Below are 144,179 nucleotides of genomic sequence, written 5' to 3'. Positions count from 1 at the left end.
CTATATTGTTTTCTGATGGCTGCTTTTTCTGTTTTCCTTTCCCTTTATTTATTTTTCATTCCCTTAATTTCAGAGGCATATTTCTAGCTGTACAGTGCACACAGGGAGAGTACACAGAAAGTAGCCATAGTGGATGGGATTATCACCTAAGAATGTTGTGAAGCACTGAACTCTGTAAGTGTTCAAACTATTTTAAAACTATCTAGGTTACTTTGTAAAGGGAACAAAAAGAAAATTATTCTCTGCTCTGCTTCAAAATTGAGAGCTATTTGTTGTTCTAGGCAGCTATTTATTAGATTAAAGCTGGTTGTTAGTCACAAATTAGGTAAGAAACTGGGGATGATAATTCACTTGTCATCAATACTTCAACCCTCCCACCTCCCAAGCCCCAAAAGAAAGAAGTAAATGCCTGGCTGCTGATTGTGAATCAATAGTGTATCTTCATTTGCAAGGAACAGCACTTAAGAACATGTTGATTTAGAGTTCCTTATTTTTGTTGAATAAACACACAGGTCGCTAATCATCAGCTACTAAATATATTTTCCAAAGGTGAACAAAAGAAATAGTAATTTTATGCCCCTTAATTAAGCTCACAACACACTATTTTTTAATATACTTTTACAAGCATTTGTTTATGGAAGCTAAATGAGTATAGATTTCTGGTGGAAAGATTTCTACCACTCCCTGACTTGACACAGCAATATTTCTAAGAGAGAGAAATAATTCATTCTCCATGTTAAATGAATTAAGCTCATGGTGTTTCTTAGCTATCATTCTGTATTATTTTCCAAGAAAACTATTTCTATGTAGATAAATAATGGTGGATGAGAGAGGGGATATTAGAGAGAGGAGAAAGACTGGGATATCGGGCGGGGAGGGAGAAAAGAGGGAGAACAGATACATAGACAAATTTAGAGAAGAATGTATGTGAGGGTAGGCAAAGATAGAAGATAATAAATAGCTGAATAGATGGCTACGAAGTGTTTAGTTTTTCTAACTTCATATACATCAGACTTCAGAACTTGTTCTATTTATACAGGGATATATAAAACAACACATGGATGTAATAATGATTTACAGTCAGAATTTCTATGCTTAAGACTAAGATGCCTGAAATGACAATTCCATATTTGATGTACTGACCCTTAAACAGTCGCATATATCACAGGTCATATTATCCCATTTTAAAGCTTTGTTTATGTGTATGTAAACCCCTACATTAATGTTTTGTATTCTGAAAGTTTCACCCGCACAGTGCCAGTCACTTAATTGCACTAGTTATTATTCGCACATTATCGCCTATTAGTCAGCATGGGTTTTTGCTTTTTTTTTTTTTCAGATGTTTTAGCCAGCATTCAGATTTCACTTACTTGGCAGGAACGACTTATTAGAGTGGTTTTCAAAATCTGGCAGTAAGCCTAAGAAACGACCTCTTTTGTTGTCCGAATTTCCTATTCCCATCATCATTATGGATCTAAAGAGACAATCTGTTAAACTCATTGAAACTTTATGGGGGAAATGGTGAAGTGGAACTTCAGTAGATACCTAAGTTCCATTGTCAAAGCAATAGGAACAAATCTTCTATTAAATTGGGGCTCAATTATGTTTTATTTGGTATGCAATTACTGTAGGAATTTCATTCTTTTTTAACCATTATAGATTTTTTTTAGTCAGCATTATTTCATAGAAATCTTAGAAAAGAAACATTTGAGCATATGCAGGGTTGTGACCTGCCTAAATTGAATCCTAACTATAATATACATTAAGATAGAATATTGAAGTTGGCCTATAATAAGAGATCAAGATTACTCTTTAGTTTAATAATTTGGACACATTTGGCAATAAAAATTGAAGTTAATTTTAAATATTACTTGTAATTTGTGGGGGATACATATTTAAAAGGTGACATTGACTGAGAGGACATTGAATTAATTGCTATTTACTGAAAAATATTAAAGGACAATCTTTTTTCTCAACCTCTATACGCTTACACATATTTCTTTCAATGGCTTAAAAAATAATTCATTTTTAAAAATGAATCCTTCAAAAGAAACAACTGGACTTACAGACAACAAAAGCAGTAAAACAAAGCAACACATTCTTCCACACACACAGCCTGGCTGACACTGATTCCAAATCAGGGTTGGAAACAATCTTGAAAAAAAAGGCACCAGAGAAGGACAGGTTGAGAATTCTGGAGGAAGAGGAAGACATTTTTTGACCCTCAATTCACTGTTGGTTCATTGCCTATTACATGAAAGTCAAAGTCCTTTTCTAGGTCTCTATTTACCAGTTAACTGACCTTGGGTTGAGTTCTTAATTGGGCTTACTCCACTGAAAATAAAATGCTTCAAAATGCTCTAATTATTGGAACCCTTGTTCCAAACAGATATTGCTAAAGTATTCTAAAATATTACTATTGAAATATTTGGGGTCCTCCCAAAGCTGGGGAGAACAGTGTGTAGGGTATAGGAAACCCAAATAATAACTGCACCCAGGCCACCGATACATGCATGGAAAGTATAACTAAGAGAGCTGAGGGGTAAATGCAAAATTAAAAAAGGCAATTCCCAGGCAGAACTCAGAGGACTAATGAATGGGCAAATGGAAATTTATAAGAGAGAAACAACTTGGTGTATTAGGATTCTCCAGATAAACAGACCAGTAGGAGACAGAAATATGATAGAAAGACAGATAGATTGATTGGTTTACTTTACAAATTATCTCACTTAATTATGGAAGCCAAGTAGTCTTATGAACTGCTGTCTGTAAGTAGGAAAACCAGAAAAGCCAGTGGTGTAATTCAGTATGAATCCACAGGTCTCAGAACTGGGGAACAGATGGTGTAAGTACTGATCCAAGTGTGAAGGCCTCAATACAAGGAAAGTCAAGGGCAGACCTCAAGGATAGAGGAAGATGGATATGAAATAATTTAAATAGAGTAAGTGCATTCATCCTTCTTCCTTTTGTTTTCTTCAGACCTTCAACTGATTGGATGATGTCCATACATATTGGTAACTGTTGGGATTAGATAGAAACAAGATCACAATACAGAGAAGAGCAAGAACTAAACAGGGTCATTGCAAAGATTGGAGAGCTGAAGAGCTATAAGAACCAGTGGGCTGCTAAAATGTCCTTTTGAAGTGGGTTATTTCTGATCCTAAAATGACTCTGTAGATTTGGAGAGGCACTGGGTATGCATGAGGGATTATCAGGGCCAACAGATAAAGCTATTCTGAGATCTCTCTTCTGGATGGGAGTTTTTCAGGCATTGAACTTTATGGACCTTGATCTGGCACCTCTCATGACTTGTGGTAATCCACATGTTGCTTCCCCTGTCCCTTTACAGTTTAAACTTTAGAGGTCCAGATTACTATGTGTTCATTCTGCAGTTTCTGGTGCATTGTTTTACAAATGCAAGTCCAAAATAAACAATTGAAATTAATTGAAATATAAATGAACTACATGATAAATATTTACACATCTCTAGGCTGTGTTTCATTTCCTGTGGTGCTTGTTAGACTTGTCTTTGGCTATTTAATTCAATTGCTTGGGGTGTGGTGAAAATGATGTTGAGGTCACAAGTTCAGTCCTTGTGTGAACAGCTTGCTGAGCTGCATTTTATGGCCAAAGAGTCCATTGGCCAGCTGTCTCAAAAAAAATGCATGACATTGGTCACCAGATGATGTGAAAAGATATGAGGAATTAGAGGAACCTCATCATCTCTGATACAAAAAACAAACAAAAAAAAAACTTGGAAGTGTTTGAATTTCAATCAGTTGGTCTTTCCTCACAAGATCCTGTTGTTTCCTTCAGGATCTCTATTTTTAACATTAAAATATCATCCTATTGGAAGTCCAGAAAAGAATAAGGCACAGATAAAATGGAGCAGCACAATGAGAAGAGCAGGGAAATCAGCATTGGGAGACCTGGGCTTGAATTTTATTTATGCAACTTATGGGTAATGTGATTCCTTGGAAGACTATTTAATCATTCCAGGTTCTAATTTAGTCCTTTGTAAAAATTTAACTTGTCACATTTGTATGAGAATTAGAGAAAAAAATATTAATGTCTCGAGAAATGCTTCACAAATGTTAATATCAGGAATTATTTAGAGTTGCAAGTACATTGACAGAAAACAGCCAACCACAAACCTGAGTAACAAAGATCTAATAATCAGAGACTATTGGCAGTAGAGAATCTCAGGATTCTAGTGATAGGAAACTGGAACTGCTCAAGTTTAAGTGCATTCTTTAGCAGTCATAGAATGACTCAGAGCTGAGACGAAAGTCTCCATCTCCATGTCTAAACTCAGTGCTCCTTCAAGCTTAGGAATAGGCAGCAGTCTGAATTCTAAGGAGGAATGTTCTATTTAAAATTCCTTAGTGAGGCCTCTGCCAAACTTGGAAAGCATTACAATTTGGTTACTTAATTCAAACTCACTTATGGAATACTTACCATATACATGTTCAACAATATCCAAGCTAGTGGGATATTTGGGAAATATAAAATATTTCCTGCCCCTGTGAGGATTAATCTCCAGATAAAGGTCACCATGTAACAAAAATTAATGCAATTCTGTCCAATGCCAATGAAGTAAAAGCCCAAGGAAAGGACAATACAGCAAAAGAAGTCCTGGCATTTTCACACAGAAGCTAATGTTTGAGCTATATCTTAAGAGAATCTTTATTATGCTATCTAGTGCTACCAAAGGCTGCCTGTTTCTCCTCCTATATCTGCCCTAAGAAATGCCTTCCAAAGAATATTTTATGAAAAATTTACAATGATTTTATTCAGCGCTTTATTTATCTGTATGGTTGCTTGTTGGCTATTTGTTAATAGAATATGGACTTGAGAATCAAACAGTAAGCAAATGGTTTTAAGTTTACTTAAGTGGCTTTTTGACATCTTAAATTGTTTGGTAATAACAGATATTCCTACTCTAGGGATTTTGCAAGGTCAATGTCCAGGTAAAAACAGATATTCCTACTCTAGGGATTTTGCAAGGTCAATGTCCAGATGCCTCTGCTCTGGATAGGTCATCCAGTGAAAATCTGAAGAGATTGTTCAGTGCCGAGCTATGGATCCTATTTTTCTTCACTGTTCATATTATTCTCATTCTTGATAGGAGAGGGGGGATTTAAAACCTTCTTTGCTCATTGTATGTGCCCCACTTTCTCTTGGGTCTTATTGTCATTTTTAATGAGAAAAAAGAAAAGAAAACAAAACAAACTTCATTCAGGGGTTAAAAAAAGCCTAAATGATTATTCCTTCCCCATTGCTGGGAGGAACCCATGGTTAGATAATGCTTTGATTGATGAAAGAATTACTCTTACTCTGCTGTTTTAATTTTTTGAAAGGATAGAATTACAAATTTGTTAAATATTTTCTCATTGTCATCTGTGTACTGCTTTCTTGTGATCTTAGGTCATTCTCTTTGTTGACTAGTTTATTTGATTAGTATACTGACTCATCAAAAGATATCTCTTATTCCTTAATCACTACAAAAAAAAGAAAACTGACCTAAATAATTTGATGGGTGTCATGAATACTCATGTTAAAATTCTAAAAGCAAAAAAATTTATATTGAGATTACAGTGAACTAATGTAATATTTTGCAAAAAATACATATGTTGTTTTTTTTAAAAATAGAGTCCTTTAACATTGAATAAAGCCAATGTCCAAAGTAAAATAAGAAGACAATGCTAAAAAGATCCTATATTTTTTTTGTTTGTTAGATACTGAGATGCATTTCTATCTTTTTTACTTTTCATTTTGAGACAGAGTCTCACTAAATTGCTGAGATTGGCCAAGAACTTGTAATCCTCCTGTCACAACCCCCCAGCTTCAGCCTCCCACTTTGCTGGGATTACAGGCATGTACTACCACACTCAGCTCCAGTTTGTTTTTTCTTTTTTAAAAAAGAAAAAAATGCTTTCCTTTATTTAACCAATAGCCCTCTTTCTTTCAAATGTAAATAAATAAAGCTCAGGAAGGAAAGAATATAGGAAGGAAAGAAGGAAGGAAGGAAGAAAAGAAAGAAGGAGGGAAATTTCTTTCAATTTCTCTAACCAATTTAGCAGGTATCATGGTTTGTGGCCTTACATTAGGTTAATATAAAGGCTGCATTTATTTCACTTACTGTATAATTAGGATTTGAGTCCAAATCCCAGAGTGCATATGACAGGGATTTTCTTAAGGCTACTTTCTGCTCTTCTCAAAATGGTCTTCTTATTTCTTGTGTTTCCAAAATCAGGAAAGTGAGAATAAACAAACAATAGATGACCTTTATGAGTAAAGCATCTGGGCATAGAAAGATTATTCGACCCCCATCAGCCAGTCATTAAATCAAATAGGAGATTTCTTGTACTTTTAAACCTCCGATTTACAGTCAGGCAAATTGTGTAAAAAGGCTTGTAATACAGGGACGCCCAATGCCACTGGGCTTTAGAAAGCTGACAGTTCCTGTAAAATAGTCATTAAACAACCTCTAGAAGAGACTCATCAGCAGATGATGCCCCCAGGTGAAGGAGAGAGAAAGCTGAGAGAATGAACGAGAATATAACATCTTAGCATGACTGAATTAAACAGAGCATATTATGCTGATTTTCAGAGTCAGCCAGTAATTTAATTTTCAGAGCAGTTCCTTTGATTGTAGCAACCATTTTATGAAACATTAATAAAACTTTGTGAGTGTGTGTAACACACATCTCTTTTCCATTTCATTAAGAAAAAAGAGTCAACATATTTAAATTTGCTGACCATTAGTTCTGTAAATGCCAAAAAAAATTTTGTTATTATTTTTGAAAAAAGTAAAGGGATAGAATAACATAGCTCCCACGGTATTATTCCATAGTAAGCACAAAACAGGGAAAAGAAATAAAGTACATAAAGTTATTACATGTAAGTTCTTGGGATTTTACATTAAGACTGTGAGCTAAATCACTACTGTAATGTATAATCCAAATGTGATTCAGTACCTCTGTATAATGATGTCTACTATGCATCCAAATTAATTGTTATAGAATACACATTGCCCCAAACATTGTTTATCAGACTTCCATGGCAAATAGATATTTCTGGATCAAGATACCCAGTGGAAAGTTATTTTTAATGATTTTTGTTATACACATTGAGTAACAGAAGATTCACAGATGTGAATGTTTTAAAGAAGAAAGGGACCTTTAAATAATTAATACAGATGTGCCTCACTTTATAGAAAATGTATATATTTAAAATATGTATCATAAAACTATTTTTGCAAGTTAACGTATTTTCTCCTTTATTCCCATCATAAAACTGAAGATCTATTCACACTGAAGTAATTTTTGGCCCAAAGACAATAATCACATTTAAGAATCAACCCTTTTAAATCAGTGGTAAATTTTATATTCAAATCTAGCAATTATCCTGACATTTTTTCCACTTATAATTCTCTTTTCTCTCTTTATTACATAACCCTTGATATTTCACCCAAGGCATTGTTAGATGCCTGGTATTCCCTTCCCTTCCTTTATTTAAAATTAAATAAGCTATATAGATATACATATGTGCTAAACAAATCAAAATAATTTTAAGAAGCAATATATAAATAAAAATACAACAATTGCTAATAAATAGTAAACACAAAACAAAACAAAACAAAAAACAAGGGTTAATGTAGAAAGGATGTGAGAAACATCATAGGCAAGGCCACTCTGGAGGACATTAGGGCCCCAGAGATCTGGTTTCAGTGCAAATGCTGCAGGTAACTTCATTGCAGAACTGACTGGGTCACTTGACCTCTTTTCGAGACTTTCTTATCCTAAAAATGAAGAACCTACACTATGAGAATTTTGAGGTTTCTTTCCTTGTGATCCCTTATGATCCCATTAAGGTCATTCTTTCTAAGCAGATGTTGTTTTATATTGTTCTTGGTGTACTTATTAACAATCATATTAAAATTTTGGTAGCCCTTCCTCATGATAAGACAGACATCATGAAAAAGACCAGGGCTACATACTATTATATATAAGAAAGTCTTTTAGTATGTATATATCCAATGGCTTATTCTTATATTTGATTTAGGATTTTTCATTCCAAGCTCATCTTTTAAATTATAAAACATTTATAATTGCTTTCCTCCCGAGTTCCCTTTTTGGAATTTGATATTTGTTTCTATATTTTGGACTTAAAATGATATCTAGTTAGCAAACATCAAAGTTCTCTTAGACATTATTTTTGTTTATAAAATTTTGTAAAAGATTATCAGAAATCAATTAATTAACTTTATATACAATGTGAATCACCTTTTGGTAATATCATATTCACACTTAAGCTTATACCTTAGGCACTTGCTAGTCCCCAACTGTAAAATACCCATAAGATTAAGAACCACACATTCAGGGAAAGAAGGAAATGAAAATCAGTTGTTTAACAGACTTTCATATGCAAGAGATTTCATTAAGAGGTTCTTTGCTATGTGCCAAGATATGAATGCTTCAGTATAATTCAATTTTATACAAAGAAAATTTCATTCAAATCTAAAGATAGAATATTTCTATTTCAAGTAACTTTGCACTGAATTACTGAAAAGAATTGAAAGATAGCAATCCAAAATCCTGAACATATTAAACAAGTCTTTAAACAGTTGAAAAATAACATTGGCAAATTCATGGCATTGTGGCAGACAGCAGGACAAGGCCTACTGTTCAGCTGGGTTAAGGTTAATTCTGTGGTGTGTGGCAGGAATACAGTCAGTGTGGGCATGGGAAGCAAACCTGACTGTTGGTGATTCTTTTAAAAGGGAAGCACAGTGTGGAAGCCCCAATGTGAGCTTTAAGTTACATTATCTACTGGGCTACACATTTTCAAAAGTTTAATTTCCATTGTTAGTCGCATGAAGAACAGCCCTGCCCTCTCTATTTTCTTACAGGGATTCTTTTGATGGAAAACTTTGTGGATGTTTGTGATATTGCTCAGAGCCCATTGGCAGATGAGCATATCTTGCTGTGGCCTCCATCATTATTTGCCTGTCTTGTCTATTAAGGAGCACTATCATCCCATCATGGGATGACAGCTGCAACACATACTCAGGCGCAATAAACAGCTAAATGAGGCGCACAGCAATTTCACTTGTCACCAGAGCCCTTGGCATGACTGGCTGCACAGCTTGATGCATAAATTCATGAGGCTGTTGCATAGGATGGATTATGCTTGGCTGAAAGAGGTGATGGATAGCAGGGCAGCTAAAAATAACCATCACCTTGACTCTGTCACGACATTTTTTAAAACTACCCCATCAGCTTTCTTGATTCAATGCACTATCACAGCACAGAAGACTCTAAAGGTACTGATTTGGTACTTTACCTCAAAGAAGACTTCTGGAGGCTTTTCTCTAAAAGGAGGTACTGTGTATTGGGGTGGGTTACATTTATTTGTCATCAGCTCTGATGCTGCTAGATTAAGTTATGCTTAATAGTAGAATTACTTAAAAATCTCAGAAAACAATTTAAGTCTTAATTTTGGGCAATGTGACAGCATGGGAATTTGAAGACTTTTCTAAATTATACAGTAACACAAATGATTGTTTAACATGAGATTTGAGAAATTTGATAAAATGGTATGGGAATATTCAAACACATAGAGTCAAGAGGTGGAATTTACATATAACCCATTACCACATAGAACAATATCCTGGATCACATCATTACATCAATGTTGGCAATGTATTTTGTAATCAGAATATGTAATATAAGCAAAACTAATATTTTATAAAAGTGCCTCACTGTTTAGGAGGCCTTAAAAATGACCAATGATATAAAGCATTACTTTCTCAAATATCTCTCTAACCTCTTATTTACTCAGTTGCCTGAACTCAACCCAGAATTCCAACTACCATGGGTGGGGCCCTAGGCATCCCACTGAAATGGGATATAAAGCCTCCATCTATGTCAGTGGAAGTCATCTAAGGAAGACAAATATAAAGACAACAAAATCAATGAGGCAGTTTCCTGCAAAGCTTTATGCATTAATCTCTATCACACAGAGATATATACAGAAAGAGTGCTAGGGAAGGAAGTCACTTGTTCTCTAATAAAAGAGAAAACCCTAGATAATAAACAATTAATAAAGTTGTCCTGATTAGTTATGCAACTATGAACCAAATTACACAGTAAAGATGACCACTTGGTTTAGGTAGAAAATATCTATGATTCAATCATAGTGAAAAGTCATTAATATGAGTGGTTAAGAATAACTCTTATAGCCACTTTCTCTTTTTGAACTCAATAGGAATTCTTGAGTAAGAGTTATTGTAATAATTGAGACAGGATTCTAGAGTAAAGAGCAAATCCATTAGACATTTACTTTTTTTGTTCTTATCTCCTCATATTCAAACTTTGTCTCTTAAACTCACATATCTCCAGTCCTCTAAATTAAGAAAAAGCATTTAAAAGGAAAGTTGGAAAAAAGTTAAATCTGTAGGTATAATTTTTATTATTAAAATGAATCCAAAATCGCAGACCAAATGATAAAATTCCAAAATATATAAGAGGAAATAATTTTGAATTATTCAAAAGTCCTTTTAAAGAAGGTAATTATATAATATGATATCTAGTGATATTCTTCTCATACTTGTCTTAGTAGGTAATTACCTGAATAGTCAGAGGACTAGATGAATCTGATAGAGGCAAGGAAAAATGGACATCAGTCATTAGTGGGAATGGGTAGATGGAAAAGAGAAACTTCAAAGAAGGAGTGAAAATGAAGGTGAATCCCCATCAATGACTAGAATTAGAAGATCCTGTGAACAAAGTAATAATAAGTATATGCCATTTTGCACATACATTATGTCAAGTATTATTGATTTGAGACAGGGAATGGGGACAAATAAGGAATTTGGCCTAAGTAAAATATTTAAGGAAATACACCCCCAAATCTTACTAATTAAGTAATATTTTAATGTGATATATTTAAAGATAGAAATCTATGCAAATTTTTCATTACTATATGAGTTCTACTGTTGCATTAGAATTGCAATAAACTTAGTGGCTTAAACCAATACCCATTTATTATTTCAGAGTTTCTGTAGTTTCCAAGTCCAGGATGGCATGACTGGATAAACTCAGAATCTCACAAAGCCAAAACCAAACTGTAGCCTGTGGTTCCTTTCTAAACTCATTACTGTTAATAGCAGAATCCCATTCTTTGTGGTTGTAGGATTGACATCCTCATTTCCTAATTGCTTATTGATTACTTTTATCCATGACTGCTCTTTAGTTCTTTCCTGCAGCTCCCTTCTTCAAATGCAACCACAGCAAGTTGAATCCTGTCCACATTTCAAATCTCCCCAACTTCAGATTTTCTGTTTTGTGATTGGTTAGAGAAAATTCTGTCTTAAAGGGATCATGTGATTATGAACTGTGTTATATGACAGAATAATATAGCGACATCTCATCATATTCACAGGTCCTAGAGACTAGGGAAGAAAACCTATTTTTTTTTCTTTCGGGGGACTACTTTAGAAATTTGGCCTACTGAAATGATGGGCAAAACACCAAAAATTTAAACAAGACAATTTCAATACAATTTATTTAAAAATAGAAGTTAATGTAAAATATTTGTGATTGTATTAATTCTATTGTCACATTAAAATTACTACATACTTAGTGGCTTATAATAATACTCACTTATTATTTCAGTTTCTGTAGGTTGGGAGTTCATGATGTTATGGCTGGGTCTACTCAGAAACTCACATGGATGATGTCAAATTGTAGTTTATGGTTCTTTTCCTATTAATAGCAGAATCCTGTTAAATAAGCCCTACATTTGCAGGAATGACCTTGATTCAATTAACTTATCCTTACCCCAACCAGGTTTTCTGTAAAACACTTCTTTTAAAAATTAAAAAAAAAGTTTGGTAAAAATATTGCATCAAATGTTGTTTATATTATTATTGCCTTCCCCTCTTTGATTTTGTACCATGACAAGTGCCTCTGTCACCTCACGGTAGTCTCACTTCTATCTTCTCCACAATTTTGGAAGCTACTCCAAGTCATCAATGGAGACACTTAGATAAGGGAAAAAAATTCTCATATACATATGGTATTAGAAAACAAAGCAGGGATCTGAGTTCAGATCCACTTGATTCTAGACACCATGCTATTATTGTTACATCATGGTGCTTAATAGGAAAGTGCTATGATTTGAATATGTGTCTCCTCAAAACTGATGTTAAAATATTATTTCCAATGCAATGGTTCAAGAATTGGTTAAAATTGATTAAATGAGACTTCCCATCCATGAGTGGGTCTAATATTTTACTAACAGGCTTTCAGGAGCAAGCACTATTCCAGTTCTTCTGTTATTCTGACACATAAACATCAGTGTTCCTTGTTTCCAAAGTATGCAATATTCAAGGTGTCATCTTGGGAGTGGAGATCAGACCATCTTCCAACATCAAACCTGCTACAGCCTTGATATTGGACTTTCCAGCCTCCAGAGCTATCAGCCAATAGATTTCTGTTCATGATAAATTATCCAGTTTGTAATACTCTGTAACAGCCACAAAAACCAGACTTAAGACAGAAGGGTTAGTGAAATGAAGCTGAATTTTCCTAGTAGAGACTGTATCAAAAACACAAAAATATCCTGAACTTAGATTCACAAAGCTTCCATCCAGAACTCCTATACTAATGATGACATTATCAAAGCATTTAAGGTGGAGATAAGAGCTATCTTTTCGAGTTTTGGAAGAAATGTGTGACTAGAATGCAAATTCTTTTTTTTTAAGAGAGAGTGAGAGAGGAGAGGGAGAGGGAGAGAGAGAGAGAGAGAGAGAGAGAGAGAGCAAGAGCTGAGGATTGAACCCGGGCCGGATGCATGCCAGGCAAGCGCGCTACCGCTTGAGCCACATCCCCAGCCCCTAGAATGCAAATTTTTTAAGGTCACAGATATCTTTGATTTTATGTACAGTTGGCACACAATAGTTTTTGTGAGTGAACTAATATTGAAATTAGTGAAATAAAATATTATAAAACTTTATAAACTCTATGATTTATAAATTACAGTTGAATATCCCTTATCTGAAATGCTTGAGACTAGAAGTACTTCAGATTTGGGATTTTTTGGATTTTGAAATATTTACATGCATAATGAGATGTCTTGGGGATGTAACCCAAATCTAAACATAAAATTCATTTGTGTTTTATATGTGTTATACATAGAGCCTGAAGGTCATTGCATGTGATATTTTTAGTGCATGCATTTTTAGTGCAACCCATCACATGAAATCAGATGTGGAACTTTGCACATATGACATCATGTTGACTCTCAAAGCTTTTGGAATTTGGAGTACTTCTGGTTTCAATTTTTCAGATTAGGGATACTTAACCTGTGCCACTCAAGTATGGTATGTATGTGTTTTATAAAAATATTAGGTGCTTCAGTTAAGAAGAATATAATTTTAAGATGTTTTCTCAAGTTGTATCCTAAATTTTCTCAATGTTAGTTTAGACCAAAAGAATAGATTATAATATTAAACAAGCACAGTAGTCTAAGGTTTATCTCCTTCACTGTAAGTTGGTTACACAAAATTGTAATATGATGACTAGAAATAGCTGTAAAAATTTAAACCAAAACATCTTTTAATGAAAAAATAACTTTTACTTATTCATCACAGTTCTTTGTTCTTTAGAAGAATGGCCACTGGATAGAAGTAACCACCAATTAGTCAGTTGGTTCAGAAGAAAGAAAGGAAGGAAGGAGAAAGAACTTTCCTGGACATCTCACATAATTAAAATAACATGATATTCTAAAATATGCTACATAGATTCTCAACCATGTTTATAATTTTGAGTTTAGAATCATTTGTATTTATTAAACAAATTCATTAAGAACATTTTTATATTGTAAACTATGTTTCCTTGTTTTGCAAAAAAGTGACTGTCTAAATGAACATCAGCCAATGCAGAGTGCAAAAAGTTGGAGAGGAAACAGGAACTCTGAGCACATTTTATACTTGACTCTCTTGGCTAAGGGAGAGCTCAACACTAGCATGCTGCAGATGATAGATTGGAGCTGTACTTGGCTCTTTATGGATTTGGCTGATTTCTTACTGCCCAGAAACCTTTTTTCTCCAAATTGCCTTTAAATTCAAAATAAAATCCAAGTGCTTATTTTTTAGAACAATTTATTCCAATGCAATTCATTTCTAATATCTATTATGCTATTTCTTTTTTATCTGTCTGTCAATCCACACATTTCTGCCTATTTAAACTGTGAACAAATTGCATTTATTTCAAACTTTAATTAATTACATTAATCCATAGAAATGCAAATAATGAATTCAGAATACCAAAACACTTAGATTATTAATATTTAAAAGATTTAAACTTATATGTAAGTATGTATATATAACTACAAAAGTTAATAAATAAATTTACATATATGAAATATATTTTCCATTCTCTAATTTTGTTCTCTTTCCTTGCATATTGACTCATATTTTTTTTTTTGTGGCATCAGTTTTAGATAAGAAGTTAGATGCAGTGGTACACACCTGTAATTGCAATTACTTGGGAGGTTCAGGCAAAAAGATCTTAAGTTTGAGGCCAGGCTCAGCAACTTAATAAGACCATATTCCAAATATAAAATTAAAAGGGATTGGGGGGCTCAGTGGTAAAGCACCACTTGTTTCAATCCCCTGTTTTTTATAAGAATAATGTGTATTCTGTACTTGAATATTAAATCTGGGTGTGAGGTAGCACTGTTTGCTGTCTTCCTCTCTAACTTGACTTTTAAAAAATCTGTTATTATCCATCCTGTTGATTATTCTTTTTATTATACAGTTATAGTTTAAGGACCAAAACCTCAAATATCTATAATGAATTTGACATCCATTGAACATGTATATTCTCAGATTCTTCACCAGTCCTCATAATATTTTTGAGACATAGTGGCCTTAGATAATTTACACAGTAATTTTGAGATATGATGCTTAAAATGAATAATCACTGGCAAATGTTTATCATAGAAAATCAAAATTAAAAGATCTCCTTCTGAAGGCTCCTTTCAACTGGTCAAGAAAACAAAAGTCAAAGTGGGTTATCAGTATAATATTATGATATTAAATAATAATACCTTAGATATGTCAATGGAGGTAACTGTGATATTTGTGAAATACATTATTAATGCCTTCTCCCTCCAGTGAAAATAATATTGAATATTTACCAATGAGTGCTGCTTTACTATTCACCGATAGGAGCATTTTTAGTAAAAGGTACTTGGACTTTGAAGTTTATAAACCAAATTGGAACTCTTGGTTTAAAGATCACTAGTTGCATGTCCTTGAGCAAATTAAATATTTTAAACTTTACTCCTTTATAAAATAAGTGATTATACCTGCTTGTAAATTTTGAAGAAAAATGAAATAATTCATAAAAGGTATAACATGGCATTGAAATATAGTAAAGAGGATGCACCCTATACTGTGTTTTACATTTTAATCTCTAAAACAGCTAATCCAGAATATGTTGACAGTAGTCATTTATTTTTAAAACTTATTTTAGTCTGTAGTATTGCTGCCAGTGATTCTACCCATACCATATAAAGAAGAGGTTTCATGGATTTGAGATGTATAGGTGACATGAGCACTCTTATCACATTGTTGTTTTCCTGAGAATAGAGATTTATCCAAAATAAATTTGATATTTTCTGGTCTGATACAAAATAGATTAGACCAACATGGCTTTAACTTGATAAAGATGACTAGAATAAAAAATCTAGAGTCTCACAAAATAAATTATAATTTCATTGATTAATTGGAATATTTCCAAATACAATGCACTTAATAAGACATGCTTAAATGCCTTGATCTAGGGAGAGCATTTAATACATAAATATTTTGTACTATTTGACATATAAAAACATAAAAAGAAGTAAAAATTCAATAAAGGATTCTGATTTTATCTCAAAGGATGATGTTATAGACCAAATACTTGTGTCCTGTCAAAATTCATATGTTGAGATTGTAACTCTCAATATGACGGTGTTAGGAAGTAGGGCCTTTGGGAACAGATAAGAGCCCTCATGAATGGGACTAGTGCCCTTAAAATGAGTCAACAGAGAACTCCCTCCCTCACTCCTCCTGCCCCAGAAGGTCTCAGGGAGAAGATGGCAGTCTATGAACCAGAAATTGGGTCCTCACTAGAAACTGAATTTGTTGTTGCCTTGATCTTGGGCTTCCCAGGCTCCAGAACTATTTTCTATGAAAAGCAGATTTCTGATATTCACAAGCCACCCAGCCTGTGGTAGTGTGTTATGGCAATTCAATCAGACTAAGACAGTAATGATTATTTGGAAGATGAGTTTAAAGGTTAATAATCTATAAACACGTGAGTAAACAATCAAAACCTCAATTGTCCCAGCATCTACCACAGCACCCAGCACATTATAAATGATCAGTGAGTGATGCATAATAAATTTAAACAAGGAAATAAAATAATATTTGTACTGGAATATCTCATTCTTTTTATATACCTTGTTTCCCCTCCTCTTGGTTGCAGGATTTGGTAATTCAGAACTCAACAGAAAGAAACTCTATCAAACTATAACTTACAAAAATGCAGTTTATTATTGTTTATGTCACAGCTAGTCTACTGGGGAAAATGGAAGTAGTTAAATGTTAAACCATTTTCATATGTTAAACACAAATGCATGGTCCCCACTCTGATAGTACAATTATAATGTCCCTCATCACCATTCTGAAACTCTGCATTAGCAGTCTCTCTTCTGCTTATTGCAGTCTTCATTTTCTTTTAATCCAGAAGAGTTGATGTTTGACTTTATTATATCAAAGTGACACATTATCTATTTCTCAGCCACCACCTAGTTTCAGACCAGCACAATATAATTCAACACATCCTTTATGTTTATTCCATTTATATTTCTGGCTTAGTCATTACTTTGTTTAAAAAAATCACTTATTCCTTTTTGCCAATATTTGTGTTCTTTAGATCATGCACCCCAGTTTCTCAGAATCTTTTGAGATGTTTTATGGTCTTCTGAGAATATTAAAGACTGAAAGGAGTTTTATATTCAGGATATTATGTCTCCAACCTACTTCAAACAGAGAAGCACTACATTTATCTGTCCTGTAAATTAGGCTTTGTGTAAGCTTCTACTTGATAAAAATCCTAAAAATATCTTTGAAAACAATTGATCACTATATGGTGCCAACTCTAGTCCTTCCCCAAAGAATCAATGACAACACACCTATCCAGATTTGTTTTAAACCCTACTTTACTGGGTTTCCGTCAGTCATACTGGGCCACTCATGTTTGTACCATGAATCTTGTAATTCCCCTCAGAGGTCTTTCATATGTTTTCCTTCAAACTCAAGTCCCATATTCCCCACTCAAACTTTTCTTGCTGAATTCCTCCTACTCTCTAAGACACAGTTCCAATGCAGACCTCTTCCATCTCATTTCTTTGAAACATTATCTTCTCTATTGGAATCTCAATTGTTCTTTTTTGAATCTTTACTATGACCTTCAACATTTTTTGCCTGTGTAACTCAATACATATCTACTCAATATGAGACTATTAGTTCTTTGATGTCAGAAAACACAGCAAACTAATTTGCCTATTAACCTTTAATAAGTTTTGTAAAACTTAAGTATATTGCTCTTAAGTGTACTGTAGACTCCTTTGATCAACTTTATTTATTTAGTAAAAATATTTTTATTCTGTCACATCAAGTGCTAATCATTTTTTAAATATTTTAAAAATAATATTTAAATAAATATGTTTAGAATTGATCTTGTCAATCAAAATTCTTAAATTGGCTACAAAATCATCATTATTTCCAATCTGAAAGATGTAGAAACTGAAGAACAGGGAGATTAAATTATAGTATTTTTTTTTTCACTTTGCAAAATGGGTCTACAGAGAACAAAAGTGGTACGCTTATTTTCTTTACTTAACCCACTAGGGAGCCCTTATTTCATCTTAACTTTTTCTTTTTTAAATTTTCCTCAGAATTTCCAATAACCTTCACTTAAACTTCCTGCAAAACTTTCCCCCCTTTCCTTAGTGCATGAGCCTCTCATTTTGTGGCAACCTACACTACATTTGGATAGGCCATACATATTTAGTTCTTTTTAATCTTACCTCACATCAGCCCTTCCAGCCTCTCAATCATTTTTGTAGCCGCTCTCTGAATTCACTCCAGAACGATGACATCCTTCTGGTACTGAGGTTTTCATAAATGGACACACTTGTCTGACTCGTGATGTGTTATCTCTGCATGTGCTGCCCAAACAGTTTTTATAAACCACTATATCATCCCATGCAATCTCATACTAATTTTCTGTAACTATCACTCCCAGGTCTCATTCAGCACTACTATTTTCCAAGTATAGTACCTCCATTTCCCTGATTATCTGTGAATTTTTCATCCAGGATGCATTACTTTACATTTTTCAAAGACGAATCTTATTTTGATATTTCCTTTTCAGAGCTGTAACCTCTCTATATTCATAAACATATTTTCAGTTATATCTAGTGCTTGAAAACCACCCATATTTTATATTTATAAATTTAATATAGACTCAGTTACCCTTTGTAATTGTTAGTTTAAACCAGTTAATATATTGTATAAACACATGCCCTTTCCCATTATCTATCCCCAAAAAGAAAATAAAAATATAACTTAACTACTCTTACCACCCAGTTTATTGTCATGTATTTTATCTTTTGTGTGAATACTTTCATATAGAGAAGGGACTGGCCCATTGGATCTAGTTTTCATCTCATATTATAACATTAAAATATACATCTAGATACACAGTACATTATAGATTACATGTAAATTCTTTTCTCTCCATTATTTTATTAGAGATTAGGAGCTGTAATTCAGGAATATGTTGGATTTAAGTTACTCTTTGGATAAAATGAAACAATTGTTCTTTGCATTCATTTCTATTTATTTTGGAATTATCCCTTAATAGTATACATTGGACAAAGCCTCAGAATTCTTTATACATTCTTTTCTAAGGAGTTTCTGCCTGTAGATCTTGCTAGGAAAGGGGCCTCGGGTAATTCATTAAGCATAAAATGCAAAGATGCTGTTCTTCTGTCTAAATCTGGGATGGGTACCTGATATAAAGATGAACCATATAGAATTCTACAAGGTAGTCTGATGCAAACTTCAGTTCATTAATGGCCATGACAAATGTAATGTATATTAACATTTTTATATATCTGCAAAGGTAAAAGGAGTATTGCTATTAAATTTTTAATAGTACAAAAGTTGAGATATAAAGACTGAATAATGTGTTCATCTCCCCACAAATTAGAGTAGAATTTTGCAGCCACCCCAAATCCAGTTTTATTAACTATAGAAGAGCCCAGAGTAAAGCCAAAATTAAATTTACATTGATTGCAAAATTCTGCTCTTCCTTCTGCGTGTGCCCTTTTTCGTTAAAACTTGAAAATACCCAAGACTATGTATGCCCCTGCTTTTTTGTGGCTGTAAGTCTCATGTACCTCCTAGACCTATCTTCGTAGTTCTCAGAGGATTTCCATCCTTGTCTTGCAAGGTTGTTCCTTTATGAAAAGGATGTTTTATATATATTTTTTCTGACACCTTTAGATATTTTATAGTAAAAGATTTTGAGGACATCTATTGTGCCAACATTCCAGGAGAAGACAACACAATGACTTCATGCACCTCTCTCTATCCTCGACCTGGAATGTTTTTGATGACTTCCTGACTTGTCTTTCATCTGCCAAATCATGCCCAGCAGATGAAGGTGACAATAAATATTTTAAGTAATGAAATAAATGAATTAATGCATTTGACTCATTAGTTGGCTAGCATATTGGTTTATTGAAATCTTTACTCATTAAACACTCAAGTCTGGTGGAGATATAAAGAGCAGATGGAATTCATAATGAACAGAACACCTTTACAATACTAACTTATATCAAGAACTCTTATCCTATCCTGGGTCATGGAATTCTTTGCCAATATGATGGAATCTAGGGATTCTTCTGAAATAAAAACACACAGAATATATTTTGTGTATGTATTTTTTGAGTCATATCCTTTGGATGCTCACTTGTAAACCCCCAAAAATGTGTGGTACAGGAAAGATACCCTAAAAAATAGGTATCTATTTTGCAACTACCAGTAGTATTGCCTGACCACATGACCATATCTGTGTTTTTCAAAGTTGTTTACAAACTCTTGACAGTCATAGTAACTTTCCTCACTCCTCAAGATTCAATGCCATAAACACTAATGTCTGACAGATACTGCCCGAGGAATAATGTCAAGCTTTGGAAAAGATATACCATATCTCCATTTTCAGCTTCTGTTTCTGGAGACCCTACCTTTTACTTATTTGGGGCAACCTCCCCAGAAAGAAAGGTATATGATACTAAAGGTCAAAATCCCAATATTCATTGTACCCTTGTTATTCAAAAACAAAATATAAGAACAAAAATCTTGTGAAGTTAAAAAAATAATAAAATATCACTACTTTAATCCAGTATTACTGTGCTTTAGTATTTCCTTCAGTTATCCCCAATTTTTTCTTAACCACAGTAGTTCCTTTATATTCAATTACGTATTTTGCTTCTTTCAATTAGCATCAGTATTATATGATAAATTATTTTACATATATAGAAATGAGAAATCAAGCATGAAATTTTGAGAAGTAAGGAAATCTTCAACATAGAAGCATTCTCTGTGAAGGTATAAAGAGAATACTGGAAAATCAGGACTGAAATTAGAGAGAAGTATAAAGATAGAAACTGATGAGTTATCTGAAGAGGAAAGAGAGTCAAAATTATCATAGAAGAAAACTCTTCAGGAACATGGTCAAGAAAAAAGTCTATCTCCCATGGGCTGCACAACACAAAAAGCTGTTATGGGAAAGGTGAGGAACCATTAAAAAGAGCCATATATTCCGGTAACAATTGTTATTGAAGGGTAATTTTGTGACATGGGCAAATATATGGAAAGGTGACTAAGGCATACTCCTTCCCTTGGGGAGTTCATATTTGAGTAGGAAATTTTCAAAACTTTTTCTAAAGAATGGTTAGAAAGTAAAACAAAAGGAAAGACCATTTTCATCCAGGCATATTTTTTAAATGTTTTCAAGTAAAACAAACATGTCATGTTTTATTTGCCTTGAAATCCTGAAGTGACAACTAACAGGCAGAAAGCCATAATTTTGCTTTGTGCTGAAGTCGCATCAAATCATTGAGCTTTTATAAAAATTGGCATATCATGTGTTTCTTTTGTGAATGTAATAATGTATATTTTAAAGTGCTGAAAATTACAAAAAAAATGAAAGGAACATTAACAAAAACATGCATAGTTCCATCATTCATGGAAATTTTTTAAATGACTTTTCATTTTTAATCCATACAAATTATTCCTTTCTAAATCAGTTTTTGTTTTTGTATTTTTTGGTAGAGGTAATATTTATTTTCTCAAGTTTGTAGTCAAACATATTAATTACATATGGTCTCTTCCACACATTTCATAACTACAATGCCTTTTACATTATTATGTTATAGTACTTCAAAATTTCACAATAGCCAAACAAATATCTCTAAAACAATTTACCTATTTCCCTAATATTGGCCAATTAATAAAATAATGCTTCATTGGTTAGCTTGATTGGTAAATTCCATTTTTGTTATCATTGGCAATAATTCCATGGAAATTTTTATTTTAGAAAAATCATTAGAAAGCACTAATATAAACACAGTACTTTTTTCACTTATCTAATTGCTTTGCAATAAACAACTAAGCTAAAAATAAATCAAACACCCTCCCAAATCTACTGTTTGGGCAGGGCTTGGCAAGAATAGTTTAGATAACCACATGAGTTATCTTCAATAGCACTCAGATGTATCTATATGTCTCAATATGACCTAATACCTGCTTATTCAAAGTATAAATTAGATGCTCCAGAATCTCCTCAGAGTAATACACATGGTATATATTCAGGAAAGGTTTTCTCTATTCACATAATATGATAAGTTCTGAATGCCTTGAATGGGAGACCAAAAGGTTGGGATGTCACATGTGGTGATGAGGGGCAACTTAGGCATCGCAAGAGTCTTTCTGAGATTGTAGAAAAAAGTTTTACAGACAATCCTAGGTTTGATCTTTTGCCAGTAGCAATTTCTTAATTTAAGGCTAGTTTTCTACCAGGAAAGAATGGAAATTTCTTTTCTTTTAAATTTTTTTAAGCCCCCAAAATTCTTAGAAAATATGTTTCCTTAGATTTCCATTGAAAACTGATCAGTTCTTTTCTTGTTTTTTTTTTTTCTTATCTCTCCCACAGATTAGGTAGCTAGAGCTCAAGTAGCAACTTTGACACATTTTCTGGGAATCTACTAAGCTAGATCTCAAATTTAATTTGACATGTTTCTTATTTTGAAGATGAATGCAAGCAGCAATTCTGTCAATAGGAAAAAAAAAAGTTCTTTTTCTTCTAGAGCTTAATAGCATTTCCCCCACCTTCTTTAAGCTCTCAATGGCAACCTCTTCCATTTTTTTTAGGCTTCTGTTAATACTCTCTTCAAAGTCTCACTAGTTGTCTTTGAGGCCTTTAAGCTTATGCTTGCTGCCAAACCCCAAAGGCAAAGGCATGTACTTTCGGATTTTTGTTACAACAGAATCCCATTTCCAGGTACTAAACTAGTTTGTTACCTATTGCTACATCAACCATTTCTTTTGTTCTTCAATTTCCAAAGCTCACCAGGTATAGCTTGGTCCTTGCGGTATTAAGTGAGGTAGATGGAGGGAAATTTGGTACTGGAAACTCAAATACTATGTAAGCCAAGGCTCTGAGTTCCATTATACATAGAGCTCTTCATGAGCTGCTTGGGCTTTCCATAATACACTGGCTGGGTTATAAAACCAAGCATCTCGGAAAACCAGGTGTAAACAGTATTACCTTTTATCTTGGAAATGACAGTGTTACTTCTGGTGTAGTCCAACCCCACCCCCCCCAACTCAAGGAGTGTGAACATAGATCCTGCCTCTTAGTAAGTGTCAAAATCACACTATAAGACGAATATGAGGGCTGTCAGATAAAATTGTGCCCTCCTTTTGCATAATGTAATCTGTCATATTCTCACCCATATTCTTGAGAAAAACTAAAAACTTACTGTTGAAGATGTGAAGTATTGTGATTAGCGAAGTAGCAGTGGCAATTTGTAATTGTTTATTTGAAGGGACATGTAATGTTGTATATTTAAGATGGGTCTTTCTGGAGAAGAGATTCAGTAGAGATGAGAGTGAATCGTTTATAGAATATAATTTAAATGAGACTTTGTTATAGCTAATAAGTATATGAAAAAATGTCCATCATCACTATCAGGGAAATGCAATCTAAGACCACAAGGAGGTATCATCTGATAGCTTGAGAATGTCAAAAGGTAGCAAATATTAATGAGAAAATGGAGAACAGGAAATCCTCATATACTGTTGGTCAGAATGCAAATTAGTGCAGTCATTATGGAAGATAGTATGGATGTTCCTCAAAAAAATAAAATATATGTTCCAGGACACCCACTACTAAATATGTGTCCAAAAGATAGGGAATTAGTGTGTCTAAGAGATCTACTTTCCATTTCATTACAGAATTATGCTCAAAAGTCAGGATATAAAATCAGCCTAAGTGTCCATCAACAGATGAGTGCATAAAAATATAGTGCCTACATTATATATATATAATCCTTGAAAGAAGGAAATCTTGTCATTCGTGACACTGTGAATGAATATGGTAGACATTATCTTAAGTGAAATAAGCCAAGTGCAGAAATACAAATACTACATGATATTACTCATATCATGTGGAATATAAACATGTTAAATTCATAGGAACAAAGAATAAAATTGTGGGGATATCAGAGGCTAGGTGTGTAGGGTTGAACATATGTTGATTTAAGTACACAAAACATAGGTTAGAAGAAGAAAGTTCAAGAGATATATTGTTCATCATAGTTAATAACCACATATTATAAACTTGAAAATTGCCAAAAGAGATGTTAAGTTTCCTCACTATAAAGAAATGACCAGCATGTGAGGTAAAGAACACCATAAATAGCTTGACTTAGACACTGCACAATGGACATACATTGAAATATCATGTTTTACATCATAAATATATACAATTTTGTCAATTAAAAATATAGAATTATTTAAACTGTTGTTTACTTACTTGTTCCTGAAAAAATGAGTGATTTAGGGAGAGTCATGTGGCAGGGGGAATGTTTTCATGTAGGAGTGCAGCACATTGAAAGTTGTTTATATGAGAAAAAGAGCAAAGCAAAGCACAGATGCTGAGAAAAGTATTTTTGTGGACGTCAGGTCACAATCTGAGTTGCCTAGGAGTCCAAGTAATTAAATGTGGCAGAGACATTGATAGAGGGGCAATGTTTTTCTCACCTCCATATAAAACGTAGTGATTCCCAGAAGGATTTGGGAACATGGATATCTTTGTTCAGGTTTTGACATGGACCATAAACAATGGCAATCCCGTGTCTAGCACATTGATTGTACCACTCTGAGGATTCTCTAGTTGGACTTGATGGCTAAAGACCTCAACTGGGCACAGTTGAAGCTGAAAAGAGTAATATCATAGACACCCCTTAGGGATGAGAGTTAACAGAACTTACTTGTGAATTCATATTTTATGCTTCCTTTGGGGGTTCAAGAACAATTACAGGACAATTCTTCCAGAATAATTTCTGAAAGCAAGATTATGTTTATACAACAATTAAGCAAAAAGGCCTCAGATCATCTTCTCTCTCTACCCCATCTACTGTAATTCATTTCCCTCCATGTTTATTATCCCATTCCCCTCACAACATCTTATATGTAATTTTGTATAACAATGAGGGTCTCCCTCCATTTCCAAGCAATTTCCCTTTTTTCTCCCTTTCCCTCCCACCTCATGTCTCTGTTTAATGTTAATATTTTCTTCCTGCTCTTCCTCCCTGCTCTGTTCTTTTTTGCTCTCATTATATCAAAGAAGACATTTGGTATTTGTGTTTTAGGGATTGGCTATCTTCACTAAGCATAATTTGCTCTAGTGCCATCCATTTCCCTGCAAATTCCATGATTTTGTCATTTTTTAGTGCTGCGTAACACTCCACGGTGTATACATGCCACATTTTTTTAATCCATTCATCTATTGAAGGGCATCTGGGTTGATTCCACAGTCTAGCAATTGTGAATTGTGCTGCTATGAACATCGATGTGGCAGTACCTTTAAAAAAAAACTATTATAACAAGATGAGTGAGAAATTTACTGTGGATGTTTTAAATATGAATCTCAGCCATTTTTATCAACTCTGTTAATATTTTCTTGGTGATAAGATGATGTGAGCTATCTTGGTGATAAGACATTTAGATTGAACTGTGTTTAGGTAAGTAGGTTTATAACTGATCAAATGACCATAACTAAATAAACACCTGACATATCACTGTTACCATAGAGGAATAGGGTGACTGTTAGCCATATCTTATAATACCATCTTATTTATTTGAATATATACATAAAAGGACAAGTATTGAATTTATAGATCAAAAATGGTGGGAAAGTTGGCTACTATAACATTCAGATTTTTTTTTAACATTCAGATTTTGAAAGTATATCAGTACTTTAGAAAAATTTTCCAAAAGTAGTTAGGTAAAAGTGAGTTGAAATAAATGTAAGCTGAATAATGAGACTGTAGAGAATAATACGTCTGGTTTCCATTTACATGGGAAAAGCTGTAACATAGCTGGGTATTTATTCCCCTTTTCTAATCTTAAGCATGGCTTGCCCTCCCCTGAAGTGGCGTTGCTAGGCTCTGTACCTCTAGTTTACTCATGTCTGTCTACACAGGAAGAGAGTGCCACTAGATTGAGTGACAGTCACTGGTACTACCATTCCACACCCCACCCCATTCAGTGAGTGAAACTATTGCATAAATATGCCATGATTTCTGAGGATCCCCTTTGTTTGCTCCAACTCAAAGGACAGTTTGATACAGCAATCCTGGCTTTATCTATTGTGCTCCTCTGCAGATGAAAAAAAATTACGCTTTGTCTCCCAGTGTCTAGACTAGGGTCTGTGAGTTGATGGTTGGCATAGCTGAACTTTAAGGTAACCTGCTTACCAATTGACAATGACTGAAAATTTATTCTCTAGAAGAAGTAAAACTGAAGTTCTCTTGATTAGAGGTGCTAAGCTCAGGTGAAGAGAACCCACATAATTATACATATGAGAATTTTCATCCTGAAATTCTTTTTAGCTGGAAGAACCCAGTATATTTAGGCTTTTCCTCATGTGCTAGAGCCAGTTTCTTCAGAGAAATTCCTTCCAGTATCTGCCTATATGGAATAATCCTGGTTGCTAGCATTTTGGGACTTGGGTGGAGGAAAATGCTGAAGATTTCAACCTTCAGGATAAAACTCTCACCACTTGTGATTTCAATGTGTCACTCCTGACCTTAATTGCTTAGCACCCTTGAATCCAGGGAACCTCAGTTTTATTTTTTCCAAAGAATAACTTCCTTGTCATCTTCCAGTTGGTAAGGAGGGGGATATTTTGGGGTTCTAATCGCTTTCTAAATAAACTTTTGAACCACACTTTGAATAGTTAGCCCTATTTTCATCTATGCTTTCAGAAATATCTGTCATTGTCTACATTCTGAACCTATTGAGAATTTTTTAGTCCTATGTAGGTAAGGTTGCTTCTTGGCTTCTCCCACAATTAATTTAGGATTTATCTTTTCAGATTTGTTAAATCAGTTACAACCTCTCCATCTCCTTGTTAGTTGCTGCCACTGTCTCTTTCCAATCTTCTTTGTTTCCATGAGTTCCTGTCTTTTCCATTCCTTTCCTGTGATTATAGTAAGGCTATTATAACTGGTTAAATGACCATACCCAAAATTATTGTCGTCAGATACCATATGCATGAAACTAATGCAGGTAACCAGCCTGCCATCCTTGTTTGCTGTTTCTATTTTATCGATTCGTTATGTTCTTGTGACCTGAAGCAAGAGTGAAGACTGCATTCAATGACTAAGAATTATGACTGAGATTTATGCTTTGACCTCCTTCCCACTAAACATAGAACTTCCTATTGCTTTTAGTAATTTCAACCATAATATAGTTACTGTTACCATCATCTTTCAATCTATGAATATACATAAATAAAATCAATTAATATCAGAACTAAAAATGTTATTTCCTTATTAGTCCCTCCCTTCCTTATGAAATCAGTGTCTAGTGAAAATAGTTCCATTCCTTTCATGGAGAAATTATTTTTCAAAGTTAGCTTAAAATGTCAATTGGAAACAATTTTTATTTTGAACTACAATAATATTTTCATTGTCTTAATTTTATAGTTTTCTTCCATTTATGGAAAGTAATAGTGGTGTTTTATTCATGGTAATAACATTAAAAATTATTTTTCAAAAAAATATTTAGGTGCAAAAGTGGAAAACATTTAAGGAAAATTGTCAAGACTAAAGAAGTAGCATTCAAATATGGCAAAATCATGATGAAGATAGGAAAACGACTTTGGTAATGCTGGGATAATATGGTATTCATACAGTGTCCATAAGGAAAATTGCATAATAAAAATAATACCAATACTAGTGCAAAACAAAGGAATGAAAACCATCTTATTTTGTGCCTAGTCTAATGTTCAGCTTATAGTAGTTACCCAAATATGTGTTGCTTACGAAAGGAAAAGTAGAAGGAAGTGAATGAAGACTTTCAACCTAAAGAATAGATGATGTAGGAGGGAAGGTGACTGCTGTCTTCAAATCTGTGAAATGAAGGATGTAGGCAAGTGTTGAGGTGTGGGCTTCAATTTGAGGGCAGAATTAGGGAATTGTAAATTATGTGAAGAAAAATTTTGGTTAAATTTTGGACGAACATCGAGAATTCATGCATCTAAAATGAATATGTGCTTTTGAAGTACTGAGTTATCAATCATTAGAATTGTTGGAGCAGTGACTAGATAATGATACTACAGAATCTGTTGTCAAAGAAATAATCATATTCAGACAGTGGCTGGCTGTCAGAAGAATCTTTGGGAAACATTGGGAAATCAGGTTCTGGTACTCAACCCACACCTACTGAGTTAATTCAGGTGCCGATGATATCTCAGTTGTCTTCCCTCTTTTTTCTGAATTCAGCATTGGATGGACTTCTAGGGGAAGTGCACAGCTATGCCCCAGCAATAGCAAAATTTTCCAATTTTACTTGGACATGATCCCAAATCATCAAGTTTTGATGTCTCTAAATCTCATTACTTATCTTTGATGGATAACTAATCAATTTTACAGTTATAATCAAAATGTCAAAAATAAAATTTATTACTATTTTATATTATCAGATTGTTTTAAGTGGTATGAAAGAAATAAATGAGGCTTTATGTCAGTAGAGATCATGGAAGGTCTTCCCAAGAAGGTGATATTAGAACTGAGTCCTGAAAGATAAGATGGCCAGACACATTGCTGGCCAAACAGTGTCCTGGCAGAGATAAGCAAATGTAAAGGCCCTTATCTAAGAGTTTTAAGAAACTGCTAACTGTATCAAGTGTGGCAAGAGAAGCTTGCCCTGCCTATCTGTGTAGGCTTGGAGGTGTATCTGCAAAGTGAGCTTGAGGAAGTGGGGAAAAAGCTCAAGTACATGTGGAAAAATAAGAATTCATACCCTATTTGAATCAAATATATGATATGTCAAGATCATTGTACTGTCTTGAGCAACTAAAAAAAAAAAAAGAATATAGTGGGGGACCTGCCATATAGGTGCTATAGTCCATGACTCATAGCAGGTTATGTGTTCCCTCCTTTACTTCCCACTGGCATTATGCACAATTCTGTTAGAACCAACACACATTTTTGTAATTTCCTGATTTTTGACCCATTTGTATGAAAGGCTACAAGTCCTTTAAAGTCAAAATTCATTTAATTTTTATTTAAATGCCTCTCATTCTATCATCTAAAAGAATGCCAGTTATCTATTAGAAGAAGTGCTCAGAGTAGTGGTTAAGAGAAAAACCTAAGAGAAACTGGATAAAGCATATTTTCTGTGCTGATCCAAATTTAGGATGGCCATTGATGGCCTGAGATTCTGGCTGAAGTATCCTGATAATTAACATGGTATATAATGATCATTGAGCTGATATTTTATCAATATTAATAGACCATAAATAATGTAATTTGTTTTTTAAAAGTCAGTTGATTTAATCCACCACAGAACTTAACACCATGGATCATTTTAATGTAAGAAGGTTTGAGTATTCAGCTTTTTATTATCCTTGTTCTTACTCCCTCTTATTTTATTGAATTTTACTTTATTTCTAATTCTACACATTTGACTCATGAGTAGAATTATACAATTTGTCTTTCTGTGATTGGCCATTTCACTTATAATGTCTTTAAGGTTCCTCCACATTGTCTCTTTTCAGGTCAAATGATATCCCATTGTATGTATTTATTTTCTGTATTCACTGATGAATATGTATTTCTATATCTCAAATATTGTGAATAGTGATGCAGTGGATGTGGGAATGCTAATCTTTGAGATCCTGATTTCAATTATTTGTGTTAAATACTCAGATGAAGCATATAATAGTTCAAGTTTTAATTTTTTGAGGAGTTTTCACACTGTTTTCTACCTGCACCATTTTGTAGTTCCATTAACAGTGTAAAAAGTTCCAATTTTTCCACATTATCACCATCATTTGTTTTCTTCTTTCTTTTTTTTCTTCCTTCCTTTATCCTCCCTCTCTCTCTCTCTCTCTCTCTCTCTCTCTCTCTCTCTCTCTCTCTCTCTCTCTTTCTTTCTTTCTTTCTTTCTTTCTTCTTTTTTTCTTTCTTTCTTTCTAACAGCTAGCCTGACAAGTGTGAGGTGATAACTTACTGTGGTTTTGATTTGCATTTCTCTGATGATTAGTGATATTGAGCATTTTTACATGGTCCTATCGACCAATCATATTTCTTATTTTGATATCTGTCTGACTGTTTTGACTGGGGCTATGCCAGGGGCTAATTGTAATCAAAGATGACACTTTCAAGTGGAATATGGAGTCAGAAAGGCATGGAATAGAGGAATCTTGGCTCTGTCATACACAGTAACAATAAAAATTATTTAATTCCTTTAAGTATACTTTCTTTATCTACAAATTATACTACCCTTTCAAAATTAAAATATAGTTAAAATGATGTTCACATAGTATTTAGCTATCATTAGCATTTTTGGAGTACTATATAAATGTGAAATGATATTATTTTCATAATTTAAAAAATACAGCATTTAAGATTGACCTCAGGGGTTTATAAACCAAATGATTAAAATTTATACAAAAAACTAACAAAATTCTAGAAGCTCAAGAAAAATAGATTAACCAGCAGGCAATAATACAGTAATTCATTTACATCATGTCAAAGATGACTGATAATAAAACTTTATGGAGGAGCATATTTTTATAAAAAAAATCTTTGCTTCAGAGTTTTCTGATAAATATTCCTTTTGGCCTGAGAACTACATAGTTGATTTCTGCATGAAACTGAATATTTTTTGAAAGTTAGGGCTAAATTAGTTGAGTTATTTTTGCATGATGAAAGTGTGAAAACAAAACACCTTTTTTGCTAAAATATTATCTGGTCCTCGTTTCAGCCCAGAGGACTGAAAACACTATGAAATTAAAATTTCAAACGTGGGAAGGAAATTCTATAATATTTGGTAATTCTTGCCCCAAAATGTTCAAAGTTATTTTTGCTCCAAAATCTGGAACTGAACATGCACTTAACAATTTATTTCAACTCATACTGTTAGAAGTGGCCCTGCCTATCTGTGTAGGTTTGGAGGTGTATCTATAGTCTTTCTCTTTTCTTTAGAAAAAGTTGAGTGAACTGGTAAAAGTAAAAGTCAAAATAGTTGTCTCGTATACTTTTAAGATACACAATTGTAAAAATTTTAAGGAAATAATAAATCTTGTACATTTTAAACCTGGACATATTAAATGCTATGTCATTAGTATTCAAGGTAAAGGTGTACATGGGTAGAGATATTGTTGAGACAGAAAAAAGCATGTCATAATTGGACATCTTTAAATAATTTTATGGCACCAAATAATTTTACCCTGGAATCTATAGAACAATAGGATTATAATGAGTTTTCTGAATCAAGTGGAATGAGATAATTATGCACTGGCACTAGTTGAAAAATGCCACAGACTTTGCCATGACCATCCTGTTATGTGGGATAAACAGCAGTGACCGGTTGGGTTTTCATATTAGAGGAAAATGTGCTTCATATGGCTGAATGGGTTGGGCACTGAGGAATTGTGCTCTACTTTTCTATTTCCTTATTTAAGCATCTTAAATTTCAGTGGAACATAAATTTAGCATACATCTTGCATTTGATTAGATCATTTTTTATGTTTTTTTATGCATTTTAATCCAAGTTTGACTCTGTGAACCTTACCATCTGTCTGGAGTTGTCATTGCATTTATATTTAATTTTAATTTACCCCATTATATTTTTGACTAAAATTGGTTTTATTTTTGGCAACTTCCTCACCTAGTGTCTTGTCTCTCTCCCTTCAGTTTGCCACAATGTATTCAAAGAAGACCTTCTCAAGCATCAACTTGGTCACAGTATTCCTACTTTAATCACATTGTCTTTGAAGTCCATATTCTTTAACTAGACTCAAAAGATCATGGTTCAGCCCAACCCTTTGAATATATTCTTGCAATTTCTTGTTTCATATGCTATGCTTTTGAGTATTTCTTCTGATCCTCTAATTATGGTCTCTTTTGCCTCTGGGCTCTTCCCTTCTTCTGGAACCATTTATCTCACACTCTACTTCAAGAAGTTCTATAAACTGTGCTTTGTGTCTGTAAATGGAAGATACATTACTTGATTATTACTTGATCATATGTCCTTAACTGTCCTACAATGCATAACAGATATATAGTTGAAAACTTCCAGCTATTTTATAAACTCCTCTACCAGACAAAGACCTCTGTATCAATTGGAATGACAATATTATTGAATAAGCTCTCATTATATGTTCATTGATTTGAATTTAAATATGTGAGGTAACTCTCAAAGATTTTTTTCTTTTTGGGGAACATTCCCCTGTACATAGTAAGTAGTCACTAAATACCTACAGAGCTCTAGTGAATTATATTTGATGTCCCAAAGACACATTATATGCCTGTAATTATATATTCAGGACTATCTGTCCATTTATTGACTCCCCCATCTAGTTTTGTATGGTATTAGAAGGTATAAATTAAGTGTATGAGATCTGGAGACAGATTTCTGGCTTCAATTTTCCTCACAAATGCTTTCTGCGATTTTGTTTCCTCATCTTCAAAATGAAGATATTAATAGCATCTAGTTTATTTTTAGTTATATATTATAAACTATTGTAAGTTACATGCTTACAATTATTACAAAAAGTTTGCATGGAAAGTATCCTATTGTTGAAACTTGAGCTTGTAAATCAAACATTATATACCTAATATACACTTTCTGGTACTTGGCAAGCACTTAGCAAAAATATACTGCATGTAAGTGCTCAATTAATAGTCATTACCCACTTCTTTACTCCCTATTATTCTAGGATAACTAACATGAACTTCTGGTACAATGACATTAAACCCTCTGTGATATAAATATCACCAAATAGAAATATAGCACCTGTTTCCCAACAAAATATATGAATCCATGATTTACTCCCTAACACTACATATTTGAATGGAATAAAGACAGTGGTAACTGGGGCTATTTTTTTTAAGTCAGGAACATTACAAATACACCTTTGTTACTAGAACATTTTTTTTTAATTTCATACATCAAAACTTACTCTTCTGAACATTGACTGTGATATCCTTACACATCCCAATCCTGTGATAAATAGCTTGGGATGAAATAGTAACTTCCTATTTGAATATTATTAATTTAGGGAGAGTGCAGTATACTAACTACAGAAGGAAGAGGGTGAAAATCGGGAAAAATATGAGTCCTGTTTAAAATAATCTAGTCCTTAAATCTCATCATACACAGGTAAAATAAGGTAATTAACATAAGCATGTAAATATGAAACAAAGTAAGATGTTAATAATATAAACTATATTCACAAGAGTACCATTAATATGATTTAGAAAATAATCATAAATTGGTGAAATATTAGGTATTGATTTCCTGTGAAAAATGTGTTACCTTTCACCACTTAAACATAATTTAAATAAAAATAAAACCAACTCCAACATAGAAATAGTTTATATCTTGTATAATTGAAGATAGCTTAAAATATAGGCTGATTAGCTCTTCAATTAATGAAGTCAAGGTCAGAGTGATCATCAGAAGCATAATTTGTGAGAGGTGGAGATTTAACTACTGTTACTTTTGTGCAAAAATAGTATAAAATTGTAACCTAAAAAGGAAACATATCAGGTACATACCAGTAATATTTAATTGAGTTAGGTATAGAAAATAAAGTACAAAGATGTATCCTGATAGCACATATAGTCAAAAAGAATAATGTATTTTATGAATTTCCATATCCAGATATGATTAAGTGACAGGGCTAATGGTCTATATATCTGTGTTTGATTTCTTTGATGCAGTATAATGCTGGTGAAATTTGTCCATATTGTTGCATGTATTAGGAGTTTGTTCCATTTTATTGCTGATTAGTATTCCTTTGTATAATGTACAACTAATTTATTCATTCTCCTCTTAATGAACATGTGGGTTGTTTTCAGCATTTGGCTTTTATGAATCAAAATGACAAAATCATTATTTTAAAAGTCCTTTTGAAGACATATGTCTCTAGATCTATTGGAAAACACCTAAGAGTGGAGTTACTAGGTCATATGGTAGGTATAAATTTAACTTTGTAACAAACTGCTACAATTTTTTCCTAAATGGTCTTATCATTTGTATATTCAGAAGCAGTGTGTAAGTATTCCATTTGCTTCGAATCGTCACTGACATTTGGTATTTTCATTTTTTAAATTTCAGGATTTGAGTGGCTGTATAGGAGCATCCATAATGGCTATAATTTGTTTTTCCCAAATGTACTAGTTATTTTTATTCATTTTATTTTTCTCATAGTAAATGTCAAAAGAAATATTTGCCTACCTCCACTGTGCAGGTTAATCTTCTTTGTTTGCCTTAAGAACCATTATGATTTTAGCATTGGCATTTAGGTTGTGATACCTCTCGAATTAATTTTTGTGTTTGGTGTTGGGTAGAGTTCAACCTTCATGTTTTTCCATATGGATATTCAGTTGATCTAGCTTCATTTGTTAAAGAGACTTTCCCCCAATGATTTTCTTTGATGCTTTTGTGGAAATTCAATTGTGCTGTATAAGTGTGGGTCTATTTCTGGACTCTCTTGTGTGTTTCATTGATGCAATTATCTATCATTAAAGAGAATCCAAGCAGTCTTAATTACTATAGCTTTTGAGTAATTCTTGAAGTTGGATGGTTAAGTCCTCCCCCTATTTTCCCCCAAGAATTTTTGGCTATGTTAGGATTTTGCATTTCCAAATAAATTTGAATCAGCTTTTATATTTCTTCAAGAAAAGCCTGTTGTCATTTGCATTGGGACTGTGTTCAATCTATAGATCAGTTGGAGGAAGTTGAAGAATTAAGAACCTAACAATTTTGAACCCTCCAATCCAGAAACATAGTTTTTGTCTCCATTGATTTAAGATTTTGGTTAATTTCTCTTAACAATGTTTTGTAGTTTTCAATGTATTTTTTGTCATATTTGTTACTGTTTCATGTTTTTAAACACCATTGTTCACAAGATTGATTTTTTAAATCCACGTTCTAGTTTTAGGCTGCTAGTATATTATCTTATAATCTTCAACTGTGTTAAATTTCTATTAGTTCAAGCAGTTTTAAAAATTCCTTGTGATTTGCTTTGTAAATATAGTAGAGAGCAATTTAATTTTTTAGACAAGTAGAGACCAATTTAATTTTTTTTCTAATCTCTTTTCTTCTTGCCTCTTTGGCCTGATGTGAAATAGCAATGGCAAAAGCAGACATATTTTCCTTTTCACCAATTTTATACAAAACAATTCAGTGTTCCACCATTATATATGATGCTAGCTGTAGGTGTTTGGGGTATGCTCTTATAAGATTAAAACATACATGCTCTACACCTATTAAAGGATTCCAAGCTATTTCTCTTTTAGTCTGTTAATATAGTGAATTATAATAATTGATTTTCAAATGTTAAAACAACTTTGCATTCCTTGAAGAAATCACATTTGTTCAGTATATATTATCCTTTTTATATATTGCAGGATTAACTTTACTAACATTTTGTTAGAAATTTTTAAAAGTTTATTCATGAGGGTTATTAGTCTTTCTTTTTTTTAAATCTTCTTTGTCAGTGTTTGAGTAATGTTGGTTTCATAAAATAAGCTTAGATATGTTCTCTCCATCTCAATTTTTGGAAAATTTAGTATGAGATTGGTATTTTTTAACTTAGTAGAATTTGGATTAGACAGTAAAACCACACAACCCTTGAGTTTTCTTTACCAGAAAGTACTAGTTTATTTTTATTTTTTAAAGTAAAATGTTTGACTGTTTACTAGTTATGTGAGATACTCAGATTTTCTATTTCATCTTATATTAATTTTGGCAACTATGTTTCTCAGGATTCATTCATTTACTCTAAGCTGTAAAATGTTTTAAATGAACCTATAAATAATATTCTTATTATTCTGTCATTATCTGTAATGCAATTCCTCTTTCTTACATTATCTTAAGTAATTCCAATTTTTAATTTTTTTTCTTTATTAGTCTTTCTAACATCAATTTTTTTTTATTTTTAGAGGATCAATTTGGGTTTTGTTAATTTTCTCCATTTTGTTGATTTCTCTTTTCATCATTTTATTTATCCATATATTTTATATCTAATTTGTATATTTTTTAAAATATTACAACAAAAAATAAGTCATTTATTTAAATATTTAATCTCTTCTTATATAAGCATTTAAGCACTGTCTTAGGTACTCTTTTAAAAGTTGATACACTGTATTTCATCATCATTCATGTCAAGATATACTCTAATTTTCTTAATGATTGGACTTTGACCAGTGGATTATTTAGAGGTGGATTATTTAAATCCAAATATTTGGACATTTCTAGATAATTATTGTCATTGATTTTTATTTTTTATTCATTGTTTAAAAATATTTATTTCATAGTTTTAGGTGTACACAATATCTTTATTTTATTGTTATATGGTGTTGAGGATCCAACTCAGTGCCTCACACATGCTAGGCAAGCACACTACCTCTGAGCCACAACCCCAGTCCAAGCCACACTTTGTTTTTTACTATTTTTTAATTTATAAGACAGCAGAATGCATTACAATTCTTATTATGCATAAAGAACACAACTTTTCATATCTCTGGTTATATACAAAGTATATTCACACTAATTCATGTCTTCATATATGTACTTTGGATAATAATGTTTGTCAAATTCCACCATTATTTCTACCCCATGACCACTCCCTTCACTTCCCACCTTTCCGCCCTATCTAGAGTTCATCTATTCCTCTCATGCTCCCCCTCCCTACCTCATTATGAAAAAGCCTCCTTGTCATTGAATTTTAATATAAATTTGTTGTGCCATAGAGTATGGTCTCTCTTAGGCTATACTCCCCTAGGAAATATTTCATAGGCACTTAGAAGTCTTCATATTCTATAGCCATTATGTGAGTATTCTGTAAAATCCAAGAAGGACAAGATTGTAGCTACAAATTGGCATGTTTCATATCCTCCATAAACACATAGTCTGAATGAAACTGTTTAAAATAGTTTCAGTGCACCTGCATTTTTACTGCAACCCATCACATGAGACCAAGTGTAGAGACTTGTGGTGTCCTATCAGTGCTCAAAAAGTCTTACATTTTAGAGCATTTCAGATTTCATTTTCAAATTAAGGATGCTCAATCTGTTGTAGTTTTCAGATTTTTCTATGCAAAATTTTTGGTCTAGCTTTTCTTTCAATTATTATAAAAGGGGCATTGAATTTTACTTATATTATTTGATTTGCCTTACTCCCTTTAGTTCTGTCAATTTTCTTTTATGTATCTTGTATGAAGCACATTACTTATTGTTGTGTCCACCTGTATTCACCCTTTAAAAATTAACCTCTCTGCTCTGGTAATAAGCCTTATTTTAAAGTCTATCTTTTGGTTTTCTTGATGCTTACAATTTGTATGATAATTTTTTTATTCTTTTACTGTCAAACTATATGTGCTTTATACTTTAAAGTTTACATCTTCCAATAATAATAGCAATACAGTGAGTCATGCTTTTTTATATAGTTTATAAATTCTGCCTGTTAATTCAGTGTTATTTATTGAATTTATCCTTGTTATTTCATTATGCATTTTCTATTTTCCCAGTTTTTTAATGCATCTTTTTTCTACTTTGATTTATTTCATTTTGTAAATACTTTTTATCTTATTTTCTCAATTGACTTTGTAGACATAACACTGCATTTTGTTTTATAAGTGATTATTTTATGGGTCACAACATTTTTAAGTTACAACATATTTAGGGTTGATATTGTACCACTCTTGAGGTTCTTATTGTACTCATATACAAATTTTGAACAAGAGAGCTTTGTTTACCCCTATTTTTGTGCTATTTTTCTTATACACATTACCTCTGCGTACACTATAAAGTTTATGATACAATGTTCTCTATTTTATTTCTAATATAATTTTGCAATTAAAACCAAATTTTATTTTTGAAATTTCAGGAGAAAATATGGTATTTGTCTTATATTTCCTATTTTTGGTATCTTTCATTCCTAATTATAGAGTTTCCTTCCTGTGTCAATTTTCCTCAGCTTGTTGAACTTCCTGTAGCATTTATGTAGAGTAGAACTACTTGCAATGAATGATCTTAAGTTTTGTTTCCTTGAACATATCTTTACTTTTCCTTTGCTTTTAAACAACATTGTCGTTGTATTTAGAATTTTGAGTTGTTAGTTATGCTGTTGAAAGATGTTTCATTGTCTTTTTCCCCTTTAATTTTTCTGACAAAAACCTAATGTTTTTTATATGATGGTTCCTTTAATAGAATGTTAGTTTCTCTGAATATTTCCAAGATTTTCAATTTATCTTTCATTTAAATCTGTTGTTAATGTTACCAAATTATTATTCTTCATAAATGTTATGAAACTTCTTGGTCTACAAGGAAATTAATTTTTTGCCAAATTGGAAAATTTGGATAATTGATTTTTTTCAACCATTTTTTCTCTACTTATCCAGACATTAATTGCAGATGTTATATTGTGTGATATTGTCCCAGGTCATTAAGACATTGTTTTTACCTTTTTTTCTATATTTTGCCCAAGTTGGATAATTTGTATTGGTTTCTTTTAAATTCACTAGCCACTTTTTCTGTCATCTTAAATTTACTGTAAAATTCTTTAAGTGGACCTATCACTTAATGCTTACAACTTCATTTAATTCTTTTTTATATTTCCCATATCCCTGGAAAAATTCCACATTTTGTTTATTCATTATGGTCACATTTACTTTTAAATTACTGATTTTAGGCCTTGATGTGATTTTTAACACTCCCTTTAACATAATTTTATTGTTATAGTTTTCATTTACTCATATTATTTATTTTGTCTGAAATTTCAATGCTTAGGTTGTGTCAGAGCCATTCTATTAAGTATGTTTTTATACTAGACAAAGGATGATTTTTTTATTAGTTCATTGAAATTATACATACTAGTTGAGTTCATTTTGATTTATTTATAAATGCATATAACATAATTTGCTTCATTTCAATCTCCAGATTTTCCCTTTATCTTCTCTTCCTCTTTCCTGTTTCCCTTTCTCTACTCCATTTGTCTTCTATTTATTGATTTTTAAATTGATGCATTATAGATATACATAAAAGTGGAATTTATTGTGATATATTCATACATGCATATCGCGTAATCTCGTCAATTTCATTTCCCATTTCCTTTCTTTCCTACCCTTCTACCTTCTCACTTGATCTCCTTCCTCCACTTACTTCACTGTTCTCACTTCCTTTTTCACAAGATCCTCCCTTTTTAAAATTTCTTATTTCCCTCTAATTTCTGCGTCTGAGAGAAAAACATCATGGCTTTCTGAGTCTGGCTTATTTCACCTTTTATGATATTCTCCAGTTCTGTCTATTTACCAGCAAATGACAATTTCATTCTTCTTTAAGGCCAAGTAAAACTCTATTGTGTGTATATACCACATTCTCTCTATCAATTTTTCTGTTGATGAGCACCTAGTCTGGTTCTACAACTTGGCTATTATGAATTGCTCTGCTATGAACATTGGTGGTATCGTTTAGATGAAGTGTCCTCCAGAAGCTCATGTATGAGAAAATGCATGAAAGGTTAGATGTGAAAGGATTGAGTTGTGAGAGCCTTAACCTAATCTGTGCATTAATCCTCTGATAGGGATCACCTGGGTGGTAACTGTAGGCAAGTAGGGTGTGGCTGGGGAAGGCTGGTCATTGGGGGCATGTCTTTGGGGTATATAATTTTTTTGTGTGGAGGGGAATGTTCTCTCTCTCTCTCTCCCTGTTTCCTGGTTTCAAGTTCTGAGCTGCTTTCTGCTGCCACACTTTGGGCCCAGAGCAATGGAATCAGCTGTCCATGGACTGAGACATCTGAAACCATGAGCACAAAATAAATTTTCCTCCTCTAAAATTATTCTTGTCATCTTTTGGTCACAGCAGCGAAAAACCTAAGTAAAACAATTGGTATGCATGTATTACTATAGTATGTTGATTTTAGTTCTTTTGAATAAATACCAAGATGTGAAACTTCTGGGTTCTATTGGTTTCATTCTTGTTGATGCCATTTTAACTGGAGTGATCTCAGTGTAGGCTTTTTGGGTTTTTTTGGTTTTGTTTTTTGCACTGTTGGGGATCGAATCCAGGGCCTCATACATGCTATGCAAGCACACTAGGTGAACATGATACCACTGGGCTACATCTCCAGGCCTTCAGTGTCATTTTGATTGTAATTTCCCTGATTGCTAAGGGTTCTTAAAATGTTTTCATATATTTATTGGCCATTTGTACTTATTCTTTTAAGGGTTGTGTGTTTATGTTATTTGGGAGAAAAATCTTTGCCAGTTACTCTTCCAACAGGGGATTAATATCCCAAATATATAAAGAATTCACAAAACTTAATACCTCAAAACCAAATAGCCTAATTAATAAACGAGCAAGTGAACTAAACAGACATTTCTTAAATTTAATTTTGTTTTTTTGAGTTATTAGTGATTTCTTCCTATCGTTTGCTGGACAATGTGAACTTTATAAAGCCCAAACTCTGTATTTTGTCTTCTTCTTTTAGCAGATGCTATTTTGTTTTGTTTTCTTTCTGTTAGTCACTTAATTTAATGAGGATCACTGTGATTTACTAGTGTCTTGTCTTTTTGTGTTCTTAGGTTGTGTCTACAGTAGAACTTACTTTAGGGCTAGAATAGCTTTTCAAAAGAGAAATCTCTCTGGGTTGTCAGCTGATGGCCTCCCATCTTTATGGAGGTCTCTTCACTCTAGCTAGTTAAAAAACCTCCTGGCACTGTGAAGTCTTTAGGCTTCATTCAATTCACAGGTCTTCAGCAGGTTCTTTGTATAGATCTTGTAAAATTTTACCTTACCTATATTCAGCACTGTCTTCAGTTAAACATTTGATGAAATTTTAATGCAGATTTTTGTAACTCTATTCCTGTATGGCTCAATTTTCTCTAATACCCTGTCCTGCACAAGCCAACAGTCTGAGAGTCCTGCCTCCGCAACTCAAGTGAAAACACTGTGCTTCTGTGATTTGTTTAAATGCTTTTCCACCCAAAGGTCCTGATGGTGCCTAGAATGGGCTAAGATATAAAACCAGAGCAACTGTGGTTCTCACCTCATACACTTCCCATTTCTCAGAGATCAGAGTCCCATGCTATATTGTTAACTAACATCTGAAATTTATTTTATAATATATTGTTCAGTTTTATTTTTATTTACAGCATGGGCCCAGCTCTTATTGTTACTCTTTTATGGCCAGAGTAGGAAATCATAGTTCTCCTGGCCATCAGATATATTTTAACTGGAAATTCGTGTAAATTTCAATAAGACATTAAAGTTTAATGATAAAAATGAAGGAATATTAAAGAAAAAAGCTTAAAATATAAATAAAGTAAGTACCCAGAATCACAGGTCTGTAACAACTTGGAAATTTTACTAGTGATGGCACTGATTACTATGTCCTAAGCTGAGCTTTTTAGTGAGCTCTTTTCAGCTTAATAGGTATCTAATATGTTATGAACAGATCCTTTTAAAATAATTTTCTTTTCATATATTTTTAAATTAAATTTAATCCATCCATTATTTATTTCACCAATAGTGTTATGTGTGATATGAGATAGCTACACATATATTTTAGATTTTTTGGCATATCTCAATTTTTTACTCAAATAGACAATGGAATGTGTTATTTGAGTATCCATTCTTTCCCATCCAAATTTGAAATAATTAACTCAAGATATACTTTTTAGGTACTTGCTATGTTCCAAGAACTTTTCAAATATTATCAGTGAATGATTACTGAAAATAATGCATATCATTTTATTCTAATCAAAGGAAATAGACCATAGACAAGGTACAAAGTAATTTATTAAATGACAAAATAAGAAAATGAAGATGAGCCATAATATTAGATAGTGTGGTTAGAATAATCTTCTTTAAGTATATGACATTTGGAACAGGCATAATGGAGCATACCTGTATTCCCAGAGACTTGGGAGTCTGAGGTAGGGGGATTGCAAGTTTAAGGCCAGCCTGGATAACTTAGCCAGATTTTGTCTCAAAATAAAAATAAAAAGGGCTGGGAAAGTAGCTTAGTGGTAAAGCATCCCTGGGTTGAATTCCAGGAAAGAAAAAATAAATAAAACTTGAGTCCATGTCTGAATTTACTGGTCCATAAACAACCTATTCTTATATCAGTTTCTCCTATTTGAATTAATTTAGATGTAAAATATAAATGTGATATCCAGTCATGTAAATATCCCTTTATAATTGTATTCTTGTTCAAGCATTCATTGGCCATAATTACTCATTTCTTACTTTCAGATGATTTTCAGAATCACAATAAAGATGTCAGATTTGCTTTGGATAATAATTCAAATTTCAAGTAGGTAAAACAATGAAAATATTTATATATTTTATGATTTCACATTATGTTAAAAGATTATATATCCTTCTCTATCTTGCTTACTGTAATATTTTGTTTGTTCTGATTTAGTCAAGAATATATTAAACAGATGCCAAATTATGTCAGATATCTTTTCAACATATACTGAGATTATTATAACATTAATTGGTAATATTTTTGAAAAATAAATTTTGGAAGTTAACTAAAAATGATATATTTTTAATTATATAATTTTGTAGTTATTGGCTTACATTTGATTTATGATTTTTAATTACTTATAAAAAACATATAGGTTATTTTGTGCAATTTTTATAAATTTATGGTATCATTATGGTAATTTTCTTCCATGTTTTACTATGCTACTAACAAGAAAATATATTGCTTTCTCTATTTGAAAAATTGAAGAGGCTTCTATATTGTTTTAGAGGAAAAGGTAATTATTTAATTTTTTTTCTGCTTTTTTTAAGAGTTATTTTAAAGTCAAGAATGACTGTTTTAAACAAAATCATCATGATGACGTTTCAAATTGCTGAGAAAATATACATATTGACTCGTGTATTTCAAATTTATTTTTAAAATCTATTATTTCCTTATACCAAATTTTGGGTTTTAAGCTATCTAAATATTTTTTTATTCTATTTCTCCTTTGAAAAACTAGTTGTTGAATTTACCAGCTCAACACTTTCAGAGTTTTGCAAATTCTTGATGTCCTTTATCATATTTAAATTTATATTTGTTTTACTCTTGTTTTCTAGAGCTCAATTTATAAATTATTCATTTCCATATTTTTATTTGATGAAATATTCCAAGTTACAGCTTTTCACTTGAGTGAACTTCGTAAATATTCTCTAAGTTTTGATGAGTAGCTTATATATATCTTTTTTTTTAAGAGTTTTGAAATGCAGTGACCATTGGGATACCCTACCTAGGATGCTAGGTTAATGGATCATGGATGGTTCCACTGAAATCCCAAAGAAAGCTGGAGGCCAGGCCACCAACATGTAGCAGGATTGGAATCCCTGCAGACAGCCTCTATGATGATGATGCACAGAGAAGTGAGAAGTAAGCTGAAGTTGTAGAGGAGACCCATGAGATTAAGAGATGCCAGTAATGTGGCACTTCTGCCTGACAAAGCTGCAAAAATCCGCCAGAAAAAAATCCAAAAGAGAGAGGCCACGTAGGCTGCAACCAGCAAGGGCATGAGGGACAGAGATACAGAAGTCCTTTGGAGAGAACATTACAATTCAATGTACCCAGATGTTAGACTTGGAGCTATAGGACTTGTTGGCACAGAATGATTTCAGTCTTCTTTATTCTATCCCTTCTTTCCATGCCCCTATATTTTGCTTTAATTGGAGAGGTTTACGCTATGCCACTATATACTGAATACATGTAACCTGCTTTTGATTTTCATGGGAAAGAAGAGCTAAGACTATTCTACACTCTCAGAGAGATTTTGGACTTAGATTTTGGTAATGCTGGAAGTGTTAAAACTGTGGGGACTCTTGAAAATGAAGTAAATATATTTTGATTTTGTGAAGTGGACATGAGCTTTGGGGAGCAAGTGATTGAATGCTAAAGTTTAGATATAAGAATTCTAATATGGGAGACAATGCAAGAATCTTCAATGGTGAATGATTAGATTATAAAGGTATGACCTAAACAATGGATTAATTCTGTGATATGGATTAGCTGGGTAATAACTGGTATGTGGGTAGGGTATGGCTGGATGAGTTAGGTCATTGGGCCATGAATTCAGGGTTTATATTTTGTCCTTTGTGAGCAGAAGCCCTCTTTTGCTTCTTGTCGCCATGTCCTGAGCGGCTTTCCTTGCTGTTCTGCCATGATGTTCTGCCTCACCTCAGGCCTAGAGCTGGGGAGTTTGCTAACCACTGCCTGAAACTCTGAAACTACCAGCCAAATAACTTTTTCTTCTTAAAAAAATAAAATTTTGAATTATATTTTTCTTTTGTTTTTAGAGAGTTTTATAATAAATAATATAAAAATATGTGTTAATTGTTTTTGTGCATTTAAATTTTTTATATGGGTTCTTTGAGTCACAGAATTGGATCTGGATTCTACACAGCAGGATTTGCAGTTCAATGTGTGGCCTAAATCAGTTTTGTTAGTATTCTACTGTTTGTGTAAGACATGTTATTTTTTATAGATGAAAATCATTTTATATTAATATTAATTTTTAGATTATTCAGATGTTTAATATTCTTGTTTCTTTTACTTAATGTCTGATTAATATAAAGTCTAATTTAAGGAAAAATAATTTTAATCTGCACAGGCATAATGTATAGTTTTAAACAAAAAATAGAATATCAACAAATCCAATTAGCCAAAATATTAACAAATTAGCCAAAATCTCAAATTCTGCAAAGGGGAACACATGGAATTACTTATTTTGTTAAAAAAAATAGGGCTTTGATTATCTACATTATTTTCTTAATTTAAATTTTATCTGATATTAATATTGTGAGGGCTGCTTTTTGTTGTATTTTTGAAATAATTTAAATCAGTTTATCTCAACACAGCTTTTTATTGTTTTAGATGATTCCTTCATTTCTTCATGATAGAATTTATTTCTTTTTACACTGTTTGAAAACTTTATCAACAATATTACTCTTGATTTATATTGTCATAATCAATATATTTGATCCTGAAAATGTGCCTATTTTGTATCTTTTTTATTTTTTCTTGTTTTCTTTTCCCTTATCTTTCTGCATATTTTGAAGTTATTTTCTGATTTCTCTATTAATTTTGTTTCATTATAAAGCAATTCCTTTGTTTTTTCTATGTAAACTATTTATTTTCTAATTACTGGCTTATAAGTATAAATTTTGCTTTTTATTTTTTCTAATCTTTACCTTTAAGCACATATTAAATTTGCTACTTCCACATTAAATAAAGTACATAAAAGAAAATATATAAATTGCATTAAAGATAACAAAAACATAAACTTTGTATCAACCTAATTTTGAGAATATGACCCTAAAAAAAGCAGTTGGGGAGAATTCGTAAACCATGGTCAATATCACTAGCTAAGGCTGCTGCCTATTTGAATATGTCCTCTAGTCCACTTTTGGTAGTAAGAATAACATTTCCTTACTTCCCACTCCCAGAAAAATCATGAGTATATTCTAATTCTCAGAACTTGTGACTGTGTTAGATTACATGGCAAAGGTAGAATTAAGGTTGCTAATCAGCTGATCTTAATAGGGAGGTTATCCTACATTATTTAAGTGGACTCAATCTTATCACAAAATTTCTTAAAAATGGAAAAGGAAAGTAGCAGAGATGGTAGTTAGATGGTAGCTAGAGGAGGAATCATCACAACATTACTGCTTGACAATGGAAAAGGGCCATGCTGGAAAGAATGAGGAAGCAAATTCTCTATACGGGGTAAAGTTGGGAGTTCATAACCCACTTGAATCAAACTGTGAAAGATGATGTATTAAGAACTGTGTAATGTTTTGAATGACCAACAATAAAAAAAATCAAGCAACCACAAATTTAAAAATAAAAATATAAATTAAACAACCTTAAAAAAAAAAGACTTCAAAAGCAGCAGCCTACTAACACCTTCTACCCAGTGGAATCATATAGTTTCTGAGTTATAGAATGGTCAAATTATATGTTTGTGCCTTCATAGTCACTATGTTTTTAGTGTTTGCATATAGCAGCCAGAGAAACAATATAACATGGTACTGGAAAAATTAGATACAAATGAAATAATTCAAAAAAATAAATATATAAACAAAATTCAAAGGAAAATTGATCCAAAAAAAAAACCCAGGAAAAAATATGAAGAATACAAACACAAAGGAATTGCTTTATAATGAAACAAAATTAATAGAGGAATCAGAAAATAACTTCAAAATATGCAGAAAGATAAGGGAGGAAATAACATTTATGAGAGAATAATAGCTCATTATAATGAATAAAGTTTTTAAGATTAAAATTATAATCACTGTTATAGACTAAGGATTCCACATTGGAGAAAAAGCAAGCTAGTGAGCTAAGGTATGGAACTATGGCATTATGGAACTTTTTAATTATGGAAAAATATGATGAAAAGGCTTTAGAAAGATGAAACAATTGCATATGTTGGAGGAAACTTTTTTTAATCTATCAGTAGTTTCTGAAAGAGAATATAACAGAATGTAGAAAATGTTTAAGTCTATGTTCAAGAATAAAATCTGTAAAATGATATACTTATGAAATAATTAAATAATAAACACATTTTAAATTTTATGAGAAAAAGAATAAATTAAGAATGGAACAAAGTGGAGAAGAAGAGAAGGACTATAACAAGTGAAATGAGTGTTAAAACTTGGTAAGTATATATTAGAAGATGGAGAAGGGAGACAAGAGATAAGATAAAAAGACTATGAGAAGACTGTAGAAGAATAGAAAACAAGAAGAGAATTTAATAATGTTTCTAATAATAATCTTGAAGTAAATATCCAGGTGAGAGCTACAAAAGGTGAGGAGTTTGGAGGGAGAGCAGGAAAAGAGAAGGAGAAGGAAAATATCAATAAATTATTGACATTTTTTACAAACTATGTTTAAATATATTGGTAAAAATTGAGAAGAACAAGGGAAAGAATATAAACAACATGTAGAATTAGTAGGATAGTAACCAAATGAAATTCACTAAATCTAGTAGGAAGCAGGGAAACATAGAGAAAGCATGGAAAAGAAAAAACATAAATCAATGTTACAGAGATCTATAATTCCTGATCATAATGACTGTCAATGAACTAACTCTCCTATTTCTAGAGATTGTATGATTGGATCAAGTAAAAGAAATAAAAGTACTATATCTGAAATTTCTTTTTATTTGTCTTATAATTATGGAAGATTGTGCATAAAACAAGAAATATTAATTAAAAAAACAAAAATAAGGTATTTATAAACTACACATTTTGATATAACATAAAGGCACAATAATGAGAAGTACCAGAACAGTAATAAACAGATTTATAGAATAAAGACAAAAAGAATTAAGCAATACCACACAAGTATAGTACATAATAAAATTATAACCTAGTGAAGAAAAGAAAAGGCTTTGTTAAGTTTTATATAAGTAATTTTGATTGTTAAAAGATAATCTGTATGACTAAGACTTTTGGCATGTCAACAAGTTTGTTGAAGACAAGTGGTTCTTAAATTATTTATATGTTTACACTCATTTATAAATATAAGTTTGATTAATAACAATAGGCTAAAATCATATAACTCAAGTTATAATTACTTTGTCTTCACCATACTGGCTGAATTTTGTAGGAGAAACATAATGCTGACAAGAGATGAGAGTAATGCATAACAATAATAATACTGCTAATTGCATTGCTGCAATAAAAACATAATAAAAATGTTACTAACTCTTCTATAGCATAGCTTGTCCTTAAAGCATTATAAACAGAGATATCATGGCTATCAAGAATTAGCTTTGATGAATGACATTATGATGGAAAGTTACTCTGACACATACTGGCCCAAATGAAAAAAAAAGTATGCTAAATTACTCCTAGATTTATTGCTATATCTTTTCAATACAAAAATTTGCATATTAAAATTTACTCATGTAGGTAACAGAAAGCACAATTATAAAAAATTAGATGATTTTACATGAATAGAATTCCTCATTACTTTAACCTCTTTTATTAATATGCTGAAAATGAGAATATTGGTTCAGAAGATATGTTAAAATATCCAGACACAAAAATAACCCCTTCAAAAATATCAAAATAATTTTGAGTTCGAAATTGCTTTTGGTAATCATTAAATGTTACTATACATTGCTGGCAGCCTACAAAAGCTTCTTGATGCATTTTTAATGAATCTTATTTATTATCAAATACAGGATTTAGTATTCTATCAGCAGGGTAGGTGGGTAGGCAATAACAGAAAAACAAGTTTTCCAAGATGATATATAGGTTCCCATATTTCAGTCTTATTAGTTTGGAAGTCAGAATACCAGATTCACGGTACTTCTGCCTTATTAAAGCTTTGCCATAGACACATGGTGGCTTTTCTGTCCACTTAACAAATACGTTGGTCTCCTCATTGCTTTTGATGTTGGGGAAATAATTTTTATAAAACTAAAAATCTTACATATTTCAGGAAATTGTATTAAAAAATTGCCAGTAATTCATTACTCTGCACAAACTCAGGTTTTCTGATTCTGATGTACAGACTGCAGAGAATATGACAAATCTTTATTTTACAATAAATACCACAATAATGAGATTACTTCTAGGCACTTAAACTAGATTTCCTTTCTTATGTAATTTTCTGTAAGTTTTTATTAAGTAAACTTTCTTAAAGCAAAGCATTCTAATCTCCTCCTAAATATACATTTATTCCCACCCTCGCTCCTTAAGAAAAAACATCTCACACTTTTCTCCAGAGAGTAACTACAAAGGGTTAAACAAAATCCACCCTGACAATACTAGAAAAAATTCTCTTGGTGTGTGTTGGTTTACTGCTCCACAGGGCATAGCAGATGTTGTGTCTGGTAGTAAGAAGGGCCCAGGAAGTGTGGGCTATCAATCAGGTTTGCTCTTTTTTTTTCTTCTTTCTAACTGCAGACTGTGCTATGGATATGAAGCCCAACTAAAACAATCTGCCTCAGCTGGGGTGTGTGAGGTATCAATAACCCTTGGCAGAGGTGTCAAGAGTCTTGCTGGAACTCAACTACCATGCTGACCAGATGCTTAGCAAGTTAACAAGATCTGAACATTCACTACTTTTTCAACACAACAATTAACACAACTGGAAAATCACTGCAGATATTATGAAAAAAGAATATTATCAAAGATGTCCTTTATAAAACAGATGCAAATTAATACTGGGCTATATTATAAAAAGGAATATTTTAAGTTTCAAGTTTAGCAGGTGCTTTGTCTAAACAAATAAGATGAAAAAAACCTGCAAAATCTATTATCAAAAAGTATAATCCTAGTACATTCATATACAGAATTTCTGAATACATTAAAACTGTATTTAATTCTATCCTCACTAACATGACATTTTGTCTTTGGTAATAACTGAACCCAGCATATTTCCTCAGAAGAGATCACAACTAACACTTGGTTCAAGAGTAGAATATAAACAGAAAAAGTTTTGATAAAGAAATATTAGTTAGCGTATATATTAAGAAGTTACTCAGTTAACATTTGGATATTTATAAAACTAGAAAGAAATAAGGCACTCAAGTTATTTGATTAAAAGGAGCCTTTTAAAAGGCTTTATACTAAATGGATATATTTCATATTTGTGTTTCAAGTGATATTGCCATATGATATTTCCTATCCTCTCACTCACAATTTTGTTAAACAGTAATTATATAATTTTTATGGAAAAATAGATTATATCCTATTTTTAGAAAAAAAGTGATATACAGAAAACATGAATATTAGCTTTAAACAATTTAATGTTGTTTGTCTTTGCTTTGAAAGTCAATAATGCCATCAGCCTGTTAAGACCTCTTAGAGCCCAGCCTTTCACACAGTGAAAGCTGCTTTCTGTTACAAAAGCACAGCAGCTGTGGCTCCCGCAGATACCCTTAAAGACAGATATAATAAAACACTGGGAGGGAGTAGGTCGACACAGGAGCATGAAATGGACGAGATGAAGCCCCTTTGTCACCACCAAGCAGACTATAAAGTTACTATAGTAACATACAGTATTAAACTCCAGGTGGATTGACTTAATCTTCCTCAAACAAAAAATAAAGATTAACAAAAACCAAACCAATAATTATTACAATCACTCTACCCAAATATTTTTCAAGAAGTTGTTATTTGGGGTTTAGTCTGTAAGATGAGGAACAGGGTATGCTGGCTCATGTTCTGATTTGAAGAAACAATCACAGAAGTAAAAGAGAATGGGGGAAGAAATGCAATTTTAAAATATTTTGAATAAATCCATTGACTTGAGTAGCAAGATAATCTAAGCAACAATGGGAGAACAATTAGGCCATCAGGATTCTCAAACCCAGTTTTTTCCTTCATTGATCACTTTTTTGTGTGTGTGAGGAGAGAGAGTTTAAGTGCTAAGACCTCTGGATCCAGCCCTAAGTTCACTGATAATTCAGGAGCTCTTTCTTAACTTTGATTGAAGAGTCTCAGACTCTACCTGATTTAGTCTGTTTTCAGACTGGAAAAGAAAAATAATGGTATTAGGTGCAATAACTCTTAAATAGGAAGTAGGAAACAAGTGTGTTCAATGTGATAAAAAAATGCAGAAAAAAAGGAAATGAAAAATCACAACTTAAACTCTAAGTTTTAAATTTCATAATGAAAGTAAATCTAAGTGTTTAGAAAATATAATAGCCTTTTACTTAGAGTAGATATGAAGTTATATTTATTCCTTTTTGTAGACATGGAACCTTACTGCTATTATTTTCATGTATCATCTCATTTGTAAATCATCCCTATAGGCCAAACGTCACAAACTCTTCTATTCTACCCAAACATTATGCTTTCTCTCTCACCGTTTCTCTCTGACACACACAATCTTACAGGCACACAATCTTACATTTTGGTTTAGTAAATCCCATATTTTTTGTGGCTTTAATTTCAAATGTTAATTTTATATATGTTTACTACAGAAGATGGCTTGTGATGATAAATAAATATTAACATGTACATGTTTGTATTTTAGATTCATTTATCACTTAATTGATCTTTTCAAATATAGCTCTAATGATCTGAAAGAGTTAGATAAGACTTTTATGCCATGGAGTTAGGCAGCAAGGCAAGCAGGACGCAATAAGAATATTTTTAGTAGGATTTAGCTAACAGTGTGAGACATACCTTTAATGGATTTAGTTTGGGTAAACAACCTTTGTCTAGACAGCCCAAATGTCACAGGTACCAATGTTCATTTTAAGTGGTAACTTCTATGTAAATAATTGCAAAGTTGCATTTTGTTCTTTATACTGATATTTTATAAATTAAGGTTTTCAGTCATATCAAGAGCTAAATGTATACTCAAAAGTGGTGGTTTTAATCATAGACAGTTTTGCTGGCTACTTTTATTTGACAATATGAGACCATTTAGGATTTAGACTCGATTCTAAGATTTGTGATATGATTGCTAAGAACTGCTTATGATTTCTAGTAGTGTTAAGAAATATGGAAAAGAGATGTGGGAAGGGAGAGCCGATAGCAGAATTTGGGGGAGAACAAAGAACAAAATTATGGTTAAGTGATGAAGGAATACAGTCATAGTATGAAGAAGTAAAGACACTTATTCAATAGAAGTATAGATATTTGTTCATTAAATCAATGCATATAAATGTGAACTTTTGGAACTTTAACAGAGCCAAATATTTTTTTCACAAGTGAATTGTTTGTCAACTTCCTTGTAATAACTCATTAACATATTTATGATATATAAAGATACCTTAAATCAACTATTCTTAATCAATTTAAAAATCATGTGGCCTGGGCTGGGGTTGTAGCTCAGTGGTAAAGCATTTGCCTTGCATGTGTTAGGCACTGGGTTCGATTTTCAGCACCACATATAAATAAATAAAAATGTTGCGTGTTTATCTACAACTAAAAAATGTTTGAAAAAATATGTGGCCTTTACGAATTATGCAAAAATTCATCTATAAAGTACTTGCTATTCACCTAATTATATTTTTGAATTATCATAAGAAATGAAGGGAGGAAAAATGGTTGTTGATTAGTAGAGGCATTTAAACTAGCACATAGATTCTGATGTAACAACTACACATGGAATTCACATCTACCCCAGGGCCTAACATTTTGAGTATTGCCCCAATTGTTCATAGGCATAGTTAATGAGCTTTCAAAGTTAACTCATTTTATAATGTCATGAAATTAATAATATAATTTTATTTGGGGTTTGGGTTTTCTATAGTTTCTAAAATTCTAGGAAAGATTAACATAATTTATCTCTAATATAGTTAATTTAAAATTTTATAGATTGAAAGAACAATCTCAAATCAATAACAGTAAAATTTTGACAAATCCAAGATTATATGACCAAAGTTATAAAAATGAGTAAGGTCAGGTAAAGACTGTTCACAAGAATAATTTTATTCTAAGGAGAAATGTACTTAAAACTTTAGTACATGATAAAGTTTTTGCCTGTACATAAAACCATTCAATTATTTATGCATGCAAATTTCTATTCTTCATTACTTAAATTTTGTTAAGAACAAGCATCATGTAAGATTGCAATTTATTTTGCTGGTTGATAACATCAGAAATCCTATGCCTCCCTCCATCACACTCCCCAGCCATGATGTTCAGCCTCATTGCAAGCCCTAAGGAATGGAGCTGGCCTTCTGTGGACTAAGACCTCTGAAACCGATCACTAGGCAATGCTGAGCTGACGTGGATCTGGGGCTATCAGTCTGGACCTCTCAGAACACACACTGAGCCCAAATCGGCTGAATTCAAGCTCCCGTTCGCCTGCTTCCCGCAGACAAACAGCTGAGACTCAGCACTAAACCATCTGGCTGAAACAACTGGTCAGCCCTTCTGATCCTACAGAGGTAAATGCCTACTGAGCCTTCATAGGTAGTGGCCACAGGTTTGAAACGGGGCTTGGGAGAGATAGTAAGGACCCACCCATTGCATTGGTCACCCGGCAAAGGGAAACGAACTGTAGACATTTGCAAGAGATACCACCATGGCAGAGAACTGACGTCACCAGACTGCAGCGGAGGAGATAACTTTATTGAAACCTGTGGCTACAGGTGTGTAATCCCCTAGCCTTCCCTCTCCACACATCGGGGAAACCTTAACGGCCCCTCCCAGCTCTCCCATGAGCATGATAGCCAGACCAAGGGAATCAGACTTGGTGTGGGACCCACGGCACAGAACTCCTAGCTACCGTTCCCACCAGTGCTGACACCTGAGGTCTCTTGCTACCAGGGGCGTGGCTACTGGAGGGGCGTGGCTACCGGAGGGCAAGTAAAATTCGCTGAGGATTCTCAGCCCCAAGCTCTACAAACTTAGGGTCTGAGAAAATGGCAAACAGGGAGAGTGTGCCCAGTCGTTCATGAAAACAGGGCTTCTGGGAGCAGCAGACATGGCATGTAGCCAGTATTGTGGTGAGCGACATCCCTGAGAGGGGCCTGGCTAGAGGAAAAGTGGGGAAGTGACTAGACACAAGAGGAGGCCCTAGGCACTCAGGATTGGAGACTCGCCCAGTCTGGGAGGAGGAGCTGCTGCACAGTGATTGGTTCGCGTGTATTGACAGGAGAAACTTGGCCTGGTGGGCACAGTGCCACCTACTGAAAGAGAAGTTAATCAAACTCTAAGACTGCATTTATTAGTTTTTTTTTCTCTTTTTTTTGATATGGATTTTTTCTTTCATTTTCATTTTTCTTTGTTGTTGTTTTTTAAATTTTTTTTCAATTTTTTTTCAATTTTTTTCTTATAATTTTAATTTTATTTTTTTATTATTATTGTTTTTAATTCTTTTCTTTTTTATTTCCTATTTTTTTCTTCTTTTGTCTTTTCATTTCTTTTCAATTTTCTTATTCCCCCTTCCTTGAATTCTACCTGCTTACCCTCATTCTCTTTAGTGACTTCTTCCCTTCCCTTCTAATACCTTTCCTCCCAAGCACCAAAAAAATTTATAGGAATAAACAGTAACTCAGCAGTCAAACAGAACAAGAAGTAACATGAGCAGCTTGAAAAAGCAAGGAAGAAAAGGAGTACAAACAATACAGGACAGCCTAAATATTCAGGAGGACCTAGAGTCATCAGAAAAATGGTCGTACAAAGAACTCAAGGAACACCTTAGACAGATGGAATGGAACCTTAAAGAGGATATGAGACAGCAAATTCAAGCAGTGAAAGAACACATTGAGAATGAAATACATAAACAGATAAAAGAAGAAGTTAAGCATCTTTATCAGGAGATAGAGATTATAAAAAATAATCAAACAATAATTCTAGAAATGAAGGAAACAATAAACCAAATTAAAAACTCAATTGAGAGTATCACCAACAGAGTGGAGCAAGTAGAAGTCAGAACGTCAGATAATGAAGACAAAATATATCATCTTAAAAAGAGTCTAGCAAACTCAGAAAGGCTGGTAAAAAATCACGAGGAAAACATCCAAGAGTTATGGGATAACATTAAAAAACCAAACTTACGAGTCATCGGGATAGAAGAAGGTACAGAGATTCAAACCAAGGGAATGAGTTACCTGCTGAATGAAATAATTACAGAAAACTTTCCAGAAATAAAAAAGGAAACAGATATACAAATTAAAGATGCATACAGGACACCGAGCACACAAAATCACAGTAGACCAACGCCAAGACACATTGTTATGAAGATATCCAATATACAGAACAAAGAGAAAATATTAAAAGCTACAAAAGAAAAAAGGCAGATTACATTCAGGGGTAAACCAATAAGGTTAACAACGGATTTTTCATCACAGACGCTGAAAGCAAGAAGGTCATGGAACAATGTATTTCAAACACTGAAAGACAATGGATGCCAACCAAGAATTCTGTATCCAGCAAAATTAAGCTTCAGGTATGACAACAAAATAAAAATCTTTCATGATAAACAAAAGTTAAAAAAATTTGCAGCCAGAAAACCAGCATTGCAAAGCATTTTGAGCAAAACACTACACGAGGAAGAAATGAAAAACAAAAACCAAAACCATCAGAGGGAAGTGCCTTGGTAAAGACAGAGGGCGAAGGGAAAGATAATCATGGAGAAACAAAGTAATTTTTTTTTAAAAAAAGGATAAATAATCAAACATGGCTTGAAGTACAAACCATATATGAATAGTGACTCTAAATGTTAATGGCTTAAACTCTCCAATAAAGTGACATAAGCTGGTATCATGGATTAAAAAAAACAAATCCAACAATATGCTGCCTCCAGGAGACACATCTGATTGGAAAAGACATCCACAGGCTGAAGGTGAAAGGATGGGAAAAAATAAACTACACACACGGTCCTCGTAAGCAAGCAGGGGTGGCCATCTCATATAGAATAAAATCGACTTCAAGACCAAGTTAATCAAAAGGGATAAGGAAGAACATTATATACTGTTAAAAGGAACCATTCACCAACAAGACATAACAATTATCAATATTTATGCACCAAATAATGGTGCTTCGACATTCATAAAACAAATTCTTTTCATGTTCAAAAATCAAATAGACCACAACACAATAATTATGGGTGACTTGAACACACCTCTCTCACCACTGGACAGATCCTCAAAACAAAAGTTGAATAAAGAAACTATAAAACTCAATACCACAATCAATAACCTAGACTTAACTGACATATATAGAATATATCAACCATCATCAAATGGATATACTTTTTTCTCAGCAGCACACGGATCCTTCTCAAAAATAGACCATATATTATGCCATATGGCAACCCTCAGTAAATACAAAGGGGTGGTGATAATACCATGCATTTTATCTGATCATAATGGAATGAAACTGGAAATCAATGATAAAAGAAGGAAGGAAAAATCCTACATCACATGGAAAATAAACAATATGTTACTGAATGATCAATGGGTTACAGAAGACATAAAGGAGGAAATAAAAAAATTCTTATTAGAGATAAATGAAAATACAGACACAACATATCGGAATCTATGGGAAACAATGAAAGCAGTTTTAAGAGGGAAATTCATTGCCTGGAGGTCATTCCTCAAAAAAAGAAAAAAACAACAAATAAATGAGCTCACACTTCATCTCAAAGCCCTAGCAAAGGAAGAGCAAAACAACAGCAAATGTAGCAGAAGGCAAGAAATAATTAAAATCAGAGCGGAAATCAATGAAATTGAAACAAAAGAAACTATTGAAAAAATCAACAAAACTAAAAGTTGGTTCTTCGAAAAAATAAATAAGATTGACAGACCTTTAGCCATGCTAATGAAGAGAAGAAGAGAGAGAACTTAAATTACTAACATACGGGATGAAAAAGGCAATATCACAATAGATGCTACAGAAATACAGAAGACAATTAGAAATTATTTTGAAAACCTATATTCCAATAAAATAGAAGATAGTAAAGACATCGATAAATTTCTTAAGTCATATGATTTGCCCAGACTGAGTCAGGAGGATACACACAATTTGAACAGACTAATATCAATGGATGAAATTGAAGAAGCAATCAAATGACTACCAACCAAGAAAATCCCAGGACTGGATGGATTTACAGCGGATTTTTACAAAACCTTTAAAGAAGAATTAATACCAATACTTTTCAAGTTATTTTAGGAAATAGAAAAAGAGTGAGCTCTTCCAAATTCATTCTTTGAGGCCAACATCACCCTGATTCTGAAACCAGACAAAGACACCTCAAAGAAAGAAAACTACAGACCAATATCTCTAATGAACCTAGATGCAAAAATCCTCAATAAAATTCTGGCGAATCGGATACAAAGGTACATCAAAAACATTGTGCACCATGATCAAGTAGGATTCATCCCTGGGATGCAAGGATGGTTCAATATACGGAAATCAATAAATGTTATTCACCACATCAATAGACTTAAAAATAAGAACCATATGATCATCTCGATAGATGCGGAAAAAGCATTCGACAAAGTACAGCATCCCTTTATGTTCAAAACTCTAGAAAAACAAGGGATAACTGGAACATACCTCAACATTGTAAAAGCAATCTATGCTAAGCCTCAGGCTAGCATCATTCTGAATGGAGAAAAATTGAAGGCATTCCCTCTAAGATCTGGTACAAGACAGGGATGCCCTCTCTCACCACTTCTGTTCAACATAGTTCTCGAAACACTGGCCAGAGCAATTAGACAGACGAAAGAAATTAAAGGTATAAAAATAGGAAAAGAAGAACTTAAATTATCACTATTTGCCGACGACATGATTCTATACCTAGAAGACCCAAAAGGGTCTACAAAGAAACTACTAGAACTAATAAATGAATTCAGCAAAGTGGCAGGATATAAAATCAACACGCATAAATCAAAGGCATTTCTGTATATCAGTGACAAAACTTCTGAAACGGAAATGAGGAAAAACACTCCATTCACAATATCCTCAAAAAAAATAAAATACTTGGGAATCAACTTAACAAAAGAGGTGAAAGATTTATACAATGAAAACTACAGAACCCTAAAGAGAGAAGTAGAAGAAGATCTTAGAAGATGGAAAAATATACCATGTTCATGGATAGGCAGAACTAACATCATCAAAATGGCGATATTACCAAAAGTTCTCTATAGGTTTAATGCAATGCCAATCAAAATCCCAACGGCATTTCTTGTAGAAATAGATAAAGCAATCATGAAAATCATATGGAAAAATAAAAGACCCAGAATAGCAAAAGCAATTCTAAGCAGGAAGTGTGAATCAGGCGGTATAGCGATACCAGATTTCAAACTATATTACAGAGCAATAGTGACAAAACAGCATGGTACTGGTACCAAAACAGGTGGGTGGACCAATGGTATAGAATAGAGGACACAGAGACTAATCCACAAAGTTACAACTACCTTATATTTGATAAAGGGGATAAAAGCATGCAATGGAGGAAGGATAGCATCTTCAACAAATGGTGTTGGGAAAACTGAAAATCCATATGCAATAAAATGAAACTGAATCCTTTTCTCTCGCTATGCACAAAAGTTAACTCAAAATGGATCAAGGAGCTTGATATCAAATCAAAGACTCTGTGTCTGATAAAAGAAAAAGTTGGCTCCAATCTACATATTGTGGGGTCAGGCTCCAAATTCCTTAATAGGACACCCATAGCACAAGAGTTAATACAAGAATCAACAAATGGGACTTACTTAAACTAAAAAAGTTTTTTCTCAGCAAGAGAAACAATAAGAGAGGTAAATAGGGAGCCTACATCCTGGGAATAAATTTTTACTCCTCACACTTCAGATAGAGCCCTAATATACAGAGTATACAAAGAACTCAAAAAATTAGACAATAAGATAACAAATAACCCAATCAACAAATGGGCCAAGGACCTGAACAGACAATTCTCAGAGGAGGATATACAATCAATCAACAAGTACATGAAAAAATGCTCACCATCTCTAGCAGTCAGAGAAATGCAAATCAAAACCACCCTAAAATACCATCTCACTCCAGTAAGATTGGCAGCCACTATGAAGTCAAACAACAACAAGTGCTGGTGAGGATGTGGAGAAAAGTGTACTCTTGTACACTGCTGGTGGGACTGCAAATTGGTGTGGCCAATTTGGAAAGCAGTATGGAGATTCCTGGGAAAGCTGGGAATGGAACCACCATTTGACCCTGCTATTGCCCTTCTCAGACTATTCCCTGAAGACCTTAAAAGAGCATGCTACAGGGATACTGCCACATCGATGTTTATAGCAGCACAATTCACAATAGCTAGACTGTGGAACCAACCCAGATGCCTTTCAATAGATGAATGGATAAAAAAAATGTGGCATTTATACACCATGTAATATTACACAGCACTTAAAAATGACAAAATCATGGAATTTGCAGGGAAATGGATGGCACTAGAGCAGATTATGCTTAGTGAAGCTAGCCAATCTCTAAAAAACAAATACCAAATGTCTTCTTTGATATAATGAGAACAACTATGAACAGAGCAGGGAGAAAGAGCAGGAAGAAAAGATTAACATTAAACAGAGACATGAGATGGGAGGGAAAGGGAGAGAAAAGGGAAATTGCATGGAAATGAAGGGAGACCTTCATTGCTATACAAAATTACATATAAGAGGTTGTGAGGGGAATGGGAAAATAAACAAGGAGAGAAATGAATTACAGTAGATGGGGTGGAGAGAGAAGATGTGAGGGAAGGGGAGGGAGGATAGTAGGGGATAGGAAAGGTAGCAGAATACAACAATTACTAATAGTACAATATGTAAAATTGTGGATGTGTAACTGACATGATTCTGCAATCTGCATTTGGGGTAAAATTGGAAGTTCATAACCCACTTCAATCTAATGTATGAAATATGATATGTCAAGAGCTTTGTAATGTTGTGAACAACCATAAAAAAATAAAATAAAGAAAGAAAGAAAGAAAGAAAGAAAGAAATCCTATGCCCCAATTCAAAATAAAAGGGAAATGGGATACAAAGCAACACCATTGAATTAAGTGTTGCCTTAAATGAGAATGCAGCACTGTTAATCCTATTTGTATATTGCATAATCTGTTATCTCTTTTTCTTGTGTATTTTTCCTTCAATATGCATTCCACATTTTACCAGAAGGCCTGTAGGGTTCAAACCAGTAATTAAAAACCTGGGGCTCTAATAATTTTGACAAATACAGTAGGTCTGCTCCATTGTATAAGTTGCTCACAGAGAGGGAAAAAAAGAAATGGATTTTTAAAAGATAAATTAGTTTATTTCATAAAAATTCACATAATGGGTAATAGTTCAAACAGAGCAGTTCTGCCATCTTCATTCAGAGCAGCAAACAAGGGAAGGAGAGGAGGCTACAAGACATGTTTTTAGTGCTATCAGCTGGGAAGTGTGTCAGACTCTAAAAATTGCTGTAATTTTCACCTCAGGCATCCCAAAGAGCTCAGCAAACCATCTAGGATGAAATCCACAACAATCTGTGAGCTCCAGCACCCTCCTCACAAACCCTGAAGGATCCTGCAAACTCCCCCCAGACTCTACTGGCAGCCTCAACAACTTGACTCTGACCTTATTGAGCATTCCATCAGAATAACAGACCCACCCTCATCAGATTCTCCATAGGAACAGGAAAAGAGGGAAAAATGATAAAAGCTATTAAGACAACTTGTGCAGAACGAGGGTTTTAATGATCTTTCAGATTTCATTCCAAGCCCTACAACTTCAAAAGTAATGATGTGAACCTGAGATTCTAATCAAATAAAGAGCAAAGTTTACCTTTATGTGGGCACACCTGTACAAGGTATATCTCATGAGCACACAGAAGAGAATAATTGAATAAGCTGTACTTCTGAGATAGTAACATTTAATACAGTCAGCAATAATCATTTAGTTTTTCTTTTTCAGAGGACATGAGCGCCTCAAAAGCTGCTGTTATTCTCTAACTACATTCATATCAGAAGAGAAGATCAGGAAACTCAAGATGATGGTATCTGCAATTATTGCTACTTTAGTTTTCTTTCTTATTCCCTAAAATAGAAATGGTTTTTGTAATGATTTTTGTACAAAAATATTGAGCCAAATTCATTTAGGGAACAAGTTGTTCCCTACATATTTCTAAAAGCCAAATTAACATTAAAAAAATAATCTCTATAGCTCTCTTTAAATGAAGATGCCCTAATATCTAAAACTTTTTAATAAAATTATCTACTAATTTGTTTGACTTTCATTACCAAACTGTTTCATGTTTCAATTTTTCCTCAAAAATAATCATCACATTCAAAGAACACAGAGATTTCCCTTTTGGAGTTCGCATTTTAAGTAATGGTCAATAAATACAGAATGATGATTAAAAATTTTCCAAAATACATGAAAATAGTAGAATAATTCCTGGATAAAATATAAAGTCCCTGGATAAAAAATAATTACTTATCTATAGATAATTCCTGGATAAAATATAAAGGCTAAAATATAATTACTTATCTATGTTTGCATTTTATAAATTTTATTATTCTTAATACTACATGTAATTTATAATACAATAATGGTTTATTAAAGTGTGAACCCCATAGAGCAGGGCCTACATGTTTTGTTCATTCCTTTATATCTGTTGATCAACATAGTCGCTGGCACATAATTGGTTCTCATTGTTTGTTGAATAAACAAATGACAAAATTACTGAATTTGACATAATTCTCTGCAGCTGTCTAATTATATGAACAAAAATATTTTAATTAACATTTCAGCAGTTAAATTAAAATACAAGTCAGAAAACATGTTTAAATGTTTTCTCTTTAGTGAATGTAGAACATATAGCAAGTATATACAAACTATGTAAGTTTATTTGTAAATTAATGTTTTTCTTTGAATATGAAAGATTCAGAGAGAAAACTACTTAAAAATTGCATATTCGCTTTAAAAAGTAGACTATTTATGAGGGAGTGTACTGTAAAACTGGCTCCTTGAACACAGTTTAAGTATAGAGGGGAAAAAAAAAACAAATCTGAGATTACCAAAGGTGCATATTTCCCATTCAAAACATATTGTTTTCTCAAATGATTATCATATTTGCAAGGGTCTTCACCCACCTATCTGGAGGGTAGCAGTACTACAAAATTAGTATCCACTTTGTTTTCCTGGGAGGTTGGCAACTTTAGAGAAAGGCCTAAAACCTCTGCTGATTTGAGGAGTAGTGCTAGACAGGGATTCCTGTTGTACTTGTTTTATCTTATCCCATAAAGCAACAGCTTTGTTTGTATGCATATTTTGTTTGTATTTCTGACTGAGGTATGATGGAGACATGGCAAAATGTTAATTTTGCTTCTTCAGTAGAATTTCATGACCCCAAAATGAATTATTTAAAATAGATTTTTTTAGGCTTCATGTGAGTCTACCTGTTGGCAATATCCTTGGTGTTGAAGTCAGTGTGGTTCAGCCATGCTGCTCTGAACTGAAACAAGAAACAGGGATGCTACAGCTTTGCTCCCTAATGATTACCCAGGACTCTTCTAAGTATGCTGGAATCTTTGTGCCCACCCTGCCTACCTCTTCCCCTACCTCTGTTCTAAACAGCCTCTGACTTCTGCTTTTGAGGCAGCAATGACTACATTGGTCATATTGTCACACACTCCTGATAGAAATCTCCAATCTGACCTCAGTGGAATTTTCCTCAGAGCAAATCTCTTAACATATCTGAACCTCAGCTTCCTCACTGATCAAACCATAATAATAAGACTGATTTATAAGATTTTTCATAAGAATTTCAGATGCTTTCTATGAAGAATTTGAGAGTGTGACTACCTGGCTAATAGTAATTTGTTTAACACAAAGTTATTCTCTATATTTTCATTTTCTATTTAAAACTGCTTTTGACTTCAGACTTATCTTAGTTTGTGGTTTCTAAATTCTTGTTTCTCTCAAAACATTGAATCCCACACTCACTATTCAAATTCTTGTTGCCTTCGAAGAGTACTGGGCCCTGAGTCCAAGTCCCAGAAGCAGACTCTCTTCTGGCTGTTGTGCTCCAGGCTCCCAGAGTTGCTGCCCTTATCTCACATGCTGTGGTTTTTATTGTTGAAGCTGTATTATCTTTCAGCTGTGATTTCATTTTGGCTCTGACTTTACCTATGTGCTCTCTGTTTTCCTCATTCTTGGAATGAATATTATGAAATTCTCCCATAGCATTAAGGGGAATAAATTAAATAATGCACAAATATTATTTAGCATAGTTTGTGACACATGAAATGCAATAAAAGACAATTCTCCTACCATTAAAGAAATAGAAATTAGTGCCCAGAATTCTTTATTTATGCAATCAAATTCTTTTAGATATTTAACAAGACGAGTGAAGCTAGGCAACAGGAAATACATTGAATTTTATAATATTTTATTTTACTTCTATGAAAGATTAAAAATGTATGTATTAGGGTCAGAAATTTTAATGATATGGGGAACTTTGAGATTCAAAGAGCATTGTTTCCTATAATTTGTGCCTATAAATATTCTTCATATTATTATTCACCCTGAAGTAGTCAAAACCTGGGTTTTATGTGTATGGGGGTGTGTAGATATATAGATATAGATAAAGATACAGGTATCTCTCTCTCTCTCTCTCTCTCTCTCTCTATATATATATATATATATATATATATATATATATTTAGCAATATAAAGAAAAATAGATATTTATAATTTTATCTATAAACTTTTGGCATATGTTAAAAATAAGCATAATATTATAATATTTATAAATTAATACATTAATTCTAAAATTATAATTCCTGTTATGAAATAATGAACTTGAATATTATATTTTACATAATTCGTTAATATAATCTATCAACAAAAGGATATTAGTGCCTTCTTTAGTTTAAGGCTCATATTACCTGCTCAATAAATGTTTCTTTGTTAAATGTTTGTATATAGTCCTCTGGAGGATAGGATTATTCCAAATAATTTAACAGGAATGCTTAGCCAAGGATATTCCTTCACAGAAAGAGCTTTCGCCATTCAAGATATTGACTGACAAGACCTCCAAGTATAAGATAACCCCACATGTAGGATACAAAGAATCTCTACTGAGGTTGTGATGGCAAGCCTTCCAAAAGAGTTAGCAAACCCTGTAGAAGAAGAACACATGCAAAGAACATTTTAATGCCTGAAGATCTTGTGACATCTCTACATAGAGAATGAAAATAGGACTTCTACTACATGTAAAATGTAACCAAAGTTGCCTTCTTTGCTTTGTTGCCCATTCATTTATAGCAAGCTTTTTCATGTAGGAGAAACCCAGAGAAGGGAAAACAGATATATATTGGAATTGAGCATTGGGATGGTTATGTTTGTCTAAAAATCGAATATCATGTCAGCCAGTGAATTCATCATAAATATATTTTCTGAGTTTTCACATTACAAATGCTATTAATTGAGCAAAGTTGGCTGAAAAGCAAATAAGTTTACTGAAAGAAAGCACTTTAATGCATAGAGAAGGAGAAATTTCTGTTTCTATGAAGAAACCAGTAGTCAATCTTTTCAAATAAGCCAGAATACTAGATCATGAAGGCCTAAAATTTTCATGGTCATACCAAAAACTGATAATGGAAATTCAAGGAGGAAATTTTTGTTGTTACAACACTTTTAGTATTTGATTGAATAGAGACTAGGCATGCTAAATTTCCTGCAAAGAATATTGCAAAGAGTAGCCCTGAGACCTGCACAATTTTAAAAATTTTTGAAGATGCTTATATAGGTGCAAATGGCACTTAAAGCTTAACTCAATTAAAAAAAAATCTACTTTGTAGACTTTTACCATAATGAAAATTTCCCGAAATTGAGCCATTGCATGTAATATTGGAAATATTCCCTTTATTTTTTTAATACTGATTAGAGGATTTTTTGAGGAGAGGGGGTACCAGGGATTGAACTCAGGGGCACCACTGAAACACATACCCAACCCTATTTTGTATTTTATTTACAGACAGTGTCTCACTGAGTTGCTTAGTGCCTTGCTATTGCTGAAACTGGTTTAGAACTTGCAATCCTCCTGCCTCAGCCTCCTGAGCCACTTGGATAACAAGTATGTGCCTGGTTTGATTAAAGGATGTTTACCATTTAAGAACATATTTAACACCTGTGTCAGTGCTACTCCTGCTCGCATTGATACTACAACATACCTGAATGGGTCTTCCTTTGGCCACTACTATTTTACATACAACCCAAAAGCATCTAATAAAGCTTTCAGGGAGATAGCAAAATAATACAGAAAGAGAAAAAAAGAGGCTGACTCTTAGCATAGTTTAAGTGTTATCATAAATTTCTCAACTTACATTTCAATATAGACACAGCAATTCGAGAACATGCTCCTAGAATACAGGAGGCTATATACAGTTCTTGGTGATCTGATATTTTCACCAGGAAGATTCTGGCTCTTTTTTGGGACTTCATCACTTCCCTTTTCTGTCTACCATTCTGGAGTAGTTAAAACTCATGCTCGTACCTTCATTGACTATCAGTTTCTTTCTTTGAGTAACATACATAAGCTGCTCTCATTGCTTTTTGTCCACATGCAGAAAACACTTGAAGGTGAAGATTGCATTAATGGCAAAGTGAATTTTTAGTAGATAATTTCTTAGTATATGTTGCCTACATTTGCATTCATTTCCAAGAAAATCTACGCCAGTCAAAATATTAATTACTGGCACACTTAATGCAATCAAGTTTCAGGATTAAAAAAAAGCATATTTCTGGTCTTTCATTGTTTGTGTCATGCAATGTGACAATGCACATAAGCTGCTAAGCACAGAGCCTAAAGAAAGTAAAAGTTTTAACTTGTCAATTATTGTTTGTTACCTACTATTATCAATTATTTTTATTATTGTTTTGGATAGTCAAGATAAGACTTGGCAACTTAATGCCAGGAAAGGATTATCTTTTAGTTCTTGCAAGTCTCATAGGAGAATAAAACGTGTTTAAGAAGAAAAGCATAAATGGCATTGATAATATTTGTAGATTTTATTCATAAATGGTTATAATAAAATAGAAATCAAAACTAAAGCCATTTTAGGTAATGTTAATTTCTTTAAATTATTCTTCATTGAAAATTAACAGTTAAAATTTTCACAGTATTTATATTTGTTCCTAAATTATTTGAAGTGTATATACTAAATGAAAAGGTATAAGAAACAATCTATGAGAAATACAGAATATATGATTTTTTTTGATACAAAGATTGGTTTCTGCTTTTGTTTTTTTCTTAATTTATAGTGTCATTTAGAGACTAAGTTTTTTTTTTTTTTGAACAGTCAGACTTCTTGGTGACAAATGACCCTGAATAGTGAAGCACTTGCCAGCATCAGCAATGGGATAAGTTCCTTTTCATTTATACAACCCAAGAGGAGTGATTCAATTATAACAATTTGTTCAATAAATTAGTGTGTACAATGCAGAATTTTCTTTATCAATATATCTTCAGTTAAATGTTCAGACAGACCTTAATACTTAATCATTAATATCTGATTTGTTGTGAGATTTCTGAGAAATAACAGTGATTTCAAGATGTCCCCAAACAGAATTCTTTTGGAATAACAATGTGAATTGTATTAGGAATTGTTCCTGGCCAGATGTGGCCTATTGCTAGGTACAGAGACCTTGGAAAACCCAAACTGCTAGAGGTATACCTTCTCTAGAAGGCTAATATTGCTTACAGATCATTAATGTCTTGACCATAGACTATTGCCCCAATGCAGAGCTATTAGATTTTTGAAAGACATTTGTGGGAAAGCATATGAAAAAACAAGCAAAAATTCCCCCCAAGTGCTGCTGACAATATGACAAATGGATTCAATGATTTTACAGGGTCTCTGCAGACCCCAGATATCTGTAATTGTTTATGTAAATTCTTAGGAAGAAGTATCACATATTGAAAAATAGCATTATTAGCATGCTTTTAAAAGAGGTATATTTTAGTCATGGGTACTATATATAAAAACTTTTTCTTATTCATACAGGTACATCTCCAATTTAAGAAAAATCATTTTTAAAAAGTTTACATACTGATCGGAGTATGTTAACCATACTTGGAGGAAAAAAGTCTTTTTCTCCACAGAGAGAGGCAAAGTATAATTCGAATTTAAAAAAAAAAAATTAGTTGTAGGTAGGCACAATACTTTTATTTTTATTTATTTGTTTTTATGTGCCCAGTGCCCCACATGTACAAGTCAAACTCTCTACTGCTGAACTAAAACCCAAGCCCTAATTAGAATTATTTCATCATAATATTTAAATTATTTTTGGCCAGTAATATTGTGATGATGTGGTATATTTCGTCTGTCATTTGTAGCAAGATTAAATACAAGTTTCAATTCATTTTTTGTTGAGTCCAATTCCCATTAAGAATTAAGAGCAGCTGTGTCAAGCAGTTTTAACACTGAAGATATTTTTGAAAATGTTAATTATGTATATTTGCCAAAAGTTAAACATGATAGGAATTCAGACTTCACTGGCCTCCACTCATTGTACCTTTTATCAAATTATCCTGTTGTGTGGGTGATATGTGCCAAATTTTCTGTAGTTATTATTTTTCATCATTTTTAAATATATAATCTAAAGATACTGACTGGTATCTATGTCCAATATATAGGGTAACAGTTCATTTAGTAATGGTAGAATATTGATAAACTTTATAAATTACAAATAATTTTTATACTAGTAATCTCATTTAAAAAGTTTGTTATCTTAAAAAACAGAACTTTATCTCAAATTAATATGTTTATGTTTAAAAAGCTGCCAATTTTTAAGTCCAATTAAATTTTTTCCAAATTCATTAAATTATTGAAAATAATTTTAAATTAAATAGAGAACTCTGCAGGATAAATTATGGGTTCTGTCCTTCTACTTGTTAAACTTTTATCCTTTCTGAAGAATTCTTTCACCATTAAAAATGTGTCTTATGTGGATGCTCTTAAGTATCGAGGTTGGAGAAGCTTTTGTAGACTTTTTACCTGATTAATGACATTTGTACAAATGATAGATAAAATAAAAATTAGCCAGGTCACAACAAGCTTAAGATTCTCTTTAGAGTTAAGTAGAATGTGTTCAGATTAAAAATTATAGTAAATTAGTTTTAAAAACATAACAGCAAGAATTGCTAGTGTGATAGTAGTTTATGCTTATTCTATTATATTTAATGACAAAAACATTTGTTAGTATTTTGTTGATCATGTGTTTTTTAAAAATCACTGGCTTTTTCTCATGTCTTGAGCTTTCCCTGCTTGGGGGGAGGGGAGAGCAAGAAAGAAAACATTTCTAGAAAAGCCACTTTGGTAATATCTGAGACAACACCATTCTTATTTCACTGGGATTTTATTTCATTCTTGTAGGCTTAACATCTCACTGCATGATCAAAGAAATATCATGTGAAAAGGGCTTTAGGCTAGCTACTTCCAAAAGGATTCTACCTTCCAAGTATTATCAATATCATCTATACACCCACACAGTTAGCACTTTTGAATACATTTAGTGAAAACCATTAATACAGCAACAATCTTAGTCTGGTTCTTAACCATGTGTCACAGTGAAATAAGTTCATGTAAATCTGTGAACTGCACGACAATGATTAAATTAACAGTCATTTCAAGAAAAAATGCCCCTCAGGCTGAAAAATAATTAGTAGTCTCTCACTATCTTTTCCTCCTAATAAAAATAACGATTTTATTGTTGACTGTGCTGATAAAACACCTCCCGTGACCCTGACGTAGCTTGATGTAAAATATAAGGACTGTTCTATTGTGCAGTCTCACACATCTTTTATTGGACATTTCCATTTGGCTCTTCATCTGCGAACACAAGGGCCCATAGAAACTGAAAAACTTTTGTCACAGTGTAATGCAACTCTCACTTGTTTATTACTACAGTTAATAAAACACCCACTTTGAAATTCATTATCTCTGAAATTTTCAGCAAACTGCTGAAGTATATGAATCAGATCACTGAAAAGAAATACATATATATTGCTAGCACAATTCATGACAGCCCAGTTTTCAGGAATCAACAGGATTCAACAAAGTCTTTTCAGCATGGCAACATAAGCAAGGTATTTTTTGTCCTTAAGTAGCTTGGTATCCAATGAGGGAAAATTCATGACCATAAGTAAATATAATGCAAGCCAGAATATGGTCCTTGTCTTAGTGTACAATTTTATAGCAAGATATTTTGATTGTATTTTTATAAATTCTCAGAATCAGACATTTGAAGTAATGAATAGTACTTATGTTCTTTGGAAAAAGCTGAGCATATCAGGTGTGCATATAATTTTACAGTATTTTCTCATTTGCAAACGTTATCAGAAAACATGTTAATAGCAGATAGTAAGCAACTGGATAACAAAAGAAAATGTTAATCTCTCAGGAAATATTACATGAGTAGAAATAAAAACACAAATTTTGCCAAAAGCAAGGCAATTTTGTTTTGCTTAATTTTTATGAAAGAAACATCTCAGCATACTTCTAAATCCCTGTTTATCAAAGTGGGTTCAGTAGAATGCTATGTTAAAAAATGTTTTAAAGGTCTAGTCGATTTGGAAATACTAGATTAAGCAAAGTTAAACATCTCTAGGACTGTAATATGGATATGAACATTTGTGAATCTCTAGGAAAAAATATTCCTCTCACAGAACATGTAGGAATGAAGCTTGGGACAGCCACATCTGATGGTTGATGAGAACAAGCATAGTCTCAAATGCCCTATCCCTGAAAGGTGGGTCTAGAAGTCCATATTTTTAAGACTCTTCCAGTGGTTTCAATTTAACTGCCTAGCATCCAATGCTGAACTGATATTTGAGAGTCTCTGCTACTAAAGAAACTACAACTGTACCTTTAGATACTACAGGGCGTGAGTTAGAATTCACAAACACTATTTTCAATATAATAATAAGCATTTAAACATGGATTCAGAGAATTTTTCAATAGGTAGATGAAAATAGGTACATTTCATAATTACCTTTGTTTAAGGCCATTTTCTGTTTCTAAAGCAAACCAATTTACAAAGAAGATAGATTTATTTAGCTCAGAGCTCTAGAGGTTCAAAGTTCAAGATTGGGAACCTTCATTGGTTTGGGTTTTGAGGAGGATGTTAGTGATGGTAGATATCAAAATGGGAGGAATTCACATGAGAAGAATAAATCACACTTGAATAGGAAGTCGAAGAGAGATTGCCATCCTGCAATTCCTTTGAGGGCTTGCCCCAATTGACCTAAGGCACTCCCACTAGGCACCACCTCTTAGTTCTCATCTCCCAACATTGCCATCCTGAGGACCAAGCTCCCTATACATGAATCTTTACAGGACAAACAATATACAAACCATAGCACCCTCTGTTGGATTCATGAAATTCTTCCATTTTGTAGGGTACACTCTCCCTTACACTATAATGATGTTAAATTTTTGAGAGAAAGAGGATGGAATTCTGAATATCAGTGAATACTCAAGAGATGTGCCTGGTTATTCTTCAAACAATTCTACATACTTTTCAGAAATTCTGTCAGCATAGGATGAGCTCCACTAAGCCTTTCCTTCCTTCCTTCCTTCCTTCCTTCCTTCCTTCCTTCCTTCCTTCCTTCCTTCCTTCCTTCCTTTTCTTTCTCTTTCTTCCTTTTCTTCTCTTTCCTTTCTCCTTTCTTTTGTTTTCTTTTCCCCCAATTTACAAAGAAGATAGATTTATTTAGCTCACAGCTCTAGAGGTTCAAAGTCCAAGTAAAGATCACCTCCTTCTCCATGGAAAAATTACCTTCTTTCTCATCAAAAAGAAGTTGGCAGAGGAAAATATGTTCTTTTCTTTCAGATATTACAATCTGGTGGGTCTCTAATTAAACACTTCACTCCTATGCCACTTCCATTTAGAAGTTGCACAGGATGTTCTGATAAACTATTTCCACTCTGAGTCTTGCACTGTAAGATTCAATAATGAACAGCTTACAAAAGTGACTCAGTGAGTAGCAGAGACTCTCAAGAAGGCCAAGGAAAAGAAGCAAAAGGAAAAACGCATATTTTCTAAAAGTCCATATTAAGGTCATAAGTTAAAATGTTTTCATCTATCTCTATCTTGAAAGATTTGATTTTTGTGACCAATGTCATATAGCACATAAAATGGCATTGACACTGATTTTTCTTAAAAATCAAGATTAATGCCACAAGTATTAATATAATTTAACTAAAGTACTGTTGGGAAAATAGATGCCATTGTCCCATTTTTAGCTTTTGGGTAAATGCAAATCAAAACTACAATAAGATAGCCTCCCACCCCATTTAGAATAGCTATAATCAAATAAATAAATAAATAATAGTAAATCCTGCAAAGATGTGGAGAAAAGGGAATTCTTATACACTGTTAGTGGAAGTGTAAATTAGTATAACCATTATGAAGCACAGTATGTAGGTCCCTCAAAAAAACATGACATACCATGATCCACCTATCCCAATTCAGGGTATACATTCAAAAGAAATGAATCAGCATAACAAAGAGATACATGTATGCCATATACTTGCAACACTATTCACAAAAGAGAAGACAAAGAGTAGCCTAGGTACCCAATAACAGATAAACGGATGAAAAAAAAGTGGTACATATACACAGTGGAATATTATTTAACCATAAGAAGAATGAACCCTGCATTTGCAGCAAAATGTATGGAACTGGAGGACATTAGGTTAAGTGAAATAAGCCAGACACTGAAGAAACAAATATTACATGTATTCTCCCAGTTGTGAAAACTAAGCCAACCTGAATGTAGAATAGTGATTACTAGAGATTAGGAACAGTGAATATGTGATGAGTGAGCAAGATGCTGACTCAAGAAACTGAAGCAGGAGGATCACAAATTCAAAGTCAGCCTCAGCAATTTAGCAAGGGCCTGAGCAGCTTAGCAATACCCTGTCTCAAAATAAGAAGCAAAAAATAAAGGACTGGGGATGTGGCTCATTGGTTAAGCTCCCCTGGGTTTAATCCCTGATCCAAAAAAAAAAAGAGGAAAAAGAAAAAAAATGCTGATTGTGTGTGTGTGTGTGTGTGTGTGTGTGTGTGTGTATATATATATATATATATATATATATATATATATACATATATATATATATTGGAAAACTAAAACTTTGCTTATAAACATTTTTCAATGAATACAAAAAAATTCTAGTTCTTGGCAGTCAAGCAATAGATGTATGAATGAATAGATGAAGATAGTTGATACAAACAAATACAATTTCTCTTTCAATTATTAAAAGTTCTAGCTGACTTTCACAGTGAATACTGTCCTGGTTTTCTACTGTGATGCAAAGGGTTTAAATCACACTAATGTGTAGTTTTTTTTAAAATCTATTAGTCTCTCTAATAAATCATCCAGTCATAGTAACTTAAAATAACACCACTATTACCTCTCACATTTCTGTCAATTGGCTGCACTCAGCTGGGTATTTTCACTAGAAGTTTTGCACAGAGTCACAAATAAATGATGGCTAGAGTCATCTGAAGGTTTGGTTGGGCTGGACATCCAAAATAGTGGGGAGTGCATATTGGATATTACATGGGTGCTCAGCTAGGGAACAGACCAGAGCATCTACATGGGATATTTTTTCTATAGCTCAGGCTTCTTACAGGTTCTTAGAACCTTCTTAAAGGTTCATAATGCAAGAATATCAAGAGATCCAGGGTGAAACTGTAAGGTTCAGTATGAACTCATCATGAAAATCCCAGGTATCACTTTGATATTTTCTATAGGAAAAAGCAAGTCACTACATCTGAACATGATTCAAATAGGGGAACTAGAGTCCATCATTTGATCTAGGAAGTAGCACATAACGAAAAGGAGGAGGGGAAATGATGGTGTTTAGCTTTCACTATTATAGCTTTCTAGTAGTTCTTCTCACTTCAAAGAAAAACATGTCTCAAAATCAAAGTGGAACATTTCTGTGAAAGCACTTCTTCCTCTACTACAAAGAGACCTATTCCAAATTATTCCAAATTTATTGTTCTTGAGGCAGAGGAAAACAGAAAAATCCTTAAAAAAATATACCATTTTAATTCAGAATAAACATTACCATTAGTCTTATGTTTCGCTGTAGCTATGACAAATAATTTATAAACTGTGAAGTTACAAGAAAACATGATTACATGTGTTTTACCTACAGTAAAAAACTGTTAAACAAAGTGGATGAGAACCTATATTTGCTATTTTATGTATATTTAAGTGGATCAGATATTCATAATCCTATTGTGCAGAAGAGGCTTGAGATGTTAAGTGTTTCTTGTTTTGTTTTGTCTGGTTTTGCCTAAAATTGAAAATTTATTAAAGAGTAAAACTGAGATTGCAGCCAGGGATTTTGTTCCACTATACATGCTACTTCAATAAAAAGTTAATGAATACCATGAAAACTTGTGTAGAAATTCTAGGTGAAAACATGGAGATAGGACAAGAAGATGCAGTGGGAGCACTGGAACATTATTCTGAGGAACTTTCATTTCACTCTTAGTTATTCCAACAAATATTTTCTACCACCCTAAACTGCCAGAGTGACAGTCTTATAGTGTCCACAGTCTGGGAAAAATTAAAACAAAACACAACTGTAGATAGTGGAGAAGGAGAGAATAATACCCCAGGGGTCATGGAACTGGCAGCCAGGTGGAGGCACAGTGTGGCTGGCGATGGGGTGTGGGAAATACATGACAAGTGATGGACAATGAGATACAGAGAGGGATGGGAGAGGTGACCCCTTCCCTCCCTGGGTGCTCACACCCCTGCTGTTGAATAGCCTTTTGGGTTTGTATAAAGCTTGAGGAAGACTGGGAAAGGAATGATGAACACATCCATGCTGCTATGGTTACATGCACTCTCTAATTTTTTTTCACTTTCCATCAAGTAAAGACAAAACAAAACAAACTGGCATGTCCATAGTAAAACAAATTTATTTAAAATTTAAGTAATAGCAAAGAAATAAACAAAACTGAACACACAGCTGCTTAATTATATAGCATTATGTTTCTGTTCGGGAGTCATGTTTGTAGTTCAATCTTAAAAATGGGGAAAATTGTATAAGCAGCAGCAACTTTATTTGATCCATTTCATTTCTCTAAACAGCATGCAATTGTTTTAAAACAGAGTTAATCTTTTTAAAGAAAACACTGACAAATAAAATTGCCAAGTTAGAAAGGGATACAATGAGAATGCTAAACATCACCTATTATATTATTATTATTTCCAACTGATTTGCATATGTTACTAGTGGTACAATTAACCTAGGCAAAATGTTGTTCATTAGGATTAAAAATCTCATCAAAACCTGCCTAAAAAAATTAGACCACATAAGCAACTTTTTAACTACATATATTTTAATAAATAGATTTATATTTTTGAGAAGTTAAGTGATCTCAAATTTTTCTTGATAATCCTGGTGTGCATTTTGATTTATGAATGCAAGTTGCATTTTGTTAAAAGAAAATCAAATTTTGATATTATTCTTCATCTGTGATTTTTATCTATGCATTCATCTATATCCATCTCAGCCTATTATGAATAATCATTTCTAACTATTTTATGATCCATGATTTTTGCTTCAAAATGCACAAAAGTAATTAAGCCAAATTGAAACAATTATAGAAATACACTGTTCAATAACTCAGTTGCCAAAAAGTTTTACTGTACCCTAAGGAGGCAAAAAATGGGGAAAAAAAGCCCATACAGCAGTAATATCATTCCACATGTTACATTTATTCCTGCAAGCCAGCCAAGCTCAAATTAATTGTACTGACTAAACTTTTCTTTTTGGAGAAAATTAAAGATATGCTGTTGTCAACACTTGAGCACAACCTTGCTGACACTTAAATGCAGAGAAGGGTGTGACATCCTGCCCTGGCTGCCTTGTGCTAATTAATCACTCTGGTATTTAGGACCATTCAAGCAGACAAATTAATGGGGAATAATTAGTGTATCTTTGTTCCAGCTCAGCTTTGCACACCAGACACTCTCAGGGAGAGAGGGGAGTTTGCAGAGTGCAAGCCATTAGCATGTGCATAGTTTCACTTCTGTTCAGCAAATTCTTCAGAGATTAAGAGAAAGGCCAAATTAGCAGACATGTGACTGGGGTTAGGACACCCTTCTGGAAAGAAAGCCCTCTGTTTGGGTATCAGCTTTCAGAAGCAAGTTGTTCATCCAGATACTAAATTTCATGAAACTCAATTAAACCTCAGGGAAAACATAATTTCAGAATTCAAAAACAAGTCTTTTAAGAAATATAATGAAAAAAGTAACTTCTATTTACACCAATCATAATTATTTATAAATGTAACTCTAATAAATTTCATGTTTCGCTTATTGTTTGCTTTTGTGATTTTTTATTGAAAATGGATTTTTATCAACAAACAGTACTTATACATTTTGTAATTAAATAGTGTAGTCCATTTCACCTCTCTCCATTTACTAAGAACTCTTTGTAGATACTCCCTACGGCAATAAAACTTAATTTGCTTTTTCTTATAGGAATCATAGAGTAGAAAATTCAGGCAAAGTCTCCACACACAGTCAGTGTGACCAGCACACTACTGATTAAACTCTGTCCCATTTTACACTGTTGACTGGTTTCAAAGTGCATGTGGGCTGAGTGAAAGCACACACAGCTTCCTACCAAGATATATTTTAAAACTAAAATTTAAGTGTTGACATTTCCTCCATTGAGAAAATACCATGATTTGGCCTCACTGCTGAAAAATGAAACAGAAATGAAACCAAGTGACTCCTAAGAGTTCAAAATTTTCTGGATTAAACTCATTGGTTTTACTTTGCTACATATATTCCTCCCCTCATCAGACAAAAACATCCCATGTTTCCACACATAATACTCCAAACACCAGATTTCATGCTGATAAATTATTTCCAAGCTTTTTATTAACAGTTTCTCTGTACAGAACTTATCTAAACATACTGCAAATAATTGTGTGAATATATGTATATACATTCACATAATCACACTTTTTTTACTACCATATGTGTGAGTGATCTTTAATTACTTTTTTCATTTTTATGCAATTTATGTAAGGAAGGAATTTTCCTTATGTCTGCCTATCTAAAGTTCCCGTGTTTTTTATGTTCACTATTTACTAGCCTTCACTACCTAACTCACTGACATTCTCCCTTCTAAACTAAGGCAAGAATGAGTGATGTAGCCATGAAGAGAACATTTCTGAAAACTCTATATAGTAGAGGACATTTCACATCCTGACAACCTTACCTTCAAAATCCAGGGTGCAGGGCCAGGAGCTGATGTGAAGAGACACCCCATAAGTAAGAAAACAGACCATATGCAGGGTGGATGACCAATCCTTTGGGAAAGAAATTCCACCAGCTGAACTACAAAAGTGAATTTCCTGTGAATGAGTTTAATCTTGTTAACAGCACATAACATAAAAATAATATAAAGAGTAATTTCCCCACCTGCCATAATTTGGAATTTTTTCATGGTATTCATACTTCTAGGCTTCATAAAAACATGATATTGTTAGGCATAATGCTCTTGAATTTGTGCTGGTGGAGAGAGGGGGAAAAAAGCCAATCACAAAACCACACATTCTCACAATTTCTTAGAGGTGAGAAATGAATCTCTCTGCAGTCTCCTCTGAGATATAAATTACTGCCTACGATAAGCCCAGATGCCATTAGAAAGGCTTCCATCCTGGGTGTGGGTCCTCCTGGATCTTTGAAGGTGCCTAATCCTCATTAAAGGCAAACCCTGGGCGTAGGAGGGGCTGCGCTGGCATCAAGGCACCTGGCGATGACTAAAAGCACTGGCCCCATGTGCGGCTGCCGCTGAGCAGCAGAATGTAATTTAGTCGCACCAGTGGGAGCAGGGGTCAATGATTTTATGTCAATGGGGATCACGACAGTTCTAAGCTGTGGCGTGGTTTGAAATAAGTGTTGAACAAGGCAGCAAAGAGAGCTCGGCTGAGGAAATGAGCTGTGTCACTTTCTCCTCATGCCTTGCAGCAAACACTGGGATGTTTTTAGTTGCTACAGACTCTGTGCCATCATAATATTTTATAAACAACGATTGCCTATATCATTTTGAAAAACGCAAACTCCTAAAACAATGCTGTAAAAGATGCTATTAAAGATGAGCAAATTCCTTTCTAAGCCAATAGGGTCCAAGCATATGGCTGAATAAATGAATTAACTATAGATGGGATGTTTAGATTTGCAAACTAATTCATGAAAACCTAAAATCAACTTAGGTGATGGGTGTTTTGTTTGGACAGTATTGAAAGATGGTGTATCATTACATACCTTGATTTGTTATGAGAGTGTCCACACTTAAAACAAAAGAGATGGAAAGAGGTTTAGAGGTTTTAAATTGTGGTTGAGTATTCAAACTCTTTCTGTAAGTGAAAGCACTGTTATCACATCTGATTAAAAAAATCTATCTAAATATTTAAATTAATATTTAGGAATAACAGGTTTGGATTCCATGTTAAATTTTCAGCAGATGAATATGTTTTAAATTATTAATTGCATATTAGGAACAAGAAATTATTTTGGTCAGAATCTCCTAGTAAGGAAAAGAAAGCTTAAAGAAGGAAAAGTGAGAGTTTTTACTGGTCTCAGGTCAAATGAAAAGGAGTACATTGTATGTAGGACAAAATAGAGTTATTATAAGGAAGCATATTTCAATTTTCAAACTTCTTTTGAAGTGAACATGTCAAAGTTACCAGAGACAACTGGGATAAACAGAGATCTGTGCCAAATCTAAGTGATTAGAAGAATCTCTATTATTAAGTGGGTAACAGCTGGTTGAAATTCACAAAAAGAAAAAAAATCAACTGAAAAGAGAATATGTTGACCAGAAAAAAAATCTACTCTTATAAATTGCCACTTGGAAAAATACTTGATTAATTTTCAATATTTTTCCCATGTGCAAGAAGAGTCCTACCTGGTCTTTGGGATTAGTGAAACATTACTTAAGAACAAAATAGTATAATGGAACATTAAATTATATTTGTGTGAAAAACATTTTCTATAAAATGAAGTCCAAGCTTGACTAGTCTGTTGGACAAACTTTGCAAAGATTATCTGTGAAATAGTCATGCCACAACATATGGTCTATGCAAAAGTTCACGTGTATCAGATGACTATAAAGATTCTGTGATTAGTATGTTAAGAAACATCTTTGTTTTTTAATATTCCTGAAGATAATTAGCACGTTAAAGAATGAGAAGTCCTGGTATAAAACACCTCTAATTTCCTTCAGATATTTGTCTAACCATCTTCTTTTTCTTCTTCTTTGTCTTCTTATTCTTACTACTTTTCTTCCCCTCAAACCATAAACATTCTCTTTATGAAACACACTTTGGAAAATGCTATATTAGAGTTCACTGAATTACTGAATTGTATTTTCATAGTGTGGTAGAATGGTAATAGGAGATATAAACTCATCCCCAAGTTTATTCCTTGCATATGGGAATTGTTCAATGAAAGATATGGGTTAATTCTAACTTAACTAAAATTTCAGTTATATGGTATTTGTAAATTAATATATACCACACTTGAAGAAACATTCTGTTATTCCCAGAAATAAAAAGGCAAAGAATAGTAAGTCACCACAGTAGGGTTTGAGGTGGAGATTTGACTAATTCATCATGTTTTTATAATTTGGAATGCAGAATGCTTTTGGATATTCTAAGACTGGAGATTCATGTTGTCTTGTAGGGATAACTGGAGTTGGGACTAGAGTGAGGTAAATGAGGTTCTCTCTTGAGCACAAAATATAAGGTGCAACAACAACAAAAATCCCTCAGTAATCAAGGTACATAATATTTTAATCAATATTTTTTAATTAAAATTTATGCAAATAAATCTTGATGAACAAAATATCACAATTTTAAGTGAAGACAGGATTAGTGTTGCTGATGTTTCCTTTTGCCTCAGGCCCCAATATGACTAAGTACAGCCATGGGGATAAAAACTCAGTAGAAAAACTGCAGGAAAAAAGAAGTACTTGATTGGGAGTCCAAATTATATTTGTTCCTTTCTCCTGGTAAACAGCTATGGAACTTTTAAATCTTTAAATTTTAGGTATTTTATTTGGGAACAGACAGCTAGACTAAGATTTCTCAGCTCTTCTTTTTGTGTGGCCCTAAACAGATTTTTATGCATTTCTGAGTTAATGTTTCCTATCTCAAATACACACAAGCTTAGTGTGTGTGTGTGTGTGTGTGTGTTTTCTTTTTGTATGTGTGGTGCTGGGAATTGAACCCAGGGCCTTGTGCCAAGCACTCTATAGCCATATAACTTTAACAAACATAGAAATTAATTCAGCAAAGTAGCAGGATATAAAATTCACACCTATAAATCAATTGCATTCCTATGTATCAGTGATGAATCAACTGAAAGAGAAATAAGGAAAACTAGCCATTTACAATAGCCTAAAAAAATGGGGAATCAATCTAACAAAAGAGGTAAAAGACCTCTACAAGGAAAACTATAGAACTCTAAAGAAAGAAATTAAAGAAAATATTAGAAGATGGAAATATGTCTGATGCTTTGGATAGGCAGAATTCATACTGACAAAATGCCCATACTGTCAAAAGCACTATGCATATTTAATCCAATTCCTATCAAGTTTTCAATGATGTTCTTCATAGAAATAGAAAAGTCATTCATGCAACTCATTTGGAAAAATAAGAGGTCCAGAATAGCCAAAGCAATCTTCAGTGAGAAAAGTGAAGTGGGAGGCATCACAATACCAGAATTTAAATTATATTACAGAGCTATAGTAACAAAAGTGGCATAGAATTGGCACCAAAACAGACATGTATACCAATGGTACTGAATAGAAGACACAGAGTCATACCCACATAAATACAGTTATCTCATAGTAGACAAAGGTGCCATAAATATACATCAGAGAAAAGATATCCTCTTCAACAAATTGTGCTAAACAAACTGGAAAGACATATGTAACAAAATAAAATTTAACCCCTATCTCTCACCCCTCACAAAACTCAAAGTGGATAAAAGACCTAGGCATTAGCCTAGATACTCTGTGCCTACTAGAAGAAAAAGTAGGCCCAAGTCTCCATCATGTTGGTTTTGGAATTGAATTTCTCAACAAGACTAGTAAAGTACAAGAAATATAACATATTTTTAACTCATTTATAGAGAGGACCTATTCTGAATAATATTTGTTCAACGAAATGTTCATAGATGTTAAATAAAAAAGAAACAGGGGGTTAGTAAATTTGATATCAAGTATATTTAGAAAAAGTTTTGTTGATTATGGTCAGATTTCTCTACTAAAGAACTTCCCAGAATTTTTAATTGCTAAGAAATTTCATGACTGTCTTATAGGAAAATAAAGTGTATCACAAGAAGTCTATTTATTAACATCTTATGCATAGTATGCAAAATTCTGAACAAAATGATTTTATTTCTTTCTCCCTATAAAAATTTTAAAATTCTAAAGGGATTTTTAAAGGTATTATGTATAGAAAATAAGAAGCTGGTACAAATTAACACACTATAGAAAAATAATTTTAACTATGCCTACAGAAATATATATTCCAACAGATCATATAAAAGTGATTTTATATTCAATTTCCTTAAATCAGAGGATCTACATGTTGGCTTCAACAGCCCCAAACAAACTTGGATTAAGGCTGAAGTTCTGGTACTGAAATCTTATAAAAGACATGCAAAGGATAGGAAACAAAGAATAGAAAATTAACCAAGAGAAATAAATTAGAATATATGGGGCTACTTTATCAGAGCACATTTTAAAATATGTATCAACATAAAAATAGGAAATTTGAGAATAAATATCATAAAGGCTTATCAATCATAAAACACATATTATCAACACGTAGATATGAATATGAACAAATGGCCACTGAAGTTTGAAAGAGATCTATATAAGGATATTTTTAAGTTTATATAAAAGAAACTCATACTCAGAGATGATAAAATGATGTCACTCTCATGAAATTATAACAATGGCTTTCAAACTGTCTTAGAAAAAAATATTAAAAACAAATCTATAGTAGATCAATAATACATGTAGCACATTTTTATTGATGCTTTATAAATAAGAAGAATAATGGAATTTGTCATGCCTATTCTCCATCTCCTTGTAACCACTGATCTTTTTAATATTACCACAATTTTGCCTACTGAAATCATATGGTCGGAAACTTTTTCAGATTGGCTTCTATCATGAGTAATACACATTTAAGTTTCTTCCATGCATTTTTAGTGGCTTGATAGTTTTTTTCTTAAAGTGGTGAATAATATCCTCTTGTCTGGATGTATCACAGTTTATTTATTAATTCATATACTGGAGGACTTGTTTGCTTTCAAGTTTTGTAAATTCTTAATAAAGCTTCTATAAATGTGTGAATTTTTTGTGAATAAGCTTTCAACTCTTTCAGGTAAATACTAGGAGCCTTAAAATTCTTTGAATTCATCCTACCAAATGACAAAACAACTGACCTGGTTAAATCCTACTATGTACATTCTTCCATGTGTACTTGCACAGAATGAAGCTAGAGTAACACACACACATACATACATACACACAATGCCTTCTGAACTTACTTGACATTTATGATCTCTAATCTCAATTGTGTTCTTAGTGCTTGATTGTTGTATATTCCATTCAGTCTATCACCTAAAATAATGTGTAACTTATAATTTCTTCTCTCACCATGTTCATTCTCAGCTATGACCTTGCTTTCCAGTTCACAGAGAAAATGGTTAAAATAGACAAGCTTATCTCATTTTTTCCTCTCATTTCAAACTGCTTTACATTTTTCCTTTTCTCCATTACTATGGAAGAATTGTCCTTACTCCTATGCAAGGGCCAACCTTCCATTTGTCTGCTGGATTGAATCACATACTTTCCTGTCAAGGGCACTGTCCAGGAAATTCTTTTCTATCTCTTGCACCACTCATTTTATTCAATCTACAGTTCTCCCCATCTCCTGTGTCCATTTTTCCTTTCAACTTCCACCCACTCTCTCTTCATTCTTTTACATCAAAAATCCACTGGAGGCATCTAATCTCACTTTCTCCTCTTGTTTCCATTTAACCTTACTCCAGTGAGATTTTGCCTTTATCTATTAAAAACTGGATCACCAATGAACTCTATTTTTCCAAATATAATGTACAACTCTTGTTACCCATTATATTTTTGCCATTTGTAATATTTGACAGTTTTCATATCCATTGCCACCTTAAACTAAACTGCCATTTTCTCCTGTCTAGATTATTACTAAAGCCTTAAACAGCTCTCATAATACCTTTCCCAGTGTCTATGCCTAAGTCTAGCCCAAGGAATTCAGCAAAAATATGTAAAATAGACCAGGACACTTCTGTGCTCATTTTTCTCTATGCTACTTAGAAAAACAAAAAACAAAAAACTTCATACCATATAAAGTGTTGCTGTCAGATCTGGTCCTGTTGCCTCTTTGCCCTCATCACTTACCCATTCCCTCCCCTAACCCAGCTTATTCTGCTATAACCACACTGGTTTCTCTGCAGCTTCTGAAGCAGACCAAATGTGTTCCTAGCTCAACCTTTGAACTTGCTTTTCTCTTTGCCTTTAATGTTGGTCTCACCTTTAATGTTCACATAACTTGTTTTTCCCCTTTTTTCAGGTCTTTAGTACCCTCAGCCAGCTCTTTCCTGGTATCCTCAGCCATCTCTCCCCTAGGCACACTGTAAAATTGTGTATATACATACACACATACATATGTATTATAGCACCACTCTGCTTGCAGTCTGATGTGTTTAACACTGACATATATTTAGCTTACTTTCTTTGTTTAATATGTATGTTTTCATAATATATACTACTCATTCATTTTTCTTATATGGAGTGTGAGTTCCACTAGGGCATTTTCTATTTGGTTCTTTTTACTGTTATTTTCCCAGGACCTAAAAGAGGGATAGAACATGAGAGGTGCCAAGAACACATTTGTTCAATAAGTGAAATGAATGGATTCAAACATTGCAATGACTTTATTTCATTTTAAATTATTCACCTAATTATAATAAATAATTCACCCAAATGCAATATGTGTATTCTACAGTTTTATTGCCTCTCAAGTTTTTGGACAACTTGACTTTTTTTTAAGAGAGAGAGAGAGAGAGAGAGAGAGAGAGAGAGAGAGAGAGAGAGAGAGAGAGAGAGAGAATTTTTTTAATATTTATTTTTTAGTTATGGGCGGACACAACATCTTTGTTTTTGTATGTGGTGCTGAGGATCGAACCCGGGCCGCACGCGTGCCAGGCGAGTGCGCTACCGCTTGAGCCACATCCCCAGCCCAAACTTGACTTTTTGATACACAAAGTTTCCATTTCTATATTACAAAACATGCCTATCTGCTCTTTTCTGGCAACTGGATCTCAATATTGCTGAGGAGGGCTATTAATTGTATATGTAATATCCAAGAGAGTTGTACTGACTCTGGAGTTAATTTTTGTACATATTGTATTATAGAAATCCAATTTATTAATTTCTTTTATTCATGTTTCTTATTTAATCTTGCATGAATACTTTAAGATCATTTTTCCAGTGGTTACAATAGTTCCTTTTGGATTCTAATTGGAATTTCACTATATTAATAATAGTTAAAGAATGATATTTTGCCATATTAATTCAAGACTAATAAGTGAGATGGGCTCATAGTTATGTAATTTATACTTCAAGTTTTGAATAGATTTTTATTATTGTTTTATATTTTCTAATAATCTTAATCACAGTGGAATTACCTTTTTTGGATTTGAATAACATTCAGTTGTAGAACAATCTTTTGGGACTCCCCACACCTAATTCTTAATTTTTTTAAAAAATATTTTATAACTAAAAATATAAATAACCATAAACTCATAACTAAGCTAGAGTAATCAACTTTCCACAACATTTGAAGCCCCTTGTATTAATACACATGTGCAAAACCTGTCTTTCAACTCAGAAGCAACCAGTTTTCTACATTTTGAATTTATTATTCTATGACTTTATAGTTTTATGATGTTTGTACATAAGTGTAATATATATTGTCCAATTTGGCATGGATTCAAACATTTTTATCAGAAATAATACCACATGCACTTCCCTATAACATGATATTTTCACTTAATATAATTTTTGTGAAGGTCATTCAAAATGTGCATATCTATAATTCATTACTTTCCACTGAATTATATTATTGCACCATAATATTATAGTAGATTTCTTGCCATTATTTAACCATTTTCTACCGATGGATATTTAATACATTTGTAGTTTTTGTTGTTAACAATAATTGTAATATTGCTATTGCAATAAGTATTGATGAACTTGTTTTTCACTGCCCTTGTAAATATGTACAAGTTTTGTGATGGTATATTGGTAGGAGTTAAATCATTAGCATATTGTATGTGAATATGTACAAATTTCAAACTAGAAAAAATTTTTTTCTAAGATAACTTACAATTTTTATCATATTATAATTTATAAGCTACCATAATGCACAAATGTCACTATAATTTTGTATCCTTCTTAAAATTTATCATTATCTGGCCTATATGTGAATGATTCAAAAACTGGGTATGTTTGAAAAAAAATCCAGGCTTTTGCTAGTCTTCTAGTCTCTCTCCTAATATCTATAATAATTAGTTATAAAATCTATATAAAGTAGAAATTAAGTAACAAAATATAATACACAAAAAAACCAATTTTAATTAAAACTTGAGATCTCCTAATAAATAACTTAGTGAAGTATTACTCTATTCCTTCTGTTATTTGTATAAACAGAGTTTTCTTGTATGTAAAAGTAAAATTTTAAATGATATCAGCACCTTCTTAAGTTAAGAATTTTTCCTAAATTTAGATAGTTAATACATTTCTAATCCAAATCTTAAAGATAAATTTCTTGGACTTGACACATTTCTTTAAAGCTATATGACAAAATAATTATAACGTTCACCTGCTAAAGTCACTCATAAGGATAGCTGTTAGTCAGAACTTCTACCTCATATCACAATCCAAATTATTCCACAAATACTGAAGTGTTAGAAGATGAAATAAAAATTGGAGAATTATTCTATCAGATGACCTTTCAATTTTCTAGATTGGGAAATACTTCAAGCATAAGTGCAAATCAGGAAACCATGATGGGAAAATATGTAGATTTCAGTAGAATTAAAATTTAGTAGATCAAAGAAAGAAAAAAAGAAAATATAAATAATACTAGAGGAATTTTGTTACAAGCACAAAAGAAAATTTATGGTGTTAATATAAGGGTTTACCAATCAATACACAATGTTTATTACCTGTGCCCCAATAGAGACATTATGAGAAGAAAGACAAATAAGTAAACATGAAAAATACTAAACCACACTTATAATCAAATAAATATAAATTAAGGCAAACTGTATTTTCTTCAATTTTATTTTGCCTTATTTTCATCTATTATATTACCACCACACTTTCTTAAGTAATTGACTTTTGTAAAAAATATTATACCTAGTACAGTGGGAAGGAGCAAGAATTAAGTGTAATCCATGAACTACTGGTGGACATTTAAATTATAATAATTTTTCTCAATATTAATTTTATACTCATAATTACACTTTTAAATATTTATTTTGTAGAATTGTATGGTAAAGAAAACCAAATTTTATGAATAAACAATTGACTATAACATCCCCTGAAGAAACAAAACTATACATAACCTATAGCAGAAAGATTGGATAAATTTTAGCACACACACTTGTAACAGCACAGTCATTGATAATCATATATTAAATTTTAATACAATGGAAAATAATCACAAAATAACATTACTTTTAGAAAATCAGAATATATAACTTAACATTCAGAGGATTTTTAATTTAACAAAACAACATATGCACAAAAAATACAATCTACTAAATCTACTAAATAATTCATCTTATATGATAATTATTTTTAGAATTTAAACAAATTTTTTTTTTGGTAATACGTGCTGGAGATCAAACTAAGGACCTTACATATGTTAGGCAGGTGCTTTCAACTGAGCTATAGCCCCAACCCTTAACATTTTTCTATATTAGAAGTTTTCTCTTTTAAACAGCCATTGTTTCATTATCTGAAAAATATTATTAGTACAATGTTAATATCAGAAGAAATGTGATAAAACATTTGGTAGAAGTTATAGAAATAGATCATCATGTGGAACATAATACCTATTAAAACACATTTATTAAATGAATTCCAAGTTTTTTGAGGAATCTCCATCCTGCTTTCCAGAGCAGTTCTACTAGTGTGCAGTCCCATCAAATTAGTGGAATGAGCATACATTTTTCTCCTTATCCTTGCCAACATTTATTATTATTTGTATTCTTGACAACTGCCATTCTGAGTGGAATAAGATGAAATCTCAGTGTAGTCTTGATTTACATTTCCCTAATTGCACAAGACGTTGAATATTTTTTTTCAAATGTTCTTTACCATTTGTATTTTATCATTTGAGTTGTGTATATTTAGTTTGTTTTGCCCATTTATTCACTTTTTTTGGTGTTGAGCTTTTTGAGTTTTTTGGTATATTCTGAATATCAGTGCCCTATCTGAGGAGCAGGGGGAAAAGATCTTTTCCCATTCTGTAGACTCTCTTCATGCTTTCATTGTTTTCTTTGCTGTACAGAAGCTTTTTAATTTGCTGACATCCCTCTTACTGATGTTTTATTTTCTTGCCCTTGTTAAGGAAGTTAGTTCCTGTGATGTCATGCTACAGCATTGGGTCCACATTTTCCTCTAGCAGGTGCAGGGTTTCTGTTCTCATCCTAGGTTCTTGACTCAGTTTGAGTTGAATTTTGTGCAGGGTGAAAGATAGGAGTCAAATTTCATTCTTCTACACATTTGGATTTCTGACTTTCCCAGCACAATTTGTTAATAATCCTATCTTTTCTTCAACTTACATTTTTGGCACCTTTGTCTAGTCTCAACTGTATTTATGTGGGTTTGTCTCTGTGTCTTCTATTCTGTTACCCTGGCCTATTTTTTTGCCAGACCATGCTGTTCTTGTGACTATAGTGCTGAAGTATAATTGAGGTCTGATATTGTGATGCCTCCAGCTTTATTCTTTTATGAATTGCTTTGGCTATTCTGGATCTCTTATTATTACAAATGAATTTCAGTACTGCTTTTTCTAGTTCTGTAAAGAATGTCATTGGCATTTTGGTGGTGATTGCTTTGAATATGTAGAGTGCTTTTTGTAGTATGACCATTTTGACAATATTAATTTTGCCTATCCAAGAATGTGACAGGTCTTTCCATCTTCTAAGGTCTTCCTCAACTTTTTTCTTTAGTATTCTATAGTTTCCATTGTAGAGGTTCTTCACCTCTTTTGTTAGATTGATTCCCAAGTATTTTATTTTATTTTACCTTTTTTTACTGAAGTTATTGTAGGTCAGATAGTTAGGAAAACTATCTTGTTCAAAAGATTCATTATTGAAGTATAGGAGCACAATTTATTTTTGAATGTTGATCTTGTATTCTGTTACTTTGTTGAATTCATTTATCATCTCTAGAAGTCTTCTGGTGGACTGTTTCAGGTGTTTTAAATATGGGATCATGTCATCTGAAAACAGAGATAATTTGATCTCTTCTTTTCCTATTTGTATCCCTTTAATTTACTTCTCTTTCCTGATTACTCTAACTAGAGTTTCAAGAACTATGTAGAATTGGAGCAGGAAAAGTGTAATTTGTTTCTATGTTCTGATTTCCTGAGTTAATTTCTCCACATAAACCCTTATTGCTTTTCATATTATCTGTCAGCATTTCTATAAATGATTAAAGGATGGAAACAATATGCTGGTCATATTACCAAAGAAATTAATATTACAGTTCACCTTTATATGCCTGTTATTTAGTCTTTACAGGGGAAAACATTATAAACAGAAGATACTAAAAGGAAAATGAAGACACACCAAGCACCAAGTACACAGTCCAAAAATACCTAGGTGTTTGAGAAGTTCTTACTACCTTTAGGAAGATAGAATGAACACTTGAGTTAAACAATGAAGAGGTGAGTTTTCATTTTTATTATGATCAATTAAAAATATTTTGAATGCAATAGATTGAAAATTTTCATAAAATTAAATCTTCTAGTTGTGGATAAATACAAAGCAGTTGGGGAAAAATAATCTTAAGTGGTGCTTACAATAAAATGGTAGGTAAAACCTGAGCATTAGTGTTTATGGCACATAAAAGTACTTATCAAATATTATCTATCCTACTTACCAAGCACACATAATTGATTTCATTGCAGATGTGGTTATTAGCATTGCCCTAACTGCAAATTCTTAATTCTGTAGCAAAGTTGAACCTAGAAAAACAAAATGATGAAATATTTAAAAATTAAATGTAAAAGTGAAAATCCTACTTTATGGAAACCAATTGGTGTAATTCATTTTACCAAAAAAGGAAGCAGGTTTACAATTTGATTCATATAACATTTCCTCATAAATATCAGAATAAAATTATTGGCTTTAATTTTACTTTAGATGTTCAAGTCTGAATCTTAAACATGAGTTAGATGTGTCTGTTCTATAAACAAAAAAGACGTTTAATTGCTAAAATATATCAATGCATATTCAGGGCATTAACATTCTATCACAGTACATTGTGATGTTTCTTTTAGTTACCACTTGCATCTTTATACAATCTCATATGTTTTTTTCTGTGTTACTGGTACCATTCTATCAATGAAATATTCTGTAGTGGTTGTAAAGTCAATATTTGTAAATTAATACTCAGTTGTCTTCATAAATACTCCAGAATCATAGAGTATGCAGAATATGTGAGCTACAAAAATATTAGGAGTGTATAGTGAAATATCCACTTTTTGTGATATTTTTAAAAATTATCTAATGTCACTTAATGTTTCCTGATGGCATCTTTATAAAGGACTGTTACTTTAAGAGAAACACAAGAATACAGTTAAAAGCACAAATTTTAATTTTGTGTCCTAGGCACAAAAATAGAATGATGACTTGCAGCTATATTTCAAGGAATATATCAAACTGTGCCCAACTGTCATGCCTTAATATATACTTTTGTAATAAAAATATACTCTTGAAATATTATATTAAGCCTTCTCTCTTATTGGAAGAAGGAAACATAATTTTTTTTTGTGTATATATTTGTGTAAGTGAGTCAGAGCTTGAAAGACTGAGGAGTGGGGAAAGAGAAAAAGTGGAGAAACAGACATTATAAGAAAATGAAAAGAGTAAGGTAAATAGAAACCAAAGAGAAAAATAAGTATTGTGCCCACTTACTGCTCGTGTGAATATTAAAGTCAAAGTATACTGAATCAAAACATTATTTCATTATTTCTAATTAATCTATAGTGTGCATTTTATTTTTATTTCATGACAGAAGTCAGACTTTATCATCAAATCAACAAACCCTGGCCTAAAATAGCTTTCATTCTATCTTGAATTTTACAGTTCTACAGGTATCTTTTTACTTGCATCCTGCTAAGGCCAAGAAACAACATGCATTTCTATGTTGTCAAAAAATGAAAAGATTCAGGGTGAATCAAAATCAAAATGAATGTAAAAAAGAGGGCAAAGAATGTCAAATGTACTGCTTGCCACTGTTGTTGGGTCTACTTTTCTTCTGCTGGGTCAGTGACCTCATTGCTCAAGACTGTCAAGTAAAATAGTCTGAGGGACACCTGTTTTCCCAGAACCCTTGACCCTCACTCAGCCAGTAGTCCTGATACGCCCTCATGGAGAGCTTAGCAATAGAATCAAGGAAATGGGCAGCTGCCAGGGGAATTTTGCTATAATTTTTGTCTATCCACTTATGTATTATCTCTTACCTCATCTATACAATTGAGTAGCACTATTGATTAGCCTAAAAAGCTTTGAATTGGGTTTCAGGATATTACAAGCTCTATTCACTGCCAAATGTTAACAACATGATCTTGTAACATATTTGAGTCTTACTAACTACAAAAGCATTCAAATTTTTACCTCTATTTTAATACATAGCCCAGAAAGAAGCTGTGAATAAGTTTTATTCTAATAAGCTTCAAAAATATGCATAAAATTTCTAAAGTTCAGTAAAATAAAAAGTTATTGAACTATTCAAAAGGAGTAAAAGAATAAATGTTTCATTTTAAGTTATAATATATGTGAAATGTGAAATATGAGATGCTGTCACTTAATCATTTGAATTGTTCCAATCACTTTATTTATATTTCTCAGACTCATCCTTGCAAAAGCCAGTCAAGCTATGTATACAATGCATGCATTTAATTCTTAATGATAACTAAAACATACTATAAGATAACATACTACTTTGGTTATTTTGGTTATATAGGTATGGACCTAATCCCTGAGTATGAGTTAAATAAGGTACATGACATACTTTTATTCTGAAAATGTAATTAAAAGGGGACTTTTATTCCAGGAAAGAATAATTTAAAAGTAAATCACAAGTGGTTTATGTCAAGCAACTGGTCCAAAACTCTGAATTAAAGAGGGAATTGGAAATAGCAAAATTGGAAAATGCTTTAAATGAAGAAATTAAGGGATCAATGTGCTAATAGCAGTAGAGTAAGAAAATCTTTTTTTTTAGCTCCTCAATGCTCCAGAATAAAGAGCCCCTACCCACACATCAAGGGCCAAAATCAGAATCAGAAGGGGCTGGGGTGCAGAGGCCAGCAGCCGGCAGTTCTCTGACCAAGGAACCAGTTCTCAGTTGCTCCAGATAATTGCCCCATAAGGCAATGAGAAAGTTTGACTTAGCAAAATAGATACAAAAAAGGGACTGATACAAAAAGCAATGACGGGCTCATGATGGACACTGATTTGAGAAAATAAACCAGAGAAGATTCACATAGAGCAGAGATTATCAAGTAAAATTTGTAAACTCTACTACCATCACAACAGTTAAGTTATGTGTTTTCATGGTATGTAACTCAGTAAGAGTCAAAGTAGCAGCAAATTTCTAAAAAGACCAAAGTAGATGAAAGAAAGTAGCACCAAAACAGCACTCAAACCAAAATCAAGAAACAGTCTTGAATTTAGAAGCTAACCTAAAAAAAAAAAAAAAGATAAAAAAGAAAAAAAAAGATAAAATGGAGGGGCAAAGTGCTATGTAAAACAAAGACACTCTTAGATATAGGACTACCATAAGATTAGTGGGGGTTGTTGTTGTTTTGGTACTGGAGATTGAACCCAGGGGTGCTTAATCACTGTGCCACATCCCCACTGATCCCCTCCTTTTCTTTTTTTTAGTTTTTGAGACAGAGTCTTCCTGAGTTTAGCTTAGAGTCTTGCTAAGTTTCTGAGACTGGCCTCAAATTTGCAATCCTCCTGCCTCTGCATCCCAAGTCACTAGAATTACAGTCATGCATCATCACACCTGGCCATGAGGTTGTTTTATAAAAAGAGAGAAAGAGAGTGAGTTTTGCCTTTAATTAATTACACTGGTACACTATTAAGAGAAATAGTTGAAATGAATGGTAACTATCTAAAATATATTTAATTATTTTAAAATATGCCTTTGTTAACATTGGAAAACCCATAGATACTATCACTTTTGTCTTTTCTCCCAATCTAAGTTTCTTTCAGGTGATTCAACTTTAACTCTTTTTATGCATCTGCCTCAAACATTCTAGTTCTAGGAATTTATCAAGTTTCTCACAAAATTCAAATTAGAGCACAGAGATGTTCTTCACAACATTGTTTATAATTCATTCATTCATTCATCCAACAAAAATTTTTGAGAACTTTCAATGGGCTAGGCAATGTGCCTCCTGTTTTTAAAAATATGTAAATGCCATTAAAGGAGTGATAGTTAATTATAGTACAGGCATGATGAGCTATTATGCAGTTATTAAAATGATGTTTATGGAATGTTTAATGACTTGAGAAAATGCTAATGATTTAATATTGAGTGAAAATGTGCTTACAAAATAGCACTTACCGGGCTGGGGATGTGGCTCAAGCGGTAGCACGCTCGCCTGGCATGCGTGTGGCCCGGGGGTTCGATCCTCAGCACCACATACAAACAAAGATGTTGTGTCCGCCAAAAACTAAAAAATAAATAAAATATTTAAAAACAAAAACAAAAACAAAATAGCACTTACCATATTATCTGAGACATGTAAAAATTGCATTAAAAATGGAAGAATACTCCAAAATATGAGCTGTAATTGCCTTTAGGTGGTGGAATGATGGATGCTTTTTCCCTTTTCATTGATTTTTATGAACTACATGTATGTATCCAGATTTTGGTAAACTAAAAATATCAGAATATGAGCCAACTGACCACCTCAGCTCTAAGTATTTCAGTCTGACAGAATGCATGACATTCAGACAGTTTTTACAGACATGCTTCTTTGGTTTTGTGCTTTGCCTATATCCTTGTTTTATGTTCTGAAAATGCTTCATATTCCTAAGAATTGAAAGTAGGCATATGTCCCATTATGTCACTTTTTAAAAATATTTTTTATCTTTAGGTGGACACAATATCTTTATTTTATTTTTATGTGGTGCTTAGGATTGAACCCAGTGCCTCACACATGCCAGGCGAGTGTGCTACTACTTGAGCCATATCCCCAGCCCCCATTATGTCACTTTTATTAATGTATAATTCACTACAATTAAATGAACATATTTTCATGATATAGTCTAATTAAATCTAATAAATATTAACGCATATGTGTGTATATATATACACAAATACAATTAACTATTATAATAAAAATATAGAATATTTACACAATCCACAAAAATTTCCTTGATTTTGTTGCTTTTCAGGTACTCCTTGTCTCTGTGACAGCAAACAACTATAGATCAACTTTCTGACACTACAGATAAGACTTTTATTCTAGAATTGCATATAATTGGAATCATATAGTATATGCTCTTTTGTGCCTGATTTATTTCACTTGGTTTAAACTTTTTGAGATATGTCCAAATTGTTTCACGAATCAGAATGGGATACCATTATATACATCTAAGAGTGGCTAAAAATGGAAAGATATGTGATAACAGATATCCTTGAAGGAGGAGAGGAACTCACTGTCATGCATTGCCAGTGGGAACAAAAGATGGTGTAGTCCCTTTAGAAAGCAATTTGGAATTTCTTACGAAGTTAAACATACTCTTGCCATATGATGCCGAAATTCTACTCTTAGATACTTTTTGAAGAGAAATTGAAAAACATATCCACAAAAAGATAGGTATAAAAATGATAATGAAAGCTGTACTGAAAATATTAAATTATCATAGCCACAGTTGGGAACAATTTAATATGTATCAATAGATGAAATAATAAGCATATTATGGCACATATGTAAAATAGAATAATACTCAGCAATAACATTTTTCTTTTCAAAATATAATTTGTAAAGCTAGTTTGATAATGTATATTATTCTGAGAAAGACTTAAAAAAAAAAAAAAGAAGAGATACATGGAAAAGAAGAGATACATGGGAAAATTATGTAGATTCACTATAATTAAATATATGCCATTTTACACATATAATATTACTTGGTAAAATTTTAATTACTCATTTTTAAATGAGCTAGAGTCAGGGTTTAATTAATACAGTTATCAATTCAAAATATATTTCTCTATTTTAATATTTAAGATAAACAAAACTTTTATAACATTTCTTATATATGTCAGGGAAGGTATTACATTGGTAAAATCAATCAGAAATCTGAAATGAATAATTATTACAAAAAAAGAAAGACTCATATGTTTTAAATTAAGACCTAACCTCCTATTGTGTCATTTTCTACAAACATCTGGTGAAAACTTTATTTTTCTTCAAATCAGAAACTCCAATATTCAGAAATAAAATTGTCTCATTCTTCTTTTACTTAAAAATCAAATACTGAACACAGAATTAGACATGGTCCCTGCTCAGTGGGTTGCACAATCTACAATGACAGCCTGATTTTCTTTCTGCTCAAATACTGAACTATCACAAACTCTTGATAGAAACTTGTTTACTATTGCGAAGATATACTCTTACCCTGATATAACTACTGAAAGAGAGTTCACAGTCCTTTGAAAAACCAGGGCCTTCAGCATACTGGCAGGCCAGGCACAATAACTCACACTTGTATAAAATAAAGGAGGTTCAGTGTCAAGAATGGAACTCTAATAATGACTTGTTTTTTTCTAGTTTACAACTTAATAAAGCTTGCTAGAAATAGAGAGCCAACTTTACTTCCAAATGTTTGCAAGTGTGTAAGTCTAGTACAGTATCTCTAATACAGTAAATGTTTGTTGGGTAAGAGAACAAACTGAAAATGTGCATTTGCAATGAAATAATATAGATGAACAATAACTACATGTGATTTCTACATTCATGGCTTTCTTTTTCTTAATATAGTTTTTAGTTGTACTTGGACACAATATCCCTATTTATTTATTTATTTAAATGTGGTGCTGAGGATCTAACCCAGCGCCTCCCACCTCCCATATGCTAAGGAAGCTCTCCACTGCTGCTCCACAGCCCTAGCCTCACATTCATGGCTTTCACATCCCTGCTCAAATGGTCTCAGAAATATTTTACCATTATGCCTTCTTTCATTATTTTCCTGATTTTTTTTTTCTAGTAGAGAGGTCTTTTTTGGCTTCTACATAGGGATTAATACAATCCCACTCAGGCATTGTTTAAATGTCTGCTATGTATTAGATATGCCAGCAATGGTGATATAGCAGTGAATAATTCACAAATGCCCCTCAGACTCATGAACTGAACATTCTCATGGAAAGAACATGGAGTTGGGGAAGGGGGAAAAGAAGAGATACAGTAAGCAAAAAAAAAATAGTATATAATGTTCTGATTAGTTTCAAACCTGGTTTCATTTATTTTTTACCCAAGCCTGCAAACTAGCTATTTTAAAATGAGCATACTGCAAGTCAGAGATGTCATCTAACATGTCCTAAAAGTTATATCATAGTAGCATAGTAATTTAACTCAGTTTTTTTTCCATTGGGAACCCCTTGCTATTTCCACTTACTTATATTGTAAAAAACAACCAGAGGACAATTACTAAGTTTATAAATTATTTTTTAAAGGAAAAAATTGGGAGGGGAATTAGAAAGTACTTTAAAAATGAACGTTCATCCCTATGTGAAAGCCATGAGAATGAGCATTGTGTATCCCCCTCTACACAGAATGCAACTAAGAGTACAGCTGTTGCACTATGAAATCTCTTGAGACATTTGCTCTGAGTCCACAGTTGCTCTCAATCAGAGAAGGATCATGGCGGGGATATTAAGAGCTACCTACGCCTGAGAGACCAGGGACTCTTCTGATGACCAATCAGAAGACTCCTTGCTAAACTTGCTGACATCATCTTTAGATAGCACCTCTGTCAAGAGCACCTCCCTTGCCCCCCCCATCTCCTGCATCTTTCACTTACATTGTGGTCTAAAGATTCTCCCAGCTTTATCTGGATCCCTCACCATTTTATCCCACAAAGGTGTTTTCTCCAACAACGTATTTGCATGTTTAATCTCGTCGCATCTCAATGTCTGACTCTTGAAGGATCTAGGCAAATGGTACCAAGATTGATTTGAGCAAATCACCAATAAGATGGGGATTCGAGACTGACTCCACATTCACCAGAAGGCAAACAGGACATACTAAACTTCCTCTTCCCAGATTTTGTTCAGGAGTGAAGACCCATAGAAACCTGTGTGGAAAGTAGATTTGAGTGGTACAAAGGGAGCTGTGAGAATGAGCCTCAGAGACCAACCTTTACGGGTAGTTTAAGGACCAGTAGTCCCAAGCTGTATGCTCTGAGATCCACAACTTCATTTATGGTGACTTCACATGTTCTATGGGCTGCTCCCAGTTAATGACTGAGAATGGCAGGAATACTAAGGCAGGCCCATTCCTGGGAGACATAAACACCCTTTGATGGGCAATTATAGTTTGAGCACATTCTCTGACAGCATTGTCAAACCTTCTTCAGAGTTCATGGAGGACCAAGACATCAACAGCCATCCTGTCTTCTCTTCACTCAGGGTCAGATTTGCATGTTACTTTATTATATAGCCAGCTATACCCAGCTCCCTCTATGTTTCTTTCACACAGATATTTATCCTAGTAAAATCCTTAGACATTTAATCCTGCTTTATTATTTGATTTTTGAGGGCCTCTGTGATGTGTAATATATTATTAAGTTTGGGTTGTATTGATAAGCCCAGCCCCTCACATAACATCATAAGGAAAATGTAGTAGACTTGTAAAATGACTATTTTAAAAGTATATGACAAATAAGTGAGTGTGGTAAAATGTAACCTTATTATAAGACAGCTTTTAGAAAACAAACTAGACAGTGTATTCATGTCATTTTATATGTTCATACTGTGGCTGAATAGCATCACTAAACAGAGAATCTAAGTATTTGGGGTTATCTATGAAAAAAATGCAACTAAAATTAAGGCTGGAGAAGGTTTCAATAAACTTGGTTTTGCAACCAAACACAGTGAAAATTAGTATTTAACTCTTCCTTTTATGTTTTAAAAATTGAAAGGAGAATGAATATTGAATATCATTTCACATCAACACTTGGTAAGATGTTCCACTCTACTAATCCCCTGGAACACAGCCCGTTCTAGTTTCTCTTCCCACAAACCTTCCTCCCATCCACTTTCTATCTGATTTTATACTTTCTTATTATCTTCATTCATTTTCACTATAATAAATACCTGATCAAACTTGAAAATATTTTCAAGATAGTTCATTTAACCTTTTGAAAGCTATTGCTAACAAGATTAGAAAGAAAGCTAAAGAAAACTGAGACAGTTACCATTACTTGAAGACTTCCAAAGGCATTAACTTTAGCTTTCAGTTTCAAAGACAGCACAAAAACCCTAGGTTCCATTTTTAAAGAGTAAAACTGATTAACCAGAGGTGCTTCTAAAATAGTATGGAGAACTGACAGTTTTTAGAAAGTACTTTAATCAGGTTAGCATTTTATTTACATTTTCTTATGTTCTTTTTCTGCAAAAAGCTCGACTTTAGTCTGTCAGAATTGTCACAAACTCTGAATCAGCAGTGTCTGAATCAGCAGTGTCAAAAATGTGTGTTTTATATGCTTATAAAGTTGTTCTCTTTGAGTTGTTCTTGTGTTTCCTGAAATGAGAGTTTTCTAGAATTTAGAATTGAAAACGTTTAGCATAATTTGTTTTGAATTAAATCACCACTATAAAAGGTTTCCAATGCTAATATTTTTCTGTCAGTCAAGAAAGGTAAAGTTGTTGGGAATCACTTATTTTAGGTCTTCATCAATATAAACAGAAACACGAAAAAAGCATAAGGTTCTCTTTCCTTCTTGAAGCATAACTTTTTATTTATGATTCCCAAATGTTTGCACTTATCTTTTTAAAGTTCCACATAAGAATAGAAATGTCTCTATGCAATAATGTAGAAATTCAGGAACTCAGTCATAATTCATTTCTGTTATCAGATATCTAATCACAAGGTAAACTTTAAGTCAATAAGAGATTTCTAAATAATTTAATGTTTGCAGAAGCTATTGCTGTGATGATAGAAATTGCATCTAATTACTTTGGATTACTTTCATCCACTATCAAAGTGTTATGTGACATTTTCTTTCTTAACTAAACTTAACCGTTGTTGTCAACCCCACCGAATTTAGTACTGAATGCTGTATTTTTGACACAAATTTCATTGGTGATACAAAGCTATTTTAATATTTATACAAATTTACTTGAATTTATGGAGATGTACTTGCTCAAATAGCTATTATGTAATATATATATATAACAATATGTTAATAAATATATCATATATTATGAGTACATATATATTCACATCTATATTTGGAAATACATAACAACATGTGAATATAGATTCTGAATTGTTCAGTTGATACAAAGTTGTCTCTTATGGTAAAATGCTATAATTATTCTTTATGTCCAATTAAAATATTCCATTTTGTATATATACCACATTTTCTTTATCCATTAATTTGTTGAATGGCACCTAGTTTGGGTTCATAGTTTGGTTATTATAAATTGAGCTTCTATAGACATTGATGTGGTGGTATTTGATGATAAATGGATGGAACTGGAAATATCATGCTAAGTGAAATAAGCCAATACTAAAAAAGCAAAGGTCAAATGTTGCTTTGGATATGTGGGTAGAGAAATATAGAAGTTTATTGGATTAGACAAAGGTGAATGAAGGGAATGGAGAGGGACGGAGATAGGAAAGACAATAGAATGAATCAGAAATAACTTTCCTAGGCACACATGTGAACATACCACCAGTGAAACTTCACATCATGTTCAACCACTAAAATGGGATCAGGATTGTAATGGGTTGCACTTAATGTATGTATAATATGTCAAAATACACCCTACTGTCATGTATATCTGAAAACATTAACAACAAAGAAAAAAATTTTAAAAAGAGGTAGGTCACCTGTATTTTTTCTTTCAATTATTTTCCCCAAGGACCATGTAAACAATTCAGTAGAGAACTATCTAGCCTAACATCAATTTTCTTTGCATTGCTTTATTGATTTTTCCATAAAATGAAGCCTTGTATTCCTTCTAGAACACTCCCAAAATTACTTTCATATAAAGGCATGGAAATATTATGGGCACCATAATATTTCACTAAGAATGTGATATAAAACACTTTTCAAGAAAAACTGCAATATGCATGATTATAAAACTATAATTATTTTAATTTTTTGTTTAAATTTCTACTATATGGCTTACATTTTCTGAAAGCAACATACTTTATTAAAAGAATAATTAATTGAATGAAGACATTGAAAAATTTATAGAGACATATGACTAGCCAAATTTAACGAGGATGACTTAGAAAATTTAAACATCTCAGTCTCAAGCAATGAAATTGAAGCTGCCACCAAAACCCTACCCACAAAGCAACTGCAAGTTTTTTGTCTACCTACTACCATATATATAGACTTTTAAAATGAAAACAATCTTCAGCATCATATGCATATTGCTTTGAAAATTGTTTTATATCATTTTAATTTTTATTAATATACTTATGATATCGTCTGACACAATAAATAACTAATGCATACTTTACTATTTGAATGTGCCAACATTTATTTAAATAATAACTTATTATTAGATATCATATCTGTATCCAATTTTTTTTACTATTGTAAACAATTCAATGGGCATCCTTATATCTTGCCATATCTTGAAAATCTACTTATTATAAATATGAGACATATAGTTGTTAAATCTGTAGTACATTAAATACTTTTAGTAAGTTCCTGTGTAAACAGTTTATAAACAATTTATTTAACTATCAAGTATGCACAAGAATTACTCCACCTATCTTTAATGACAAAAGTAAATTTTTGCTATGTGGTTTAATTCTGTAAAAGAAAATAAAGACTAAAAAATTAAAATTGTGATGCTGAGAAACATATCACTAGAAGGCAAAGCAAGAAAACATTTTTATGATGAATGATAGAGTATTCATTAAAAGAATATAATCTCAGAAATTAAATAGATAGTACATGAAAATAATTTCTCATGCAAAATTTGGATGAGAAAAGAACACTTGTATAAAGAAATCTGATTCTATAATTCAAATTTTGTTACATTTTTCTTTGAATCCTGGATTTTTTTAAATAAAAGACAAACCTATATTTATAGGCATTTAAGGCTCAGCTGCATTTCTCACATACATTAACTATTTCAGTTTGACTGTTAGCTGAAGGGCACCCTTATGCTTATTGATTTATCTTTACTAGGTTAAAAAGCAAGCAAGTTTTCTTAAACACTGGATTTTTAATACTGGGACTTAAAAAATACTAAAATCAAGATATATATATATATATATATATATATATATCACCCCTAAAGTTTTTCTCAGGGCCCTGTGATGTCTTGGTTTCATCCCTTTTGAGAATACCCCCCAATTTCCATTCCAGATAACAACTTATCTGCTCTCACTTCAGATTATTTTGTATTTACTAGAGTTGTATATACATGGAATTAGGTAGTCTTTTTGCTCTGGCTTCTTTTACTTGGCATAATTATTTCCAGATTCAACCACATTATTTCCCGTATCAACATCTCCAATAAATTTATCCACAAACATGAACTCCACTGGCAGAAATTATTTCTAAAAATGCTCTTAAGCTTTGGTTTCAGAGGCAGTTAAATATTAGAAATCATTGTGGATTTGCATTTGAGATTTGTTTCTTCAGAACCATAGTGTTTAGGATAAATTATTCCCAGCCAACAAGGAAAGATCTTTCCAAGAACTCTGCCCAGTCATGATTTTTTTCCTGTCTGGCTGGTGGTAATAGACACTGTTGCAGGCTCTATGAGAGTGCCAGGCATCATTTCTTCTTGTCCTTCTAGGTGTCATTCCCCAGGGCTAAGTCATGTTCTTCCCATGAGTGCACTGATTTGACTTCTTGCAGAGGACCCTTGGTGGATATTCAGTTTTCTCAGTGCACTTATCTCCTTTCCTGTACTCTGTCTGATGAACTCTAACAACCTTGGTCACACTAGACTCTCAATTCCATCTGCTCATTCCAGGGAGTTGGGCAGGCTCTGTAGCTATTCCCTTTTGCTTATGCTGTCATCCAGAAACTCCCTCAGGGCACTAAGCTGGGGAAATTTACCAGGCTTACTAAGAAATCCCTACAGAATCAATGAAGTTCATTGACGGTTTTCTAGTGGCTTAACCACTGTTTCGAATATATTTTTACAGTTTTTGAATATTTCAATTAGGAGGATAATTCTAATCTCTGTGACTTCATCTCTACCAGGTAAAATTTATACTAATTTTTAAAAACATTTATTTATTTGGGGTTTTAAATTTCTTCCTAGGTCCTATTGTCAGCTTTTCATCACTATGACCAAAATACCTGACAATAACAATTTACAGGAGGAAAATTTATTTGGGGCTCACAATTTCAGAGGTTTAGTCTATAGTTGGCTGATTTTATTTCTATAGAGAGAAAATTATGGTGGAAGGGTATGGTGAAGGGAAGCTACTCAGTTCATGGCAGCTGGGAAGTGGAGAGAGAGAAAGAGAGGAAGAAGGGGGTGAGGTGGCAGGAACTGAAAAATCTGGGCCATACCCCATGACCTACTTCCTCCAACTAGGTCCCACCTCCCATCTGTCCATTCAACTCTCAGTGGATTACTCTAGCAGGTAGTCATTGCCCTAATCCTTTCTTAAAAGCCCCACCTCTGTACCTTGCTATATTGGGGACCATGCTTTCAACACATGAGATTTTGGTTATATTGGAGATCCAAACATAAACGACACATGCATTTTCACAGTATATGGCTATCTTTGTGTCACTCCCCGCTCCACTTTTCAAACGTGTTACTGTTTCCTGTGTCACTCCTCAAATGACCCTTATCACTCATAAAATTAAATATAAACATCAATGCAGCCAGAAAAATTGTTTGAATAAAGTAAAAAGAAATATTTTCATTGTTTACAGCTTTTCTTTTTCTATTTTAGTTTGATTCAAGGATATAATGAATGTAGAAGAATGGGCAGAGTACATGGTCTTGATTCATCCATGACAGTATTAACATTACTCTCAAGAAATATTTTAATAATAATTTTGCAGTTGTAGGTTATATTCCCTGAAAACATATTGAAATTCAGCTAATCTGTGTGGCAGATGAAAGAATATAATCATCAAAAGTGTAAAAGAACTCTAACCATGCCACAGGCCTAATATTTGGCCATCTCACTTATATTTAGAGTAAAAAAGAGTTTTAGTCTAGCATGTTTAATAAAAAATAAACTTTCACTGAGCATTTATAAAATGAATTTAGATTTTTGCACAATGTTTATATATATATATATATATATATATATATATATATATATATATATATATATATAGATCCATACCCTATCTCCAAACATAAGTATTACTGTACATTCAAAAACCTCTGGAAATATCACTTCCCTTAAAAATTTTCAAAAGAGAATAACTTAGAGTAACAAAGGTCTTTCTGGAGTTCTGCTAACTATTACATTAGAGAATATTAGAGTATTAACCAATGAAGAAACAATTTATATGAATTAAGCTGTTCAGGGAACATTTCAGAGAAAAAAAGTAAATTCTGATTCTCTATAATATTTTAATAGATAAATGCCGCAGTCTGGCTGGACACAAATCATGAGCCACTGAAGCAGGAACAAACTTTATTTTTGAACTCCACCAAAACACTTCACACAGGCTCCCAGGGAATTCTCCCGAATGCCACGTGCGGCTGGTCCAGGAACCAGCAGCCGGAAATATCCTCTGGAAATCCCTCCTCCTGCACCTCCCCAACCAATGGGAACTCTCCAGGAATCCCCACAAGAACTCCAAAGTAACGCAAGAACTGCAAAGTAGCGGCCAAGTCCGATAGTAATGCCTCGCCTGTCAATCAATACTATTGGCAAAATGCCAGTGGTCATTCCAACTCAGCTGTGGCTCTCAGCAGATAAGAAATCTAAAAATATTGCTTCCACAAGAGGAAAATTACTAAAATTATAATTATTTAGTTATTACTCTATTATTCTTGGAGTTGGGTTTCAATACACCCTATTTACATCTTTACTTTTTGCGTTTATTAGTACATTATAGTTACATATAATATCAGAGTTAATTTTTACCTAATCATACAAACATGGAAAACAATTTGCTCCATTTCAGTTCCTGGGACTTCTCTTTTTTCTTCCCTCCTTCATCCCTCTGTTCCTCTTCCTTTACTCTATTAGTCTTCCTTCTATTTACTTACAGCATTTTTTTAAAAAATAGTGCTTTATAGGCATGCATAAATGTGAAATACACTGTGGTGTATTCATATACACACAGAGCATAATTTGAGCAATTTCATTCTACCATTTCTCTCCTTTCTCATACCTCCTCCCTTACCTTCAATCCCTTTCCTATACTCCACTTATCTTCCTCCTATTTTCATGGGATCTCTTCCTCTTTTTTTCCCCTGTGTTTTGGTAGAACTTTTGCATATGAGAGAAAACTTTCAGTCCTTGATTTTCTGAGTCTGGCTCATTTCACTTGGCCTGATGTTCTCCAGTTCCATCCGTTTACCAGCAAATGCCATAATTTAATTCTTTTTTTTGTGTCTGAGTTAAACTCTATTGTGTATGTATACCATATTTTCTTAATCCATTCATCTTCTGATAGACATCTGGGCTGGTTCCCTAAATTGCTACTGTGAATCACACTGCTATAAATACTGATACGCCTGTTATCACTATAGTATGCTGATTTTAGTCCTTTAGAATAAATACTGAAGAGTGGGATAAGTGAGTTATATAGTGGTTCCATTTCTAGTCTTTTGAGGAATTTCCATATTGCTTTCCAGAGTGGTTGTACTTCAAAAGTCAACTCAAAGTAGATCAAAGATTTAGAAATTAGACCAGAAACTTTGCAACTGATACAAGAAAACATAGGTGTAACACTTTGACATATTGGCAGAGGCACTGTCTTCCTCAACAAGATTCCTAAAGCACAAGAAATAAAAGAAAAAAAATATCAATAAGTGGGGTGGCATCAAATTAAAACACTTCTGCATAGCAAAGGAAACAAGAATATGAAGAGAGAACATAAAGAATGGAAGATCTTTGCCAGATGCTCCATTGGTGGGAAATTAATATCTAGAATGTATAAAGAATTCAAAATCTTAGCACCAAAAAAAACAATTAATAAATGGGCAAAAGAACTAAACAGACACTTCTCAAATGATCAACAAATATATGAAAATATGTTTACCATTTCTAGTGATCAGGAAAATCCAAATCAAAACAACATTGAGATTTCATCTCACTCCAGTCAGAAGGGCAATCATTAAGACTACAAATAATAAAAAAAATATTGGCAATGATACTGGGGAACAGTATACTCATACTTGTTCCTAAGTGTATCTTAATGGATAGTTCTACTTTTTTGTTTTGTTTCATTTGTTTGTTGGTCCTAGGGATTGAACCCAGGGGTACTACACCACTGAGATAATCTCCAGCCATTTTTATTTATTTTGAGACAGGATCTCACTAAGGTGCCCAGGCTGCCAACCAATTTATGATTTCTCTGCCTCAGCTTCCCAAGTTGCTGGGAATCCAGGTGTGTACCAATACACTCAGCATTATCCCTACTTCTTCTTATGGAATTACAAAGTTGTTCAGGACTTCTTATGACTTAGCATATGATGGTAGTTAAAACCCAAAAGCCGTATCTTTTAATATGTCTACATTGATAAACTCTATTTAATCAGTACCACTAAAAATTACCATTGGCATGTATGTCAGCCAGATGCTTTCACAGTAGTTCTGCATAACAAATCAGCCCTAAACTCCTTAATATCTTAAAATCACAATCATAACCCACGTTCACCAAACTGAAAATTGGCTGGTGGCCAAATTATCTGGGCTGGGTTTGATTGAGCTTCATATTAAGCTTCAGGCTAAGTTTCGGACTGTTGTACTGGTTTCCATTTTTCCTTTTTAGCATTCTCTCACTAATTGGCAAAAAGAGTGCAGTCATGATGATATCAATTCAGTGGTGAACTATGTTATTTCTTTATCAAAAGAAAGGGTTTTTTTCTAGTAATAATGTGATGTGTAGTCTTCCAAGAGTATAGGGATGTTTACATAATTTTATCTGAGAATTTTCTACGCACTTTACTTCATCTGTGACCACATCCTTGCATGTCTCCTAAGCCTTTGCCAGAAGATCATATATAAAGCAAATGTGACTTGTTTTCTTTTTTTCCTTTTTTAAAGCCAAAATCATTGATTAATTTTAATATATTGTAAAATTTTGCCTTCTGAGAACAAGCTGTCATTGTATCTCTCATGCCCATAGCCAGTTGCCTCCCAAGCTGAATTAAACACAAAGATTTTAAAACTAAAAAAAGAAATTAAACTTTATGATGTATAGGCTAATTGACCTCAGAATATCTTATTTTCAGATATATTCCAGGAATGAAAAATACAGAAAAAGTATTTTCCAATTGGATAGAAAAAGCACTAATAAATACTGGTTTGAGCTTTTGGTGGCTTTTAAACATCTGACAAAATTCACCAACTAATCTGTCTTTAGTTTTATTTAGTGCTATAAATTTTCTAATGCTTAGAAACAAGAACACAAATGTAGTTGCATTTCTACTCCCTTATTCTTCTTTAGCCATATCATTAATAAACATCTCTTGTTATAAGTATCAAAATCAGAATTGGACTGTTATTCAGATAAGCTTCTTGTGAATCCATTGTCTACTATTAAAGTTGAAAGAAATTCTTTATGAAAACTGCATTCAATATTGTGGAGAATTTTAGGGTCTTGTACATACATGTTTATTTTAGTGAATTTTACCCAAAATAAAGAATGAGAAATAAAAATTTCACTAACTTGAATAAAAAGAAAGATTTCTACCCTCCAGCTCCAGAAGGTACATTAGATTATTGTTAGGGGATTTTTTACTGGTACCCATACATGAAAGCAGACCTATTTACTTCCATAATTATGGCTGTAACTTTAAGTTAATCAAAACTTTCTTAAAATTTATAACCCCAGAGTCTGTAATGACATAGGAATTATGAAGAGGTCTTGGGCATAAAACAAGAAGTCCCAGTTTTACATGGCAAGGATCTCTTCTGCTCCAGTCATCTCTTTGTCTTATTTGAATCCCCAATTCCCTACCATTGTTAGGATTTGCCTGTAAAATTGTTAAAACTCCTACAAAGGGTGACTTTTGAAAACATTTAAAATTGTTAGGGTTTATCATTGCCTTTTGATTCTTATTTCCCTCTGTATTTTGCCTCTTTCTGAAGGAAAACCATCTAAATTACCACATTGAAATATTTTTACTATGACTGGAATGACTGACTTGTTCTACATAATGTCAAATGCTTTCTCTTCAATGAGTTAGCAACACAATAATGTAGGTAAAATATTAGAGATTGGGGTTCCTTCTTTTTGAAATTGCTACGTTTCCCAAAAGACCTCAACTTAAAATTAGGATTTTATGTGGCTACTGGGCACATTCCTATTGGATATAACAGCCCCAAATGCCCACATTTGTCTGATTGTAATAATGTCTAACCATTTAAGACTTACACACACACCCAAGCCTTCATGTCATACAACACACAAATATTTATTGAATATTTACTATGTTTCAGGCAGTGGGGCTACAGGGCTACAGATAAAAAATTTGAATTAGAAAAAGAAATAACTCTCTAGTTTTAAAAGCACAAATGAGGAAAAAAATAAAGGAACAGAATGAAATAGTCTAATGCATTCTGACTCACACACATATAAGTTACAAAGATTCTTCTTGCTTCAAAATAGCTGTAACCCTGTTGGCACCTGTCTCATGCCCAGTACCCAGCACACTTGACTCTCCCATGTTAAGTGCCTCCTCTCTGGCCTGTCACAGCATAAAGCACTCAGCCTGGCAACCCCTGCAGCCACGTGTTAAACTGCAGCACAGACCAAGTTGCTGAGACATGGAGTAAAGAAAGTGGATAGTTCTCAAGCACACCAGCTGAGCTGCTGTAGTCTCATGTAGACTAGTGCAGTGCTCATGAGTCCTTTTCTGTGCTGCTGGCCTGACAAGGATTGAGGCAATCAGCATTACACTGCTAAAATATCACTGACTGAAACTGCAATCATTTCACATTCTTGGGACATATATCTTACAAAGGCACACTATTTAAATGGGAACCCTAACAATTAATCCTTTTTAAAAAAGTAGAAGTAGGAAAACATGTAGATAATCTTACATGTTATTTTTAAAGTTTATAGAGCTTTTTTTTTTATCCCTGCTGATTAAAAAACATATAGAGATATCTGCAATGCGACCCCATAGAATAAGTGTCAATTAAGAAAGGAATATTAACACAAATCTTGACATTATCTTTAGGTAGGAGGGAAAAATTAAGCACTTCATTCAAATATTCAAAGGTGAAATGATTTCAACTTGCTTAGAGACCTGAGAAAGGTATTTAATATAATATTTGGACATCGAAGCACTTTCTCAAGAATAAATCACTAATAAGAATCCTTCCTCGCATCACATGGGATTACTTCTCACAAATCAGTGCAATGCTTTCAATACTTTATGCTTTAATTTTTCAAAAGTATTAATAATAAGTATCATTCACTTCTGACTGATATCTTGCTTAGTCTTAAAAATGAATCAAACTTAAGATATTATTGATATATTAAAGACAAGTTAATCATGATGGTATGATTTAAAGCTGTGAGCTGGAAGTAACAACCTTTCCTTAATGATTTCTGAAAAAAAAGCATATCCTGGCTTGGGATTGTGCTTGAGACTTTTATACAAAGTCAAGTTAAAAACTGCAATATATTTCTCCAAAGCATCTGCATTCCAAGCGTATGTCACAGATCCTCAGGAAGAATTTAAACCATTTTCAAAATGTTACAGAAAATTTAGAGAATGACAATTATTAAGATGAAACATTCTGAAGATCACTTTTCCCTCCATCATCTGAATTTCTGAGTGCTCTGGTGTCACACATAATTAGCCAAAAGAAAAAACAAATCAGAGAATGCAAGTTTACATCCATGCATACTGAACACATGTACTTTATCAAGAAAGTAAATAATAAAGCTTGTGGATTTCTTGAAGTCCTGAAATCAATCAAGGGAAAAGAAATGATGATTTGTGATTTGAATGTTTTATTAGCATTTCTACTTTTTACAAAAATGGCATTCTAGCATTGAGTGCTAACACTGTCTTACATAATGCATAATGTCATCATAATTAAAATGTACTTATTAGTTATCAATTTGCATATAATGCTATAGTGGGCACTGGATAAGAACTACTCAGGCAGAGATTCTACTCTCTTGGAGTCTAAAACTAGAACTGATGAATTGATGACACTAGCTTGAATAAATAAATCTCAGTTATGCCACAATAACTGAAAAGTAGATGCTAGAATATTATTAAAATTAATTTAAAGATAAATTACAGATGGGAGGGTTTTGAAATGTTCCAGTAAGGAAAGGTATCAGCTCTCCTCTGATCACTACACAAAGACGTACAGGAAAAAAAAATAAAGCTTCCAAAGAGAGTGGATTGTAGCAAAATGGAAAACTGAAGGTCTCTGTGATGACAGTTACAGGATTTCCTAGCATGATGATGGAATGTGGGAGTAGAAAGAAGGACATCTGATAACTGTGCCTGGGTTACAAGAAGGTTGTGTACAGAACTGACCCAAATAGCTAGAATAACTTGAGAACTCAGAGTCAAAAATACTGATCTTTCAGTTTCCCTAGGCCAAGGAGAATGCAGTTTCACTATGGGTTTTGAAACAAGAAACTGAATTAAAATAATATGAATTTTGTGTCCACTATTCAGGGCTTCCAATTGAAAGTAAAAAACACAAATTAGATTTAGCTAGGCTAGAAAAGCAGAAAACATTTGTTTACCTGGTTGATTGGTAGATTATTTATTTCTCTATTATTTGCCTCTCCTAAACATTTATGTTAGGGCTGGGGATGTGGCTCAAGCGGTAGCGTGCTCACCTGGCATGCGTGCGGCCTGGGTTCGATCCTCAGCACCACGTACAAACAGAGATGTTGTGCCTGCCAAAAAATAAATAAATAAATAGATAAATAAATAAATAAATAAATAAATAAATTCTCTCTCTCTCTCTCTCTCTCTCTCTCTCTCTCTCTCTCTCTCTCTCTCTCTCTCTCTCTCCCTCTCTCCTCTCTCTTTAAAAAATTATTTTAGATAGTGAATAGATAAATATTGTACCCAGAATTAACAGGGTACTTTTCACAGACACAAACTGAACTATCTCACTATGATTTGCCTCCTCTTTATCAATAAGTTCAGCTTGCAGTGCACTTTTTCTGTGAACTGACATTTGTAATTTGAAAAATGAATCCTTTTTCTGTTTTATACAGTTTCTTAAGAGAAAAAATAAAAAGAAGGCAAAAGAAAGAAGAAAAGATCAAATGACCTATTAGATACCAAGGAAAGCAAATATTTTTTTCTTGGAATATTATAGAGCTATAACTCCCTTTCTGTCTCCAGTTTTCTGATAAGTACATTCATAAACATAGAACAAATGGAAAACCCAGTTGAGTTGGCTCTCCTGAGTTTCAGGGCTACTTGTTATAAAGGACTTTAACTGTCTACTAGTGTCTCAAGATAAGAGAAATATCAAACCCTAAAGTAGTAATCGGTTTGGATTTATAAAGCAAAACAACAATGTACCAACAAGAAAAAAATAATTCTGATAACATAAATTTATTTGAATTCAATTTATGTGCATTTAAAATTGTTCATTTAGGATGCTTACTACATATTTACTTTGATGAGTTCATAAATAAAAATGTTAATCACAGTTGAGAAACAGTCGTTACTTAAAGATACTTTTATATTTTATTAGGAAAAGTAACGGATTGAACATAGACCCAGGTGTGCTTGTTGTTTGTTTAAATAAATAATGAAATTCAAAGCAGGGATGGCTTATGTGCCCAAGGCATATAAGCAAGGTGTGTACTGATGTGCTGGGCAGCAGTATCAACAAGACTGCTGTGAACACTGAAGTCAGGAAATAATTGTGCTGCCTCTTCCAATTTCCCTTTTCTTTTAGTCTTTGATGGATATATAATAATTATATTTTATAAGAATTCCAGTGGTAACGGAAGTGCTCCTCCTAATGCGGAGGCTGTAAAGCTATCAGAAGAGCTTTAAGCAAATGTTATCTGTTTTACAGAAGAAATCAATTACCCACAGATTGCTTAAACCCATGACAGGCATGGTAAGGAATAAAATGTGTTAAGTAGAAAAGTTACAGCCATTAACATGTAAGGAATTACATGATATATGAAAGCAATCACTTGTTCAATTTACCTTCAAAACTAAAACAAGTTCTCTATATTGGAAATAAACATGAACTTCCCTCTGAAAAGAGAACAATTTCCAACTCAATGGAAAAAGTACTGTATAAATTTTAACCAGCAATAGTGCTATTAGGAGAACACAACCAGGTTTTCAGAGATAAAGTATGTGAATTATTTAACATACTTATTTCAAAGTAGGCATTAGTTTGTCTTCCTCTTCCTGCAATTCAGCATTACATAATTTTCCAGATAGGCTTGGAAGAAAAGGAGTCTTCCAGAAAATGCTCCACACATTATAGTGTACCTTATATTTACATAAAACTTCAAAAGATTTTACTCAATTAAATAAATTTGTTGTATATTTAAGTTCTAAAATTTATTATGCTCTGCTGATGACACAGGTTTTATCTATAATATCAAGAAAAGATATAAAAATGAACTTTCTTTTCTCTGGCTTGAAGAACAAAAATAAATGTTTTGAAGAAGCACTGATTGTTCTTATGAAGGACATTATGTTGCAAAATGCTGATCAAAGCTAGTAATTACTCAGGTGGAGTTGGCAACTTGCTTGTGAAACAAGGTCACCTATTTTAGTTTTTTCTCCTTTCAGACCTTTAGGAATTTTTGAATTGTATAATGGAACTTTTAAAACAAATTAATTCAAATCACATGTAACATAAAAAGTGATTTCTTAATATTGCAAAACAGGAATCATTTTACCAGATGTGCTGTTAGAGACATCACAACATAATCATCATGTTTCCATGAGCTTCACTGTGTGAACTGACAGCCACAAAAAGAGATACCTGCCTAATGAAGAACTTATGTTTTTCTTTTTACTTCATTCTTTTTTTTTAACTGAGAAGTGTTTAGAAGAACTTGCTCACATGATCTTTTAATAGAATCAGGAGTAATATACCAGCTGGTGCATATCATTCTTTTATGATGTTCTTAGGGAAAGTTCTATACTGATTTAATTTCTTGAGAATAAAATATGTATATTCAGATTTCATGCAAGTCAATTGTCCTTAATGGACAAGTGTTAATGATAAATTTAAAGTACTACATTTTAAGAATGTTTGTAAGTTAAAAAATTTAAGAAGAGTCATACTAGTCATTTTTTATCCACCTGAAAACAATATTGTGAAAATTCCCAAATGAAAGGCATCACTGCTAATGCTTCTTCCTCTGCAAATTATCAGGTTGATATAATGGTGATGTCGTACTGATTATTCACCACAGACCTTCCTGCAGGATAATGCATTCTTAAAATATGAACTTGAAGCTAAAATATTAAATATGCATTTCTTCCTCCAATAGGACATTGAAATGCCACATGCTGTTGGTGAGAATGACCCATAAGTGTTGGATGTTTCTCCCCCTCGCTCTTGTTTTCCAGAAACAGTGTCTCTATAGCTTCTTGGCAAAAAGAAAGGATAAACTATAAAAACTCCCCTCCTATGTAGAGCTTTCAGCTCTTGCTTCCCACACTTTAGCATCTTCTGTCACCTCTGGCACTGTTACTGACTCATGCTAAGCTAAACTGAAGGATGATAAGTTTGCTGCCTTTGCCCTTGTCCTGAGGGGCTGCACATTATCCTATCAAGTCTCAGTAGCCATTTCTGTGGGATATTTGTCACCCCACGAAGGCCTTTGGAACAAATGAAATGGGCAGCGAATTACAAAAATGTCATTCTCTAAAGGAAATGGATGAAGGCTTTTGTTCTCTAGTAATAAATAGATGCCATAGGCTTATAACACTATTTTTATATTAAATTTGACAGGGTTACTATTTCCAGTTCATTAAGGGAACAGCTTGAAAACTATTTCCTCCTGTACTTTTAAAAATAACAGTTTCCCTCTTTTCTTCATGGTAATAAATATCAACAATACCTGGCAATAGATCCTGGAAATCCTGGATCATGATTAATTTCAAGTTACCTTTGCTAATGTTTGTTTTTGAAAATGTAAAAAAGTCATTTCAGGGAGGGATTTTTGAGATATATGAATGAATTATGTAAGAGGTACTTAGAAATGGATTTTAAAAGTCTGATTTATACTATTCCTCCTTTCTTTATAAATCACAAATATATTACTTCCTTTCTTCACTTTTCTCACACATTATAGTTTTACAGGGTGCAATGATAAATATGCCATGGACAAAGGTCAAACAAAGGATAATAACTCAATTCCTTAAATGAAAGCTTCAAAGTAAATCCTCTGTGTTTAGCAGCAGTATGCAGGAGTCAAGATGACAATGTCCCAGACTAGAGAATAAAATGTGTGTTAATACCTTTGTGCCTTAGTACATTTGTTAAATGGGTATACTTGGATTGACATACTTAGATTTTCTTTGAAGTGAAACATGAACAAGATACATAATACATGATAATAAATTAAACAGTACCACATATTTTTAATTTTGGATTGGGTTGGGTTGGGCATTTTCATGGTAGTTAACAACTACAAATATAATAGACATATTTCTTCAGCAGGTTCACCTATTCAATGACTTTGAAATTGAGCTACTTTTTACTTACTAATCTTATTTTTGTTTTATAAAATTTGTGAGATAATGTAGTAAAATTAATTCATGGGAGTTTGTGATAGTTAATTTGATCTATTAGCATATTGATAGACTATTAATAGTGGTGATTACTCTGTGAAAATTGTTTAGTAATGAAATAAATTATCTAACCTCAGAATTTCTGATTTTGTTTAAAATTGTAGCTACTGGCTTGATGTACCAAGTTGCAAATCTTAAGTTTAGTCACACATTCTTATATTTTGACAAAGTTGATTAGTAAAATAGCAAAAACTGACCAAATCAATTATATTTTTCAATGATGTTAAAAATCCTCATTTCTAAGAGGCAAATTACTTTTTAGAAAATCAAACTCTGAATTTTCAGTGAATATATGATATAACTTATCTTTTATACATATGTATATATTATATGTGTGCATTATTCTTTGCTTCTCAACATGAGAACATATGCTTGTCTTTGTGAGCTCCTTGATCATATAAGCATTGATAAGGGGCACTAATAAGGGCCAAGATTCTACAAAGAATCTGAGCATTATATCCCAAATTTATCAATTTAACACATGCACTAAGGCTTAAATTTACTAATGTATATTTTAATCTGTAGCCAGATCACTGTAGTTTTGACTATTGTATATTGCTGTGAGCCACCTAGTACTCATCCTTTAGTGTCTTTTTTTCTGGTAAGTTAGGTTCTAATGTTTGCTAATAAAAACTCTATACCCTTAAACATTTAAATTCCGTGGAGAAGTAACAAACCACATTAGAAGAAAACTACACAAATAATATAGATTTTGAAGAACAAACTTTTCTCAGATAATAAAGCTTAAAGAAGAAAAAACAGCTTTTTTCTTCACAAATGGAATATGGTCTATAATATTCTCCATGATTGTATCAAAAATATAAGTTAAGTACAAATGTAGAGGATAAAAAGAAATACATAAACAGACAAATTACTAGAACATAATAGTAGGTTACTAAAAGAGTATGAATAATTTTCTTTGTTGTTGATTTTAAAAAATTATGCAGACTTTATCCTATTTTATTACATTTTATTCTATACTATCCATAGGAAATAAAGTGCAAACTATTGGCAATAATTTTATCACCTAACTACATATTGTTTATAACTAGGCTTGTGTCTTTATATAACTTTTCAATTAAGGGCATTCCTCAAAGGTTCCCAGGTTTTTATTATTATTAAATATAATAATTTTAAAAAATTAATTTTTCTTTCCTTGATTTGTATGCTTTATCAACAGGTCTAAAACTCAGAGTATTTCTCCCAAAATTTTTTCTCTAGGTTTTCTCATTGCTACTCTCTAGGAGGCAGTAAATAGATGCCCAGAGTACAGAGCACAGAGCACATCAGTGGTATTATGAGAAAGTTCACAGGAAAGAATGCTATAATTCCTATTAAGGGGTTGGGGAGGAAGAGGACAATAAGGAAATTGAAATAAGTTCCCCCACCTACTGGTGAAACTGAAGATTGTTCAGCCACATTTGAGCCAAGGGCTTCAGAGTAAGAAAATCAAATATAAAGGCAAATAGACCATCAGCAACTTGGCAATGTGTGGCTCTTTTAAAAGAAGGGGACTAGAGGCTGCTGCAAAGATATGGTGGCCTAAGAGAGACACTTTCCATATTCACAGTTCATTTTACTTAGATGACCAGCTAATGGACACTCAGAAAAAAAAAAAAAAAACAGGATTTAGTTGAAGTGGGGAAGGGATGGGGACATTTCAGTATATTTTAAGAGTTCTTTGATAATTTATTAAACAAATGGTATTACTGTGAACTAAATTGTTACTCTGAGGCAAGAGTGCCTTTCTTTATATATCCATATTTTTGGAAGAGAGGGCAGAAAAAGTTACAGTATGGCAACCTAGAAACACAAAAGAAACCATCATGGAAATTTACCCAAAACTGCCAGGCCATGTATTTCAGGGGCAATTTTGTTGTGCTTAAACATTTAATTTGACTAAATCAAGTCAGTGATTCTTCAATATGAGAGAGGGAAAAATATGTGAAAAGCATATTAAAAATACAGGAAAATGTCATTTAGAATGGGAATAATCTAAATTTTCTAGAATAATCAAGTGGGAATTAACAGATGAGAAGAATCATAGGTATAAAAAAACTTTCTTTAACAGAAAGGGTGTTGAAACATTTGATAGAAAAGGGTTTGAATAATTTACTTTTATGTTGATCTTTCAAAATAGAATAAAGTCTATCCTATCTGGTCAATTCTCTTCAACCTTATTATACACACTTCTGTCCCAAATTCCTAAGTAGGCAGTTGGCTATCCCTCTTTTTTTCCTCTTACACTTTTATTTTGTTTATTTATATTTATGTGGTTCTGAGGATCAAACCCAGTGCCTCACCCATGCGAGGCAAGTACTCTACCGCTGAGCCACAATCTCGAGTCCCTGACTAGCCCTCTTATTTTTGACTCTTTAGTATTTTTAGCAGCCATACATAATTTTAAATTTCCGTTGATTTTTTTTTCTTATCTTGAGCTTTCATATTCATTCTCTGCCTTCTATTTCTCTAAACCTCTTCTGTAGGTTGGTACCCAAAACCTAAACCAAAACAGCTCAGAATCAAGGTTATCATCGACTCTCTTGACATGTTATACACTATTGTAAGTGAATCCTCATAAATCACTCCCATGCAATATGGCCAGAAGCAGTAGAACGTGGGAATCATACTGCTGCATCTCTTGTGATCTTTATGAACTTGGCCAGAGTGCTTACATTCTCTAAGACTTGAGTTCCTTATTCAGAAATACAAGGCTAATAATAGCACCTCCTTCAAACATATGATATTTTGAAAGCACTTAAAATTTTTGCAAAGGTTTTTCCAAGCTATTTGTCATAGTTCCCTTCCAAGATAGAGACTTTTGGTGGGTGTATTTTTTAACAACATCTAAATAATATGAAGTGTAAAATATGCTATGCTTTGAATTTGCTGACATTTAGAACACACATTCAAAAATATTTAAAACACTACTATATTTCCAAAATATTTATATGTTTAATATGTACTCATAAAAACATCATATACACTAATTTTATCATTCATATGTATATGTTATGTGTATAAATTGCTACTAAATGTAAATGGTTTAAAGTCATGCATATTTAAATGCTTCTAGTTGATTTTTCTCCTTATAATTTGTTATCTAAAAAATGAGACTGGGCTAGGGCTGTAGCGTCATTGTGGAAGCCTTGCCTAGCATATGCACAACCTTCAGACACACACACACACACACACAAACACACACACACAAACACACACACACACACACACACACACACAAAAGAAAAAAGAAAATGAGACCAATAGGTGTGTATGGACACTGGGACTAGCTTTAAGGAATTCATTCAAGACTTAGTGAAACACTCTGAACCTAGCTACTTTAAATCCCTTTTTAAAGTAGTAGTATTCATATAATTTCTGTTAAGAACATAATACCTACTACATTTACACTTTCCTGGGGACTAATCATGAAAGATTATTTTTTATCACCATTTTAATTTTCAGATGAAAACATGAAAGTGGAATCACAAACTTGTGCTGTTAACATCTAGTAAAATAAAATGTAATTTAAATCCATAATGCATAATTTTTAAAGGGAAGTAAATTACTGCTTTTATACGACTTGGCTTGTATTGATAAAAATTGACACAGAGGACTTTTTAAAGTTTACTTTCCAAATTCAACTTTGAACTGCCTCACAGCAATCATCGCTGGATAAAAATTGCTGTGCAAAATCAGCCATAAACTATGTATTATATATACATTGAATATAAAGAGAATCCTACAAATCATAATATATTAATTAGCTACATGATAAAGCAAGCTACAATTAGATTACTTATTGTACCAATTTAATTTTCACAGTGGCAGCTAATTTAAAGGAAGGATTTTCTCTTCAAGCTTGTTTTTTAGAAATTGTTGTGTAAAAAATATTAGTCTGGATTTTAAAGCAATCTTTTCTCCTTCCCTTCCTCCCTTGCTTTCAGAGAGAAAGTTGTGATAGTTTGTCTTTTAGTAGCTAGAGATAGAAATGCATATTTTTAAAATATTAATTATAAACTAGAGGATTAAAAATAGTGGAACAAAAATATGAATCTGAGTTTTTAGACTAGCATCAGATATTTACCTCGTTATGCTATTTTCAGGATCCTTTTGGAACCCATGGGAGTTCTATGCATTAGGGTGAGAAAGAATATAGCCTACAGGTGCTGGGATGTACTCAGAACACAGAAATAGAAATGGAACCCCACTTATTACAGGTTTATATTAGTTTCTATACTCATCTACTCATCTACTCAAAAGAAGATAATTTCCCTTTAGAACAGAGAGAGTGCAAAGACATAAAGATTATTGGTCCAAATAATAAAGTGGGCCTTAACAAAACTTTAGAAAGAAAACATGGAAAAATATTTATATGGTTATTATTTTAGACTGATGTAAAAATGACCACGAAGAGACTCACTGGAAAGAACAAGTGACTCAGTTGTGTTAATGCTGATAGATTCTATAACCAATAACTCTGTCTGATGTCAAGCAATTCAGTGTTCACCTCATTATCAGACTGTGTCCAGAACATTCAAAGCCCTAGAACTCAATAGATTTGACAACAAAATAGATATTTGAGGAATGCTCACTTTCTTTTTGTTAGAACAATTTTCATTCAGAGGAAGAAATGGCTTTTTTAATGAACTTAGAAAAATAAAGACAGAGAATACATGACTTTTTACATGACACATAGTAATATTTTGCCTGTCTTCTATTACTCATACAAGTTACTGATCTTTCAGATTTACACATTTCTCCATTTATGTAGGGAATTAAAAATGTATAAAAGTCTTTCCCCATCTCTGTTATATTTAACAATGTTTGGGATTCCAAGAGATAGATATCTGATTATTCCTCAAAAGCAATTTGTCAGAAGGAATTGTGTCCTCAAATATCATTGTAGCTTTTAGAATTCTCCTTCACTCTTCTACCAGTAGATCTTTGGTTAGTTTATTGCAGCTCTTTGATTAGTTTATTGGGAAGAAGCTTGCTATTCTTACTTAGTCTCTGTTTTCATGTTTTCCCAACCACAGTCATTTGGGAGACAGGAACAAGGAGTGGGAAGGGAGCTTTAATTTTATTGCTAAACTAATGTGAAAGTTCAAAGAAACTTACAAGTCTCTCATACTAAGAACACAGAGATTAAGTATACTCATCAAGTTTTTGCTTTGTTTAGTTTGTTTGTTTATTTGTCTGATTTTTGTTTCATTTTGGATCCCAGCTAGTCAACATAATTTTTTTTTTTAGGTTGGAGGTAATTTTTTAAATCAACTCATTTAGGATATTAATTATTATGAGCATATTTTTTAAGATTTGTTTACCCATAAGCCAGATTACAGAAAATGCAAGTAGAATAAGAACAAATGTGAATTTTTCTTATTAACAGTAAAACAACTTAATAAGAAACTCCCAAAGTGAAGGAGTTCGCCTTTCTACACCCTAAAGGATGAGCAGCTACCTTTTATACCCAGTAACAAGCTACTTTTGACCCTACTGAAATCATTCCAGGACCCTGCTAGTGTCTACTCATTCACAAAGATTTTCCCCACCCCCACGCCATTCCCATCCAATGGCTGGCTGCCTGATCTGTATGCAATATTGTCCTCCAGCATGAACAATTTACAATGGGCACTTTATTTCTGCAATTTAGAGAGAGAGAGAGAGAGAGAGAGAGAGAGAGAGAGAGAGAGAGAGAGAAACTACTGATGCAAAATATATTTCCCCCCTTTCTAATGGATAAGTAATAACGAGGAGATTTCTGAAAAGCTGTCCAAAATTTGTCAGTGCTGGCAAAATTTCTGACCCAGAGAAATATATTCACAAGCAGCTCCTGTGATTATGAGTTACAGGCCCCTTTGGAGAAAGCTGCTCATAGAAGCACCAGAGAAACTATAAAACTAGTCTAAATATTTGGCACATAGAATTCACTATCCATTCATACATACAGTTTTGCACAGGAGAAAATATATAAAATTATGTTTTGAGTTAAATTTAAAACAACATATATGAAATATATGGTTACAAGAACTCTACAATGAAATGCTATTTCAGTAGATGCCAAAGGGCTGGAAATCAGTAAATGTATGTAAATTAGATCAGGATTTGGCACTTTGCAAATCCATATTCTCATCAGCCCCCATCCTTGTGCTCCAATTTAACTTGATTCTGAAGATCCTCTTTGTGGTCTGATTTGGAACCTATTTCCTCTCTTTTGAGAGGAGAACAATAATGGAGGAGGGAAGGAATATGTGAAGAAAGGTAACAATAATTCACTTGAATTAAGGGATCATTTTGCTTCATGTTTCCTTTTAGTTTTTTTTGCCCTTGCACAGGTCTTGGCAATTGTTGCTGTTTCATTGCCAATTTAGTGAAGGCAGTGGGCATAGTGCTAGAGTGGAGAGCAGTAGTATAATATTTCCAAATGAGAACTGTTTGTCAAACACCAGAAATCAAGAGAGAAAATTAGAAAAATAAGGCTCTTTGCAATTATTATTACTTTTCTACAAGTAGTTAAAACAACTGTGATAACTCACACCTGGGCTTTGCTTCGCAAGAGATTTCTATTAGCAAGGATGGTTCAGCAGCAAGAGCCTCTAGCTGATTCCCTGGGGAAAACTCTGGAACTTGGGCATAACTTTACCTGGGCAGTCTTTCAGAGTGCTGTTCACTTTGCAGAATATGTCTCTGACAAGCAAGGAGATGTGCATTTAGCAAGGTATATAGGATCTCTATAAGATTATACACACTTAAATGAAAATCATTAACGCCATGTTTATATAATTTCCACATACACAGTAAGTTTCTTGAATAAAAATCAATTAAAGTGGCAATTTGGCGTTCTGTAGAAGAAACATCTGGTTGGGTGAATGTGATTTCATTTATGAATCAGAAGTTTGGGCACTGTACAGACACAATCAGAGATAATTTTATGACATTATCTGAGCTTATTTGTGCTTCATTTTAAAACACAGGCAAATATCCAATTCTGATTGTGGACTGATAGTGACATAGTAATAATTTTGTCCAGTGAGGAAATCATGTAAATAGTAATGGGATAAATAACATAAAAACTAATTTGTGTCATATTTACAGTCTGCTGAGTACGTCTATATGTATGACGTCATTTGATTCTCATAATAATCATAATAATCATGTGAAATAGACAAGGAGAAATTTTCATTTTTATAGTTGAGGAAACTGAGGCCAAGAGAAATGTATAAAACTCAAACTTTACCTAAGGTCATCTGATTGCAATTCTGAGGTTCATTTCCACTCATTGTGGATAGGAGTTATGCTAACCTGAAGGAAAAGTACTTTGATGACTAGTTGGACTTATTACTCTTAGTGCAGAGGTAAGAAAGTGAAAGAAAAAAATCTATCCTCACAGTTTAAGCTCTGCTGTAGAAGAATTACAATATGTGTTTGTGAGTATAGATGAATACAATATGCATAAATATAAATGTACATTTTGGGTGTGGCCATGCTGCACATACTGGATCAGTATTCAGATGTGGTTGAAAACTCCCTGATAACTCTAGTCTTTGGACACTTTATACATAGTCTACATCACAATAGTGAAGTTAGTTACCATCATCCTCTCATTATCCTTTGAGAAAATGCATAATAGAAAGGAGAAAGAAGCAGGAACAGTATTGAGTATCACCAGTCATTTCCAATATGTCCTGGAAAAGAGATGACTTGGAAAGACTATCACATCTGAAACTAGAATTTCAATTCTCAGTTTATACTGGAAAATCAGGGTAAATTATTTCAATGTATTTATTAAGATAACCTTTTCATTAGTAAAAGTTCTATAAATACATGAAGCATGCAATGTGTAATAGTACTCTGAATGTACTGTGAAATTCAGACTGAGTGGAAACTTAGTTTATTACTGGCTAATAACTTTTTTTTTCTCTAGAAGTTCAATTCAGGAAATCAAGAAAATAAACTTAACATGTATGTGCCTAGCAGCATGTAAAAACAAGCAGTACTGCCCATAACAGAAGTATGGAGATGATAACAAAGAATTCAGATGCCACAAAACATGGTTATTTTTATAGGCTTGGTTCTTAATTCCTGCCATTTTTTTATGCTTCAAGAATATAACAAAGACAAAGTGAACAGACAGAGATTAATGCAAGAAAAGTGGCTCTTTCCCAAACATTCCGCCTTTTTATCCTGCTGTCTAGAAAACGAATTGAGGTTTCAGAAACTAGCAGTGGTTTTGCATTTTTCTTCATTAGGAAGTGTATTTGTAAACAAGCCCCAAATTTTTGCCATTCATGATTCCTGGCCACGGGGTAAGATTCTTCCGTGGCACAATCTTCAATGTATGTAAGCCAGAGGATCATTTCTTATCCTGAGCACAGGACGTGGTTAAGACTCAGCTGAAACCACCCCTCCCACACTCTCCACTTCAACAACAGCAGCTCATTATCAGAAGCACGTTGCAAAGGGCGGTGCAGGCACAAAAATCAATCTGATTGCCTGTATAGCTCTGCAAAATCATTCCAAGGGAGGGGAAAAAATGTTGGAGAGTAAGAAGAAAAGGGCTTGGAGGGTGGAAAAGAGCAGGAATGAGGACATAAAGCCTCGCAGGTCCATAAGGACTAAGGTTTAATGGCTGAGTGCTTGTTTTGAACTGTGACCTGAGGTTTGGCTGGGCACTAACAGTGGCATGCCTCATCAGCCACTGTCATAGCCACCCCAGGGTATACCTCCAGCAGGGAGTCAGCTCCGTATCCTGAATTCTCAACTACCAGCTAGCTACCCACTGTCTCCTCCGCACGCACTGCTGAGACCCTGCCAAGAAATCAGCATGCAACCCAAGAAAGCATCATTTCCTCTGGAATAAAAATTAATATTACTTGTCATATTTCATGTCTGAGCTCTTTTCATGCTTTATCCTCTGGTAATGAGGGCTAAATTACTAATATTAGTAGATTTTCATGGCTATCACAGAAAGAGCTGTTACCAGAATAAATGTTTGCCTTGCTTCTGTTGGACACAGGCTTTGCTAATGCAGCTTTGCTAATTATTTCTAAATAGGCAATAATCTGCATCCCCTAGTGCTGGATAGTGGATTGGCCACGTACCTGCTATTTCCCTTATTTAAATGTTTTACAACTTTATCAACTATACTAATTACACTCTGAGCACTGTTTAAAATTTTCTGATAATAGAGATACAATGATGCACCAGAGGATGTGTATTTATGCCATAATTGTGCCTCTGTTCCTACGATGCAGTCTCCAATTAGCTGTCTATGGTGGCACAAGCAGCTGCCTGATATTCTAAAGCATTGAAACATCTGCACGGCGGATGATACGCTCACATGGATTTTTTTTAAGCCTAGAAATTTACACCCAAGTGAGTGCAGACAAATAGGAGCCTGTCATGTGTAGGGATGATTAGAAATCCTCACCATGGCAACATTGGAGCAGCCATGTCACAGAGTGAGGGGACACATGTCTATATGAAGGCGCTAAAAACATTTGCCATTTTTTTTAGCTTCAGTCTTCCAAACTTTCCTCCCTCCCCATTTCTCTTTTTCATATTCTTCTCTTTGCATCTAAAGCCAACCAAAACAGCAGGTGAAAAGGCCAAAGTCTGCAGCCATGCAAGGCATATGACACACAGGATTCAGTGTTAGGAAAAACAGTGAGCAATCAGAAATGCTAGACCCAGGAAATGTGCAGGGCCAGGAATGAGTGAATGAGTGTGTGTGTGTGTGTGTGTGTGTGTGTGTGTGTGTGTGTTTGCTAGAAAAATATTCTAATAATTATTACTTTTAGTGGTGGGTTGTATTAAGAGCAAGAGGCAAGATAGAAAATAAATACTAGACAGCATAAAACAGTTGAGGTACCTTAGTCTAAAGATGACACCTAATTTAAAATTTCCTTTTAAGCCTCATTAACAGTTACAATTTCTGCATGAACAGTTGCCTAGCACACATTAGTGAGAGTAGCAAAGGCACACAAATGTCTTCTAGTCTGATATTGAATATATTTCTTAATGGCTGCTTCTTTGATAAGCCTGCTTATATGAGGACACTGCATGGATGTGTTTAGCCACATCTAAAAAGGAGTGTAAAACCCTATAAAGAAATATTTGGGAAATACAAAAACACGTTATTTTGTTTCCTAGGACTGTATTGATTTGTATATTTTATTAATTATACTTGTTTAGAAATAACATTGCTCCTTGTCTAGATTTGACTACACAGGTTTCAAAGATGAATCTTATAGTTTTATATGTTTTGCTTTACATGTTGTCTTAATTTCTAGATGAAAATACTCAAGTTTAAGTTATTAATTTTAAATTATTCTTCCAAATAATTATTTTATCATATGATCGAGACAACACTTCACAATTAATAACAAAGACATATTTAAAAGTATTTACTTAGCAGAGAGCTAAGAGGTTAAGGGAGCCACTAGTAGTGAAATAATTAGAGAGAAAATGCTTTAATATAGAGTCATTATAGGTAGGAGCAAAAATGTAACATATGTGCTAAATTATAAGAGTACCGCAAGAAAGGTGAATTGCATGAAGGGTCAAATCTAATAAGTTAAAATCAATTCGTGTTCTGTGTCTACAGCCCCATTGGTAATATGCTAGGCTGTTCTTACCTGTGTAACATAGCATCACTTTGGACTGCTACCTCAGAACTTCTTAGATGTCATTGTAAAGTCAAGATTGTTCTATTATCACTGAACTTCTCTTGGGAATAACAAAAGTATACATTTAAAAAAATTATTTCTTTCAATCCTTTGAAAAATGCTCTAATTAAAAGGAATATTTAAGAACGTGTTGAATATGTATATATTCATATATGTCTATACATATACATACATAAAGACTGGCAATTTTTTCAAAATAGTTCCATAAAACTAGATACCTATGATACAATCTCAAAATTGGATTTGGGTGTTTTAGAAATAGGGATGTGTAATTCTCAATACATTTAAAATCACTTCATGCAATTCTAGTAACAATTTTAAGAAAAGGATCATTTTGAATTAAAGGACTATATTAGCCTTATTTAGATTAATGGAAGATAATCCTAAATTCACTTATTCTAATTTCCCAACACCCTAGACCATTTGGTACATGAAGATCAATATTTCCGTCAGCCCCCTCAGGCTCCTGGCTTTTATCAGATCATGCACTAAGGCACCTTATAGTGTTTACCAATGAAATCATATGATGTTATGCTAACAGTGAAAAATGCTTTCCCTCTATTTAACACTTCAATATCACGAGAATTAGTTATTTATTCAGTTCCAAAAGAGAAACTGAGACTTGCCTTTTGCCTCTGTATCCTGCAAATAAATTCTGAGTGCAGTTGGATAGTGGCTACATAAACAATTCTTGTCATGACTCTGGTCTCATCGTCCCTCAGCATACCATATTTTGTACAAGCCTTATATTAGAGAAGTATGATACTGAAGATCTACTATCCACCACATCTGTCAGCATAAGGACAGAGTTTATCTGATAAACAAGTCATTTTTGGAAACTGCAGATGCTCCCACTGTGAAGTATTAAATGTGGCCCCGCTTAGATACATAGAATGGGGTTCCGGTCGACTGAATGCAGGCTGATAAGCTCTGCACAGCTCAGAATGCTGTTTGCCCACATACTAATGTTAAACAAAAGAACCGCAGACTGCAGAGAAAGGATGCGGGTTAGACCAGTAAATTGCTTAAACCCTTAGGCAGCCTTCTGAAAAGAAAAGGCATGAAAGAAGCTGATATGAGCTTTTATGCAGAATTGTTCTGTTTATTATCCCTGTTAAGGAAATGAAGGCAAGTGTCTTGTTAAACTATATATTCCCACTAAGATAAGAGGACTGACTCTCTCTTCTTTTCCTTGGCAATAGGCATTGACAGCCTTCAGATGATGAAAGTGGAAGATTATATCTGCAGGCTCAAGATTCTATCTGCTCAAGATTTATTCCCAAAGATACTCACCCACCTAATCTTAAAGGTCCTTGCAGAGCACAGGGATCACTGCTGTAGCAAAGAGCAGGGCTGAGGCAGAGCTGGATACTGAGGTAGTGCCCTCAGCCACCTTCTGTTTCCACAGTTCTTGTGGAAAGACCTACAGGAATCACACAAGTTTCTTCTGAGCCTAGGGCAGCACTGATAGCATTTGTTCACACAAATGGGACAATTTTTTGTTTTGTTTTTAAGATTGCAGATTTCTTCTCCTCCCATTCTTTTCTAGGGTGAATAGTTAACTTAACGAGGAACCTTATGTAACTTGGTAAACTTAAATTATGTTATGTTAATCTTTTGGGAAATAAAACTATTTTCAACAACATATGTATATTTCATTTTAGAAACTCTCCCCAAAGAATTTTATTTGAGATCAAGGAAATTTTTAAAGCACAAATATGGAAATGAGAGAAATATTCTTTTACTTTTCAAATTCTATGCAACTTAGATTCATTTTCAGCTATTATCACAAAGCCCTTCACCAATATGTCATAAAAATTATGTATATATTTTTGAGGAGTAAAAATTTCTCTTGACATTGAGTAAAAATAACAACCTAAATAATAATAATAACAACAACACTACTATGTTCTGACCCTAAACTTAATTGGATAGTACTAAGGAGGTACAATTAGATCAAAGAAATTATTTTCCATTGAATTTTGGTATAAATTCATGAAATGGTGTAGACTCAACTTGAATCCTTAGGGACTATCTTAATTAAAATACCTTTTTGGGGCTGGGGATGTGGCTCAAGCGGTAGCATGCTCGCCTGGCATGCGTGCGGCCCGGGTTCGATCTTCAGCACCACATACAAACAAAGATGTTGTGTCCGCCGAGAACTTAAAAAATCAATATTAAAAATTCTCTCTCTCTCTCTCTCTCTCTCTCTCTCTCTCACACACACACACACACACACACACACACACTCTCTCTCTCTCTCTCTCTCTCTCTCTCTCTCTCTCTCTTTCTCTCTCTCCTCTCTCACTCTCTCTTTAAAAAAAATACCTTTTTGCCTATTAATATCCCATACTCATTTCAAACATGTTGTGGGAGGAAATTTATATTGTTATCAAATATTTTAAATGAACAAACCATAGTGCAGAGAAGTTGATGAACATCAATTAATGCTTTAATTAATTAATAAGAGAAATTCTTTCCATTCTGTTTTTGACTTTTCACTATCTTTTGCATTTTGAAAGGTGATTTCAGTCCTTGAGGGAAAGTTTTAAAGATTATTTTTGATGTATTTCCCAATAATGGTTTGCAAAAACACTTTCCAAAAGTTGGTTCACAAAACCACACTACCTAAATATGACCCATGATGCAATGTGAAAGACTTACATGTTGATGTATTATTATTATTATTATTATTATTATTATTATTATTATTTCTAATAAAGAATTCTTCTCAGTCTGGCTCTTTCATATTAAATTGCTGAAGTGTTCATGAATTGTGTAAACATTAATTATTACTTTGTTAATTATGTAAACCCAGTCATATTTTAAAAAGAATGAAAAAAAACATATTAAAGTAGTCAACAAAATGTAAATAGAAAAATAAAATAACAAAAGTAACTGAGGCACAGTTCGGTAATTTTCTGTTGATACTAAGATATTTTACCAAAACATTTCCAGAATAGGAATAAAATGAGAGACTTCTTTTAGATTTTAAAGTTTGTACATGGATTGCATTTACTTAATATATTCTTGAGGCACTTAGAGTCAGTAATACTTGCATATTTAGCATACCTCCCATTTGTTATTTGTGTGTCCTCTTAACCTACTCCAGTTTTCCTCATCTGTTTCCCTATCTATCAAATCTTAATACTTCACCTATAAGGTTGATGGCTTATAATGTTGGTTGGTTAATATGATTAATACATTCATCCTTAATGTCAGCAATTAAAATAATGAGGATTTTGTATTGAATTAACTTGATACTTTTTAATTTAGAATTCTTGAACACAAAAATAAATAATCACTCCTGTGTACCTACCAACCCTGATCATTTTTTGAAGTGAAAAGTTAAAAAGTCTTAACGTAGAAAAGATACATAGAGTTTTCTTGATATTTGGGCACTAGCCTGAGTTTCTCTTCAGAAGGAAATCCTATTCCTCAATGTCTCCCTCTGCAGAATAAGAATGGATTTACTGCCAAGCAATGACCCGCTCTGTCATACTTCCAATATTGGGCAGCCTCACTTTTTTAAAAGTCCATTACTTTGGCTTATGGGTTTATCATTCAAATGTGAAACTTTGTGAATAAAAGGAGGCACAGTTGACAATCATTATGACAATGGGAACAAATCTCATTTATCTCTTGCAAATAGGAATTCCTTTTCCATCTATTAGATATTACCTGATTAGTGAGCAATTTCTTTTAATTATTACATGACATCAATAACTTGTGAAATATTTCCCCCTTAACCTCATGATTTTCACCTGAGTGATGTAGAAATTCTATTATTAAAAAAGAGTTAAAGTAACTATTAAGGAATTGCCTAAACTAAAGGATATATTTGTTATACAGAAATTATGTTATGTGATAGTAGTTTTTAAATCAGGTATCTGTAAAGTTTTGCCTTAATTAATTTATTAATAGTAATACAATTATTCAAAGGAGTTCACTGAATTAAACTCAAAGGAAAACACTCACTTACTTTTAGACAATTTCAAAACAATGTAAAAGTCTGACATTAGTACTTATTGATTTTTGCCTTAATTTTAAAATGCTAGTCATTATAGACTATTGATGAGGCTCTTGTTTTTTATCTCTTTGGTGATGCCTACATTGTCTCCAACTTATCCAGAGATCCTAAGCAAAGTGATATGAAATTCTGTTGCCTTAGGGATGTTTACCATTCTGGTGTGAGGAGATGAACAGAATCAACTCATGAGAACCAGAGAAGCTTTCTTGTTGAGTACAGGATCATCTTGCCATCAAATGTGACCTGTCATGGTCCACAGCAGTTGATATATGTGATATAGTTACTAAGGCTAAACTCTTGATCAATATTTCAGATTTCAAAAGCGATTGCAACAAAGTAGACTCTGGATTATGAGGGAGCTGAATGCACAAAGGCAATGGAAGGACAAATCAGGCAGGACTGCCTGCATTTTGTATGTCAAAGAACAGAGTACATGATGCCTGATCTATAAATGCTGCAGTACCGAGGAAGGCAGTAGTCTGTGGATAATTTGGTGAACCAAAAATGTTAAACATTACAAGTTAATTATTAGTAAGAAGAAAGAAAAGAGGAGCATGGGCATACACAGTTCTGTAAACCCTAGTTATTCTACCCAGGCCTGTGACTAGCTCAGACCTCACCTAAGCATCCATTAACATGATAATGCCCATTAATCCCACCAAACACAACTCATCTGTCATCTTCAGTGGCAACCTATCTGTGTGCATGGTGAAGGGGGAAATTCACAGTTTTACCTGTTGAGGGACTAGCTTCAGAGGAAGGCTGATTTTTCCCTCATTCTTTGCTAGGAAAGCACTCATTTGTTTGCATTTATTGAAGCACCTATTTACTTTTCAGCTTTCATCATCTCACCAAAATCTTAAGCAAAAGCTAAGCAGAGAATGGATAAAATGGCAATAAAAACATCTCAGAACAATCCAAATGAAGGCTAATTTAGTTTTCCCTCAAAGTTTTTGATATTATTTATTTTTATTTCTTGGCTGATTTCAGAAATGTTTCCTATCATTGTACTATTTTTATATTGTTAAGTGTTTTTCATTAAGGGGCTATGCTCTGCTATATTGCTTTTAACTAACTGACATAAAAGGGTAAAAGTAGGGTATGAGTTTATTAACACATATTACTGTCTGTTGTGTAAACAAGATGGAGAAGATACCACTTCAGAGAAGAATAAAAGTGGCTTAATTTATTTTCTCACTAATTATTAAAGACAAGCACAATTATATTTCACCTTGCCACAAAACCTTGCCCAGTGGCTAAATAGTGTGTTATTTACAGTACATGTATTCTGAAAAGACTTACCTGTGTATAATAAGTACAAATTCCCTTCCAGTGCAAATCTACAAAAATATTTGAAGCACTAGCAAAAGAAATACTATCAAAATGTTTTGAGAGTAAACCAAATATTTCATTCAGTCATTTTAGTGGGAGATCATGACTGGCTAGTTGACTTAACAATTCACTTTTCAACTGGTTATATTGGAATAATGAGGCAATGACTTGCTATATTTAAGGCACTATTCAAACAACCACTTGAAAAAAGAAAAAAAAGCCATCATCAAGTAACCAATCTGATTGATTTTTTCAGCAAAATGATCTGTCACTTAACTAAACCAATTAGAAAGTTTATTTAACAATTCATATTGTTCTGCTCGGTTGCCACTGAGCATTTTTAATACCTAAAATGTAATGTCAAGTATCGTTTATTTTCACATTGATCATCCAGCACATTTTAAGGTATGTTCTGTGGGATGTTAAAAGGCTTTACATGAAAGTGTTCAGTCACAAAATAAGTTTGGTGACTTATTATTTGGTGACTTAAAATGGACTCTATAAAATTAATCAGGTTAATTCTCAATAGATCCTGATGAATTTTCTCTATCTCTATGTAGGAAACAGAGGAGGAAAACATTTTACATTTTAAACTGCTTATTCACCTGTAAAAAAAGGAAAAAAAACAGGACCTCACATGGACAAAGCAGTTAGGAGTGACAGGCACAGAACAAGTACTTAATCAAAATTAGTTAATATTATTATCAGATACAGTTTTATAAACATATTCAGCAAAGTACTTGTGCCCAAATAATATTACTTGAAATTAAATTTGCAGAATTAATTCTGGGAAGCACTATCCTGTACTAAAACTCAAATATTTCCATTGTTAGAAGTATGTATCAGATAGAAGATAGCTACAACTAACACACCCTCAATATAGAGAGTTTAATAGCATGAATCAAAAAACAGTACATTTTAAAGAAAGACTTAAAATCAAGTAAGTGCATTGAGAGAAAAGAGGATTTAACTATAAAACTTGTTACTTGAGAAACTTCCTTTTTTTATAACTGGTACTAAACATTCATTACTACTTATCCATCACACCTGGAAAATGACCATATGTTAGAAAGCTAGTAAGGCAAACACTACTATTTAGTTTTTGTTTTCTTTTGTTTTCCATTCAAGATGCTACTAATGGAAATGACATAAAAATCTGTTTATGGAAGCAATTCTGAAAAAGAACATCTATGTAAATAGAGCATGAAGGAGGCATGAAAGAATCTAGCAAGCTCCATTTGGGTCTTTAGACCTAATAGCCCAGATTTGGCCCTCAAATGTGCATGCATGCACGAGGTGATACTGAATTTGAACGAAGCTGTGCAAACAGTCCAAAAGCAAAATGAGTCCATTGTTTGATGCCTAAAGAGTTGGAACTGCAATTTCCATGTGAGATAGTCATAGAAAATCTGCTCAGGCAAAGAGAAAATGTCCTGTTTCATCCTCACTGAGAACAGAATGACATTTTAAGAGAAAGAGATGTTTAGTCTTTAAGTTCATTTTTTCCTTAGGGCACTAATAACCAGATTTCTTTTCAAATTTATTTAAACTAATTAAAAGTAAATTTAGTAAAATAAAACACATTTCATTTGATCACTTACAGATACGGGCATATTCGTGATCTATCAAAGTCAGTGAAAGGTTTAAAACTTGTATGTGTGCATGAAAATTCAGCTCCACCAAAGTGAACCAAGTGCATTTGCTTGAATATGCAATGATGAAATCACTAAAATAAATGTATTTGCTGCACTCAATTAAACATTGTATTGTACATGTGTGTTTATTCAATTGTGTGACGATACAGTGATTGAAACACACACACTTGTCGTATTTGTCTCAAAATGTAGTGCATTTATTTAAATGTACAATCAACCACAAGCTTCTGCTTTTAGTTTCTTCTTTGTAATTTTAGAGCATACCAAGTATTGACCATTATGTGTATATTGTGACATGGTGAAGAACTTTAAATGCACATTAAATAAAGCAATATACAATTAAAATTTCAGAGAAAGAAACAATGCACATAATAGGTGTAAATGGACAACTTCTGTCAATTCTAATATATGTAAGGTCAGAGTTTTATGTACTGAATTATTCCTATTGATAGAGGGCTGCATGTATGGTGCAGCAATTAATATGTATTTCATAATAATTAACAAAACAATGTAAAAAGTATTTAAATGTATGTTAAAATATTTACTTATTGACTTCATATTTGTATATAGCTTTATTGAGTACTAATTCTACTTTAGTTATTTTAAACATACTTATTATTGTTTTCATCAGATTTTTCTATCTTCTGGATTTGTTGTTACTTTTATCCTTTCACTTGTCATGTCAATGAATTCTCACTTAGGGGATTGTACATCATATTTTTATAATTTTAAAGACTGACCACATTTTTAAGAGGCAATTATCTATGCCTATTCTATGTAGACTACATTGAAAAAATGTCCCTCCAGAGCAACTTTTTTCCTTCCCAATGTTCTAACCTGAGACCCATTTATCTTAATTAAAATTTCTAAATTTGGCCTACTGCAAGTCATGGGTTTCATACTCTACAGGAGCATTTTTATCTCCATTTAGGGTTAAGGCAGAACAACAAAGCAAAATAAAAAGTGCCTTGCCCATCTCTAGTCTTTGTCCATGCTCTTCTCTTTACCTTAAAGTAAAGTACGTTAAGCATTTTCTTCCATGCTTGACATGACCAATTCTTCTCATTTTTTAGATCTCAACTCAATTCTCACCTCTTTAAAGGAACTACCCCTAAAGACATATTATTTTTTTAATGTTTATTTTTTTTAGTTTTAGGTGGACACAATATCTTTATTTTTAAGTGGTGCTGAGGATCGAACCCAGTGCCTCACACATGCCAGGCCAGAATGCTACGACTTGAGCCACATCCCGAGCCCCATCATTATTTTTTTAAAAAGTTGTATATATTCATTCAGGTAACATCTATGGATTGCCCACTATATTCCAGGTACTGAGAATATAAAAAAGACTGGATCAGGTCCATCCACTCTACCTGTGTAGTTGACAACCTAACAATGTGACTCCTCCATATTTTGTCTCTATTATATTCCTTCAATAGCACAGGTGTGATTTGCAATTGCAATGTTTTTAATTACTTATATTTTATTCTTTGTTTTTCTCTCTTACTTCAAGTTTCTGAAGACACTTTTGCTCACCTATATTTTCTGCAAAACCCAGAACAGTTACTGGAACATAGTAGGCAGTCACAAAATAACAGGAGAATTAGTTAAGAGAAGAACAAAGGCATTTAGTTTTTACAATAACCCAAAGTAACCATTACTGTGCAGTTAAAAACACAGAAGTTGAATGTCGACAATGGCATATCCAAACTATGTAGCTGCTCAATTATAGGATGAGAGATTAATACTAAGTCTGTTTAATAATTCCAGTACACCGTCTTATTACTGCTATTCTGAATCATTTCATTATGCACTTGTGAGAAGCAGAAATACTTATGAGAGTCAAATTCAAATTCATAAAAGTTACTTAACTGCTCTCATTTCAGTAGGGGTTGTGGAAGATGATAGAAACACCTAACTCAGACTACAAATATTAAATAAGATGATAAAAATAAAGTTCTTAGAAAAATAAGAATATTATAACTGTTGTAGTGAATATTATTATTACCTAGGAGCAAAGACTATAATTGTCAGAAATATTTCTCTAGAAGTTCCATTACAGTCATTTTGATAAAATCTACTGTCTATTTCATATACTTCTTTTTACCTATAATAACAAATATATCTGGGTCATACCTCCAAAGGCTGTAAATCCATATGTGGTGGGTGGTTAGATAAATGAAGATATAAAGGAAGAAGGAAGTAATTCATTCCTTTTCCAAAGAAATATTGGATTTCAACAAGTAAACTGAAACTAAAACAATATGTTTCAAGTTATCAAGAAAGTATAGTCTTTCAAAGTGCTTTTAAATACAAGAGTGGTATGCTTCTGAGGGCACAGAAACTGCAGGGATCAGAACAGTCCAGAATTTATTCTATACTTTCCCCTTAACTCTCTTACTATAAAATAATATTGCTAGTTTACAAAAATATACTACATTGATACATGAAGATTATATCTGGCAAGGCCATTGTCATCACTGAAGATGGATTGTTATAATTGAGTTTTTTACACTTTAAAATATTATGCACTTGGAAATTATTATTACCTTTAGCAATAACAGACAACAAGCTCCTGATAAGGAAAATAGGAAAAGGCCTGTTTTAGTTATTACTCCATTCACATATATTGGAAAGTTCAAACATTTTTTTCCTATAAGACTCACAAAAAAGTTTTTTTCTTTATTCCCTTTTAGAAAACTCAGTTACTCAGAATTTTTTCTTTGTTTGTTTGTCTGCTTTTTTTTTCTAATCCTAGCTAGAGGAGGGAATTGAACAAGGTGGTGGGAGGCTCAAGAGAAGGGAGACTGGACACTTGAAAAAACAGCCTCTTACCAAGAATGAGCTAGAGAGCTCTGGAGACTCACACCTCACCCAGCCATTCACCAAACCACAAACAGGGCAGAGTGTCCTCCCATTTTCCATGGTGGGTTTACTGTGCACTCTTTGAGGAATAAATATATCTGCTCCTGTACCAAGGACAACTACTTGCCCTTCAGAAGTTGGGCTGTCAAACTCAGGAGGACCCATAAAAAGTTGAGACCTGCCTTTCTTACAGATGGGCAGCCCAGGATAAAAATGACCACACTTGGAATCTTACTTCTATCAGAACAATGAACTTCACAGCTGACTTGAGATGCTTTATTAATGAAAGCTGTTGGACATTTGGCCACCCTCAATCTTACCCTATCCAGATGTCTACTATCTGGGTATGATTTTTGCCAGATTGTGCCTCTATCATACTATCTATCTATCTATCTATCTATCTATCTATCTATCTATCTATCTATCTATCTATCTTTCTATCTATCTATAGTACATATACACTAATACACATATAATACACATATTAATAGCACTACTCTCTGCCTGGACTGCTTCTGCTCAGTCCCTGATGACCTGCATAATGATATCTCCCTAGTTTGTCAGAGAGTCCTAATTTCCACCTATTAACCCTATATGTTCCCCACAAATCCCCTTTCTCGCTCAAAGGAGTCCTGGTTTTGACCATAAATTATATGATCTCAAATGAGTTCTGGTTTTGATCATAAATTATATGCTCATAGTGTTGTACTATGACTATTAGGGATCTGCCTTCATATTCACTCAAAAGAGAAATATATCAATCTTCAGGTAGATAAATCAATCACTGTTTCAGGCTATCCAGGAAAAGTATCAATGATTAAAAAAAACAGTAATTTGACTCCTAATGCCATAGCATTTATCAGTAGCTGATTCATTTTATGTCCCCTGCTTTTTTATTATCTGTCTTCCTAACTAGAATGTAACTTCCATTAGGGCAGGGATTTTTCTATTCTGTACATGGCTATATCTTTAGCGCTCAATGGTTATCAATAAGTCCTTTTTGGCTAAATAAGTGAGTGAAAAAAAATCTAAGAACTAATACAGCAGAGTTTGAGTCTTACCATGATCCCAAATTCTTCTAACATCTTTACATGTACTGTATTTCTCATTCATAGCAACAACCCCATAATTTAAATATTACTTATAAGATACATAAAATGAGGGAAAGCAAAAATAAATACATCAGTTAAACTCCCACAGCCAGAATGCACTGGGCCCAAGATACAGGCTTTTAATGCTGCCATTGAACCTCACACCCTTCATATTTTTTTAATGCTTTGAAATACTATGTGGTGACAAAAATAGAGACACCATGTTTTGTTGTAGCAGATTTAAGGAAAATCAGGCTTAGATAAAATTAAATATTTCCAATTTCTGACAAGGTATATTTTGATTTTTTTAAAAACAATAAACTGAAAACTTGTCATGCTTCCAAGCCAAGAGAGTAGTTAATGAAAAAGCATATGCCTCATTTCAGTATTTCTCTAAGATGGTTAAAATAGCTAACACTAAATCAAGCAGTGCTGACTGCAGTCTCACCATCTTGCCAGTAGACAGTAGAAGGAACTGTTAGTACATTTAGTAGCAAGGTGCACACAGGCTATTGGTGAAGGGGGGAAGCGACCAACTACAGCATATATAGTGCTTGGATCTCTCAATTCTAAACATTATGCCACTTTATTATGAATTCTATCCTGCCAACACCTTCTAGTCAATGCAGAATGATATCTCTAAAAGATTGGTTTTGCATGATAAATAATTTAGCATTTCTTTTTTTTTCTTGAGTTTCTTTACTGAAACGTCATTGTCATTCATATGAAGTTTAAGTTACCTGTCCAAGTCCCCAAGGATTTTCACCATTCCCCTCTTTTCTTTTTCTCTCCAGTCATTCCTCCTTTGACCTCTTCACCTCCTTCTCACAATTTAAACCATCTGGAACAATTTTCTTATTTTCTTTTGACAAGTGTCATATCTTACTTAAGACTTTCCTTAAAACTCTTCTCTTCTAAAGATGTAATTTAAAGCTTCCTTGTGAGCCTTTTGGTTGTGACATCTTCCAGCTCAATGATAACCAAGGGTGGAGGCCCCTGGTCTATTGTCTAGAAAATTTACTCTGCTGCATCACTACCCTAGGTGTTTCTCCCTATTAAAAGTGCCTGATACCTCAAAAAGAATTACTTTCTGGATAAAGGTTAGGTGCTACTATAGTCCACCATGAGAACCACCAAATTTCTCATTGGGTGTAAGTAAAGGAAACAACAATTCTACCTTCAAAAATCAGCAGCATGCAGAGTGATCTGAATACATAGTTTACAAATATGTCTGTCCTATGTGGCTCTTTATGCATCAGGGAAAAAAATCTCATTGAGATGATTCAAATCAGAGAGAACAAAAGCCTAAAAAAATATGGTCTAATGTAAATGAGAAGGGTTCCGTGGCCACATAATTTTGAAAAAATGATATACACACATTTCCCACCTTGGAAATACATAATAAACATTAACAGAATACATTTTTAAATACCTGACTAAAAAAAACCCTCTACTATGATTTTACTTAGTATTTCCCAAATGTGTTCCAATCACAGACCTCTTCTTTTAATCAATATAGGACATAGTTACCTGGCAAAACTAGTACCTCTATAGAATACCACTTAGGAAATATTGGCTCAAAGTTAAAGCTAGGAAAAGGGTTATAAAATAAATCAAGTCAAACCTATTCATCTTATTGATAAGTAAACTTATAATGTGTTGAAAATCCAAGAAACGTCAAATACTTTAATTTCCTCATCAACTTCATTCTAAATTTCTCTATGCCAATTCATCTTCCTTTAATGCATACTTGAGTTACTTTTTATTATCCAGAGCCCATCATTTTAAGTCATGGTCAAATATCTTAAAAATACCTCATTGATAAAGGCTAAAATACACTTTCCTTAGAATGGCCTTCTAGGATATTTATTGTAAACAAAACATGTAATTTCATTGTCATCTATCACTATTCCTTGTAAATATGCCCAATGTGTGCCTAGCAAAGGGTACTGCTGCTTCCCAATGGCATTCAGTGCTCTCCCACCTCTGGGGATTCTGCTTATCTCTGCTTACCCAATACTAGCCATTCTCTGAGGGTCATCAATCATACTTTCTCCATAATGACTTCTAAAACTCCTTTGTTTGAATTCTATATTTTGTCATATTTCCAAATTGCAACTTACCAATACTTTAACGTATTAGACTTTTTAGTGCATCCAAGGACCTGAGACAGGGAAGTTCCTCAAGGGTAGGGTCTATATTTTATTCATTCTAGGATCCTGCTGCATGAAGCAGGTTCATAATAAATGTTTATAGAGCTGTGTGACTTGGTCCACAGTCCAAAGGAGTTTTGTCCTCTCTCCTTTACACACATAGTAAAGGAGAGAGGACAAAACCCTAAGACCTTCTAAGATTGGTGTTGTTGTTAATAAAACAGTAGAAGAAATGAGAATATGTGTTTTGGACCAACACTTGACTTTCAGGTTTTCATAGGAACAATAAGCTACTTATCTATTGCACTGAAATGACATTTTAAGGATAAAAAATGATGATATGTGAAATTACTATGTAACCAAAAAGTATTATTTTTGGAATCATAAAGTAAAAGAACAGTGGAAATTATTGTTTCTATAAAGTAATATTTTTCTTTAAGTAATATTAGAATGATACAGCATAAGGCTTTGAGATAGATTGGGTTTTCCTTGAAGGAGATATTGAAACCCAATCTAATTCTATAACCACTGTTAACTCTATCAGTCTCTGTTTATTCTTCTGTAAAATGTCAAATGACATTTATTGAACACTGAGCCATAACCATGTATTAGTATTGTGCAGTTAACTGATGCTTAGCATATATAATCTAATAATTTTCACAATAAGCACATGAGGTAGATATTATTCCTGTCTTACATGTGAGGAAACTGAGACTCAGAAATCATTCAAATGAATTGACTAAAGAAGACTGGTGGAAGGGAAAGGGAGGGAGAGGGGATTAGCAAGGATGGTGGAATGTGATGAACATCATTATCCAAAGTACATGTATGAAGACATGAATTGGGTGTCAACATACTTTATATACAAACAGAGATATGAAAAATTGTGATATATATGTGTAATAAGATTTTTAATGCAAAAAACCCCAAAGTACATGTAAAGACATGAATTGGTATGAATATACTTTAAATAAAAAGATATGAAAAATTGTACTCTGTATGTGTAATAGGAATTGTAATGCATTCCACTGTCATGTATTTTAAAAAAATGAAATCAATTACAAAAAATGATACAGAGTTAGTTACTATGAGGTAGAGGCAGTGTTCAAACATACTTTGTCATAGGTAAAGTAAATTATGTTTCTGTCTTCCTTACCCCAGAAGTAATGGTAAGAATTAAATAAAATGATGAATGTGAAATCACCTGATACAGTGCATATTACACTAGATTTGCCCCACAAATTTCTCTTTTGTATTTTTTTCTCTGCTCATGGATTAAAGAGAATTACACCAAATAGAGAGTGAGAAGACCTAGATTTCAGGAAGAATTTTAGTACCAAGAGGGGTTCTTTCATATGGCTATGAAAGAGCTTTAAAAGTTCAAATGCCCTCATAAATATAAAATTCGTTTCTCATTAAATGGAAAATCACTATAGTATGTACTTGCTTGCTTGGCATTCTCAGACGAGGATTCTAAAGCAATAAGTACCATTTTCTGTTGAGGACTCAACTCCACATGCATCTATTTAAATGTATCTCTAAGAAAACTAAATAAAATTAGAAAATATATTATCTTGACTTTTTTTTCCTTGCCAACACAGGTAAATAGCCTAAGGACTGAATTAAGCCTAGTCATGTGATCTCTAATTGCCTCCCAGAGAGTTGTATCTGAGTATCTAATGATATTATTAAGTTGGATGTCACAAGAAGCTATCCTGTCTTTAATTCTCTGTCAATGACTTCTAGAAATTTTCTGTAATTTGAACTTGAATTATCTGATCTTTGAATTCACATTTAGAAATTCAAAGAAATGTACACAAATTGAAAGATTATTTGCTCTATTTTCTGGATAGTTATATATCTTAGTAGCATCTTTTCTCTATTCTTCAAAACACACAAGCATATGCACACACACACACACACAGCATGTGTGATCAAAGAAATGCCAAAAATATGCAGATGTAATGTAAAAAGCTCAGTCAATCATCTCAATGTTTAAAAAATATCCAGATGTTTGATTTAATGTAGAGAAACCATCTGGCAATCAGCTTTATTTTCTGCTTTCCATCCAGCTGTTGAGAACTGTGGAAGGACAGCCTAGTTCTATGCTTAAAGGTAAGCAAAGAAAATGATGTCATATATGTATTGCTAGCCCTTCAGAAAATACTTCCAATTCAAGAGGATCTAGGCACAATTAATGTTTTTGAAAGAGAGAAACTGAAATTTGATAAGGCAATGCTTTTTCTATTTTGAAACTTCCTATATTAAAATACCTGTCATGGATGACTCTTTATTTATTTATTGCAAGAAGTTTATTTTTAAAAAATAATATTAAAATTTGAAGTAAAAAACTGACTTCTGTCAGCAACATTTCCATATTAATACTTAGAATCAAATGTATAAGAAGAGCTGCCATAAAATTATTTTATTTCAACAGCTGATTATGAAAGTACACTACCAGAAGACAAGTAAACATTTGCAGGATAAGTATACTGCACTATACCAAGAACAACTCAGAACAAAAGATGTTGAACAAATGCTATGTTCCTCTTCCAACATCAGCAAACTTAAATGTGATGATACACCCAGATCAAGGTCTAGAAGAATAGGTAGTACAACTATCTTCAGGATTTAAATTTGTTTGGATTCTACACTGTAAAAATTTAAATAGTTCTAGGCTTAATAACAGATTTTCCCAAAATTCACATCTAAAACAATGAATAATTTTTTTCCACATACTTTATTATTCACATATCACATTATTAATTTTTAATATTATTTCCCTTAACGATAACTATATATTAAAAGGAAATACTAGGCAACATGATAAATGGTTCTTGTTCCTTAATTTCAATGCAGCAGATGTATTTTACATATTTAGAAGTCATAAGAGACATAAAAATGTCCTATAACAAAGCAGTGAACAGAGTAAAAATGAATAGATACAGCAAATACAGTGCTAATAATAAAGTAACCACAAAATCATAGTACACATACTCTTAAAAATTATTAAAGTATGCAATGAGATAAAGCAGGGGGAAATCGTGAACACAAAAAAATAAGATGCTCTGGAAAAAGCAAGGATAAAAAAAATGGGCATGAAAATTTATAGACAGTTTGAGGGTAGGTTTTCAAAGTGGCATGTGACAAAGCCAAGCACAAATCCTCTTACTTATTAATAGGATTTGTCCCTGTACCTTTTGTGACAACACATTGCTTTGAAAATATCTTCCTCTGTGAAAGGTATACTGCTTCTCTCCTTCAGTTTTACTCTTAAGAGAGTAATGTATAATCTCTTTAGGTTTCATCTTTTGTATTTCTGTGCATATGACAAATTGTTTTGAACACTCTTCATCCATACACATAAGAAGGTAAGCACTAAGGGCTTATCACTACAGGTTTAAAAATCCAGAAGATACTATTTTGCTTATTGGAAATAATTGTTTTATTAAAATAATCACTAGGCCATTGAAAATTTCCCAACTTATACATTCGTACCTTGATGCCATGATGCAACTGCTCTCAACCTTCGCAGACCTGGTGCCTCCTTTTTACAACAAATATTTTGTAACTCATTTACTATACTGAAATGAAATTCATAGATATTATAAACACTTTAAGAGCATCACTTGAGAAACCAATACAATGTCCCAGCTATGAAATAAAAAGAAAGTGTTCCATAATAAAATGGCACATATTTTGAAATGTAAATACTCAAGCACTGCTACATAATAAAGGCACGAAGAAGTCAAGTACTGATATGTGTGCAGTGAATCACTTGTAATTTGTAAATGTGTCAGCTACCAATAAAAACTAAAGCAAGATTATTGCATTCATGTAGCACAAACTACCAAGAGTTGCCATCAAAGGCCAACACTTGGTAAAGTTCAAAATAACAATTTTTTCTCAACTTATATGATAGTTTAATTTCTGGAAATTTAGCATATATTAAAGAATGTAACCAAAATTTATAGTCACATATAAGATGGAAATTGTAGATAACAATAAAGGTTTTCAACTAAATAAATGTCTGATGGGATATTCAAAAGTCCTACAAGCATGGGAAAACTTATATTTCAACTTTCCTGCAGTCTGCAAATGGCTAGCTTCCCTTGGCTCCTACCAAAAGTTTGTGGTAGCTCTGTATCTATGCCAGTTCTTCCCAAACCTAATACATAAAAATTTCCCAAACTCCCTCTACAGTGTGATACTGATTCTCCCATTGAAATCACTGCTCTAGGATTACAGGAGTGATACTGTCAGTAATGATGCCTGCATATTTTTTATTTTACTTTGCTTTGTTTTTGCTAATGTCAGGTGAGGCTTGACTTTTTACAAGTCCACAATGCAATTAACCTTGGCTTTAAACATCCTGTGGCAGGAGCACTCAACAATCTTCTCATCATAACTTTTACTTAAAAGTAAAAGGGCTTGGGCTGGGGTTATGAGTCAGTAGCAGAGTGCTTTCCTAGCATGTGTGAAGCAGTGGGTTTGATTCTCAGCACCACATAAAAATAAATAAAATAAAGGTACTGTGTCTATCTACAATTAAAAAATGAATAAGTGGTCTTAACATATGATTGGGGACATCTGAGTGAAACTGAATGAAATATTGTGCACACTAAGATTGACTACTTAAATTAAAAATAGTAAGAATAGACTTTTACCTAGGAATTACATTTCACATGCATAAGCAATTAATCCAGAAACAAAATATGTAATTTGTGAAGCAGAGGGGGAAATCAGATGCAGAAGGAATGAGGGATAGAAAAAGAAATAATGGTGCAAGCTGTTGTTCCAATGGTGGTGTGGAGGGGTGGACTTTGCTACATGACATGATATAGTCCTAGATTTATTAATCCAGTTATCCATTTATCCTTAAAACAAACCAACCATAGACATTTACCTTAGAAATATAAAGTTGCTAATTTCTGTGCAGCACAGTTTTACAGAACCATAGATTGATGGTTTCTCAAGGTATCAGTCACACTTCCATAGCATTGGCTGATATAAATATAAAAGCTTCATTTTAAAGGATAAATAAAGCCACACTATTATCTAAACAGGGTAAAATTTAACATCCTTGTGGTTTGTGGAAATTTTTGATGTGCCTGCTGGCTTTTCAATAAAAATCAATTATGCCTTAAATTCGAGCAGTAGTCAACATACTACAGACTATAAATTCAATTTCATACTCAGAAATATGGATTAGCTGAACTTGATGCCCTTTCATTGATTTCAGAAAGCAAAAGCTGATAAGGTAAATAATAGTAAGAGGCTCTCTGACACTCCACATCAAGTTCCGTATTTCCATATTATTTTTGTAAGAACTTTGCAGTCACCACAATATCCTCCTTGTGAAATATGTATGATGAATAGATATTATATGGATTGCTGATTCATCTCTCCATTCAGAATGGATATTTGGCTTTCATAAGTCAAGGAAGGAACTGCAAGGGAAAAAGAATATGCTTATTTCCCTAGGCTCAATGCAAGGTATATGTCAAACGATTGTGAATAAATCTGGTGGGTAATTAGAACTCACGATTAAACATTGAGATTCTACCTATAAATAAAAAATGGATAAACCAGGAGAACACAGAACTCATTTTTTCAATGTTCATATGTGTATATGTTTGTATTTATGTATATGTATTTTTAAACACACACACAGAGATTGAATAAAAGAAAAGCTTTTTAAAAAACTGAAAAGAAAAAAAAACTACTCATTTTGTTCATACAAAAGAGCGCCTTTAAATTGGTAAGATCTCATGGAGAGGAATATCTTGGAAGGAGAGGAAATAAATTGGCATTATGAAATCTAAGGAATAATGATTATGAGGAAGAAATTTAGAATAGTTTTAAACATAATGAAAAATCCCATCACATCTGCAAAAATTTCTTTCTTCCCTCCTTTAATGTGAACATTTAGGTTTTATAGAACTGTTCAAGTCCACACTTGGAGCATTTTATTACTTAGCCATTCTTTTTTTATTTTATTTTTTTTCAGTAAGCCTGATGCAATCAGCTTAAATCCCAAAGAGTTCTATGGAAGATTTCATACAAAGTCCAGGTCTCATCTTTCATCAGAGGAGCTCCTGCCTTCCTAACACAATTGGGCGTTGATTTGTCATATATCCATATCCTAATGGAGCAAAACTTTGGCTCTTACTTGGTCAAAAGTGTACATTCTTAAAGGGAAAAAAAAATATCTTGCAACCTTTCTAGAAGCCGGGATTTTGAGACCACAGACAAACATTTTGGTAAAAATCTATGGCCTATTTATCTCTACTACAACAACAACAACAAAATAAGTTACTTAAATTTCTCTAGAAAGTGTTAATTCATTTAAAGGTATTTATATGTCACTTATTTTACTGAAATATACGTATTTTTATTAAACGATGCTAAACATAAATCAATCAGTATACACTACTATAAAATACTGAAATGGACAGGTTTTAAAGAAACAAATTTCCAATAGTAAAAAATTTTTTTCATATATTTCATATAGTATCTGTTACTCTTATCAATTTCTAGAGAAATTGTACAGAAAAATATTAATGGAGTTCTTTTAAGTTCTTCTCATAAATAAATTGTTTATACAAGAAAATCATAAAACTACAAAAAGCATGGTACAGTCTTATTTCTGACTTTTAGGCATTCACTTGTTTGAAGAAAGTTAACAAGGATTTTCCCCTGCAACTCTTAGAAAAATCTATGTGCATGTACATTCATTTGTGAATACATTTTCTTTTCATAACAGGGAATATAGAGGGAAGCACATTCTACCAATAACTTTTCAAACTTCTTTAGTAAAAAATATCTCTAGGAATTTTATTTTTCTTATATAAATATATACTCATTCATCTGTAAAACATGAAGTTTCTGATAAATATTTACTATGTGAATGATAAAATTGTAAGTTTCAGTGTTTGGAATGAACACTATGTTGGAAACATATCTAATACAAAAATGCCACAACCAACAATTTTCATAATACGTTGTAACGTGACTATAGCATATGAGGAAAAAGGCATCATATTGTTTATAAAAAAAACAATTCTTGTAGATACACTTGGAAAACTGCAAACATTCATAAACAGTTACTCTTTGGGGATAGAGAAAAACTGCCATTAAACAGGTGTTAGAATTTAAATGACATCTAATTAGTGACTCCTTTTTGCAGCTCAGAGACAAATAAAACCTTCATTTAAAAGCATTAGTGCTATTCCTGAGGGTTTCTGGTATCATAATGTTTTGTTTTATGAAGATATTTAGTTTCTTCCAGCATTCTTGCTTATTTATACAAAATAAAACAATTGCGTTTCCAAGTTTAGCTGAGCATGAAGTCAGGGGGTGAATGAGGCCTTTCCAAACACTGTAAATACCCTCCCTCCACTTCAGCAAATCTGGGAGGCTAGATCACAGTATAATAGACAAAGGTGTATTTGAGTTTCCCTTCCATGCAGAGGTTTAGTCCTTGTATCTGTTGCCCTCAACTAAACAATAGTCATGTAAAAACAGATCTTTTTGTTACGTCAAAACCACTAACTACTTTTCCAATTGCTCTCAAGGTAAAATGTGAGACTGTCTTTATACTTCAAAAGTTATAATAGAGTGCACATCTATTGAAGACTTACTTGCTAATCCAAAGTTTATTTCAGTGTCATTTTATATAACCCTCATAGAGACAGTTTCAGGTCCAAAAATATGCACTCAATAGAATATGAACTCACGTAGAATGCAAATCTCAATCAAAAATCCAGAATGATAAAAATCATTCATTTCATAGTTTTGAGAAGGTACACAGAGTAAAATGTAATTAAATTGGCTGGGATCCTTATGATTGTATTCATTATTATTCTATGTTGTATTTGGGGAAGCATCTGTCAAAAACAGAGAGGAAACACCACAAAGCTCAAGTAGTTTATAAATATATATATATAATTGGTAAGATCTCATGCAGGGTAATATATTGGAAGGGGCCACCTAGGAAGCTGTTTTTCCAGGATTCTTCCCCTGTGCTAAGTCATTAAAGCACTCAAAGGCCACTGCAGCTATGATACAAGGAGGACCAGCTACTATTTTTCCTGGTAGCAAAATGAACTACTGGGAGACGGCGGAAACTATAGGCAGATAGGTCATGTTTGGAACAAGCAGGTGACTGAGGATGTGCCTTTGGAAACTATATCTTGTTTCTCCACACCTCTGCTTCCTGTTTTCCAGCAGCTGAGCAGCCTCTTCTGCCACATGCTCCTACCGTCATGGTATTCTGCCTCATCTCAGGCCCAAGTCAATGGAGCTAATTGATCATGGACTCAAAGCTCTGGAACCATAAGCCAAAATAAACCTTTCACACTTCATGTGGTTTGTGTCAGTTATTTGGTTACAGTAATGAAAA

The sequence above is a fragment of the Ictidomys tridecemlineatus genome, unplaced genomic scaffold, assembly GCF_052094955.1.
Source record: "Ictidomys tridecemlineatus isolate mIctTri1 unplaced genomic scaffold, mIctTri1.hap1 Scaffold_35, whole genome shotgun sequence".
NCBI classification, from domain to species: domain Eukaryota; kingdom Metazoa; phylum Chordata; class Mammalia; order Rodentia; family Sciuridae; genus Ictidomys; species Ictidomys tridecemlineatus.
This window is presented reverse-complemented; position numbering follows the sequence as displayed.